The sequence below is a fragment of the Acanthaster planci genome, linkage group LG02 (genome assembly GCF_054643075.1).
Source record: "Acanthaster planci isolate LZ-2023a linkage group LG02, COTS_SCS, whole genome shotgun sequence".
In the NCBI taxonomy this organism is placed as follows: domain Eukaryota; kingdom Metazoa; phylum Echinodermata; class Asteroidea; order Valvatida; family Acanthasteridae; genus Acanthaster; species Acanthaster planci.
The window spans coordinates 20,797,556-20,941,734 of NC_141778.1; the positions used below are offsets into that span (position 1 = coordinate 20,797,556).

Sequence of the window (144,179 nt, forward strand, 5' to 3'; positions counted from 1 at the left end):
CCTCTTTTGAAATGTACAATGTACCTTGGATTTTACCCTAAGAGAAATGTGTGTCCTCCACTCCATCACATCAGGTACATGTCCATGAATGAAAGGACCGCATTTAAATGAAGACCACACATCTGCTCTTTTTAGGTTTGAAACTGTTGTGTTGAAAGGTTACAGGTAAAAAGTTATAAAGTTCAACGATGAGCATAACGGGACCATTCAATACAATTTCATGTTTTTTTTCAGCAATGCATGCAAAACAAACATTTGGTTGGCACAGACCCAACTGTGTTTCTTTGAAATCAAATTTTTTCAAACAGAAACTACCTCTATCTCTGTTCCTCAGCATCAATCAGAACTTGTGCTTCAAAGTATACCAAGGGGGAAGCCCAAATAAGCCATATTTAAGATTCCAGGGCCCACTGGGGGCTTGATATGCCCCTTGAAAGAACATCAGAACAGTCAGGTTCCTCTATACAGTCAGGAATTTGGAAGCTTAATGGCCAATTACATGTAGTAAAAATGGCAAATTATCAACATCCACCAGGATGGCACTGAATGTGGACCTGTGTTTGTACAGCACATGATGGAGTGGAGCACACTGGATCCTAAGCTCTCTACCTCACCTTGTAATGTCAGTCCTGTCAGTGTGATGAGGAAATCTTGCTATTGGTCCGAGAGTACTTCTTGCAACACAACAACATCCATTCAAAGGATTTTTGGTGGCTTTCCACAAGAACTGTTTATCCTGACAAAGGGAAAATAAGAAAATGTGAAAGTTACTTACTAATCAGAAGAGGATGTCATAATGTTTTTATGAAATAGACATTTATTTTGCCCACATACACAAATTTTGCTCATCAATGATCACTTTTTAATTACAGATTTTTGGACTTACACCAGTGTACATGTATATCCATGACACTGTATACTCAGTGCTTGTCCGAGAGCTACATGTAGTAAAAAAATACTTATGTGGGCCTCAAACGCATGACCTCCTGCTTACTAGTGCAGATGTCTTAACCACTCAACCACAAATGCAGCAGCGGGTATGCAAACTTTATCAAGATGTACTTTGCATAGGGGAGGTAATAATTACAGGAATTTGCCCTTAACACCAACGTACATGTATATTTATGACATTGTATACATGTAGACCTTTTTCACCCACGTGACAGGATTGCGATAAATGTAAACAATATCACCACATGTGGACCGCCTTGACCACGGTGATCACATATACTCCTACGGGCAGCTTCATCCACATACAAGCGCACATGCAAACACTGCATGCTTGACTAGTTCATCTTGAGTTAGTAGATTACCATCACAACACTATGCACTCATTACCATCACAACACATGATCGTCACATCACAGGAAAAAGGTCTGTACTCGGCACTTGTCCGAGAGCTTGTGAAAAATTTGCAAACATACTTGGGTGGGACTCGAACCCACAACCTCCTGCTTTCTAGTACAGATGTCTAAACCACCTACCAACGAGTTTGCCGGGGAGGGATAGCATTTTGCTAAGTAAAGAATGTCGCATCCTAATGAACCTTTTTTCCTCATACTGTGGTGCATATCAGCTCTACAACCAATATGGCTGGGTAGCACGATCAGACAAACACTGCAGTCTTGGAGAATTAATCAATTGTCATATAAACATTAAGTCTAACAAATCACATCATTTTCTGCTTGGTGAAACTTCATTTATTCAACTGATGGCTTCAAAGTCTACTGAAAAACCACCTTCAACAAAAGAGTTTCACATGTACATGATATACAGGTCATTCATGCATAAATGGGAATGAAGTTGAAAAAGATCACTGGAGCATGTGCGTTGTCCATTCAAGTCAAAAGATTGATTTTTTTTGCTTATTTTGTGAATTTCGATTTCCAATGGTTTACCTTGACCATTCACCATTTTGAAAAACATCTCAATTTAAAACATTGAAAATTCAAATGGCTCCCTGTTTTCTAATTTTTGTTTCTGAAATAACATTGTTCAGAGTCAACAGGGTTGAAATCCAACAAATAAAACAATGTTGGCCAAGCAAAAGTACATGCCAAGTGACCAGCACTTCCGACATGTCTGGAGAAATGCACAGCGAGGCAGGGAGGAATGTAGTAATATATTTGCCATTAGAGCAAATCAAATGAATTCCTTGATTATCATCACCACCACACCAGATTATCCCTACCGCCCCAACTTTTTAATATTTGGTATTTTCAACTTTTTAACAGATTTCCGGTCCTTTTCAACATGACAACATCAAATTTAATGCTTGCACAGTTGCTTGTATTAACCTGTGTGCCCTAAATCTATATGTGGAGTTATTTGGGGAAAAAAAGCAGCCCAGTTGTTTACATGATTTTGTGCTTTGTTTGAATCATTTTTATTATGGAATTTGTACAATTTATGAGATTTCATGATCACTACTTGTGATAAAATACATGTAGCACATTTTGTTACTTACAAACTTAGTTTTCCAGTAAAAATCAATATTTTGTTGGCCAGTCTTAGCCAAATTTGAACCAAGTCTTTGAACACTAATGTATTGTAGGGTAGAGAATAACATTACACCCTTTGCATGGATAATGGTAGAGTGCATCCAAATTTTAAAAAATTATTTATGATGGCAAAAGTAGGTCTCATGTCAGGTATTTTCTCCATTTCCTGGTCACAGCAATTATTCATATTATTTTTTTACAAGCAACAAACTACAATTGCTAGGATATTTCTGGCTTTGCTTGTCCAGCTAAGATGCAGGCAGTAATCAGGCACTTTTGGAATGTTTTCTTTTATTTGTCTGACTCGGCGCCTATCACTGAATACTTTCAAGTTCCAGAGTTGCAACTACATGTACATGTACTTCTGTGTCCTTCCTCTATGAAAAAAAATACTCACAGTCGTCCCGCTGTCCTTGTTTTTATTTCATGGTGTTGTTTTGGGTTCTGGTGATAACATTTAATAAATATACAGATTACTTTCTTTCCTACTCTTTTCTGAAGTTGTTTTTTTTTCTTGGTTTTGTTGTTGTTGTTTTAAATACGCCACCGGCTGAAAGAGAAAACGTGACTCATGCCAATAAACCTTTTTTTCCGACACTCTACAGATTGATGTCAACAATAAATGGTACAAGTACATTATGTGCATTTTGGCCTGTTGGTTTCAAATTCATTAAAATAATACCCACCAAGTAGCAGTAACTAACCAATCCTCGTATCGTCTGGTAGAAGAATAGAAGAAATAGCTCATACTCTCCCAATAATTCTGCTTCAAAATACAAGTCACAAATTCTGTGGCACCTTCAAAACGTCCGCCATCGCAATTCAGACTGCGTGCGCATTTAGAGCACGTGTTGTGGCCTCAGACACAAAAAGGAAGACTGGTTCCCGCCAAGAGTTGTGAACTGCTAGGTTGGAAAGATACCTGATGGAAACCAGTCAGTTTGTTTTTGTTTTGCCGATTTAATAGAGCCTGAAAGTTGATCCCTGATGACAGCTTCCGAAACCCTCGGATAGCTTTTAGAATTTGTAATTTTTTTTCGTTCAGTTTCTTCTTAAAAAATCCAACTCGAAAAAAGGGCTTTGAAATATATTTGCTAACAATATCAATTCATAGAAACTGAAAAATTACCTGATCTAAAAGGGAAATATCCTGCCAAAAATTGACCCGCAACTTTCGAAAATCTAAAATACATGAAGAACAGTGCAATGCCGCAGTCTCGTACGCACATGAACATTTACGATTTGAAATTTTGTGGTAGTCTGTCGGTAAAAGCTGAAATAAAACAGATCAAAATATTCACATACTTTCAATATTTACAAGGTAATAAACATGAAGCAATATTCTACTTTTACGAAAGATTCTAATATTTTATTTAGCCTTTGCTGACAACAAACGCGTGATGTCAACTCAACGGAATCTGGAACCCATCGACTGCAGGTAGGTCAATCTTTGCAAGGTTGTACAATCTCGTTTTCAAGAAAACACGGCGAGTGAAAACAAACGTGCATGACCAAGGAGACCTAGGTACGACATCACCACGCGTGAAAGGTTGTTAATAAAATTCGTATACCCATCTCCAGCTTACTTCTCCCAATATTACTTGAAGAAGACAAAGGTAAAATTCCAACAAGAGTGTTTCAGGGGGTGGTTTCAGAAAGGCATTATTCTTCCAAAAATTATCGAACGTGATCAATGTAAAATCCCCATAGGCAGACCGCACAAGGGTTACGGAAGCTGGCTACGTGACCTTTTACCCCTCCTTGCTTATGTGGGGTTTTTTATTTCCATTAACTTTTTATATGGGGATTGTGGTGACTCCGGTCTTATAATCCCGTTATTGTTGATTTTTGAGCATGTATTTTCTTCTTAATGGTTTTGATTTCCTACATGGATGTCCTCTGCCAAGGCCAGGGCAAGCCAGGCACGAATTGACGTAAACAAAATAATAAACAAATACCGAATGGCACTTGGCCAGGGACCGGCTGGATTTTTTTCTTGCCCAGGGGAGGTCCCGTAGTAGTTAAAGCTGACAAAACCAGGTTGTTCAGCATGAACAGAGGTAGGATTTCATGGGAGGTGATTGCAGTTGGCCGTTTTTTGTTTTGTATTTTTGATTTTTTTTTTCAACTAATTAGCAAAAACGGCGTACACAGGAGACGTCAGTGTAAGGGTTTTCAAAGTCTATTGGAGATCAATGGTCTATGCCCCACAGAGAAAACGTTCATTACAAGCGTACATGTGCACTTTACGTTCAAGCAGACAACGGTTTTTCATGCGAGCAGGCGACGTTATAGCGCGGACTTTTTCAACCACTGATAAACCTCGTAAAATACCACCAAGTGTACCAGTAAAAAGAAATTTCGGGAGGATCTAAACACAACACTACGAAACACACATTTTTCCTCCATTCAGAAGATTTTTAAGCAACAGTAAATATCAGAACAGTATTTTAAAAAGTGGATCTTACGGACCCTATCTAACAACGAAACAAATCGAAATTGCAAAATTAGCACTAATTTTATCAAATAATTTTAAATAGAGAATAACTTTCTCAGACAAAAATCTACCACGAAAGATTCACCGTTAATACATTGATTTCATGAATTCATAATGAATCCACCGGAAAAAAAATAATAAGAAATTTGGTCAATTTGAATCAAAATCGCATCGATCCAACGGTGCACAATCTGAATTAGCTTTTCCGGTGGTAGATTCCAGTAGGATAGTTTTGTTAACTGAAAAAAAAGGGATTCGGGATGTCACGAAATACGCCAACGCCCTCAAGCAGCAGGTTGAGAGAAAAAAAAATTTTTTCGATCAGTGCGTTTGGGAAAGTTTCTAGAAAAAGTGATTTATACGATGGCCATTACGCGTGTTTGATGATATCAGACCAAGCTACGATGTCTACCACTACCAAAAATAATCGTAAGACATATGTAATCTTGACTTGCTCATTGACATAGAAAATTGTATATCGTCAGGACCCCTAAATCTACGCAGTCCTATTTCTACGCCCTCACGTTTCAGTGAACGTTTTGCGGACGCGCGCACTATTGAACAGCCAACAGTCACTTGAATGTATTTTTTTGTCCGTGTTCAAAATTTAGCAAAGGACCCCAGAATGTTGGAAATTAATCCTGTAATCTTACTTTATGTGTAAAAAGAAATAAATAATTGTTTTGTTACAATGCTGTTACAATCCCAAACATCAGGACTCGCCTTTCAATAAATCTTGTGTAGCACGTCTTGGCCACCGTAGATTTCAAAGGTGACCAGCTGCGTAGGCAGGAATTTTTAATCACGCGTGTGGTCGAACTGGGCCCACTAAAAGCTGCCTACTCTTGGGCACCAAAAGATGTAACTTTTTCGTGTAAGTTGCTTCGATGACAGACTGTGAGTTGTGAAAATAAATTCACCTCTAAAAGAAATTTCAACGGCATTGTAGTTTTCTGGAAACCCTGTTTCAAAGCCTTACGTGCGCAGAAATAAGAGGACCGAGGATATGTTTCCAATCTTCTTACAGTCACCTCATCATAGCGTTATAATAACTATTACTCGACAGGTTATATGGATCTAGACGAAAAGACGTCTGGGGACAAAGTTGTACTGTAGCTGATGTGGTTTATTTGGCTGGTTCGGTGTGGATGTGCGACTCTCTGCCCGATTGTCAGTCTCATAGGGTTTGTATATATTTACTGCACACTCGCCTTTTCATCCATCATACAAGTTACCTTGCCTTTTTAGTATCGGAAAATAGTCCTTGAAAATGAATACAGCGTGAATAAATTAATCTGTTTGGTTCATTTAGATTTGAGGGCCGTCCCTGTTAAATGTTTCCGTTTGAACGGTTTGGACATTCGCTTTGAAGTCTTTTTTTTTAAGAAAAAAGTTGGATATGTATATGAAAGTGATAACCACATGGATTAGTTCCAGACATGTGTAGAATAACACTTATTCCTTGTGGAATGAATTAAAGATTGCAGTTTGATACTGAAGTCACGCAGTCTTTAGTTAATCTTCAGAACTCTTCAGAACTGGCCAACTTGAAGCTAAATTTAGCCAAAGGTTGCACAACAAGCCTGACAATCGCATTTAAAATTCTCTATGAATAGTGTCCATCTCCTTTGAAATGTTACTAACAGTCCAATGCAAAAGGTCCACTCCATCAAAGCATGCTGGCCAGGTATACCTAGTCTAATATATTACAAAGTGGGACAAACAAATATAGGGCCTACCCTTCCGTTCCTTTAGGGATGGTTTTAAACAGCCCACACATATGAGACTTATTAGAACGTACCTGAATGATTTCCAGAAAAGTGACATTCATTCATAGTATCTGTCCATGGCAATAAAAGTATACAACACGGGACTTCGTTGTGCAACAATTTCTGACTTATCTCAAACACTAACCTGATTAGACATCATGCATCAGATGCAAATTCCTGAGCTTGACGCGCGTGTGTTTAGCAGATCACGACTTCCTATTGGTCAAAAGAGGCATGTAATGGCGCGCATAACACCCGTCTACACGGTACGAACGTTGTATCACCGCAGTAATGGCTGGATCAGCCGCTTTTTTAATACTGGACTTTGGCTCCGTCGCAGGCATCAGCTGTCGGTGATTTTTCTGAGACGGAGACGAAGTTGAGAATTGGAAATCTACAGCCTGCGCTCTATACTTATGCATTGTGACGTTTGACCCTGACTCAGCAGACATGACTCGACTGTTTTGTGCACTTTGCTATACTGCCATTGATTGATTGATTTTTCTGACGTGTAGGGCCAACTTCAGACAAAACCATTTTAGACCGTATTCGCGGCGTCCCCAATTTCAGTCGTATTCCCCAACGTAACGTAGGGCCTATTTATTTTAAAACGTTAAATTAAAAGAACCCAACTATATTCTACGATTTCATTCCAACCCCAAAAATCACGTGGTTCCATCACATTAAAGATTTCAAAATTACACTGTTCACTCAGGAATACGACTGAAATTGGCGACGCCGTGAATACGGTCTGTTGCACGCAGCCAAAGCCTGAGTACACGAAAAGCACGTGCCACTTGCATTGTTTACCCCTAGAGCTTCGTAGGCGGCCTATGGGCCAACTTCCCGCATGGTTCCCTGCACAATATGGGATAATAAATAGTATGGAGCTTCTTGGGCAACCAGCGAGCCTGCGCGTTGGTGCCGCCGGCCCTTCGCAGCACTAGGCCCAAACTTTGTTAGAAATGCGCTCATGGGCCTGTACAGAATTATGGAAAATTTCTATCACGGAGGACTTCGGTCGATATTAAGTTAAACTCCGAGAGCCCTTCAAAATACCGAAGAACGTTATTCCCTGTCGAGAGAAGTCAGCAAAAACATCTTTTGCAAAGAAGAAGCTTGGCTTGCAGTCCTTCGTGCTGAACACTGAAACAGGTACGCCGAGCAGATGCACTGTGAACGGGAGAGCGACATTTTAAAAAGATGTTAGTGTTGATTGAAAATGCCACACTCACCAACACTGAAAACGACGGTAACTTTAGAAAAAAAGAACATAAAGTTTTTTTCCGGCCCTGTAGGATTTTGTGTCTGTACAAAGAAAACTTGACATGGTAAAACAAATTCAGCATGTTCAGAACTTTATATCACTGGTCTTTTTAACCCAAACTAATTAGAAAGATCTTGGTGGGGTGAAACGGTCTCATAGTTCTGTACAAGTTGCTATATTGAAAGAAAACCTGTAAAACTGCTGGCATAGAAAAAATGTTAATTACAAAATCCCTGAGTGTTTTCTGTAATTGTATTTTAGAAACAAGTTTTGGTCGTAAATTGTTTCTTCGTATTTATAGGTTTGCCCCACACAGGTCATTCAGCATTGGGATACAAGCTCATAACATTTGAAAATGCCAAAATAAAACCAAAAGCCACAGGTAAGTTTACAATTTCTTGTGCACACTCTTTGCCATAAGTGCTTAAGTTTAGCAGCGATTGCTTGGCACACCATGATGTTTTACATTTTATCTAAAGAGGTTCTTAGATACAAAAATTACAAAATACTGGATGCATGTCCCCTTCAATTTTATCCCTCTGAGTCAAGATAATCCATACAACATATAGCATCCTCTTCCCCTAACATTTTCCAAAGACCTGTTATTAAACAAGACCTTTTGAAGATCTCTTGTTATCCTTAGATGGTAACAGTAAAACAATTCAGCAGAGATGTTATTGAAATTCCCAGTTAGGCTAGAGGTCAGTCCTATAGCAGTATAATCACACAAATTTATCCATTGCTTCGTGTATTTGAAAACCCTTCTGAGTGTAAATCAACACTACAAGTCTCAAAGAATGTATTAATTTTACTTGTGGCAAGGACACAAAAGATGACAAATAAACGGTACCAACCTAAATAATTTGTTCTGAGACTTCCCTACAGTAAACAGACACTCCTTGGCAGAATAAATCAAGAGTTACAAGTGATGAAATTTGACTGGTTGACTTATAATTGTAGAAGAACTGAATGGATACCATCTTGCCAGAGTGAAACCTTCAACAATTCTCATCATTGTTGTGATTCCATGACAGTACATACACACACACCTTGCCCTTCAGGTCATTGCCATCTTGCAAGTTGAGAAATCATGCCACTGCAGTAAACTAACATACTTCAGCTGGACAAGGCAGTGGAACTCATTCTATCACAGGTAAGCCAGCAAACCATGATATTCAAGTATAAATGTAACCAAACTGCTTCCAACTTGAACCAGTCAATAAGAAAACCACTATTTCCTGGCCTATGTAAAAATGCATCACTAAATAGAAAAGCTTTGGAGCTGAAAGTAGTTTGGGATAATAACCATTGCCATTACTCTATGCAGTACAGATTTCAGTGAAATCTTTTCACTTTCTGATTGGGTTTCACATGAAACATTGCAATGGTGAACCATGAAAAATTAAATGACAAAGGATACGAGTAACTCTCCTTTTTTCCGTTGAGGTGGTGTACCGTTGCGGTTGTTATCACGTGCGCGAGTGCTGCATTTTTAAAGAGCGGGATGTACGCGCTCCCTATCCCAGTCGTAAGTGACTTCGTCACAAAGGCGGACGCGCAACGACTTGCAGGCTCCCATTAGACGATCGCAGAAGTTGTGCGTTAACTTCGGGTTCCATGGCTCCATGCAAATGGCGATCAATGCATGTAACCCCTTGATCTCCATTATATCCGCTCCGAGCATGAATAAAAGAGGGCGGGTTTTGAAATGAAATCGACAGTCCTTTAGTACTCACGCACCGCATAGGTTCGCAAGTTTATGCGCGTTGACGCGGAGCACGCTGAGTACGCGCAACGATTTTTAATTTCACGTGCACGCCGAACGCGTGTTAGAACCCAGTTGGAAAACTTATTGCCACCTGTCTTTCTTTCGCCGGTGAGGGTGCACTTCGGCTCAGGGCGGATCACGTTTCAATCACTCAGTATTTACACAGCAACATTCTGTGCAGTAAGTTGAATGACTTTGTTATCTCCTTATTTAATACGAACAGCGCACAGCAGTATCTCTGAGATGGCCAAGTGGTTACGCTCGTGGTTATCAGATCGTTAGACGGTGGGTTCGAATCCCAGAATTGACTTTTTATTTTCCCGACGCTTGCCGTCAGTAGCTATAAGAGACTCCAATTTACCCCCGTCAAATACCAGCAGTACCTTAGCCTAGCGGGTAAGCTCTGCGGCTGGCACTGTCCGCGAAGTCCAGGTGAGCGCCTCAGTACAGGTTCGAGACTTATGGCCGACTCGGCGGCCAGGGCTTAGGGGCTTGTCTCGTTTCCTCCCTTGCATGGTCGCTCGAACCCTTTTTGGGGTTAAATGGATGGGCAGGGAGGAAGTGCGTTGGGCCGGGAACCCCGAGATCCCAGAAGAGTCCTATATGGAAGCCGGTAACTGCGATTCGTAGCGAATTTCAGGAGTCCGTGCGCCTGAATGCTTGGTCAACACCGCATAACTTTTGGATTTTTCCCTAACCACTTTTTTTCATGTCCCTGTCCCTTGCCACAAGGCAATTTTCTAGGTTTGACTGCAGTGAGCTGCAGGATTGATGCTGATTTATTTTCATTCATTTCCAAAATGTTCGACAGTGAAACCGATCCCAACCGTCGTGGGTCCATTTCTTGTCAGTGATCTCAGTATAGAAGCTGTCAGGCGTATAATGTTTATTATCGGAGATTCAATAGTAAGAGATCCAGGGGTGGCACAGTTGGGTGGCACTTGCCTTCCTATTTTATTGATGGAAATACATTTCCATTTGTTATAACAACAAATTTCGTTGGGTTTTAACTGCAGAGTAATTTGATATTTTCAAAGAAAAATTCTCACAAAAGATACGTCCCATATCTCCGTGGGTTACCCCAAAAGTTGCCACAAATGCGTTGCATCTGCAGCTCCTTTTCTTGAATGTGAATGTTATTTTGATCGATCACTTACTCTAGTCAGACAGTTCTGCCCAAAAAATACAAGCAGGAAAATAATGAAATGAAAACGAAAGAAAGAAACAATCCCTAGTTGCTGGAATTTCAACAACAGAAAACGACATCGAGAATGCAATGGATGTCAAATCAATATTAGCTTTGGGTTTTACCCCATTGTAGCCTGAAAAGGCGCATAGGCCATCCTGTCCCCCCCCCACACACACACGTAACCCACGTTAGACTTAATTTTGATCAGGCTGACTGAAACTTAATGTTGTCATTTTAATTAATCCGTGCCTTATTGGCCATAAGTTTAATAACGAAATTTGGAGTTACAGAAATGGCATAGTCAAGTAGCTCCCTTACCTAATACTTCCAAAATGTATCTGTTTTTTTTTTCAAACAGGTATGTATGGGTAGTTCAGTAATGCCTCCTGGGGGGTGAGGGCATAAAACCAGACCCCTCCCCCCAAAAAAAGTGAATTCGGCAAACACGAATGACATACAGGAAAATGTCAAAGTGATCATAATCTCACAAAACATGCATTTTTTTACTATTAGTTCCTGAATGTCACACACACAAGACTGGACACCTATGTAATATGTACCACAAAACCTGAGGGCGCTATTTCAAATTAATGTGGGAGAAGGACAGTCGTAATAGGACGCATTTCACCAAATGGTTGGAATTCTGCGCGCAAGCTCATAAGTAATTTGGGATCACTCGGGTTTTTACAATAAGACATGCCACAATCAGGAGGGATCATAGAAATATATCTATAAATCCCGAACTTTGGACAGGTAGTTTCCAGGTCCGGATACTTCTTGTGCAAAAAGCCCCAAAAGTGCGGGCCCATTGCGGAAATGGGGGAGATGGGGATCTTTGCAACGCGCTTCCCACAAGGTGTTCCAAATATTTTGTCCAGGATTGTAGGTTAAGCTATACGTCAAATTTTATGCAGCGAATTTTTTAAAACTTTGACTATGGTTTTACTAGATTTAAGCGAGCTCAGCAAAGTGAGTAGCAATGAAGGGAAAAAAATAATCGAGTGAATTTTTGAAATTGTGAAATCCCACCTTGCTCCTCCTTACTTTTCTCTTCCTCTTTTTATCTGGACAACAATTCTCTAAGTATGAACTTGGAAATTGATATGAACATGAGCCACGATCCCGTTGTGTGCCCATGAGGTTGACGTCATGAGGACGTCATTGGGTGACAAATAACAGGCAATCAAGAATTAGTATCTCAGTCCTTGTAAAACAATACTAATATCGATCATCATCAAGTGGAAACTGCAACTGCTGTATTATTTGAAAGTGGTAAAATATATCATGAGGCGACTTTCTCTTTAAAAATCTGGTCCCTTCTGCAACCAATACGTGGACGTATCTCATTTCATCCGTGGACTTAGATATGCGCGCATTACAGTAGGGCGTGTGTGCATCGGACCCGGAGCTAGTGCACAATACCACGAGTACACTGGTCCGACATGGAGGCGAAATATTTGTTTTGCAAATTGCTGGGGAATCTCGACTTGAAAATATTTGATAATATCGGCTCTAAAGGATCATTTTATAGGGGAATCTTCCATGAGGTTTGAAGTAGGAAACTAGGGGAAAAAATACGTATATACATGGCCAGCTGCGATGTCACCCAACTGTGTCCCAGCTTACATGTCATTGAGGTAGATGTGTAGCATTAAGGGGCACATGTACTATTATCAATAGTAAGTATTAACCCTAACAGTCCCAAATCCTCCGATTTCAATATGATTTTACATACACCTAGGGGGTAAGGGTTAAAGAATGAAGTATTCCCTCTGTCGCATTGAACCTACAGATTCGCTTTAACAGGCTGCAGACTGAAAATTGGGCACTCGATGTTGCACTTTGGTGTTCACACAAAAGATTTTGTTTGTGGACTTTACCAGATGTCAAGAGGCGACTAAACAGCAAATGTATTCAGCTCAAATGTTGATAAAGTAATAACGTTATTACTTGATACCGCTATACGTAAATAATCTATCTAAAATGTTGTTTATCTGTTTTTATCTGTCCCACAAATTGAGGAACGAGATTCATTCAAGTTTGAAAACCCACAACGGAAGGCCTATGTTTGTAAAAGACACAAACTGTTGTCGCCACGACTGTGCAGTTGCAGACTTCCTGGAATAACCCCTACCAAGGTCAGTTTGTTGAAGAAGTGTTGGAAATTTGAATTGACTCACTTCCAATGAGGGGCAGAATTCTGACAGCGAAGTTTAGTGCATACTGTGATCCGCCCTCCCAACGGGGGGGGCAGAATGACAACGAAGTTCAGTGCATACTTTGGTCGGCCCCGAATGAGGGGTGCAAAGTTCTGACAGCGATGTTTAGTGAATATTTCGATCGGTCCTATCAACCAACATTTTCCCCCATGTAGGTCACACAAAAAAATTACCAATGTATTAAAATACATCAGCGAAATGAGCCCTCGTCCATGAGTTGTATCAAATCAAACAGTAAGAAAAACAAGAGATAGCCCTGTCTCATGACGAATGTATGTAAATTTCATATATATATTTCATAAACAAACATTGAGCCAAACTCCTAACACACATCTGTGAAGCAAACTATGGGACAGGGAGACCCCCCCCGCCTTTGTGTTGGTCATTGTTGCAAGGGGGATGTTAAGTGACAATAGGCTGGAGAGTGTACAGGGATTGGACTTTTGGGGGAGTACCCCTCTGTCCCATTTCGTGCTTGGTATACCGCGATGCCTTTATTGATGCCCACGATGTACATGGTCAGTGCCATTTTACGTCCGCGAGAAAATGCAATTCGCTTTTCACGATGTGATCAAGGACCTTTGTCCACTAGATTCATTGAGCATTTAATAATGGTCAACGTCAGAACGTGTACACGGACAATCGTCACTTTCTTTCTTACATTTGAATTTCATTGTATTATGCATGGGGGAATGTGTTTTATTCCACCGTGTATGATCCATACACTTGCAAGGCAGCAGTCAGCCCACCCAAACGACCCCGTAGCTCTTGGGCATTTTGTGCACAAATTTCAGTGATCAAAACAGGAAAATGTGGTTTCGTAACTACAAAATAAAACGTCACATTAGTTTATAAACTTAATGAAATATTCGACGTGTGTTGAGGAAACAACAGGCAAATCCCACACGCCGCTCAGTCAAGCGATAGTAATTGCCCTGGCTGAGGTTTCACACTCAACGGGCTACAAAATCCCCTTAGGGAAACAACTGTAGCTGATAAGAGATTCTTGAAATCCTACCTCGACCTGCCAGAAAACCCAAGTTCGAGCTGCTGACCTGGGTTTTCTAGCAGAAAATGAGAACTCATGGCATGAGAACTCATAGCTTTTCCGGTGGTAGATTCCAGTAGGATAGTTTTGTTCCCCCCCCCAAAAAAAACAACAAAAAACAAAACAAAACAAAAACAAAAAAAAAGATTGGGGATGTCATGAAATACGTTAACGCCCTCTAGCAGCATGTTGAAAAATACCAAATACATGTTCAATCAATGTGTTTTGCAAAGTTTCTTAAAAAGTGATATACATGATGACCTTTATACAGCCAATGCATGTCTGAGGATGTTATTAGACCAGAGGTTACGATGTCTTAAAACTGAAAAAGTAATCGTAAGAGATAAGTAATCTCGACTTGCTCATCGACCTATATTTTATACATTTCCAATCTTCTTACACTTAAGGCGATTTATTCATGACGTTTTAATAACACCAATAACAAGAAATTAAGCAATGATCCTTTAATCCTCAAAGCTATCTAAAATTGACCATTATAAAGTTAATGTACGTCTTCATTAATGTCGAGGGGTAAATCATCCGATCTTTGACATATTTAAAACCGGAAGTGCACTGTTATTTGAGATTCTTAAAAGATATCAACTTTCCTGTTAGTCTCCATAAAGGAAAATATTCTGAAATGGACTAGTGATTTTGTACGATTTGGCTCGCAAATTTGGTCCAAATTCAAACTTTTTTTACAAAAATATTTACCCGGTGGATTCGCATTTTCAAGTTCAATTGATTAGACAGTCTGCTAATTTATATGAATCTAGTTTAGATATTGCTCAAAATTGGCAACACATTTTTCATTACCTTTTTGAGGCAGGGCACAAAATCAAAGCTACTGAAATATAAAACGATTAATGTAAATTGGATTTGTCATGGAAAACGTCCAGGGTATAAAAGTCCTCGTACCACACTGTAAGCCCCCCTATGCGAAATTGTTTTCAAGATGTTTTTTCTCACATTTTTGCCTGGCAAAGACAGTTCAAATGTTGTTCACAAGTGCCTTGTATCCTGAATTCCGTAAATGTTGTGATGAAATCACCAAATACGCCCGCGGACAACGCATTTTGCAGATAATTCTGCGAAACTCCACGCGACGCGTGAAAGACCTACGTTCGTGCGGTGAGCTTTCGGTAACTGAGTACTTTCTTCAGGGCAAGCAGATTAAGTTCTGCTGAATCTGAACTGAACTGATTTTATATTATATTCTTGTCAATATTCTGATCACGGAGCTACGCAGCCATTCCATATTTCTTTGGAAGCCTGTTCGGACACGGCCTTATCTGCAATTTCTTCACACCCATGGCTCTTCTGCGCACGCGTAAGGGCACTTCGTTACTTTGCATTTCGCACATGTAATAGTACGAGTGCTAGCAAAGATTATATAGCGCCGCGTAGCGGCGCAAGATGGGTAATTTGGCCATAAAGGTGTTATCACCATGGGCGCCATTCGAGTGTGAACGTTGATGTGTGTGCTTGCCTGTCGGGGCGCCTGCGCCTGCGCATTAACATGCATTGCGCAGACGTAGTCCAACCAGAATGGCGACCATGTGATTACAACGTTTTACGCGTATTCACGGTGAAGTTCCCCATCTTGCACCGCTACGCGGCGCTATACGGTCTTTGGTGTAGGGCGAACATGTATGTACATGTACTCTGCCGTGCAAAAGCCTGATCGCACATGTAGATCCGAACGAATCGCCACGGAAAGCGTGGGGTTTTGTAAAATTTCCTGCAAAACACGTTGTCCGCGGGCGTATTTAGTATTAAAACATAGCATTTATGGAATTCGGGATACAAAGCACTTGGGAAAGACATTTTGAGCTGTCTTCTGCAGGTAAAAATGTGAGAAAAAAACTGCATTGAAAAAGATGTCGCATTGTAGGAGGACTTTATACCCCGGACGTTAGTAGCAATGCAATGTAGACGTCGTCCAACCTGGGTTTACCTAGTCTAATATATTACAAAGTGGGACAAAGAAATAAACTCTTCAGCTCTTTTGAGGATTGTCACAGCAAATATATGACACTTATGATTTCTAGGAAAGTAGCACCACTTCATATTACACAACACAGGACTTCGTTGTGCAACAATTTCAAAATTATCACAAACACTAACCTGATTAGACGTCATGCATCGATGCAAATTCCTGAGCTTGACGCGCGTGTGTCTAGCAGATCACGACTTCCTTTTGGTCAAAAGAGGCATGTAATGGCGCGCATAACACCCGTCTGCACGGTACGAACGTTGTATCACCGCAGTAATGGCTGGACCGGCAGTTTCCAAATATCCACTCGACTTCCGCCGCAAGCTTCATCTGTGTTTTTTAAACGTCCTTTTTTTGAAGTTGTAGGTGCAATAGTAAGTCTGATAGTGCCACAAAACATCACGTAAAATGCAAAAGAGCCAAACATAGCATAGTACTTCAATTTAATGTACACACTCCAGGCTCACAATCAGGAATTGGTTTCGGAGACTTATCTGAGACTGAGACGTTTTGGAAATCTATAGCCTGTGTTCTTGTACTTACTTTGTGACCTTTGACCCTGATGAAGCAGACTTGACTGTTTTGTGCACTTTGCTATGTGGCCATTGATTGGTTGATTTTTCTAACGTGTACTGCAGACGCACCAACCAAAGCGAGTGAGCACCCGAAAAACGCGCGCCACATGCATTTACCCAGAGTTTCGTCGGCGGTCTATGGGCCGCATGGTTCCCTGCACAATACGGAATAATAAATAGTATGGAGCTTCTTGGGCAACCAGCGAGCCTGCGCGTTGATGCCGCCGGCCCTTCGCAGCACTGGACCTATATGATCTTTGGTAGAAATGCACTCATAGGCCTGTAAAGAATCATGGAAAACTTCTACCACGGAGGTCTTCAGTCGATATTGCAAGTTAAACTCCGAGAGCCCTTCAAAATACCAAAGAATGTTATTCTCCGTCAAGAGAAGTCAGCAAAAATATCTCAAAAATTGCAAAGAAGAAGCTTGGCTTGCAGTCCTTGGTGCTGAACACCAAAACAGGTACGCCGAACATAGGCCCTGTCAGCGGGGGTGCAAAGTTTTAAAAAGTGTTAGTGTTCAAAACGCCACACTCATGGTCAACATCAGTATTAAAAATTAAAAAACCAACATAAACCACCGTTAGAGTATAAACAAAACTGTGTAGTAGAGAATGGAGTTAAACGACGGTATTCCCAACTTTACGAAAAGAACATAAAGTTATTTGCGGTCATGTGGTCTGTATTTTTGTCTGTACCACGAACGTTGACGAAAATTGTTATGGTAAAAGCAATTTCAGAACAAACGTCCCCCAAAAACCAAGGCAACACTCTCTTCATTGCACTGACCCTATTTTTTGGTGGAAATTTCAAATTGTAAATTGTCAGAAAAACTTTCTTACTGATAAACTAACTATGCAAATTTAAATCCACCATGTGTCATGTGTTAAAACACTCACAGTTTCCCCTCAAAATTCCACTCGAAACTCAAAACCCTACCCTTACTTGACAACATTAACCCTACAGTTATTGAGCATAATGTCAGTCATCTCCCAAAGTGAATTCAAATGTTAAAACGTAGTTCTCCCTTTTATTATAGGCACAGGGTCCCCCAACCTACAGTCCCCCAAAAATGAGCAATCCCAACAATTTCCATTATAAAATCCCAAGTGTTTTCTTTGAATTTTTGAGAAATAAGTTTTGGTTGTTAATTATTTTGACGTTTTCGTTGGTTTCCCCAACACAGGTCATTCAGGATTGGGATTCAAGCTCTGAAAAATTAAAAATGCTGAAATAAAAGCCACAGTTAGGTATACTTTATTTTGAACACTATTTGATGAAGTGGAACAGTGATTGCTTGGCACACCATGATGTTTTACATTTTATCCAAATAGGTTCTAAGATATAAAAGTTACAAAATACTGGATGCATGTCCCCACCAATTTTATCCCCCTGAATCAAGATAATCCATACAACATATAGCATCCTCTTCCCCTAACATTTTCCAAAGACCTGTTATTAAACAAGACCTCTTGAAGATCTCTTGTTATCCTTAGATGGTAACAGTCAAAACAGTTCAGCAGAGATGTTATTGAAATTCCCAATGAGGCTAGATTTAAAAATTATGATACTGACATCATCTGCTTGTTGTAAATATATATAACGGGTTTGCCCTTACCCAACGTATATTTATAAGCACTGTATGCTCAGTGCTTGTCCGAGAGCTTGCGAAAAAACCTCACAAGCTTACTCGGGTGGGACTCGAACCCACGACCTCCTGCTTACTAGTGCAGATGTCTTAACCACTCGACCACCGAGCTTGCCGGGGTCGGCTGGCCGGTCCGAGTCAAATGAAGCAGCGGGTACCGCGAACTATTATCAAGATGTATTTTTGCGTTGGGGAGATGTTAATTATATATAACGGGTTTGCCCTTACCCAACGTATATTTATAAGCACTGTATGCTCAGTGCTTGTCCGAGAGCTTGCGAAAAAACCTCACAAGCTTACTCGGGTGGGACTCGAACCCACGACCTCCTGCTTACTAGTGCAGATGTCTTAACCACTCGACCACCGAGCTTGCCGGGGTCGGCTGGCCGGTCCGAGTCAAATGAAGCAGCGGGTACCGCGAACTATTATCAAGATGTATTTTTGCGTTGGGGAGATGTTAATTATATATAACGGGTTTGCCCTTGTTGTAAATAACACCACAATATCACCATTGAATGGCAATGTGTCATTTTCAAGATACCAACAGGGTACCATTTTACCCAACTGAGATGCAGTTTAACTCACTTTCCCTAATATTAATGCCACACATAGGTCCTTAAACAGTCCTAGGTGTGGTGGCAACATTAATTGAAATTTTGCTGTTGTTTTCTTGTCAAGTTGTCACCCAATCCTATAGCAGTATAATCACACAAATTTATCCATTGCTTTGTGTATTTGAAAACCCTTCTGAGTGTAAATCAACACTACAAGTCTCAAAGAATGTAGTATTTTTACTTGTGGCAAGGACACAAAAGATGACAAATAAACGGTACCAACCTAAATACTTTGTTCTGAGACTTCCCTACAGTAAACAGACACTCCTTGGCAGAATAAATCAAGAGTTACAAGTTATGAAATTTGACTGGTTGACTTATAATTGTAGAAGAACTGAATGGATACCATCTTGCCAGAGTGAAACCTTCAATAATTCTCATCATTGTTGTGATTCCATGACAGTACATACACACACACCTTGCCCTTCAGGTCATTGCCATCTTGCAAGTTGAGAAATCATGCCACTGCAGTAAACTAACATACTTCAGCTGGACAAGGCAGTGGAACTCATTCTATCACAGGTAAGCCAGCAAACCATGATATTCAAGTATAAATGTAACCAAACTGCTTCCAACTTGAACCAGTCAATAAGAAAACCACTATTTCCTGGCCTATGTAAAAATGCATCACTAAATAGAAAAGCTTTGGAGCTGAAAGTTGTTTGGGATAATAGCCATTGCCATTACTCTATGCAGTACAGATTTCAGTGAAATCCGTGCCGGTCACCTTTCCCCCCAAAATCACAAACTTTCATGACCCCGGACCTGGCAGAATTGACTTTCTTGGCAATACTAAGAAATAAGCCTTACTTTTCAAGGAGGAAGTCTGTGAAGTTAAACCTTTAAGGATTTCATAGATACCTGCAGTACTCTTTGCAGTAAAAATTTCAGCCAAATCCGTGTCGGTCACCTTTGCCCCCCAAAATCACAAAATTTCATGACCGCGGACCTGTCGGAATTGACTTTCTAGACCATAGTAAGAAATGGGTTTAACTTTTCAAGGAGGAAGTCTCTGAAGTTGAAACTTTCATGATTTTTTAGATACCTCCAATACTCTTTGCAGTAAAAATTTCAGCCAAATCCATGTCGGTCACCTGTGCCCCTTAAAATCACAAAATTTCATGACCGCGGACCTGTCGGAATTGACTTTCTTGGCAATACTAAGAAATAAGTCTAACTTTTCAAGGAGGAAGTCTCTGAAGTTGAAACTTTCATGATTTCATAGATACCTCCAGTACTCTTTGCAGTAAAAATTTCAGCCAAATCCGTGTCGGTCGCCTTTTCCCGAAAAAATAAAAAAATTTCATGACCCCGGACCTGTCAGAATTGACTTTCTAGATCATAGTAAGAAATGGGCCTAACTTTTCAAGGAGGAAGTCTCTGAAGTTAAAACTTTCAGGATATCATAGATACCTCCAGTACTCTTTGCAGTAAAAATTTCAGCCAAATCCGTGTCGGTCTTCTTTGCCCCCCAAAATAAAAATATTTCATGACCCGGGACCTGTCGGAATTGACTTTCTAGACCATAGAAAGAAATGGGCCTAACTTTTCAAGGAGAAAGTGTCTGAAGTTAAAACTCTCAGGATTTCATAGATACCTCCAGTACTCTTTGCAGTAAAAATTTCAGCCAAGTCCGTGTCGATCACCTTTCCCCCCCAAAATAAAAAAATTTCATGACCCCGGACCTGTCGGAATTGACTTTCTTGGCAATACTAAGAAATGGGCCTAACTTTTCAAGGAGAAAGTGTCTGAAGTTAAAACTTTAAGGATTTCATAGATACCTCCAGTACTCTTTGCAGTAAAAATTTCAGCCAAATCCGTGTCGGTCACCTTTGCCCCCAAAAATCAAAATATTCCATGACCCCAGACCTGTCGGAATTGACTTTCTAGACCATAGTAACAAATAAGTCTAACTTTTCAAGGAGGAAGTCTCTGAAGTTGAAACTTTCATGGTTTCATAGATACCTCCAGTACTCTTTGCAGGAAAAATTTCAGCCAAATCCGTGTAGGTCACCTTTGCCCCCAAAAATCAAAATATTTCATGACCCCGGACCTGTCGAAATTGACTTTCTAGACCATAGTAAGAAATGGGCCTAACTTTTCAAGGAGGAAGTCTCAGAAGTTGAAACTTTCAGAATTTTTTAGATACCTCCAATACTCTTTCCAGTAAAAATTTCAGCCAAATCCATGTCGGTCACCTGTGCCCCTTAAAATCACAAAATTTCATGACCGCGGACCTGTCGGAATTGACTTTCTTGGCAATACTAAGAAATAACTCTGACTTTTCGAGGAGGAATTCTTTGAAGTTGAAACTCTCAGGATTTCATAGATACCTCCAGTACTCTTTGCAGTAGAGATTTCAGCCAAATCCGTGTCGGTCGCCTTTTCCCCCAAAAATAAAAAAATTCCATGACCCCGGACCTGTCGGAATTGACTTTCTAGACCATAGTAAGAAATGGGCCTAACTTTTCAAGGAGGAAGTCTCTGAAGTTAAAACTTTCAGGATTTCATAGATACCTCCAGTACTCTTTGCAGTAAAAATTTCAGCCAAATCCGTGTCGGTCACCTTTGCCCCCCAAAATAAAAAAATTTCATGACCCCGGACCTGTCGGAATTGACTTTCTAGATGAAAGTAAGAAATGGGCCTAACTTTTCAAGGAGGAAGTCTCTGAAGTTAAAACTTTCAGGATATCATAGATACCTCCAGTACTCTTTGCAGTGAAAATTTCAGCCAAATCCGTGTCGGTCACCTTTGCCCCCCAAAAGCACAAAATTTCATGACCGCGGACCTGTCGGAATTGACTTTCTAGACCATAGCAAGAAATGGGCCTAACTTTTCAAGGAGGAAGTCTCTGAAGTTGAAACTCTCAGGATTTTATAGATACGTCCAGTACTCTTTGCAGTAGAGATTTCAGCCAAATGCGTGTCGGTCGCCTTTTCCCCCAAAAATAAAAAAATTTCATGACCCCGGACCTGTCGGAATTGACTTTCTAGACCATAGTAAGAAATGGGCCTAACTTTTCAAGGAGGAAGTCTCTGAAGTTAAAACTTTCATGATTTCATAGATACCTCAAGTACTCTTTGCAGTAAAAATTTCAGCCAAATCCGTGTCGGTCACCTTTGCCCCCAAAAATCAAAAAATTTCATGACCCCGGACCTGTCGGAATTGACTTTCTAGACCATAGTAAGAAATGGGCCTAACTTTTCAAGGAGGAAGTCTCTGAAGTTGAAACTTTCAGGATTTCATAGATACCTCCAATACTCTTTGCAGTAAAAATTTCAGCCAAATCCATGTCGGTCACCTGTGCCCCTTAAAATCACAAAATTTCATGACCGCGGACCTGTCGGAATTGACTTTCTTTGCAATACTAAGAAATAAGTCTAACTTTTCGAGGAGGAATTCTCTGAAGTTGAAACTCTCAGGATTTCATAGATACCTCCAGTACTCTTTGCAGTAGAGATTTCAGCCAAATCCGTGTCGATCACCTTTTCCCCCCAAAATAAAAAAATTCCATGACCCCGGACATGTCGGAATTGACTTTCTAGATCATAGTAAGAAATGGGCCTAACTTTTCAAGGAGGAAGTCTCTGAAGTTAAAACTTTCAGGATTTCATAGATACCTCCAGTACTCTTTGCAGTAAAAATTTCAGCCAAATCCGTGTCGGTCACCTTTGCCCCCAAAAATAAAAAAATTTCAGTACCTCGGACCTGTCGGAATTGACTTTCTAGACCATAGTAAGAAATGGGCCTAACTTTTCAAGGAGGAAGTCTCTGAAGTTGAAACTTTCATGATTTCATAGATACCTCCAGTACTCTTTGCAGTAAAAATTTCAGCCAAATCCGTGTCGGTCACCTTTGCCCCCCAAAAATAAAAAAATTTGAAGACCCCGGACCTGTCGGAATTTACTTTCTAGATGAAAGTAAGAAATGGGCCTAACTTTTCAAGGAGGAAGTCTCTGAAGTTAAAACTTTCAGGATTTCATAGATACCTCCAGTACTCTTTGCAGTAAAAATTTCAGCCAAATCCGTGTCGGTCACCTTTGCCCCACAAAATAAAAAAATTCCATGACCCCGGACCTGTCAGAATTTACTTTCTAGATGAAAGTAAGAAATGGGCCTAACTTTTCAAGGAGGAAGTCTTTGAAGTTAAAACTTTCAGGATATCATAGATACCTCCAGTACTCTTTGCAGTAAAAATTTCAGCCAAATCCGTGTCGGTCACCTTTGCCCCCAAAAATAAAAAAATTTCAGTACCTCGGACCTGTCGGAATTGACTTTCTAGACCATAGTAAGAAATGGGCCTAACTTTTCAAGGAGGAAGTCTCTGAAGTTGAAACTCTCAGGATTTCATAGATACCTCCAGTACTCTTTGCAGTAAAAATTTCAGCCAAATCCGTGTTGGTCACCTTTGCCCCCAAAAATAAAAAAATTTGAAGACCCCGGACCTGTCGGAATTTACTTTCTAGATGAAAGTAAGAAATGGGCCTAACTTTTCAAGGAGGAAGTCTCTGAAGTTGAAACTTTCATGATTTCATAGATACCTCCAGTACTCTTTGCAGTAAAAATTTCAGCCAAATCCGTGTCGGTCACCTTTGCCCCCCAAAATAAAATATTTCATGACCCCGGACCTGTCGGAATTTACTTTCTAGATGAAAGTAAGAAATGGGCCTAACTTTTCAAGGAGAAAGTGTCTGAAGTTAAAACTTTCAGGATTTCATAGATACCTTCAATACTCTTTGCAGTAAAAATTTCAGCCAAATCCGTGTCGGTCACCTTTGCCCCTAAAAATAAAAAAATTTCATGACCCCCGACCTGTCGGAATTGACTTTCTAGACCATAGTAAGAAATGGGCCTAACTTTTCAAGGAGGAATTCTCTGAAGTTGAAACTCTCAGGATTTCATAGATACCTCCAGTACTCTTTGCAGTAGAGATTTCAGCCAAATCCGTGTCGGTCGCCTTTTCCCCCAAAAATAAAAAAATTCCATGACCCCGGACATGTCGGAATTGACTTTCTAGATCATAGTAAGAAATGGGCCTAACTTTTCAAGGAGGAAGTCTCTGAAGTTAAAACTTTCAGGATTTCATAGATACCTCCAGTACTCTTTGCAGTAAAAATTTCAGCCAAATCCGTGTCGGTCACCTTTGCCCCCAAAAATAAAAAAATTTCAGTACCTCGGACCTGTCGGAATTGACTTTCTAGACCATAGTAAGAAATGGGCCTAACTTTTCAAGGAGGAAGTCTCTGAAGTTGAAACTTTCATGATTTCATAGATACCTCCAGTACTCTTTGCAGTAAAAATTTCAGCCAAATCCGTGTTGGTCACCTTTGCCCCCAAAAATAAAAAAATTTGAAGACCCCGGACCTGTCGGAATTTACTTTCTAGATGAAAGTAAGAAATGGGCCTAACTTTTCAAGGAGGAAGTCTCTGAAGTTAAAACTTTCAGGATTTCATAGATACCTCCAGTACTCTTTGCAGTAAGAATTTCAGCCAAATCCGTGTCGGTCACCTTTGCCCCACAAAATAAAAAAATTCCATGACCCCGGACCTGTCAGAATTTACTTTCTAGATGAAAGTAAGAAATGGGCCTAACTTTTCAAGGAGGAAGTCTCTGAAGTTAAAACTTTCAGGATATCATAGATACCTCCAGTACTCTTTGCAGTAAAAATTTCAGCCAAATCCGTGTCGGTCACCTTTGCCCCCCAAAAGCACAAAATTTCAGTACCTCGGACCTGTCGGAATTGACTTTCTAGACCATAGTAAGAAATGGGCCTAACTTTTCAAGGAGGAAGTCTCTGAAGTTGAAACTCTCAGGATTTCATAGATACCTCCAGTACTCTTTGCAGTAAAAATTTCAGCCAAATCCGTGTTGGTCACCTTTGCCCCCAAAAATAAAAAAATTTGAAGACCCCGGACCTGTCGGAATTTACTTTCTAGATGAAAGTAAGAAATGGGCCTAACTTTTCAAGGAGGAAGTCTCTGAAGTTGAAACTTTCATGATATCATAGATACCTCCAGTACTCATTGCAGTAAAAATTTCAGCCAAATCCGTGTCGGTCACCTTTGCCCCCCAAAAGCACAAAATTTCAGTACCTCGGACCTGTCGGAATTGACTTTCTAGACCATAGTAAGAAATGGGCCTAACTTTTCAAGGAGGAATTCTCTGAAGTTGAAACTCTCAGGATTTCATAGATACCTCCAGTACTCTTTGCAGTAAAAATTTCAGCCAAATCCGTGTCGGTCACCTTTGCCCCCAAAAATAAAAAATTTCATGACCCCGGACCTGTCGGAATTGACTTTCTAGACCATAGTAAGAAATGGGCCTAACTTTTCATGTAGAAAGTGTCTGAAGTTAAAACTTTCAGGATTTCATAGATACCTCCAGTACTCTTTGCAGTAAAAATTTCAGTCAAATCCGTGTCGGTCACCTTTGCCCCCCAAAATAAAAAAATTTCATGACCCCGGACCTGTCGGAATTGACTTTCTAGACCATAGTAAGAAATGGGCCTAACTTTTCAAGGAGGAAGTCTCTGAAGTTGAAACTTTCAGGATTTCATAGATACCTCCAGTACTCTTTGCAGTAAAAATTCCAGCCAAATCCGTGTCGGTCACCTTTGCCCCCAAAAATCAAAAGATTTCATGACCCCGGACCTGTCGGAATTGACTTTCTAGACCATAGTAAGAAACGGGCCTAACTTTTCAAGGAGGAAGTCTCTGAAGTTGAAACTTTCAGGATTTCATAGATACCTCCAGTACTCTTTGCAGTAAAAATTTCAGCCAAATCCGTGTCGGTCACCTTTGCCCCAAAATATACAAAAATTCCATGACCCCGGACCTGTCGGAATTTACTTTCTAGATGAAAGAAAGAAATGGGCCTAACTTTTCAAGGAGGAAGTCTCTGAAGTTAAAACTTTCAGGATATCATAGATACCTCCAGTACTCTTTGCAGTAAAAATTTCAGCCAAATCCGTGTCGGTCACCTTTGCCCCCCAAAAGCACAAAATTTCATGACCGCGGACCTGTCGGAATTGACTTTCTAGATGAAAGTAAGAAATGGGCCTAACTTTTCAAGGAGGAAGTCTCTGAAGTTAAAACTTTCAGGATATCATAGATACCTCCAGTACTCTTTGCAGTAAAAATTTCAGCCAAATCCGTGTCGGTCACCTTTGCCCCCCAAAAGCACAAAATTTCATGACCGCGGACCTGTCGGAATTGACTTTCTAGACCATAGTAAGAAATGGGCCTAACTTTTCAAGGAGGAAGTCTCTGAAGTTGAAACTTTCAGGATTTTTTAGATACCTCCAATACTCTTTGCAGTAAAAATTTCAGCCAAATCCATGTCGGTCACCTTTGCCCCTTAAAATCACAAAATTTCATGACCGTGGACCTGTCAGAATTGACTTTCTTGGCAATACTAAGAAATAAGTCTAACTTTTCGAGGAGGAATTCTCTGAAGTTGAAACTCTCAGGATTTCATAGATACCTCCAGTACTCCTTGCAGTAAAAATTTCCGCCAAATCCGTGTCGGTCGCCTTTTCCCCCAAAAATAAAAAAATTCCATGACCCCGGACCTGTCGGAATTGACTTTCTAGATCATAGTAAGAAATGGGCCTAACTTTTCAAGGAGGAAGTCTCTGAAGTTAAAACTTTCAGGATTTCATAGATACCTCCAATACTCTTTGCAGTAAAAATTTCAGCCAAATCCGTGTCGGTCACCTTTGCCCCTAAAAATCAAAAAATTTCATGACCCCCGACCTGTCGGAATTGACTTTCTAGACCATAGTAAGAAATGGGCCTAACTTTTCAAGGAGGAAGTCTCTGAAGTTGAAACTTTCATGATTTCATAGATACCTCCAGTACTCTTTGCAGTAAAAATTTCAGTCAAATCCGTGTCGGTCGCCTTTTCCCCAAAAAATAAAAAAATTCCATGACCCCGGACCTGTCAGAATTGACTTTCTAGATCATAGTAAGAAATGGGCCTAACTTTTCAAGGAGGAATTCTCTGAAGTTGAAACTTTCAGGATTTCGTAGATACCTTCAGTACTCTTTGCAGTAGAGATTTCAGCCAAATCCATGTCGGTCGCCTTTTCCCCCAAAAATAAAAAAATTCCATGACCCCGGACCTGTCGGAATAGACTTTCTAGATCATAGTAAGAAATGGGCCTAACTTTTCAAGGAGGAAGTCTCTGAAGTTGAAACTTTCAGGATTTCATAGATACCTCCAGTACTCTTTGCAGTAAAAATTTCTGCCAAATCCGTGTCGGTCACCTTTGCCCCCAAAATAAAAAAATTTCATGACCCCGGACCTGTCGGAATTTACTTTCTAGATGAAAGTAAGAAATGGGCCTAACTTTTCAAGGAGAAAGTGTCTGAAGTTAAAACTTTCAGGATTTCATAGATACCTCCAATACTCTTTGCAGTAAAAATTTCAGCCAAATCCGTGTCGGTCACCTTTGCCCCTAAAAATCAAAAAATTTCATGACCCCCGACCTGTCGGAATTGACTTTCTAGACCATAGTAAGAAATGGGCCTAACTTTTCAAGGAGGAAGTCTCTGAAGTTGAAACTTTCATGATTTCATAGATACCTCCAGTACTCTTTGCAGTAAAAATTTCAGTCAAATCCGTGTCGGTCGCCTTTTCCCCAAAAAATAAAAAAATTCCATGACCCCGGACCTGTCAGAATTGACTTTCTAGATCATAGTAAGAAATGGGCCTAACTTTTCAAGGAGGAATTCTCTGAAGTTAAAACTTTCAGGATATCATAGATACCTCCAGTACTCTTTGCAGTAAAAATTTCAGCCAAATCCGTGTCGGTCACCTTTGCCCCCAAAAATCAAAAAATTTCATGACCCCGGACCTGTCGGAATTGACTTTCTAGACCATAGTAAGAAATGGGCCTAACTTTTCATGTAGAAAGTGTCTGAAGTTAAAACTTTCAGGATTTCATAGATACCTCCAGTACTCTTTGCAGTAAAAATTTCAGTCAAATCCGTGTCGGTCACCTTTGCCCCAAAAAATAAAAAAATTTAATGACCGCGGACCTGTCGGAATTGACTTTCTAGACCATAGTAAGAAATGGGCCTAATTTTTCAAGGAGGAAGTCTCTGAAGTTGAAACTTATAGGATTTCATAGATACCTCCAGTACTCTTTGCAGTAAAAATTCCAGCCAAATCCGTGTCGGTCACCTTTGCCCCCAAAAATCAAAAGATTTCATGACCCCGGACCTGTCGGAATTGACTTTCTAGACCATAGTAAGAAACGGGCCTAACTTTTCAAGGAGGAAGTCTTTGAAGTTGAAACTTTCAGGATTTCATAGATACCTCCAGTACTCTTTGCAGTAACAATTTCAGCCAAATCCGTGTCGGTCACCTTTGCCCCAAAATATACAAAAATTCCATGACCCCGGACCTGTCGGAATTTACTTTCTAGATGAAAGAAAGAAATGGGCCTAACTTTTCAAGGAGGAAGTCTCTGAAGTTAAAACTTTCAGGATATCATAGATACCTCCAGTACTCTTTGAAGTAAAAATTTCAGCCAAATCCGTGTCGGTCGCCTTTTCCCCCCAAAAATAAAAAAAATCCATGACCCCGGACCTGTCGGAATGGACTTTCTAGATCATAGTAAGAAATGGGCCTAACTTTTCAAGGAGGAAGTCTCTGAAGTTGAAACTTTCAGGATTTCATAGATACCTTCAGTACTCTTTGCAGTAAAAATTTCAGCCAAATCCGTGTCGGTCACCTTTGCCCCCCAAAATTAAAAAAATTCCATGACCCCGGACCTGTCGGAATTTACTTTCTAGATGAAAGTAAGAAATGGGCCTAACTTTTCAAGGAGGAAGTCTCTGAAGTTAAAACTTTCAGGATATCATAGATACCTCCAGTACTGTTTGCAGTAAAAATTTCAGCCAAATCCGTGTCGGTCACCTTTGCCCCCCAAAAGCACAAAATTTCATGACCGCGGACCTGTCGGAATTGACTTTCTAGACCGTAGTAAGAAATGGGCCTAACTTTTCAAGGAGGAATTCTCTGAAGTTGAAACTCTCAGGATTTCATAGATACCTCCAGTACTCTTTGCAGTAAAAATTTCAGCCAAATCCGTGTCGGTCGCCTTTTCCCCCAAAAATAAAAAAATTCCATGACCCCGGACCTGTCAGAATTGACTTTCTAGATCATAGTAAGAAATGGGCCTAACTTTTCAAGGAGGAAGTCTCTGAAGTTGAAACTTTCAGGATTTCATAGATACCTCCAGTACTCTTTGCAGTAAAAATTTCAGCCAAATCCGTGTCGGTCACCTTTGCCCCCCAAAATAAAAAAATTTCATGACCCCGGACCTGTCGGAATTTACTTTATCCCCGCATGCACAGGACCAGAGAACTGAACTCAGGGACAGGTGGACACTCGCATTCCAACTTTTGTGTCGATTGGCCTGAGCAGCCGTTTATTGAACTTGACACAGTTCAGGTTGTTCCCGCCCGAAGCTGGTGACGCGGAACTGCAAGCATATCTTACATTGCGTTTCAAGCAAAGTGTAGCTATTCAGCAAAAATTACAGAGATTGTTCCCGCCCGAGCCTGGTGACGCGGAACAGCAGCACATATCAGCAAAAGTACCGGTACTATGACAATCAGCAAATGTCAGCAATTGTTCCCGCCCGAGCCTGGTGACGCGGAACAGCAACTCATATCAGCAAATACATAGAGCCATCAGCAAAAATGTATGAAAGCAATTATCATATCAGCATTTGTTTCCGCCCAAAGCACATGGAGCGGTAAATTAATACTGGGATGTACCTGCTCGGTACAAAGCCTTCGATATGCAAATTCAAACAGCAATTACAACTGGCAGAATGCAAAAATACCCAACTTTCATGAACAAATTAGCAAGGATTTACTCCAGCATACAATAACTTTGGGCCAGCCATCAAACGCTGGGATCGGACACCAATTTCCATGAGGTGCGGCCCGACTTGGGCTTACACTGGGTTGCTGGAATAATGGGCAACTAATGAGCATTTTCAACAACCACTTACAGCTATTTATGTCAAACAGCAGAAATTAGTGAGTACGAAATGGCTTTTCTTAATTTGGCCCTTAATAATCTAGTGACTCCCCCGACAAAGGAAGGGATCAGGCCTTTCCTTTCGGCACATTCCCATAAGTGTCGTAAATAAGAATACAGTGCCTTTAAACCGAGGTCGATTTGCGGTCCCTGAATGAAATTCACGCCAAACAAACCACCTACGTCGGTGACTTTGCCATTCTAAGAAGGGCGAAAACCCCCCTAAAACCATTAAGGAGAAAAAAAGGGGGGAAATTCCCTTCTGGCTCCGCAAAACTGGCAACCGAGTACAGGATTTACCGGATCACTGTCAATTACTCTAGAATCGGCAAAGTGGACTACCGACGGAATGCCATCAACATTTGTTTTGCAAGGCAACAAAATAGGTATAAAAGTAAGCTACAGCTGACAGGTGGTGGCATTGAACGGGGTGGAGGAGGGTTGCTTTTGCAAAACAGACAGATTTTCTCTTTTCCAACCAAGCGCCACGGCTGCTCAAGCAAAAGTGACCGGGAGTAACTCTCTCCAGTGCTACTACCATTTTAAGGTCACGCCAGTAACTAGTTCGAGGCATTAAATCACCTTGCCAGCAACCGCAAGTAAACACTACTGACCCACTTAGTGACAAGAGCCTCCAATGTTCCGCGGTGATAAATTATTTGAAGCTGCAATTTATTTTGCCTCAAATTGATTATCCCCGCATGCACAGGACCAGAGAACTGAACTCAGGGACAGGTGGACACTCGCATTCCAACTTTTGTGTCGATTGGCCTGAGCAGCCGTTTATTGAACTTGACACAGTTCAGGTTGTTCCCGCCCGAAGCTGGTGACGCGGAACTGCAAGCATATCTTACATTGCGTTTCAAGCAAAGTGTAGCTATTCAGCAAAAATTACAGAGATTGTTCCCGCCCGAGCCTGGTGACGCGGAACTGCAAGTATATCTTACAATGCGTTTCAAGCAAAGTGTAGCTATTCAGCAAAAATTACAGAGATTGTTCCCGCCCGAGCCTGGTGACGCGGAACAGCAGCACATATCAGCAAAAGTACCGGTACTATGACAATCAGCAAATGTCAGCAATTGTTCCCGCCCGAGCCTGGTGACGCGGAACAGCAACTCATATCAGCAAATACATAGAGCCATCAGCAAAAATGTATGAAAGCAATTATCATATCAGCATTTGTTTCCGCCCAAAGCACATGGAGCGGTAAATTAATACTGGGATGTACCTGCTCGGTACAAAGCCTTCGATATGCAAATTCAAACAGCAATTACAACTGGCAGAATGCAAAAATACCCAACTTTCATGAACAAATTAGCAAGGATTTACTCCAGCATACAATAACTTTGGGCCAGCCATCAAACGCTGGGATCGGACACCAATTTCCACGAGGTGCGGCCCGACTTGGGCTTACACTGGGTTGCTGGAATAATGGGCAACTAATGAGCATTTTCAACAACCACTTACAGCTATTTATGTCAAACAGCAGAAATTAGTGAGTACGAAATGGCTTTTCTTAATTTGGCCCTTAATAATCTAGTGACTCCCCCGACAAAGGAAGGGATCAGGGCCTTTCCTTTCGGCACATTCCCATAAGTGTCGTAAATAAGAATACAGTGCCTTTAAACCGAGGTCGATTTGCGGTCCCTGAATGAAATTCACGCCAAACGGGCTTGTTGCTGAATGAAGTCGGCAACATGACCGCCGCCAAATAGACCTCAGGTGGTGGTATTAAGGGGAGATGCAACAGGCAAACAATATGGCGCCAGGGCTTGGTAGAAGTTGTGGAGAATGAGCGAACAACTATCATCAGTCAAATGAAATTCGTCCGCATGAAATAACGCCGCGGACGACCACTGGATCTGGGGGTGCCAAATAACACCCCCATGAGAGTTTCGAAATAATGAATGAACGTACGCGTTGAGCGAACGTCGCGTACGCTCGAGGGAACTCTGCTTTAGGGCGTGAGGGTAAGTTTGGCGGGGCAGTAACTCGGAATAAAAAATGACAGTATGCGGCAGTGCTTCTCTGGTCAAATTGATGCACTGCCGTGCTAGAATACTCAGTAAATGTTTGTGTACAAGCCCCAGGTCGTTGGCGCCAAACTGCAGGATGATGACGTCAGGTAAGATCGGAACTGCCGACCACGCTTCCAACAGGAAATCAGAGAACTGGAACATCTGGAGTCTTCGCCGTCCCATCCAGTGGATATAGGCCAGCCGATTAAGACGCTCTCCCCAGGGCGATGACCCCGCCACCCGAGCACACCAGCACACAGAGCTGTCCCCAATGACCCACACAGTTGGCTTGGCAGGGGCCAATTCTCGCAAGAAAAATGAAAAGAAAATCGGAACAAAAAACGAGCAAAGTACGTAAGCTAATACAACGTGTAGCGTTCAATGGAAAATAGCTGGGGGAATCCGAATGTAACGTCGGTAAGCCCCAGACTTCCAACGCCCTAAAATTTTAACATCATCCTCAGACACACCTGCCATAGCTGCAGACGTAGCTGCCCCTATGCGAAAAGAATGAGAGGTAAATCTGGCGTCATAAAGCCCTATATACTCAAGGGCACGACGGAGTACCGCGACAAACTGGTAACGCGTGACAGGACGCCCATCGAAATGTGACAAAAACGGGCCACAGGGGGATGTGGAGCAGTCAAGATAGGACAAAGTCGCCCGGACGGGGCACATAATGTTTTGCCGGCTATGCGCTGCTGGGATGGAAACTACATAACCATGGCCATATTGATCTGTTTTCGAGTGACGTAGGATAAGTTCGACCCTTAAAGGGGAGTCTTTGACGGTAACATCAGACCGACACAACGGGCTAGAAGATTGGTGGGATTGGGCAGTAAATTCCCCAATGCGAAGGAACCCAAAAAACGCAAGTAAGAAAGCCACTCGGAAAAGCCGAGCCTCGAAATTACTCGAGCAAACAGCCTGCAAGGCTGGGACCATACGACATAAAATATCATAAGTGATAGGGCGCCGTCGGTCGCGACGACTACTACGCCTACGACAGCCCTCCAGTAAACGTTTGACCAGAAAATGCTTAGTTAAATCAGGATAACTCATTAACTGCAAATTGGAGGAAACCCCCGAGACGTAAGAGGTAATCGTTGTGGGGGCATACCCAGATACCGACAAAAATGCAATAAATCGAACTATCTGAAGCAGGGAGGGGGAGTGCTCGGCATCGAAACCATGGGTTTGACGAAACCATTGGAAAAGATGCCAAGCCCTCTGATAAGACAAGTTCGTGCGGGGGGCCACCGCGTCATGCAAAAGACTCTGGACCTCTAACTGAAGACACTCCACAGGTTGTCGGGCAAGGGGGTCATATCGCAGTCTGCAGCGGGTGCGAGATGACGAAATCTGGTCATCTGAAAACGTGAAAGAGCATCAGCAATGCCATTATCCAGGCCTGGAACGTGCTGCGATCGAAACTGGATATTGTATGTGAGACATGTCACAACGAGGCGGCGCACCAAACGCATCATTAAGTGACATTTAGACGTTTGTCTGTTGATGACACTAACTACAGCCTGATTGTCACACCAAAATATCACACGTTTATTATGCAATGGGACAGCCCACTGCTGGACCGCTAGCACAATAGGGAATAACTCCAAGCAGGCAATAGAAAGGGACTGACTTTTTACATGTTCGGGCCACTTCCCTTGACACCAGTGCGCAGCAAAGTAAGCCCCAAAACCAATTTCAGCAGAAGCATCAGTGTACATGTGCAATTGGTCACTATTGTACCATACCGAATCCGGAAACATTATCGTTCCGCTGAAATGTGACAAAAACTGTTGCCACGCCAGCAAGTCTGCTCGTGCACCTGAAGTGATGCGAATTTTGTGATGAGGTTTGGAGATACCCCTAGCTAGATCATGCAAACGACGGAGAAAGGCCCTGCCAGGTCTTACCGCCTTACAAACAAAATTGAGACGACCTAGCAGGGACTGAAGATTGCGCAGCGTGATTTTCTTCTGATCGAGCACACTCACAATCGTATTTTGTAAAGCAACTTGCTTATCAGTCGGGATTTGGATCTGTCGTGCAACCGTATCGATCGCTAAACCCAGGAAAGTGAGGTTCGTGGCTGGACCTTCGGTTTTTTCTTCCGCGATGGGAACCCCAAATCGCCGACAAACTACTCTGAAAGATTGGAGGGAACGTGCGCACTCGGCATAACTAGCCCCAACGAACAGGAAATCATCCAGATAATGCACAATGTGAGGAGATTCGGCCACCTTACGAGTACAGTACTCAAGGAAAGTACTGAACCGCTCGAACGTAACACAGGATATAGCACAGCCCATAGGCATGCATTTATCAAAATAAAATTGGCCGTTATGGGAAAAACCAAGCAAATCAAAATCACTTGGATGGACGGGAAGTAAATGAAAGGCCGATTTAATGTCTGACTTAGCCATCAGGGCACTGCGTGGTAAACCTGCGATCATAGTTATAGCCTCATCAAAACTCGTGTATGAAACGGTGGTGTCTGCGGGATCAATGAAATCATTCACCGATTTGCCGATAGGGGACGACAAATTATGGATTAACCGAAATTCACCAGGAGTCTGTTTGGGCACCAGGCCCATAGGTGAACAACGGAAATGAGGAAGAGGCCGGGACAAAAACGGGCCAGCAACGCGACCCAAAGCAACTTCACGATCAATTTTTGACTGCAGAATGTTGGGATGTTTGCGAGCAAATGCAGAATTACGAGCAGAGGTACTAACCCTGGGGCCCGAATAGCCTACCCGGAAACCGCGCAAAAAACCTTCTTGCAAAAAGTGGGAGTCCTGAGTATTAGGGTAAGCCCGTAAAAAAGGGAGCATACTACTTAGTTTTACTGGGGTTGATGCCAGCTGCCGGCACCCGTGCTGAGACGCGAGACTGTGAGTTTCCCCGACAACGGGTTGCGGGGTGGCCAAATGCCCTGCAGGTGGAGCAGCGATGCGCGAAGCGACACAACGGGCGATTGCACTGACCGCGGTTGAAGTCGTTACATGTAGGTTGACCAGACCCGGCGACTGGACGCCGACCAGGCCCGAAATCGGACCAGGGGTTGGTGGCAGTGGAGGGGGCACGCTCGCGTTGCTGGTACGGACGAAAATTATGCTGGTGCGAAACGGGCGCACCAAGCAGCACCAGCCAAAGTTCGGCATCAATAGTTGCCCAAGAGCGCGACGGCACACGCGCCTGGCGCAATCGGAACTGGATGTCGTACTCGCGCCAACCATACCCCACATGTCGAAATGCTGCCGAGCGAATAGTGTCTGCGTACTTCAGTAACGAACGCGCGTGGGTAGGATGGCGCAACAAATACACGGATGCAAAAACTAGAAACGCTGACGTCCACTGCTCGATAGACGTTATACGCGGAGCCTGCTTATGGGGACGAATCTGCCAAAGTGGGGACTCATTGGACCCGATTGTAAAAAGTGTCTCGTCAAAGGAATTATCCAAGCTGGTGCCGCGCGACGACTTCAACAAGGTTCCAAATTCTACGTACTCCCCCCTCCAAATTTTGTCTTTTAGATGTTGAGGAATCGCGGCCCCGAGATCGTCACAGACGCTAGTTAATGGCATATTCGAATCGGAAAAGGAGGTAATTGACAATGTGCTTGGAGCCGAAGTTCCCGACACCACGGGCGTGAAAATGGAAGGTTGCGGGGCTAATTCAAAAGGAGTAGCAACAGGGGACTTACCCGGCTCCAAAGTTTGCGCCGAGCTCCCTCCAGGCCGACTGATGGTAGCGGGCGCTGGCGTTGCATGGGTAGCCTCAACACTCACACTGTCTGGAATCATTCCGACCGTAGCCAACGGTGTAATAGTGGTATCCGGACCGGACGATGCAAGCTGCGGTGCACTAGACCCTGCAAGGACCGCAACCACCGACGCATCTTGACGGGAAGACTTGCGAGGCCGCCCCCGAGCACGCTTCGCTCCACTCGTCGGCCCAGAAGGAGCCCGCCGCTTGGAATTGGCGCGGGGCATAACTAACAAAATTGCTTTTGCAAAACAGACAGATTTTCTCTTTTCCAACCAAGCGCCACGGCTGCTCAAGCAAAAGTGACCGGGAGTAACTCTCTCCAGTGCTACTACCATTTTAAGGTCACGCCAGTAACTAGTTCGAGGCATTAAATCACCTTGCCAGCAACCGCAAGTACACACTACTGACCCACTTAGTGACAAGAGCCTCCAATGTTCCGCGGTGATAAATTATTTGAAGCTGCAATTTATTTTGCCTCAAATTGATTAGTACTCTTTGCAGTAAAAATTTCAGCCAAATCCGTGTCGGTCACCTTTGCCCCCAAAAATCAAAAAATTTCATGACCGCGGACCTGTCGGAATTGACTTTCTTGGCAATACTAAGAAATAAGTCTAACTTTTCAAGGAGGAAGTCTTTGAAGTTGAAACTTTCAGGATTTCATAGATACCTTTAGTACTCTTTGCAGTAAAAATTTTAGCCAAATCCGTGTCGGTCACCTTTGCCCCCAAAAATCAAAAAATTTCATGACCGCGGACCTGTCGGAATTGACTTTCTTGGCATTACTAAGAAATGGGCCTAACTTTTCAAGGAGGAAGTCTCTGAAGTTGAAAGTCTCAGGATTTCATAGATACCTTTAGTACTCTTTGCAGTAAAAATTTCAGCCAAAACCGTGTCGGTCACCTTTGCCCCCAAAAATCAAAAAATTTCATGACCGCGGACCTGTCGGAATTGACTTTCTTGGCAATACTAAGAAATGGGCCTAACTTTTCAAGGAGGAAGTCTCTGAAGTTGAAAGTCTCAGGATTTCATAGATACCTTTAGTACTCTTTGCAGTAAAAATTTCAGCCAAATCCGTGTCGGTCACCTTTGCCCCCAAAAATCAAAAATTTCATGACCGCGGACCTGTCGGAATTGACTTTCTTGGCAATACTAAGAAATAAGTCTAACTTTTCAAGGAGGAAGTCTCTGAAGTTGAAACTTTCAGGATTTCATAGATACGTCCAGTACTCTTTGCAGTAAAAATTTCAGCCAAATCCGTGTCGGTCACCTTTGCCCCCAAAAATCAAAAAATTTCATGACCGCGGACCTGTCGGAATTGGCTTTCTTGGCAATACTAAGAAATGGGCCTAATTTTTCAAGGAGGAAGTCTCTGAAGTTGAAAGTCTCAGGATTTCATAGATACCTTTAGTACTCTTTGCAGTAAAAATTTCAGCCAAATCCGTGTCGGTCACCTTTGCCCCCAAAAATCTAAAAATTTCATGACCGCGGACCTGTCGGAATTGACTTTCTTGGCAATACTAAGAAATGGGTCTAACTTTTCAAGGAGGAAGTCTCTGAAGTTGAAAGTCTCAGGATTTCATAGATACCTTTAGTACTCTTTGCAGTAAAAATTTCAGCCAAAACCGTGTCGGTCACCTTTGCCCCCAAAAATCAAAAAATTTCATGACCGCGGACCTGTCGGAATTGACTTTCTTGGCAATACTAAGAAATGGGCCTAACTTTTCAAGGTGGAAGTCTCTGAAGTTGAAAGTCTCAGGATTTCATAGATACCTTTAGTACTCTTTGCAGTAAAAATTTCAGCCAAATCCGTGTCGGTCACCTTTGCCCCCAAAAATCAAAAAAATTCATGACCGCGGACCTGTCGGAATTGACTTTCTTGGCAATACTAAGAAATGGGCCTAACTTTTCAAGGTGGAAGTCTCTGAAGTTGAAACTCTCAGGATTTCATAGATACGTCCAGTACTCTTTGCAGTAAAAATTTCAGCCAAATCCGTGTCGGTCACCTTTGCCCCCAAAAATCAAAAAATTTCATGACCGCGGACCTGTCGGAATTGACTTTCTTGGCAATACTAAGAAATAAGTCTAACTTTTCAAGGAGGAAGTCTTTGAAGTTGAAACTTTCAGGATTTCATAGATACCTTTAGTACTCTTTGCAGTAAAAATTTAGCCAAATCCGTGTCGGTCACCTTTGCCCCCAAAAATAAAAAAATTTCATGACCGCGGACCTGTCGGAATTGACTTTCTTGGCAATACTAAGAAATGGGCCTAACTTTTCAAGGAGGAAGTCTCTGAAGTTGAAAGTCTCAGGATTTCATAGATACCTTTAGTACTCTTTGCAGTAAAAATTTCAGCCAAAACCGTGTCGGTCACCTTTGCCCCCAAAAATCAAAAAATTTCATGACCGCGGACCTGTCGGAATTGACTTTCTTGGCAATACTAAGAAATGGGCCTAACTTTTCAAGGAGGAAGTCTCTGAAGTTGAAAGTCTCAGGATTTCATAGATACCTTTAGTACTCTTTGCAGTAAAAATTTCAGCCAAATCCGTGTCGGTCACTTTTGCCCCCAAAAATCAAAATATTTCATGACCGCGGACCTGTCGGAATTGACTTTCTTGGCAATACTAAGAAATAAGTCTAACTTTTCAAGGAGGAAGTCTCTGAAGTTGAAACTTTCAGGATTTCATAGATACGTCCAGTACTCTTTGCAGTAAAAATTTCAGCCAAATCCATGGCGGTCACCTTTGCCCCCAAAAATCAAAAAATTTCATGACCGCGGACCTGTCGGAATTGGCTTTCTTGGCAATACTAAGAAATGGGCCTAATTTTTCAAGGAGGAAGTCTCTGAAGTTGAAAGTCTCAGGATTTCATAGATACCTTTAGTACTCTTTGCAGTAAAAATTTCAGCCAAATCCGTGTCGGTCACCTTTGCCCCCAAAAATCTAAAAATTTCATGACCGCGGACCTGTCGGAATTGACTTTCTTGGCAATACTAAGAAATGGGTCTAACTTTTCAAGGAGGAAGTCTCTGAAGTTGAAAGTCTCAGGATTTCATAGATACCTTTAGTACTCTTTGCAGTAAAAATTTCAGCCAAATCCGTGTCGGTCACCTTTGCCCCCAAAAATCAAAAAATTTCATGACCGCGGACCTGTCGGAATTGACTTTCTTGGCAATACTAAGAAATGGGCCTAACTTTTCAAGGTGGAAGTCTCTGAAGTTGAAAGTCTCAGGATTTCATAGATACCTTTAGTACTCTTTGCAGTAAAAATTTCAGCCAAATCCGTGTCGGTCACCTTTGCCCCCAAAAATCAAAAAATTTCATGACCGCGGACCTGTAGGAATTGGCTTTCTTGGCACTACTAAGAAATGGGCCTAATTTTTCAAGGAGGAAGTCTTTGAAGTTGAAACTTTCAGGATTTCATAGATACCTTTAGTACTCTTTGCAGTAAAAATTTTAGCCAAATCCGTGTCGGTCACCTTTGCCCCCAAAAATCTAAAAATTTCATGACCGCGGACCTGTCGGAATTGACTTTCTTGGCAATACTAAGAAATGGGCCTAACTTTTCAAGGTGGAAGTCTCTGAAGTTGAAAGTCTCAGGATTTCATAGATACCTTTAGTACTCTTTGCAGTAAAAATTTCAGCCAAAACCGTGTCGGTCACCTTTGCCCCCAAAAATCAAAAAATTTCATGACCGCGGACCTGTCGGAATTGACTTTCTTGGCAATACTAAGAAATGGGCCTAACTTTTCAAGGTGGAAGTCTCTGAAGTTGAAAGTCTCAGGATTTCATAGATACCTTTAGTACTCTTTGCAGTAAAAATTTCAGCCAAATCCGTGTCGGTCACCTTTGCCCCCAAAAATCAAAAAATTCCATGACCGCGGACCTGTCGGAATTGACTTTCTTGGCAATACTAAGAAATGGGCCTAACTTTTCAAGGTGGAAGTCTCTGAAGTTGAAAGTCTCAGGATTTCATAGATACGTCCAGTACTCTTTGCAGTAAAAATTTCAGCCAAATCCGTGTCGGTCACCTTTGCCCCCAAAAATCTAAAAATTTCATGACCGCGGACCTGTCGGAATTGACTTTCTTGGCAATACTAAGAAATGGGTCTAACTTTTCAAGGAGGAAGTCTCTGAAGTTGAAACTCTCAGGATTTCATAGGTACCTTTAGTACTCTTTGCAGTAAAAATTTCAGCCAAATCCGTGTCGGTCACCTTTGCCCCCAAAAATCAAAAAAATTTCATGACCGCGGACCTGTCGGAATTGACTTTCTTGGCAATACTAAGAAATGGGCCTAACTTTTCAAGGAGGAAGTCTCTGAAGTTGAAACTCTCAGGATTTCATAGATACGTCCAGTACTCTTTGCAGTAAAAATTTCAGCCAAATCCGTGTCGGTCACCTTTGCCCCCAAAAATCAAAAAATTTCATGACCGCGGACCTGTCGGAATTGACTTTCTTGGCAATACTAAGAAATGGGCCTAACTTTTCAAGGTGGAAGTCTCTGAAGTTGAAAGTCCCAGGATTTCATAGATACGTCCAGTACTGTTTGCAGTAAAAATTTCAGCCAAATCCGTGTCGGTCACCTTTGCCCCCAAAAATCTTAAAATTCCATGACCGCGGACCTGTCGGAATTGACTTTCTTGGCAATACTAAGAAATAAGTCTAACTTTTCAAGGAGGAAGTCTCTGAAGTTGAAAGTCTCAGGATTTCATAGATACCTTTAGTACTCTTTGCAGTAAAAATTTCAGCCAAATCCGTGTCGGTCACCTTTGCCCCCAAAAATCAAAAAAATTTCATGACCGCGGACCTGTCGGAATTGACTTTCTTGGCAATACTAAGAAATGGGCCTAACTTTTCAAGGAGGAAGTCTCTGAAGTTGAAACTCTCAGGATTTCATAGATACGTCCAGTACTCTTTGCAGTAAAAATTTCAGCCAAATCCGTGTCGGTCACCTTTGCCCCCAAAAATCAAAAAATTTCATGACCGCGGACCTGTCGGAATTGACTTTCTTGGCAATACTAAGAAATAAGTCTAACTTTTCAAGGAGGAAGTCTCTGAAGTTGAAACTTTCAGGATTTCATAGATACCTTTAGTACTCTTTGCAGTAAAAATTTCAGCCAAATCCGTGTCGGTCACCTTTGCCCCCAAAAATCAAAAAATTTCATGACCGCGGACCTGTCGGAATTGACTTTCTTGGCAATACTAAGAAATGGGCCTAACTTTTCAAGGTGGAAGTCTCTGAAGTTGAAAGTCTCAGGATTTCATAGATACCTTTAGTACTCTTTGCAGTAAAAATTTCAGCCAAATCCGTGTCGGTCACCTTTGCCCCCCAAAATCAAAAAATTTCATGACCGCGGACCTGTCGGAATTGACTTTCTTGGCAATACTAAGAAATTGGTCTAACTTTTCAAGGAGAAAGTCTCTGAAGTTGAAACTTTCAGGATTTCATAGATACGTCCAGTACTCTTTGCAGTAAAAATTTCAGCCAAATCCGTGTCGGTCACCTTTGCCCCCAAAAATCAAAAAAATTTCATGACCGCGGACCTGTCGGAATTGACTTTCTTGGCAGTACTAAGAAATGGGCCTAACTTTTCAAGGTGGAAGTCTCTGAAGTTGAAAGTCTCAGGATTTCATAGATACCTTTAGTACTCTTTGCAGTAAAAATTTCAGCCAAATCCGTGTCGGTCACCTTTGCCCCCAAAAATCAAAAAATTTCATGACCGCGGACCTGTCGGAATTGGCTTTCTTGGCACTACTAAGAAATGGGCCTAATTTTTCAAGGAGGAAGTCTCTGAAGTTGAAACTCTCAGGATTTCATAGATACGTCCAGTACTCTTTGCAGTAAAAATTTCAGCCAAATCCGTGTCGGTCACCTTTGCCCCCAAAAATCAAAAAATTTCATGACCGCGGACCTGTCGGAATTGACTTTCTTGGCAATACTAAGAAATAAGTCTAACTTTTCAAGGAGGAAGTCTTTGAAGTTGAAACTTTCAGGATTTCATAGATACCTTTAGTACTCTTTGCAGTAAAAATTTCAGCCAAATCCGTGTCGGTCACCTTTGCCCCCAAAAATCAAAAAATTTCATGACCGCGGACCTGTCGGAATTGACTTTCTTGGCAATACTAAGAAATAAGTCTAACTTTTCAAGGAGGAAGTCTCTGAAGTTGAAAGTCTCAGGATTTCATAGATACGTCCAGTACTCTTTGCAGTAAAAATTTCAGCCAAATCCGTGTCGGTCACCTTTGCCCCCAAAAATCAAAAAATTCCATGACCGCGGACCTGTCGGAATTGACTTTCTCGACCATAGTAAGACATGGGCCTAACTTTTCAAGGAGAAAGTCTCTGAAGTTGAAACTTTCAGGATTTCATAGATACCTCCTGTACTCTTTGCAAGAAAAAAATATGTTAAAGGAGCACTCTAAGGTTAGTCAGAAGTGCCCCCTTAATTAAAAGGTTGTTTGATACAAAAATTACAGACAGCTTTTCTTTAAATTATTTTGGTGCTGATATCTTCAGATCCCAAACTGAATAAAATAACAGTAGAAAACAGCTGAAAGGGTCACAACTTAGGATGATAACTCATCCTGTCAGGACACCAGAGCAAGCATTTTTGTTACTTCAACTCCCTTTCTTTGTGAGTATGATAATGACATTGTTGATGTTCCCTGTCAAGTTTCCCATTACAAATACGCTTAAGTCATTATGGGACATCTGCATGGCAAATTACTAGCAAATGTACATATGAAAAGAGAGTTTCTTTTCTCACTGTGATGTTGGTTTGTGAAAATATCGTCTGAACCCACATGGGACATTTGAAGATGATACTGGATAAGATAAACAATCTCAACCAAGTAAATTGTATACTGAGAAGCTCTTTAAATGATGTCCTCTTCTGATAGTCATCTTGCAGTTCGTCTTCAGCGTAACCTCCTCCTATATTGACTGACATGTCACATGATCACTGAAGATGATGATCTCCATATATAGGAATCTGGAAAGATACTGTGACTTTAAAAAAAGGGTCATAGACAAAACTGCAGACTTTTCAATGTGCCATTTTGATGTTTCTTTTCATATGAGCCAGTGCCAAGTCTGTCGAATAAAAACCTGAGTGGAGCCAATAGAAACAGGAAGATTGGTGCATCAACAAAGAGGGGAACATAATGTTCCGTAGTGGGTTCAGTATACTAGAATAATATCAATAGCAAAGCTCTTCTGACTTAGCACTTAAGAGCTGTTTTGGTTTAGGAATACATGAAGTACAGGACAGACTTTTTGAAGCATCACAATAGTAGTTTGGTGTCCGAAAAGTTTTGTGACGGACAACAGCTTTGCATCTAGTCTGAGCACAACAAAAACGATAATTCCTTTTATGGCACAACAATAACCGAAACACCAGAAAGGAAAACTGCCAAGAGGTTTTTCTTCGACAGACTGCAGGCAAAAGTCCGCTGATTTGCAGTGTGACTATGTGCGTGCCAGCAATGCACCGCTAGATGGAGAAAAACTGCATGTTGTTACGGTAACAACTTTCGGCCAATCGCGTGCCTTTCAACGTGTGACAGAATTGTTGTAGCCAGTGAAAGCTTTCTGCCTCCAGGTGTCTCACGCATGTTAAGGGACTATCTTGTGTATTGTTTACTTTTACAAATTGACCACAGTGAAGGGACGGCCCGGAAAAACGTCGGCAATTGCACGCCATCAACTAGATTAAACGTGCACATCGTTTAATCTTCATTTCCTTTGGAAAGTACTGATGACTAACCAGATATAAATGATCAGATCCAAAGCTAGATATTTCACAGTGCTTGAATACACTTCAGTTTGTCTATCTAATGTCAATGACTTATTCATCAAATGTATGGCATGGCTGTACTGTGTAACCTTTTAATAAAGAGTGGATTCCACCCTCCCCCCCTCTCAAAATTTGTCCTGATATCACTTCAGTGCAGTTTTTGTCCAGGAGTTGAGCCTTTAGGAGTTTTTAGAGTAACTTTTTGTAGTTACTTTGACACCAATGTTGTGAAAATCAGACATACCATTCTTGCACAGCACACACACACTTTTCTGACACAGGTCAGCAAACACAACAGTGCTTAATGCACACAGGCTGGCGCACATGTAGCCTTGAAGTTCAAATGACGTTATCAACAAAACTGTCGGTCTAATTTAGTTGAACCTTAACCTTTGTAATGATGAGGGGTGTCTTTACATTCATGCCTAGTTTTAAAAAAATATATATCAAGCAAGCCACAGGCGAGTTATGGGGGTGGAATTCGCCCCTCCCAGCTGTGAGATGACCCTCATCTTTTAGGGTTAGGTTTGGAAATCCACTCCATACTCAAAACAAATTTCATTAGAATGTACACAAGCAGCAAGCATAGGCCATTACACACCACAAAATAGACCTTGTGTTCCGTGGTATATATGCCCCTCCCCTTTTGATTTTTTAGAGGAAGATTCCTTTCTTTTCCCCTGTTTATATTTGGCTGCCAACTAGGTTCTTAAGTTCAAGACAAAGATAATAACTATTAGACATGCTTATATTTTTGAGGTTCAACTCCATTGAGGACACCCCTCCACTTTCAGAAAGCCAGCTACCCCTCCCCCTTGTTTATGTTCGATCTGCAACTGCCGATGTACAGCTATTGCACAAACCTCCTCTTCAAGTTTTGCAAAAATTCTTCAAATTCCATCTCTGAGGACCACATGCACATCTCTGTCAGAGAATTTTTCAGTGTTTTTTTTGCATGAACTGCCCAGTGGGCTGTAAGCTGCATTGTGGAAATAGCTATCAAAACTCACTCTTGAAAGGGACTGAACTGGAATAAACAAGAGTAGAAAGTGAAATGAAATTCAGGGGATAGGTGCACTGGCTTATACATGTAGACCAGTGTTACTGGCAAATAAAGTATTCTCATCAACAGTGCTCATCATGGCCTGGAGAAGATCTTGAGGAAGGAGAAACAGGTGAAATGGGGGAAAATCTTGCATTGATCTTCTAAGGAAATTGAGAGAATCTAGCATTACCATTCCTTACTTTGATCCAGCCAAATCAGCCAGGATGTGATTGAAAATCAAAACACACAGGTTTTCTAGTAGTAGCATCTAGATAACTGTGTTCTAGCATCTGCCATGAGATGATAAACATGTAATTACTTCAGATAGATTATACAAAAATACAAGTTTCCAAGAAACTGTCAGATTACTTGATAGTGGCCATAAACAGCTGTAAGTAGTGTTGAGCTGTTTACTTCTTTGGGTGATTCTTATTGATCTTGAGTATTCATATTCATAACTTGCCATCTCTTGCCACTATCCAACAGTGTCACAACATTGAGAGGATTTCAAAAAGTGGCATTTATACGAATTCAAATTCCTTGAAAGTACATCTTGGCAGCACATTTCACTGTGCCGCCGGCATATTTTCGGCCAGCTTTGCCGCCCCACAAAAGTAAAATTGAATGAAAACTAACAGGAAGTTATGCAGTCTTTACTCAGTGTATTTTGTCCCTTTTATATTTCACCATCAGATTTTTTCCGCCGGCGATTCCTTAAGTTATTGATCAGTTTAGCACGTTCCGAGCAGGCAGTTCCATTACAGTATAACGTAGTTTTGTCACGGTGTTTCCCTCAAGTCAAATTGGCCCTACTGCAACAAGCTTTTGTCTCAAAGCTCAGTACTGGAAATTGATCGCCTATCCTATCAAGATTGAAAACTACTGGAGATGCTGTAAACCATGATAAGCGTAAGCCGAAGGTTAATCTCAGGTCTCAGTACACATGCCCATCTCAAGGTTCGAAAACGTTTCCGGTTTGGTGTGATATCCTCACAGAGGTCGCTGGGGATGTCCGCTTCCATTCGACAATTTTGCCGGCAAAATGCATCTCAAGTTGCTGCGGGAAAACTTGAGAAGCCCAGTAAGAGGGCCAAGTAAGTGCCAGATCAGGAAATCAGACAATACACTGTTAAAAAGTGCTCCATATTGAAATATTTAGAATGACATGCTGGTAGAAACGTGTTTGGTCACAAAGCTGAGTTCGTACTAGAGCTGTTTTGATAATTATTTTTGGTTTAGTATTGTTTATATTTGTTTTTGTTTGTTCGTTTGTTGTTTACCGTCTTACAGCTAATGGAGGGCGGAATCCGCCTCCCTCCATCCGAAGAACTCGGCCTTTCTTTCCGATATTGTGTTGAAACTCAACAGAGGCACAAAACACACAGTATATCAATGAGAAGTTTCCGTTAAATCCAACTGAGATCTGGAGGCGAAAAAAAAAATAACTCTTCCGATTCTGTGATCCAACAAATTGTTTTGGTTCAACGGTCATTTGAAGTCCGCGTACGAGTGTATCGAGCAAGTCACTGGAGAGAAGACGTTTTAGGTATAGGGTGACCTATCTCGGAAGAGTGGGCTCTCCTCGATCCGCGGCCGCAATTCGTAAAGATGTTCGTAGGGCTCAGCGCGAGAATGGTATTTGTGTCAAACGAAATTTTGAAAATTCCCGAAAATTGGGTTCTCATGGTGAAAGTTTCGAAAACAAACACGGTGTCCCTCATGTTTTGACTAAACTCGTGACAGAAAAGATGCTTATTTTATCATTTCATTTTTTAATTTTTTTTTATTCGTACGGAAGCGTATAATCGGATCTTTTGCCTTATACGGGATAAAATGAAACACTACACCCCTGACTCGACCTGCCCCGTTTTCTTTTTATTACACAGCTGTATAGGGATATTTCCTGTCCTTTTTTCCCTATAGATATTCTATTGCCAGTCTTGAAAGGAAACTATTCTCCACACCTCTGGAAAAGCTCCGCCTATTGAAATGTTGGACTTCCCTTTGAAAAAAAAATAATCCAGTCGAGTTCGGGCGACCTGTTCTTGACATGGGATTCGCGTTCTCGCGCTCGCACGGCTGGAACATAACTAAAAACACTGTTTTCGGAACAAGTTCACACACCACCTCCTCGTCAGGGTTTTACACGAACACACAGGAAAACTCGCGAGATTTGATTTTTGAAAAGCTGCAAAAGCTATCGAGATGGCTTACAGAAATGGAGTCGATGGAAAGTTTTGCAAAATTAACATGAATAATTTTCCATGACAGACATGATTTTTTTAATAAGTTAGCCCAAACATTAACTCTCGAAGAATGTACAAGGACGCCGCCATGTTGCATGTTGCTTGTGTACTATAAATACATGTAACTAGTAACGACAACCGGTTGTAACGTTCCCGGCGTTCGATCGAGCGGCCGACCCACGAACAACAAATCTGTTCCTGAACATACGAGAACAAGCTGCCCGAAGAGTCGGGTTTTCCCTGCGCGTTGTGTACAAAAAATTAAGTTTTGACTAACCCATAGAGGGCGCTAACTGCTTGAAAACCCCGCGCATGATTCTAATCGTCGTACTACCACGTTAACCTAGCCGGGCACCAGTGGCACCAGAATGCATGCATTATTGTACCTGGGCCCTACGTATTGCAATTTAGTTGCGTTTTAATACGAAGTCATATCTTCTGAATTTCTGAGGATTTTGCCGTCAAAGTCTGAACTTGTGAACATGGCATAGTTTGTGTCGCAGCTTCAATTTCTCAAAGGTACAGTGGAATAGAGAAAGGAGTGAGAACATTGCTTAAAAATGATGTAGGCCTAATTATTGTTTGCATTGTCATGTTTGTGTTTGTTAAGGCAAGTACATGTGAGGTTGGACGGTGAACTAACGTAAGGCCGAGGCCTCCGGTCATGGCACTTGTTTTCCAAGTTCCGGATCGCTCGAAATAAAAACCTAGCTCTTTTGTGTTGTCCTTGAGTTCTACATTCCAAGACAAGTTCTGCTGGAAGGGTGAAATGTAGGGTAGGCTTCTTCTTGAAGAAATTTCATTCTCAGAAAACTTCTACAGATTTTGGCCAGATTTCCATTTTGTATAATTTGGTCAATTTCTTAGCTCACTTAATTTTGGTCAAGCCGTTCAAAAAAGTCAAAGTTCGAGATGGAAATCTAGCTGGCCAGAAATTTGTTTTCTAAACACAAACATTTTTACAAGAAGCTTACATTTCACCTTTCTGACTGAACTTATTTGAGAATGTAGAACACAAAAGAAGTAGTCTTAGAAGTAGAAGAAATGAAGTTTTACTTCAAGCGATTGGAGTATAAGCAAAATCCGGAACTACATGTAGGAAAACGTACTATACTGCATCTGGCTTTGATCACAAATGCTGCAAAGTGCTTCACTGTCGTGCTGAATAATGATAGCAAACTCATCATTTTCTTACATGTACTTTGTTCAGAATTGTGTGTTGTCTGGGTCAGTAGTTCATTTAGAATACCGTTACCCCCAATTCTTTATTGTAAAACTGCTTCTGTTTAAACTTATACTTTCTGACAAAACTCCATATCATGCACTTCCATTCAAACAGACACACATACATGTACCAGTATAACACACAATAATGCATTGAAGAATCTGACTATTGCTAAATATTCTGCTCCAGTGTTGACTTCATTTTGCTTTGGTTTTCAGAGTACATTACAATGACTTTATGGAGAGATCACTTTTCTAAGGGAGGCAATTAACCACACTTTGTCACAAAAAATGAAAAAAGAAGCAAGAAATTTGTCAATTTGAATTTGCTTACCAAGTTGTGTAGTGCCAACATTTTGTAAACAAACTAAATTGAAAATAACTACTTACTGGAAGATAAAATTTGGTTTAGGCACCACTCCTTTTTTGACAAAACAAATGTTGATATATCTGGTCATGTAGAACACAGATTCATTGAATTTAAATGAATCTTTTGTTATTTATAATCAAATTGAAGATTAGACCAGTTGCCATGGCAATGGTATCGATGAACAAATGTGCCAACTTCAACGTCATCGTTACAACTTTGCAGGATGTCTTCCCTTGGATACCAATCAAAGAAAGAAGAGAGAAAGAGCAGTACAAAGCTTAAGACTTATTAGCACCTAAAAATGTTTACATGTTTGTGTACGTGAAGAAACGAGCCTCTCTGGTACCACAGTTAACCAAATCTCTCATTAAAAACTTGAACCAAAAACAGTCTTTTTCACAAAATACAAATGTGCGTATCTCCACAACCCCTTGACCAACTTTGTTCATTATGGTGCCAAATGACTCAGAATTACATGACTGGAAAGACTGACTTACAATCAAATGAAAATATCCACTTTGAAAATTCTCATTTCTGTCCCTACCATTTGTTAGCCCAAAAGCGATCACTTAGTGATGTAATTGGTTTGTCAATTCTATGGCTTGGGGGATAGCCTAGTATTGTTGATAATTCACTGCACAGCTGAAAAAGTCAAGTCCAAATTTACGCAGGTTCTACTTTTTTATTCATTGGAATTGTTATTACTGAAATTATTTTCTCTAAATTAGGAAATTCATCATCAGAAAATCAGCTTGTTAAAATGGCTGTGGCTGCAAAATTGATTTCTTGCGTGGTTACTTTTTATTTGTGAAGTACTGGTTTATGCCATCCATAACCAGGAAAAGTGTCCTCATAACTTTTGTCACTCTTGTAAATCCAAATTAATTGTTAAGATTTTGAAAATTTGGTAGTATTTCCAACATACAAGGCTCACAACTGACCACATTTCACTGGAATTTCAGGATTTTTTTCGGTGGCTTGTAACTGAATAACTTTTCCGATCCAGAACTAGGTAAATGATGGTACCTACATGTACATGTAGTTGTGGGCCTAGTCCTGATATTGTTGGTGTACAGTACCCTAATGTGGTGCATTTTGATTTTTTGCCCATCTGCCCGGGTGGCGCAATATTTTTTCCTCAAATTTCATCATACATGTAAGTGAAAATTCATTCTAAATTGTGCTCACCTGCTTTGAAATTCCATCTGGCTGGAATTTTATTTTCAGCCTCAATTTTCCTAATGGTTTTTTTTGAAGTGCAAAATGAAATCTTAAAAATGCATCCCAAAATACAAGTACAAGAACAGTGTTACTATGGTTATGAGGAACATGTACATGTACCAGTATGTAAATGGGAATAATTAGAATTTATGAGAATTGATCAACTTAAAAGAATTTCTTAAATGAAGTGTGCCACGTCAGAGAACACTCAGCTAAATTCTTGCCCAATTTCCGGATGCTGCTTTTTCTGAATTTTGGACAAATTTTCATGACACTGAAAGTGTTAAAGGTTTAACAACATATGTATTATGAAATTTATTGTACCAGTATTTAACCAAATGAATTTGAAGTTTGGGAAGAATTCCATATGCAGACAGCACCAATATTCCCTTTATTTTACAATGTTGTAACAGCTATTGGATGTGATAACATGTTCTAAAAAGTGAAATTTAGCTGGGAAAATTCACAAACATTCGCATACATAACTAGAAAAGGCTTCTTTCAAGCAAGTTTTATAGCTTGGTGCAGAGAGGCATCAATCGTTAATGGTACAGTATATGGAACTCTTTCCTGAAGGGTTTCAACATTGTATTAGACAAGTCAAGTGAAAGTTGAAGTGAGTGTGTCATGTTAGGGGACTCTACTGGCATGTTCTTCATAAAATGGACCAAAATGCAACTGCGGGTGTCATTTTTCAAAACTTCTAAAAGAGTGACTTTAATCATGTACATGTAAAATACAAAGTAGCACCTTCAGATTTATAAAAATGATTATTTGGGGATAATTAGGCATAATATGTACTCATGGTGGACACTTGGTTGGCTACCAGTGCAAATCAAATGGAGTTCAATTCATTTAAAATTTCACGTCAAAGTGTTCATGACGTTCGAGAATTCCGAAAATGCTATCACATGTAGTGCTCGAAAATTCCATGCGCAATTTTCCTTTAGCCGGTTATTTTGGAGATAACTCTGCCGAAAATAAAATTAAAATGAACAACTCTGAGCATTAGATTATCATCATGAATCGTATTTTATGTCTCAAACGTCTTTCTTGCGAACCTCATTCAGAATGACGGATTTTCTTTTGAGAAAAATTGTTCCGAAGAGAAAAATCGTGGAGCGTCTCCATTCCATGGAGGGGCTCATGAATATCGAATAAAAAAGAGGGTGCGCTATCTGGGTTGATTTCAAAGGTCAAACAGGCCATGATGCAGCGAAATGTTTCTCTAACATCACCGCGAGAGATTGATGGAAGCCGCAAAATCGCCACGATCGGTATTTTGGATTGCAGTTTTCAGGAACGTAGGCCTACTTGAAGAAAATGAGATCGGTCCAGTCGTAAAAGGATGATGGTTTGGCAGTGCTTTTTTGCACTCTTTGTTAAAGCTCTTGTTGTACTTTTTAATTTCGGGATTCTGGTTTTAATCTGTGTAAATATTGTTGCGCACCCGCAAATCTTGGAATTCTAGTGCCCCCTAGTTTTACTCGTTCTTGGTACTTGCATTTCTCAGGGTCTCTTATTTAGCTCAGCTATGCATTATGGATATGTAGCAGAGACACAAATTTTGTATTAAGTTATTCATGCTGTACTCTGGCGTGATCGCGTGTTCCTTCACTCCTTTATCTTTGTGTTTTCTCTGCTCAGTTTTGGCATGTCAAAATTCCCCTCCATGTGGCTGCGTGGTTGGGCGTGGTAAGGTTCCCTGAAATGCTAATGTTCAGAAACCTCAAACTTTGTAACTGTCAATCATTCGCCACAGATGACCGGGTAAGCACTTTCACGCACCCAGCTCTACACTTTGTACACTTGACTTCTTATTCTGTATTTTACATTGTTACACACGACACTGAGATTCTTGCACACGACTCTAGCAGGAAGTCATGTGACCCTTTGAGATGGAAGATTTTCATTGGTTGAGCTGTTCAGCGACACTCATATTTGATTAATTCCTAAGCCTCTAGAATCCTATAAATAGAGCAGATTTTCCTTAGCTTGTTGGTCAGGTGCGGCGGACCAAACCCTTATTGCGAGAGCGGAACCCAACGTAGTGCGGCGGTTGGACCCTTACCGAGAGAAGTGCGATAGTAACCATTCTTATGGCGAAGAAATGTAACATATGAATGGCCAGCTAGCTTAGCTTGGACGGATCCGAGAGCGGTATGAATTAGCCCAGGGTGCTAGCGAGAGTCGTAGCGGCCCATCACCGCTACGTCTGAACCGATTGCCGGACGAGACACCCCCGTGTCCCTCGCCACCCATGTCCTGCTAACTAGCCCAGTCCTCCCCGTCTCTACGCTGAGCCAATGGTACCCAGTGCGGTGATCTTATCATTGCGCTCAACTCATTGCGGTCTGAGTGGCAGTGCGGTCGGTACATACCGGCGCTGGCCCCGTCTAGCCCTTGCTAGTCACCGCGGTTGTCCGGAACAGCTCCCACCATGGCCCGGCCTGATGAATGTAGCCTAGCTGTGCGATGCTACACACACGTATCGTACCCACTCCGTCTGACTTGCATTTCCAATGGTCCTGCCAAATTGAGTTTAGTTACACTCATATACAACTTCGCCTCTCTATAACTTTGCCTTTTGTGTGTTGTATTATGTTAAGCTACACCTTCTTCAAATCCACATTGAACTTTGATGAAGAGAAGTGAGAGCAATAAACCAACCATACAGTTTGACTGTCACCCAAACCCCTTGTTTCACGTCTACCCTTTAATAAATGGTTGACCCCAAATATCACATCCTGTAGACACTAATGAAGTCCATGCTACCATCGACTTGATATAGGGAACGCAACAATATGATCACCTTTCACCACATATAAATCTGTGTAAAATAACCTTGGGGATTATCACTCCTCAGTAAATTCTATTGGCTTGGATTTTAACAGGGAGTTCATGTCTGTCAAAAATGCTGACGTTCAAGACTTTAATTAACTCCAATTAAGTTGAACGGTTGACACGGTCATCATTGTTCAAGATATCAGCCATGACTTCCCGCATTACATCAAACATTGGAAATTAATCCACTGCTGTCCACTTCAGGAAAAACGAACCTTCAAAGTTGAACATTACATGTACACTATCTAATGGTCCATACATGTATTTTGAGGAACCTGCCTAGTACATGTACATGTATGTACATGTACATTGTATTGTTACATACTGTCCTCTTGCATGGCACACTTAAATTTTTTTTTGGGGGGGGGGAAGAATTCCCTAGGAGTTACCATACTGCATACACTCTGTACTTTGACCCAAATTTGTTTTCAAATGGGCCTAAACAAAATTGTCTGGCTTCACTGTCACTGGTTGAAAATTGGATTGCATTGTCCTTTGCAAATGATGGGGGTGGCAATTTTTTGTGCTGATTGAAAGCTACCAACAATTGCCACAAAAAGTGCTAAAAACTCTGCCTTAATTAATGTCAAAAATGAACAGTTTGCAAATCTTAAGAATTATGGATAATGCAAATCTAAGAATGATGGACACCACTCAGGTAATCATAAATGGAAGCTAACAAACAGTGTCTGTATATCGTGTGGTAAGCATGCATGATGCATCAAAGATTCAAATGAAAAGCGTCAGAAATCTTACAATGCTTTTAAAATTATTCATTAAGCAATGTAAAAGGAATAGAAATTTTCAATAGGGCAAGAAGTCTTGTTCGTCTCTTTAATCTAGCTAAATCGTGGCTGGAGATACTCCTAGACGCCTGAAACCATACATACTCTGAAATGACGGTAATTTTTGACTATACATGTACATATACTGTACATGTAGGCCTTGGCTTATACTCCTGGCAACTGATACTGCCGGATGGTCATGTATGCAAGCAATGCAAGTCATGGGGTACCTTCAAACAAGGTGCTAAATAGTGGTTGTTCCTAAACCATTGAGTCATCCCTCTGTTTGATCCACCTGAGGAAAAGTAAGTTATACCACTAATAAGTTGGCATAACTTGGACTCCCCAAAATCGGTGAATAAATGTAAGTTGCACCAAAGATTAACAATCTCCCCCTCTGTTTTCAAGTTGTGTAAATTAATTTGCAAGGGGTTTGGGTTAAGGCAAGTGCTCACGGTGGTAACTTTTTCAGACTTGCTCAAAGACTAATTTACAATGACTTGACTTGCAGACTGAACTATTAGCTTTACGCCAAAAGTTGTTACTGAACTTTCTCTGTGTTTTATGTCTCCATGCTGTAACAATGTACTGTATGCTGGCTTTGACACTGAAGTCCCCCAAAAGAGGTCATTTGGAGGACTTATGAAAGTAGCACTACATGTATCGTTCATGTGCTGCCGACACTTTCAAATTACATGTACCTACATGTAGTAATCTACAGGGGTATGATTTTTTCAGATTTGCGGAATTTCTTTGAGACTTTCCGGATTTCCGTATTGTCAATGCTTTCAATGTGTAACGCAAAGACTGAGATATTTGGTGCGAAACTAAGCAAAAGATTTGCACAAGTTTAGGTGTGTAGCATGCGCTTTTGCATTGTTACTCCCCCTGGAAACGCGCCAGATACTTAGGTAATTGAACGGAGGGGGTATCATTGTTAAAACATACATGTAGGGACCCAGGCCAGTGGTATGATCATTTTTTTTGTATGTACATGTACTGTACAGTGTACGCACTGTACGTTTGCTGTGTGTGTCTGCACGGGACACGTGTTGTCGTTGCATGCACTGTATACAACTTGCATCCATCTACCATTGCATTTCGTTCTCGTGGTGGTCTGATGTTGTTGACATCCATAAAAAATGTCATACAGGGTAGTCGGTAAGGAAGGAGATCTGAATGTAGACAGAGGATTAAAGAATTCTTGGAAACTTTTCCTGGCTGGAAACCGAGGTGGACAGAGAATTAACCAAAGGGAAATCGATATATTATCGTAACTTTCTCCTGAAAATCAACAAACCCGGGTACTGCAAGTGCACGTGGTGTCACAAGTAATGCAGTACACATCTGTATGAGACAGTTTTCAGTTTTAATAAATTGTGATAAAATTTTGTGGATCACTGATAACTGCATTTGTGTGTGTATGACACTTCTACAATGTAGGTTTTTGATTGTCATCAATTACAGCTAATTGCAATTGAAGTGAATGAGGACAAGAGTTTTGTTGCAGTAAATGTTATAATTGTATCCTTCAAAGTAAGAACAGCTCTTGTGGTGGCTTACGTGTACATGTACATGTAGTACCAGAATCTCCTCCTATAATCAAATAGAAATGCTGCGATTTGTAGGGAAGCTGTGGCCGACATGACTTGCAAAACCCTCCGAAGTATGTTTCGTGGATTTTTCAATTTTACCAAATCACACCCCTGAATCTAACACGACATTGACCATATAATTGTTCACAATGAATATTTGCGTGTACGTGTACATTATTTTGGCCTACAGTAGGATTATACATGTATTATTTAAACTATCTTTAACAAGGGTAATCCATCCAGTGAAAGTTGATCATTTGGGTCCACAAACTGCAAAACCACATCAAAGTACAACATAAGTAGGGAAAACAGCCATACGAAGAATTACAAAAAGGCTTCCGTTTTGAGTATGAAGAAATGTAATGCCTCTTAAATCTCTCACGGCCATTTTCGGTTGATGAATCCATTGTATTTTTATTTCTGTAAAATCCTGGATCCACCCATGCTCATGCATGACATTTCCTGTTTTGTATTAAATGAGTTTCATTCATTTTTTCCTCAAAGTGGTTGTTTTCCATGAACGGTATTGAGGACATGTCAGAGACAAGATGTCTGTTGTGAAAATGAAACTTTTGCAGAGTTCTATAAAGGCTTCATGGAATGTCAATACATGTATTTTAGAATATTGCTCTCTGTTTTATGCATATATCATAAGTCAAGTCCATTCCATGAAATAAAGGTCTTTCCTTGCTACATCTAGTACACTTAACTTCTAACTTAAAAGTTGACTAAAGTAACATTCATACTTGTTTCTCTTTTCTTTTTTACTTCAGAACTTGGTCTTGAGATGAAATGCATTGAGCATGGTTCTGGCAGCTGATGAGGGGTCCCTTTTCCAGCCACCATATGCTTCCTGTACACTGTTCATGAATGTATGTGTAGATCACTGGCCAGGAGCTTAGGTTGTAGAGAGGATGGGCTGGCTGTACTATCAAACTGGTAGTGCAAACTTCATGACAAATCTGTAAGTACATGCACATACTTTGGGGACACTGTGTACCATTCATGATTGTTTATACAGGTACAGTGGAGAACTTGTGACCTTCTCCCAGGCATTTTGGATGTATTGAATGGCAAATGGCTCATCTCGGATGAAAATGTGTATTTGATACGTCAGCTGAACAAAACAATACACACCCAGGACAACTGTAACAAAATGACATTGGTAACCAGATTTCTCAGGATATGCAAAACTACATATTGAATTGAACACCAACACCATGATGTCAAGCACGATTCAAATGAATTTATGCATACTGCCCAAAAATACTTGCTGTAAATACATGCTGTATAATTATACTCAGACAAATGTGCTCTTCTCATTGACCTAAGAATGTTGGAGACCAATTATTAAAATCTTTTTAAAAGTGCTATCCTTTCTTCCAAACGTTGAGACTTTTAAAATAAGAAGAAGAGTGTACTGCATGTTGGAGGGGGGGGGACAAACATGCTTCTCATGAATACAAATACATTGGAGTTCAAGTCCTACCCTTACTATTGTCCATTATTTGGAGGGAAATATTCTGAAAACCCTGCTGTACATATTCATTGAAGCACCTACACTTTTGCCACCTTGGACATTCATAGACATGTGCATACCTACTGTGAATAATGACACAATCAGTCTCCATAACATATGGCATGCTGTAGAGCTTTTATATGTCATTCAGTTCAAAATTCATAATATGCCAGTCATTTTTTAAACTCAGAACTTTAAACTTCTTTCCTTCTGGTGGTACAGCACAAGTGTTCCTGTTATCTTACATTGTACAACCCATCTTAAATGTACATCAAGGTTTCATAGATACATCTGAACCCCCAAAACAACCATTTTTATTGTCTCTAAAGCTTTTTTTCTCAGTATGACATCAGCTTACTTGACTTTTCTGTTGACATTGTTCGTCCCCTCCAAAACAAATTCACATCTGTTTTTGTCTGCAGATCTAGTCGTGTACATGTATTCGTCTGGCTTGAACTAGCCACATTTTTGGCTTAGTTAAACAAAATGATTGTTCTACATGTATGGAACTGATTTAAATTATCTGGTTAATTGATGATGCACACTGATATACTTGTACATTTTACAAAAGTGCTTCAATATGCTGGTCATATTTCAAGAGACATGCAGTGTTCTCCACAGCCGAAAATTTTGGCAGGGCGGTAGACAAAATTGTGAGCGTGAAGCCCTTGTGGCGTGGGGTCCGGGGCCCACTTAAGGGCCCCAGAAAATTTTGGATTCTAGATGCTCTGTGGTGCATTCTGGGGCAATTTCCAGTTCACTTTCATCTGTAGTTTGGCCCCAAATCCGATTGCATTTACAACATGAAATATTGGCTATGATATTCTTCAGGAGGAATTTCTTCATCAAAAGACTTGATGACAAAATTATTTTAATTTGTGGATCATTTTTAGCAGAACCTTAGTCATGTTAGTGACTTGAGACATGCTTAAGATGAGCAGAGCATGCGGTTTTCTCAATGATCAGTTGACTGTGAAAAGGCAGAGTAAAAACAAGCCTCAAAATGCGCCCTTGAAAAGAAAAGGACAAAAGAAATATGTTCAGGCAAAGATAAGTTTACAATTTCCAGCTCACGTCATAAAAATGATGTAACCCTCCATCAAAGCAGAGCGTGGGGGCCGCTCAGGCATGGCATGGTCCTTCCACTGGCCCCTGCACACACTCCACAAAACAATGTTGCATCGCGAGTACCAGTCACATGCACTCATGTACATGTACATGCTTGCGCAATACAATGTATGTGTACATGTACAAAACATACGCAGTGGTTTTTTGGGACAGGAGGTTGACTATGCATAATGGTACATTGTAGGTAGCCAACAATCACCTGAGATCTGAGATTCGAATCATTCATTGGGCTGTGGCTTTAAATTACACGTTGACGAATTGGGAACTGGCTGCGGCCTCTCTACATAAACTTGTGTATAACATCAGGCCATAGCCAAGTTATTTGGCCCCAGCCTAGTTTTCAAAAAATACGCCCTCTTGCGTTAAGGAATTTCTGCTTGAATAAACTGGTTCTCAACGCTACTACATTTTAACAATGCATTATACGTTAAGAGTGGGTCCAGTCCACACCATTACACATGCTTTACATAACGCAATGTCACATATAGACTCATGCTGCACTCAACTCTTGGTGTTCCTTGTCATTGTCAGTGCATCATAAGCATCGTTGGTAAACTCAAACTCCATCCACAAACTGCAGTAAACCTCTTTTTTATTAAAATCTTGAGAAAGTAGACATTCGGGGAAAAATACATTACTCAAAAAATAGCAGGGTGGCACAAATTTTGGCAGGGCGGCAAAATTTTAGCAGCACGACCCAAAATTTTGGCAGGGGAGACAGCCCATGGAGAACACTGACATGTACGTGTATGTTCTTATTTTGTTTTGACTTGTATATAAATGACAGATCATTGGATAACCCTAAGACTGAATGTTCTTTGTTTATTGCAGGACAAGGAGAGATGACTTGATCTCTTCATCTGAGATCCACCTTCATCCTAATGAGAGACAACACCAAGTATTTGATTGACAGCCTTTGTTGTTGCCATAGTGTCTGGTGTGTACTCCCTACAGTACATGTTCCTGTGGTTCTGACTCAGTGCTGCTCTTACTCAAAGCAGCCAGGTGAGTAACTCTGCTACTTGACTCATCAGGGCTGTTTTGTGGGTTTTTTCCTCAAATAGGGCTCAAATGTGTCAAATATAGTTGACTTGAAACACAGGTATGATTGCCAGTCATCAAATAAATGTGTAATAATCATTTCTACATTAGTGTACTGTGCAGGTTTGCTAATGCACATTGTAATTCATGTCATGAATGTCCTACTTGCATACAATCAGCCCTCCCCTGTCATGGTTTTTTTTTATTGATTTTGATTTGCACTTTTGTTTTCCGCACATTGTCATAAAAATTAGCCAGCATTAAAGGTGCGGGACCCTCCGATTTATGTGGACTTGAAATGTATTTGGCTGCAATGTCTGAGATTTGGTTCAGAATTGTAGGCATTTCTTGGAAGACATTTGAATCTAATAATAATTTGTTCATAGAGTTGTTTCTTGTCAATCACATCCAAACCATAACATAATGCACAACTCATTTAGTCCAAATCTTCTCTTTATTATTCATCAGGTATGGATCTTGGACAGGCATTCCTCAAGGTGTTAAGGATGACGTTTCAAGAAGTGCCATCTTCACTAAGAATGGAGAAGTTCATTATCCACCTGCACCATGGGGAAATTCTGCTGGTTGTATAGAGAGAGGTTATCGTAGCAATGAGATTGTACTGTAGGAGTGACCATCAGAGACTCATCGTGAACATCACAGTGAACATCGCAGTGCATGGATAGTGTGTTCCTAAAGATGTGTTGTAGCACACACTTGTTGAGCCGTCTTTCATGGATGCAAGTTGGAGCTCACATGCTGCAGTTTGAATCTAGTTATGTGGAGAATACATGGAGACTTGCACTGAGTTATCCTCTGCAGTGGACTTTAATCTTAAGACCGTCCTTTCACTGCACACTTTGATGAACTTCTAACCTGTAGCCTTTCAGTGCTGCTAATGTAAAGAAAACCTGCCATGGACAGTATTATCTGAAAGGACATTGGTTTTAAAGAAAAATGGAGTGTGGATGACCAGTGGTGTAGAGTTAGAACTGATTTCTAAGTGTTCCAATCGCAGCTCAATCATATAGCTTAAAATGGCTGTATTGTGTGAACAAATTTTGATGCCGTACTTGAGAAGTAATGCCCATATCATCTTTGGGAAGTACATGTACATGTAGACAAATTTATCAGCATAAGAAGTAGGCTCTAGCACAGTCAAAATCAATCATCAGATTTTCTCAAGTCACTTTCTTTACTTGGAGTTTCCTTGGGTTGTTTTGTGTGAAGAATGGACAAATTTTCAAGGCAAAACAAAGAAAGCCATTAGGATATACACCACTGGGACAGAACTATGTTTGTGAAAACCAGACTCTGTAAAAAGTCAGTAATTTAATCGAACATTCCTTAGTTGTTTTTTTTTCTGGATTACATTCATGGCCAGCCCCTCACAACAGTCACTCATTAAAAATTTGCAAAATGTTTGAAACTAAATTCTGAAACCGTAAAAGAATGTGAAGGACTTGTCGTCCAAACCATTTGAGAAACATGTTCAGGTTATCAAATTTGGACAGTATTTTTCATATTTCTATTCTTGTCATAAGGAACAGTACATGTATCTTATGCAAACAAATTTTGAACCAAATATTGCATGTGTACATTATGTGAGGGCTGGTTCCCATAAAGAAATTTCTGTTAAAACTATTGTCAAATGCCTGAATGGTAAAACCTTCCAAAGCTGCCTGTAGGATGGGTCAATATTACTACAACCACCAATCCACTATTTCCTAAAATGCCTGTAAAGTTCATCTTGATAGCTTCTTTTATCAGTTGTCTCCATTCAGATGAAGTGTTCATCACAGTATGCGGACTTCTGAATTATGGAAAAAATATTGATCTGTTAAGATTGCTTGTGAAGACAAGTAGAACCCAAATCACTGTTCTTATCCAAACCTTGCATCTTTGCAAAACAATTTTTTCCTACACGAAATGCTGTAACCACAAACTCCAGCTTACATGTAATGTTTAATTCTAAATGAGCAAAATAATTGTAGCAATTCTAACTATTTGCAGTTGTTTTCCTGTATTTGCCCAATCAAGAAGCACATATTGCACCTTAATTCTTAATTGATTCAGAGGTTAACATGTATGACCCATCTTACACATAGCACCTTGAGTATAATCAGCACAGATTGAAGCCTCCTAAATTCAAACAATGAAGATGCTATAGGAGTTGTTGGAAGAGACTGCGATAACTCATGTATTCAAACTTCAGTTTCTGTCAAAGTGAAAACCCAAGGTATAAAGTTTGACAAAATTAAGTCAAAAAGTGGGCCTGCAGTGCCTACGGGTTCTTTGGAAGGGAACCTTATAAACTTTGTTTTTTGTTGTATGTCGTTTCAAGTTCAAATGCATCAGCCGTTGCTTCTAAAGAGGCAACATGAAGATTAATGTAGTTTTTTTCCAAAAAGTAGCGCAGCAGGTCTCCTCTGTAATTGAAGTGCTGATTCTACTCTATTTAATCTCTTGTTTGGAACATTCACACTAATATGTACATTGTTGTGTTTTACCTCCAGGCAAACCAAATCAAAACCTCTTAGCCCAGTCACATGCAGGCCTTCCTGGTGCGTGCAAGTGTGTTCCCTGCCCACAGACACTGACAGGTTGGTGGTTGCCTGCTATCTGCATTGGCTTGTGAATCAGCTGTTGGTGATGTATACAACCTCCTGAAATCTTGCAAGTCTGGGTGATAGTGGATATCTCGGTTGACTGTAACATGGTAAGGATCCTCTTAACTTTGGCAATTGGTCATTTTGTCTGTCAAGCAGATGTACTTAACCACTGCTCCAGGGATGGCAACCCAAGAGAACACTTCTGCATCTACTCTGCCATTGCTCACTTGACATTTCAAGAGTTCATTACATCTTTGTTTTTGATCTGAGAAGATGGGAGATGTACAAAATGGTCCCTTTTTGTGGGTTTCCTCAGATATTCAACAGTGTCTCAGGATGTTAGGCCAGTTGTTTTAACCCACATTCATGCTGGATAGCTTCCATCATTTAACTCTAGTATCTTGACTGTTATTGTATTCACATGTTCCAATGTCACTTGTCAAGCAGTGTGCAGTCATGAAGTTCTGTTTAAACATACCTGTTGAGTTCCGGGAAAACATCTTAAAATGGATGAAATAGATTGCAAAATATCAGTCAATCAAGCAACGAATGCATGCATAATGTGGAAAGAAGTTGAGCTTAAAATTCCATGGTAAATGATGCTTTTTTTTTAAGCAAACATTCTGTAATTACAAGCAACTTGTAGTTCTGTGTACCAAATATTTTAATGTGAAGATCAAGAATGCAAGCTTTTTGGAAGCACACTGAATATCTCAAATAAACAGATTGTGCCGATTGTAGTCCTTTGTGCAAAATGCTGCAAGTGGTGCATTTTCTCCAGTTCCAAAACTCCAAAACTAGAATCCTTATTGGAAAGCATTTTATAAAAGCTGTTTTCTCAAAGCATTCATTCAAACTGAAAAATGTCAAATTTCTTGTGGTAGTGCCATCAAATATTTTCCAATTCATGTGTAAATTGCAGAAGCAAAAGATAAAATGTCACAAATAAAAAAATCAGAGAAAAAAAAGAGAAGCAGAACTCTTGAAACTGCTGTGGAGATTACTGGTGTGCATTCATATAGAAGAACCACCCTGGTAGAAGGCTTGGTGGACGATGTATCCAGGACCATTCACTCCAATTCCACAGGAAACACACATATTCCTGAATCTGGTCATATGTTGACTGGAGATTTCATCAGAGAGGACCATTCAAATGCAATGCCACTCTATACAGCAAATTCTGCTGTCCCTTTATGTCACATCACTGACCCTCAAACATCCAGCAGCTGGCATTAGTTGGATACAATTTGAGCTCTGGCAAGTTTTCCTTTGACAGTTTTCCTATAGTGACAATATTACATGGAACTGGAAAACGTCCACACCCTAGAAGGCTCTCTGTGGTGTCTCCTGAAGAAAACTCAACCTCTGCTGTTAGTTCCAACTCCAAAGGGAGAATAGTAAAATACCAAAGGAGGTTAAGGTTGGGGAGCAAATTGGGAATGGAGTGTGTGTTCCCCTTTCATCAGGAGTGAATGGCCTGGGAGATTGGGTACCAATTTGCCTCTCAGTATCCTAAAACAGAAACTGTGGCATCGACACGGGGAGCCAGTCCCAGCCACAAGGTCCATGGTAAGTTTAATTGAAGTTTGTAGAACTAATTCATGCACTGGTGTAAACAAAAATGGTTGTACATCCTGGTGTCTTACTTGCTAAACCGAACTGTGTATCTCATGGCTAGGAGTAGGGCTATAGTCTGTATGAACAAGGTGGTAATGCACAGATGGTCTTCAGTCTAAGGTAATATGCAGTGGCGTAGCAACCGGGGAGGGATGCAGTATAACTGAAGTCATAGTTGCTGAGTGACCAGTTTATCAAGAGTAGGCTTGCAACCTGGACAAATATTGAGCCAATAGGCCAACTCTAGTATACTTAATGATTGGATGGCCATATTCACGTAAAATAACTACAAATATGATTGTCTCCTACTCACTCATTTTCCTATTTGAAAAAAAAAGCAGTAAAAGAGGTTGAGGCTATTCATACATAGCTTTGTGATACATCCAATCTGTTAAGATTGAGCCTCCTTCTTACTAATCCTGGTGTGACAGTATTGAGCAAAGCTTGGTTAACCCTGACAGCCATTAATTGCAGAGTTGCTGTCTGTAATCTGTGAGCTTTCCCATTTGTCATCTGTCACAGGGAAAAAGACAAATCTAGTCAGATAAAGCAGAATTCTGCGGGAATTTTTCAGATGTTTATGCATTTAAATGCCCAGCATTGGCTCCAAATTGTCCACCAGTGGTTTGGGAATCACTTCTGGAGTAGCATCTCAGGAGGAGTTTGTGGCAAGCACCCTTCCCGTACAAGAGGCACATGGGCAACCTGTATGCCCAGGAATTAAGAAAGTACATGTATCTTGCATGTCATCTGGAGACATTTCATTTCTCCTCTGTAGAGAGATCAGAAGCCAATGGTCAGATCTCTGGAATCATGAAACTTATGAAGAATATTGCCGTCTGCTACATTGGTAGACTTGACCGTCCAACATCCCTCCTCCAAGCTACGCCACTAGCAATGCCAAAAGTAAAATCTGACTCCAAAATACCCTCTTGATGTTGTAATTGAACAATCTTGATCAAGGTTATGACAAGTGTTTTTTCTCTTTGCAAGAACTGTATTATTCTTTGATACATTGAATATTGGAATATTCTTTGAATCAAGAACCTCATATTTTGGCTACAGATAAGCTTACGGTAAACCTAGAAGCTTGGAAGATCAATGGTTGAATAGTTGACCATCCACTGTTCCTAATGCAATGTTGAGCGCAGAGTGTCTAAACTCACTGCATCACAATTTGCTTAATATTCCAAACCTTTTCCATCAGATAAATTGGCGGATAAAAGTAAAACACTTGACATCAACTGAAGAGATAATGGCTTATGAACTGCTGTCATTCTATGAACATTCTAGTCCAAGCTGTGTTCCTCTAATGGATACCACTGCACCCAGTGTACCATTCTCAGACTGGTAGAAGACTTGAACCCCAAGCTACATGTATGCCTACATGTATATCAGATATGTATGGGTGTCATTGTTGAAGTAGTTTAACCAGAGTCCATATAGAGTCTATCTTCTAGTATCCCTGTGTGATAAAGTCAAGTTGTTATCAGTGCCTTGATCAAGACCATTTCATTCAAAGAGAAATGCATCGATCAAATCATGAAATAAAAAATACCAATCATCAGATTTTCTTTTGATCTGCAAGTCATTTCCAAATCTGGATACAATAATTGCAGTGTCATGTATTGCAAAACTTTGAAGCCCCATAAACAGTTTGGATATTTATTGCCTTAGACTGAAGACCATCACGCTCCATGTAGTTTGTTGTAAATGTGACCCGCTCTGCAAAACAGGGTAATAAGTCGCACAATGCCAAAACATGTTACGAGCCGTTCTATTTGGAGAGGGCAAAATTTCTTTTAAAACATGATTTTGTTGTTTCCTTTCATAGCTTTTATAACATATTTTCAGAATTTGTGATTACAAACATGGATACTAATGAACAAAGATGAAAAATTGATCATGGAATAGGAAATCCTACATAGCATTGTAGCATTGTGTTTCCAAGTGCTACACTTTCTGAACTTTCCCAAAAAGTGCTTTTATTGAATCAAAAAATGTGGATATCTTCAAAGCGCAATACGCTAGAGCGGTCATTTATATATCAAAATGTAGCTTTTGATATACACAATCCAACCATATCAAAAACTCCTAACCTGAATCTGGCGACTTATTACCCATTTTTCTAGAGCCGGTCACAAATATATAGGATGAATATGTGTGTCTGTGGACGTAGTTTGAACCTGGAGTCTGGGTGGAAGTTTTTGTGGCATCCACATCTGAGTCTCATTTCTCTAGGTACAATATGTACTCAGTTGTGAGTCAAGAAGGTCAGGTCTGGTTAAGGGTTAATTTCTTGAGGGTGAGAAAAGTGTTTGCATTTACTGAACCAACCACTATTATTCCATCAGCACTGAATCGGTTACAGACTATTCGTTTCCAGTTTAGTCAGAGAAATGTGTCCTTATGACTATAAACAATTTGATTCAATGAAATTCATTGCCCTTAAATGGAGCCATCTGGAGTGAATAATGAACAGTAGTTAACTCATTTGGTTGAAAAGCAGCAAAATGATTAACAAAGATCATTTTCTTCTCAAAATTTGGTTCAGTTATGCACTGACCTTGAGTTCATAGTTTTAAAATAAACCAGTAAAAGGAAATTCTCCAACAACTTGATCTAAAAGAGGAAAAAACAAATCTGCTATTAAGATATCCTTCCCTAATCTGCATGAATCAGTTCACGACAGAGAACGAGTAAACATAATCACACATCCAATATTCATGGAGTTTGCTGTTAGTTGAAACTGCTGACTATGCACTGTGTCTCCATAAACAATGATTCACACCTAAACCTGTGTAAACACAACATCCAAGAAGTTCATGTGTTGAGTTTGAACTTGGCTGCTGTTCATAGCCCATGTTGTAGTACATGTACATATTGCTCCATGGCACAAAAATAGCAGGGCCTGTGTTACAAATTATGCAGTTGTGGTAAAAAATATCTCATAAATGTTGTACAAATGGCTTTCAAAACTCAGTACTTGTTGCATTTGGCTTGAAAAGTTGGCCAGTATCTTACACACCTTTCAGACGTGCAACTTTTCCTCAGATCAGCGGATTTCCTTGTTTTTTACTTTACGCTCATGCCATTGAGAAGTGAACAAAGTTTTGTAAAGATTGGAATTTCTTCGTTTTTTGGGTCAAAGTTCAAGTTCCATGCGAAATTGACGGCCAGATTTTCAGCAAGAGATTGAACTTTTTTCCCTCTGTTATAATGAACTTAAGTCACAGAGGCCTTCAGATCTTAGAGCTTCCTCAAAGTTTGAACTCACAACACAACCTGCTTATGGTTTGCATTTGTGATCTTTTCGCAAACGTTTATCTTCCCCTTTTTTTTTAACGTAAATGCAAATAAGTGTCCCACACTTATTTTATGTGGTAGGCATACGCATTCTTAAAAACAGTTCAACTTTCCTCAAAACAAAGTGTGTTTCAAGTGACTTTAAAAGTGAGGGCAATCTTATGCAGGTGCCTCAATTGCAAAGACAATCTTTTCAGATGTCTTGAATATGCATCAGGGTCTACGAACGTTCTGCATCTTCTGGTCCTTAGTCGCAAAGTAAATGGTTTTAGGTCAAAGGTATTTACTGAAGGCAGGTTCTGGGAAAATCAAGTTTGGACCACTCTTGAAGTGAGACAGTTGAAATGGCATTTTTAGCCAACTGGTACCATACAATCGTGTATTCCTTTCTACTTTATTGAAGCTGCAAATGTACATGGCTCACCAGGTTCCTGTTACATGTGTATTTACACATGATCGTTGCAGTTTGGAAATCTGCTTATTTGCCAATCTCTAAAATACTGACAAGTTTAATGTTTTCTTCGTAAAATACGTCTGCTTTGTCACATTTGTTCAGTGAAGGAAAAATGGTTTGTTTTCCAATATCTCTCTCCAGATTTCAAAACTGAAACAATGAAAGCTTATGAACTGTCATAGACAGCTTTGCGAGTAAGAAAAGCACATTTTAAACGTTGTTATCACAAGTTCCTGGATCAATGTGCTGAATGCTGTTTGTGGATTTCAGTATGCACATTTAAACAACAGCTCATTTGCTTGAGATTTAATATTGGATTGAGTGAAATGGGTCTGCAAAGTTATCAAGGATCTTTAGTCTTTGTAGATGCTTTTGTAATTGACATCAATCCTGGGAATTCTACAAAATTGACCAGATTAGTGAGGGTTTTTGTTATTCTAAAGTGTCCATTATACCTGTTGATTTTCCCAGGACCTGCCTCGGTCTGCATGTGAGCATGGGCATTGCCTGCCTTATGCAGACAAGCCTACTCCAATATAACGCCATGAGAATGTCTGGGTTTAGGGAGTAATAAGGAGGATGTGCAACCATAAATTGTACAGTGCATGAATTCATGAAAACTTCAATTAAATTTAGCATGGAGTATGGGACAGGCTAACCCCGTGTCATTGGATGCTACAGTTTCTATGGATACCGACTGGCAGATTGCCTACCACATCGTCCACCGAGTCACTGAGTAGTGTGGTACTTTAGAAGTATGGAACTTTGGAAAGGCACACCAGGCCAAAATGTGTTCAACTTTCAAGGTGAAAGCGATTCTTTTCTGAACATTTCCCAAAGCAGTTATTAGAAGGGTGCTTGGAAGTCTAATTAAAAAAGAAAACCTGAAATGTTTGAGTTCATAAGGATTTGGCTTTTAGAACGAGAAGTTGAAGGTTTGCAAAAAAAGCAGTTTTTGTTCACAGTGCAGCATCAATTTCTGCAGTGTTAAAAAAAAATGTGTTGATGCTTGGGTATTTACAAGTCATGTATTACTTTGAACACACTGCATTTAATGGAAATAGAGTTGTGATGGCATTCCCCACATTTGTTTAAAAAAATTTGGCAATATGTCTGAATGATTTGCGAACATTTCTGTATCGTTGGGAAGTTTTGAAAAATATCTTTCTTAACAAATATCTGTTGGCTCTGTGAATTTCCGATTCATGACTTCAAAGAAATAAAAAAGGAATATAACTTCTTATTTGGAGTTCAATATCAAGGAAATAATCTAGGAAATGTGTGTGCTTCCACGTCAAGCTTGTGCTTCTTCCACATGTAAAGCTTAATATCGAAAACCTTTTTCATGAAACATGCAAACAGCAAGTTTATCTACTTCCATTTTTTTTTTAATTTGTGCAACGGCTATTTATGCCAGCATGGTTTTTGTTTGTAGATCTTTGTGCTTGCTACTCCAACACACTGCTGAATACAAGATTCATTTGTGGAACATGTTGGATACATAAAACAGCAACGATTGAAGAGTTTTATGTGAAAGCACAGTATGAATGAGGGCCAAATTAATTGAGCCGACATAATGTGACACTGTTGCTATGTCCGAGGAAACTTGCAAAAAAAAAAGAACTATTTGTATCTTCCATTTCATTAGATTAAAAGACAAGATGCAACTGATCATCTGAAATGTTCTCGGGGCAATCAAGGGAGGATGCAGAGTGTCTCTTAAAAAGTCATTCCTAGAGTGGGTGGTGGGTTTCCATGGAGACGTGCGGCGTATCACATAACCCAAAGAAACATCTGCTTTGTAGAAAATGAACCAATTGTCAGAGTTACTAGGATCCTTATTTATGTTGCAAGTCGACTGTGGTCGTCTACCATTGCTCAGATACTTGTGAGATATTAAGGGGTGTTTGTGTACATTCATCAATAAGCTGATCACTGGCTGATGTTGATAGTCGGGCGACTGCCACCAGTTGGTGTCTGTGGGTGGGGACATGCTTGTGCGCATCAGGAAGGCCTGCATGTGGCTGGGCTTTTTTTTTGGCCAGTTGAAAGGTCAAAGTTCAAAGGTCAGGTCATAGTTCAAGGGTCATGTCATAGTTCAAGGGTCGTGTCAAAGTTCAAAGGTCAGGTCATAGTTCAAAGTTGAAATGCAGACTGAATAAAGTGAAACGAAGAACTGACTCATTTTATCTTTAGTGTTATTTCTTTGTGTCTCTAGAAACAACAGAGCCCTTTACTTACATTTTTCTATTTCCCCGCCCTTCTGTGAAGACACTGCACCAAAGTTTAATTTGGTTTTCAAAAAGCTTTTTCAGCAAGCACGTTTTAATTAACTGACAATCTATTGAATTTGGTGGTGCAGTGAGTTCTAAAAGTAACCTTCCCAAAGATGAGTGCATCTGCTGTCTATTTCAAAGTTTCAGTCCAATTGTTGAAATACTTGAAATTATTAAGCGCTGGTTCATTTTGAAATAACATAAAATTGCATGCAGTGCCATGTTAGTTACTACTTGCAAAATCTTTTTGATTGTAGACCAAAACTCATGAACTGCAATATCTTGAAATAGACAGCAGATATACTGAATGACAACACATCACTCAACATGAAAATTCAATCTTATTTTTGCAAAGTATCAACTTGGAAACGCATCTACACCAGCACATCAAATAAATGGCATAATTTTGTGTATTTTGGATGCTGATTTGTGAATCTCAAAAGAAAACGTTAAACGGTAAATTCAAGACCTTTCTGAGTGGAGTCCACAAAATCAATGAGCATCAAACTCATTTTTTTGGTCTTAAATTGGGATCGAAATTCAAAGTGTAGCTCTTTCCAAATTACTTGGTAATAGCAAGAAATAACTGTCATGGCTAAACATCCAATGCACATCAAGGCAGTGGAATCAAGCTGTATTACGGTAACATTTCAACTAAAAACTTAAAGGATCCAGGAAACGATTTTTTCTTAGAATCACTTTTTGTCTATCTCTGTACTCTTCTTCCATGTATGAACACTGCTTGACATCTTTTTTGAGTTTTTGTGAACTGAACAGCGCACTTTTTGAAAAAAGCATTTCTGGACAAGTGAGGGCGCTTTTGCTTTGATGTAAATCCAGGAAGACATGGTTCAGGTTGCATGTTTTTCGTGTTCAAATTGTGAACCCCAAATTTTTTATCTGGGAACATTTCTGTGAAAAGGAATTTTTGCTGGATTATTGCCATATACTTACACAGCAATAAATCGTCAAAAAAAAAGAAATCTGCCACAGCAGTGATTAACAAAATCTAGAAATGTTATGTGCACAAATCAGTGCAACGTTTAGATTCAGTGCCTTGGATGATATCATAGTTCTTCTCATGAATATGCAAAAAGTCATCAAAATATTGGGTTAAAATTGCAGAACAAAAATATAAAATGAGGTTGATTGAAACCCAAAGGTACAAAAAAAATATATTTCCTGGTTCCTTTAAGGCCTGATGTTCATATGATGTGCTAGTGTAGATTGCATGTATCTTTCAAATAGGAAAAAGTCTAAAACTCTAACTTCGTACATCATTTAACAAGTATCAAATCCTTATGTCAAAAACTATGAATATTAAGGCTGATGACATTAAACATTTACATCAAATTAACAAAGTGAAACCAGGCACATGTCCCCAAACAAATGGTAGTTTGCTGTGATCAAATTGGATATTAAATTAACAAATCAGAAATCACTATACTTTATATAAAGGCCTTCATCTCTGAACTGTCTTATAAAACAGAACTGTCCGTTGTTGAACTAGTTTAAAATTTAAAACGAAACAGCTGAGATACTGTCCTTTCTCTGAAATTTCTGCAGCACGAGCTGTCAGAGTCTTCAATGCAACATGTCAAATATATTAACTTCTTTCACTAACGGTTGACGAGAGCACACATCTGTTGACTTTAATGCGAGTTAGTAATGACAATATCAGGGAAACACTTTCAACTACATGCACATGTTTACATTGTACGAGCACAATTTATACAAAAATGTCTCTAGACTGGATCTGTGTGTTTCCCAGTAACTGTGACTAAAAAGGCTTTTGAGTGTAAACTGGATTCTTAATGACTGAACATTAAAAACTATATCAATGAGTCTTGATTTTGGTTTTGTCACTGATATGTGTATGTGCCTGGTTTCGACTCATATCTTAATAGGGCAAACCCATTGGCAGTTCTCATAAATAACTCAGCAGGGAAGCAAGCAGGTTTAAGTCAATTGTTTTGCAAACAAATGCTTTATAATGTTCCTTGAAAAACTATAATAAAACTTGAGCACAGTGTGTGTTTGGCTTCAGAATACCATTGGCATACGCCGATCATCTGTACAGTGGAAAACATTTTATCAAATCATTTCTTTGATCCTCCCTATGCCATGGATTTGCCCTTTTCCCAAGATAAATGTAAGTCCATCCAGTCACGAAGAAAATGCCCACACATTGACATCAGGTAGAGACATCAGGGATGGAAGGTTCATCTGTAGTTTTGGGTGCCAGCCAGGGGTTTGTAGAAGTTCAGTTGATCAATGGCATGCTTGCTGAAAAAAAAGAGAAAAAAACTGAGTTAGCTTGACAGATTATTCCTAATGAAATGGCAGGGTACAGGATATTCTACCTTCACTTTGCAAGCAAACATGGCTGACCACAGGTTCATTTTTTGTAATTTTCACTTTAATCTCACAGCTTTGCTCACAGGAGATCACATGTTGGAGTAAATCCTCTAGTACAAATTCAATTTGTTACCAAATGAAATGTCAATATCAGAGCATACATGTACATGCACAACTATGAATTCAGTTCACTCAAACTTAAACGTATTGACGGTTCCAATGACATAGTGATACTTTCTGTTTTATGAAACCTTCCTGTACCCTGCCTTGTGAAAACAAACACCCGATACTTGGAACTTCCATTCTAAAATTAATCACAAAGTTGGACTATGAATTGATGGAAAAAGGTCTGTCTAGTTCCACTACACAATTAGCCATCAAACCATCTATCAACAACTGCAGTTACCCATTGTTTTGTTAGGTTCAAACAGGACAGCTGATACTCAACATAACAATAAAATCATCTTCAAAAATTGCTGGTTGTGAGAGTAAAACCCAGTCAAACCTCAGGGGGGTTGTAAGTTGAATTTACTGTGGCTTTCCAGGGCTTTGAATAACTCATAAGGCAGGAGTTTTCCAAATGGCATTATGATGGGAATCTTACACTTTGTGTGTTATATTTTTATTTTTAAAAGTAGCCAAACCTCAAGGAATAAAACTCAGGGACAAAAGTTGCATCACAATGTTCATCTCAGGAAACCCCACTTGAATCACTCTCTTGTGACCCTTTACAATTAAGCCCACGGGAACGGGGAGTCCTATGGGTGCTACAGCACCCCCAAGGCTTTTGGACCGGAATGATGGTGTACAAAATAGCATCCCCAGCGTTGACCACGTTAAGCCACAAACATAATAAAACCCACCAATGTCAGAGATTAATCCACCAAAAAACCCTAGATGTTTTTGATTACAATTAGAAATGTAACTTTTTCTTTAAACAATACATTTCTCAAGAGCACCGGATGTCAGTCAAAGTCTGTGTATTCATGTTGAAGTCCATTGCGGCTGTGTCCGAAACAGGCTTCCAAAGCTACGACTAGGTTTAATGTCTTGGTGTCTCAATGCATTGCCTATGGAATGAAGTCATAGACCTAGCTCTGGAGAACAGATTCGGACGAAGCCGTTTAATCTGTTTGGCTAGGTAGTCTGTTACCTGCCCAAAGATGCCACTGATAAAACATCTTCAAAGAGAATAGTCAAAATCATCGGGTCTGGTATCCAGACTACTTTGCTAGGGTGCCCAGTGCAAGCACCACGCACCGTACACGACCGGGGCGTGCATGACATATAATGTTCACTCTTTGGTATCAAAGCACAGCTTGAGATAAAAACTACAGCCCTGTTGTATCACGTGATTTGGTTATGTCACAGTAGCACAGGGGGGCCTGGGGGCACGTGTCCCCCCCCCACAAACTCCCAGTGGCCCCCACCCACTGAAAAAAACAGATGGAATGGATGAAAAGACCAGGCAAACACTAGGATTCATCTTGCAAGTGCTAGTAGCAGGGGGCACTTTATCCCAATCACTCTTTTCATTATAACAGTCACTAGTCGTCCCTGTTTTGGAGTACAGACTACCAGTATGGTGTCCTTATACCACCTCATTGGTCACTAAACTGGAGCAAATTCAAAGAAGAGCAACTTCAATGATACTCAAGCAGCTGATAGAGGAGATGAGCTACGAGGAGAGGCTGAAAACACTTAATTGGATGAGCCTGAGCCCAAGAAGAAATATACACCTGGTTAACTTCACCATGAAATGATTATTTAGGCCCATTGACAGCAAATTGGCTACATCTACTACATCTGTAAACACTTGGCACCAGGACACTTTATGGTTTCGTCATCATCACATCCAGACTTTAAGTCTTAAAGTCTTAAGAATTCACCTGTTCCCATTTTCCCTCTATCTGGAGTAAATTACCTGCACCTGTTAGAGATTCTTTATTGGTGGACTCTGTATGCAATTTACCCAGATTCTATGAAATGGTTATTTGGATATGTGTGTTTATAATGAGCTTCTACAGTGGTTCTTAGCCGGTATATTGGGATGGGTTGAACATCAAGGAGAGGGGATAGTGTAGAGGATAGACATGGAGATGTTTTTCATGGGGGGTGTGTTAGGGTAGTGGGGGGGGTAGGAAATTGGGTGGAATGACTAGGAATGGTGGAAAAGGGCGGGGATTATACAGGGCAGGTGAAGGACGGGAAGGTTATGGGAATAGAGGTGGAATTTGGCTGGATATACTTACTGTGTACTCCAATTGCATATCAATATTTTTACATAATTTATGTTGCATGTTGTAAATGTTTGCACTCAAGAGTTTGGATTATATAGACCTTAGGGTTACAGTGACTCATCTTACTTTTGTTTATTCTGGCCAACCCTGACGGCTCTATTCTTGTTCTCTAATTGTAAATGGCCCTAATATTTACATTTTCTATCATGTTTATCGTAGCAGGTTTGTGCATGTCATTGTGATTTGTTATTGCATATTTTATATTGAAGTAATGAGTTATTTTTGGTTGGAATGTTTGTGTCTTTGATGTTCAAGAATGGCCAAATCAGTAATACTAGTAATAATAACTTGAGAAGTGAGAAGATAAAAACAAAAGAAAACTCAAAGAGACTGAGTTTCTTCATTAAGAAGCAAACAGCAACACTAGAAGTTAAGCCTTTTTTATCTTAGCTTGTTGAAGGAGAGAGCTTGGAGAGGGAAGCTGCATGTATAGACATGTAATGTTATCCAGGAAGAGTCTGGATGCTAGGCTGAATCCTGTACATAACTGTACATTGCATAAATTGAAAGGAGACTTTGATGCCCTCTGATGAGGTTAGTCTGAGCTTCAGAGGTTAGAAGAGAATGCTAAAAAGAGACAATTTATGAAACATATTGGAGACCTCTTACAGAAGAGGCAGGAAAGAGAGGGACATTTGGTCTTTCACAATTTTCCTTCTTAAAGCAGACCTGTCATTTGCGTATTAATTAAAGAACTTTCATGTCCAATGGTTGCAACTCAAAGAAATGGCCTGACCTAGCATGTTCACATGCATGATAGTGAGACACCAAAACTACGTACAATCCCTGTACTTGTCAGAAAAGGATCAAGATACCTAAAGTGCACTTCCATTTTTGTGATCAGCTTTTACACCAAACTTTTAAGAGTTAGAACAAAATCAAAATGAGAATTCCAAACATCACTGCTTCATCAAACAAGCTCGTTACTTGATCCCAGCAAACATCTGCACTAAATGGTATTTTTTTCAAACAACTCTCAGAAAATCAGCTTCAAAATAATTTTTAAAAACTGAGAAATCAGCAAGATCATAAAGGGATTTTAAACTCTGCCAAAAAGAGACAGAACAGTGTGAGGGGCTATTTCAATTGTCAATGCTTTTGACTTTCCTTTTTTCTTGAAAATATGCAAGTGCAAGAAGATGAAATACCTGACAACTAAAGTAAATTACAAATATTGTGTTTGGGCTTGATCAATTTGGCAATGAGTAAGTAACTGGGGGAAAAAATGAATTAATTTAATAAAAGCATAGACAGTCAGCAACCTGATTTTACTTCTAAACTGCTTTTGGCAAGTTGCTAATGGTAACATGTATTTTTAATATTGAGCAATTCAATTAAACAGCAAGTTGGCAATTTCCAATTGTATATTTTTATCAAACTTAACATTTTCAGAGACTCAACTATTTCCATTGGGATGGGAAACTCTAACTCCGCCAGCTAAGCTGACACCCTGAAGTGAGGCTATTCCAAGGAGAAAGAGCATTCCCACTAACTACATGTAATGAAAACATGCATTACAATGCACAAACAATGCACGTACATTTGGGTACATGATCAAGCGAACAAAAACAAGTCAACTTTTACTTTTACATTGATTTGAAATTTTTGCCTGCCAAGAGTAGGGAACACTTTGGAACAGAACAAAGTAGAACAGTTACTAAGTGTTAAAATCTTTAAAACATTTTTTTAGGTGTTAAATTACCACTGGTACTACTAAATACTCAAGGAAAATATAACCTGATGTAAAGATATACATGTAATTAGGAAATTGTACAATTTGAGATCAAATCTGAATCCCAACAAAGGTAATACAGTACATTACATTGCAATTGAAAGTTAACTTGTGAATAGGAAAATCTTTTTCTCTTCCCATGCAGGAATTCACTTTCATTTCACAAAACGTGAAAATTTTTTACTTAAGTTGGAAAAGATTTTCAAAGGCTTTCACACAAGTAGGAATAAGTGGAATGTGTTTTCTTAGATTTTCCAACAAATGGGAAAAAGTGGGAATAGATTTTCACAGATTTTCTCACAAGTGGGAAATCAATTCCATGCCTTGTATAATGTGAGTGTGTGTATAAAAGTGAATTCTTTCAACAAAATTTCCTATCCCAATTCAGTGTTAACTTTCAATTGCAATGTACTGTAAATGTATCTCTGCAAATCTTGGCCGCAATAAGGCAATGTCAGAGCAGCCCATTGGTGTTTTGCGGAAAAAAGTGTCTTTTCAAAGGAGTGAACTTTACAAATTCAAACTGGATGAACATTCAAGTGGGAAATCTTGACTTCATCAGTCTAAATGCCCACACTGTGTCGTGAGACTGTTCCAAGGACGGATGATTACTTCTAATTTATCAAAAAAAAAATCAATAAAAACAATATCTCTGTGATGTTTGAACAAAAATGAGCATGTCAATTAAACCATCTGAAGCATCTGCATAATACTGAATTATCTCACAAAATTTAGTCATGTTTATGTGTGCACTACTCAAAACAAGTTAAGAACCACTTTTTATTTTGTAACGTGCCTTTTCCCTGAAACTGTACATTTGATGTTTTGAAACAGTTTTTGAATTTCTTATTCCAGTGAGAACACCATCTACAATGTAGACAATCAAAAAATGAAAGAACTAGACCTCACTCATTTCAAGCAGAAAAAAATTAGTGATGTACATTAATGAATAAGTGGGATACTGTGATATTCATTACTTTAAGGAACCAGATAATTTCACCACCATTAAATAAATAAAAAGCAAGAAACCATCTTGTATGGGTCTTTTTCCTCATGAATTCAAAATGGCTGAAAAGAACCAACTAAACTTTTCCTCAATACATGTACATGTACCTTTGAGAGAATTTACCAGAATGAACAAATGGTCATCAGAAAACAATGTTATGGGTTTCCAATTGATACAGTCTGCCATTTGCTGGAGAAAACTCCTACAAAGTCTTGCAGTTCACACTCATAACAATATCGATGTTATCAAATGCTAGTAGGTTTCTATTTTTTACCAAGTGATGAGTTACCTTTATCATGAAAATCCTCCGATTTCCACGGGTGCATACACATGTATAACTGAGTGGAGACATGTCTCATTATGATTTGTAACAATATGCCATTTGGTGGAGAAACGTCAACACTGATTAACTGTAATACATGTAGGTCTTCACTTGCTACTGGATAGAGAGCCATCAATGTCATGATCTGTCATAGTCTGTTCTTGGGTGGACCGATGTCAAATCTGATAATGTCACAGATTTCCACTTATTACTGGGTGGAGATCCGTTAATGTCATGATCTGTAGCAATCTGCTCTTGGGTGGAGAAATGTCAATTGTACATGTAGATGGAGAGGCATCATTGTGATAACTGTTGCATGTCTTCATTTGTAGCTGCACTGAGAGACATCACTGTGATGAGCTATCATACAGGAAAAGTCAGCTAGTCCCTCAAGCAGGACCCGTTCAGCAGTGGATCCTCAGTGGACGTCCTCTGCGAGCTTCATCATCCACTTGGCCTTGTGCAGGTCTCCACTTGCAACTTGGTGGAGAGACGTCACAGTGATTAGGCATTGCTGGTTTTCACTGGCCACGCTGATGTGGTGAGCTGTCACAGGCCTGTATTTGCTGCTTAGTGAGGGGACACCACTGTGATGAACGATCTCACAGGCCTTCATTTGCAACATTAGTGAGGAGACATCACCATGATGAACTGTCAAAGGCCTCTATTTACTTCTTGGTGGAAAGATGTCATTGTGATGAACTGTCACGTAGGCCTGAATTTGCTCCTTGGTGGAGAGATATCACTGTGGTGAACTGTCATGTAGGCCCTTGCTCCTTGGTGGAGAGATGTCATTGTGATGAACTGTCATGTAGGCCTGAATTTGCTCCTTGGTGGAGAGATATCACTGTGATGAACTGTCACGTAAACCCTTGCTCCTTGGTGGAGAGATGTCATTGTGATGAACCATCATGTAGGCCCCTATTTGCTCCGTAGTGGAGAGATGTCACTGTGATGAACTGTCAAATTTAGGCCTCTACATGTATTTGCTCCTTGGTGGAGAGATATCTTTGTGATGAACTATCACGTAGGCCTCTATTTGCCTCCTTGGTGGAGAGATATCATTGTGATGAACTGTCACGAAGGCCCCTATTTGCTTCTTGGTGAAAAGATATCATTGTGATGAACTGTCACGTAGGCCTCGATTTGCTTCTTGGTGGAGAGATATCATTGTGATGAACTGTCACATAGGCCTCTATTGGCTCCTGGGTGGAGAGATGTCATTGTGGCGAGCTGTCACAGGCCTCTATGTACTACTAGATGGAGAGATGATATTGTGTTTAACTGCAATAGAAGTCCATTTGCTGACCTGTTTTGCAGATCCTGGAATCATTCAGGAAGATGGCTCAGTCCTGTAGACACACTGCATCGAGAACAATTTTCATTTCAAGCTAGCAATTCTACAAATGAGCATGTCTCATATTTCTTGGAAAATTTATGGTTCTGACTTGCTACTTCATGTACCGTACCGTATCAGCAAAATTTGTCATGAGGAATAAGACACCATAAAAGACAGTTTCTTGGTTCTTAACACAAAAATACCCTTAACTAATTACATGTACATGTACATATCTCGCTGCTACCTTAATTCAAGGTACGAGACTATCAGAAATTCTAACCAAACATCAGTTGGATTCCCAGCTTCCTCCTTTAACCCTCAAAGAGCCGTTTTATTTTTGCCCATGTAGCCCCACCCCCCAAGATTTTGGCAATGCCACAACGGATTTGTTTAAAATTTAGCGTTCATGTAAAGACATTCCTTATCAATATAAAGTTGAAATTTGAACTCAATCAAACATATATGTTTGTTGTTTTTCAGTAATTTGAGGTTCAAGGCTACATGCGTGTCAGCCTTTGCACTTTGAACACAAAGGTACATGTCCATGTACAAAACATACATTTGGCTGACCTGTCTCAGAAAAATGCCTGCTGTGCTAGAACGATATGTTCCATTCTCACAAAATTGATGTCAAAATGACCATAAAACTCACTCTTAAAATTCTGAAAGGCTGAGCTTCTGCAGTGATAACAGAAAAAATATTCAGAGTGGAATTTGCCCCAACCCCTGGCTATTTTAGGATTAACTTGAAGACAGAACCTTGTCTTGAAACTCGTCACATAAAAATGCATGTTTTCTTACAACTTTTGGAGAAATTTTGTAATTTACGGAGTTACCACATCCGTAATTGAATGAATAGCTAAATATTCAACCAGTCAGTTGGCTTCATCAGTGCAATCCACTCTAAAACAATACTTGATTGAATGAATAGCTAAATATTCAACCAGTCAGTTGGCTTCATCAGTGCAATCCACTCTAAAACAATACTGGATTGAATGAATAGCTAAATATTCAACCAGTCAGTTGGCTTCATCAGTGCAATCCACTCTAAAACAATACTTGATTGAATGAATAGCTAAATATTCAACCAGTCAGTTGGCTTCATCAGTGCAATCCACTCTAAAACAATACTTGATTGAATGAATAGCTAAATATTCAACCAGTCAGTTGGCTTCATCAGTGCAATCCACTCTAAAACAATACTTGATTGAATGAATAGCTAAATATTCAACCAGTCAGTTGGCTTCATCAGTGCAATCCACTCTAAAACAATACTTGATTGAATGAATAGCTAAATATTCAACCAGTCAGTTGGTTTCATCAGTGCAATCCACTCTAAAACAATACTTGATTGAATGAATAGCTAAATATTCAACCAGTCAGTTGGCTTCATCTGTGCAATCCACTCTAAAACAATACTGGATTGAATGAATAGCTAAATATTCAACCAGTCAGTTGGCTTCATCAGTGCAATCCACTCTAAAACAATACTGGATTGAATGAATAGCTAAATATTCAACCAGTCAGTTGGCTTCATCAGTGCAATCCACTCTAAAACAATACTTGATTGAAGGAATAGCTAAATATTCAACCAGTCAGTTGGCTTCATCTGTGCAATCCACTCTAAAACATGATCATCTCCCTCAAACAATGTTTGAGTTGTTTGAAATCAAATGTCAGGGACACAGGGAGTTATTTTGATACTTATTCCCAGTCTAGAGGTGACTTTTTTATTCCAATGTGAGAAGTTGCCCAAGCATACTCCTATCACAGCATCCTTAACTGACCATTAGCCCAAAGTGACAAGGTACCATGATCCTCTAAAGACAATCCAGTCTTACACTGATGTTATTCACTGTCGCCCACTCCCCTTTCCCAGCTATGCTATCTTGGTATAAGACATGTTCTCTGTACAAAAGACCTACTTCAAAATGATAAAAAGGGCAAGACAGGTGAATATTCAACAAGAAACACCAAGGGTATGAAGAAAACTGACCATCAATGGGAAAGACCAAAGACACATACAAGTTGCACATGTATAGGCCTACCTAGCAGTCAGGTTGAAAGGCTGAGGGTAGAGGAGAAAATAATCAAGAGTTTTTCTAGCAGTTTGGAAAAAAACATGAGAGATATAGGTCGGCGGCAAAAGACTTATTTCAACGTGACAAGAGAGGTGAATATTGATCATTTTGGTAGGAAAGAAGGCTTGATCATAAGGGTAACTAAAATGTAATCAGAAGTCTGGACTACGTAGCGAGGTTGATAGGAAAGAAAATAATTTTAGACAAATCTAAAACAAGGATTAAGCTCCAACAAGGCCGAGTATCAACATGAAAGTGGTTCATTCTATGACTTGGCCAAACGAGAGATTAACATTCATGTGTGCATGTACCAGACAAAATGGAAACCCATAGGTAGGAGGGTTGAGGGTTAGGGAGATATTGTGTAGGAAAGGCTTGGTTTTTGTTTTCAAGTATAACGTTTTCAAGTAAGAAAAATAAAGACTGGAAATGTACCGTTGACCATTCAAACATTTTGCACAATGTAATCGCCATCTTGTCTGCAAAGTACATGGGACCAAAGTTTGTAATGTAAACCTAAATGTACTGGTGTAGATTTCCCTTGTACTCACAGATGGCACAGTGCTACTGTAATGAATATCACTGAGCCCAGGGGAACCTATCAACTGCCACTTGTTAAATCCTTGGGATTTGTACCTGTACAAGTGACTTTTTATTGACAATTTTACTTGCCAACAATAATCTTAGAATGGCTGATTTGGAGGCATCATTTTAGTGGCTGCATGCATGAGGGTGCTCTCCAGTGGTGGTTTTATCTTTTTACCATTTTTATGTGACGGACCGACTTGAATCAAGTCTAATCTTGGAATATGTTAATAGTTTGGTAGCCATCCGAATAGTCATAATAGTTCCCACCCCGTCATGCTTGTAACCAGTATTTAAAGAGCTCGATGGGATATGAAATGGTCAGTTGTTTGTAACTAGTCATATTGCTTGATTTATATATGTATGAGGCTGGATTAGCTCAATGGTTATATTTCTACAAAACTTTGACGCATTTTTCTTGCACAACGTACTTTGCCGTGGCGTACGTACGATTCTCCCTCTCTCCGATCGAGTTGTGTTGGCACATAACATGAGTTGTCGTTCTTCATCAAGCTTTCAAATTTTATTCACTTTAATTTTACGTTTGGGTCGTGTCGACATTTCAGCCTTGTTATCATCAACCTTGTGACTACGCTAGCTGTCCGTCGTTGGTTGATGAGATCCAAAATAGGACATTTGGCTTCCTTTCAGTTTTGCACATTGTAGAGAAAATTTTGTGCATGTGTCGTGTGACCAACGACTGTTGCACATCAGCAGCCTGACGACTGTTGTGTGTATTTTGTGCAATAGATTTACTCAGAGGAGAGAGGCAGGTCCGTACAATGCCCTTGGGAATTTATTAAAAGTTAACGTATAGTGCCCTTGGGAATTTATTAAAAGTTAACGTATAATGCCCTTGGGAATTGAGTAAATTCTAATTTACAATCACCTAGGAACCTAACTTTATATTCTCAACTCTTGAGGAGTCTCATCGTCATAAACAAATACACTTCTGGTTATTGTCATACTCATACTTTAGATCTTCCTACATGTTTATATTATAGTGTAGCCTATGCTGTCTCATAATTGTTGAATTGAATAATTAAATCTAATCTGAAATGCAATCACGGAACATCATATTGTACTGAATACATATATTATTCTTTGATTAATCTGTGATCACTTAGCAGTTTCCTGTCCTCAATTTAAAAGTTGAACAGACCCACTACGTCAAGGTGGCAACACCCCCCACGTAACCATTACATTTATATACATATATTTTTATTGTCAACAGTTTTTTTTTACAAAACGGAAGAATGGTAAGTGGGCTATGACTGAGTTGCTGAGGTATACCAGGCAAAATGTCTTGGTTTAATCCTTGGCTAAGACTAGAGCATGCAGTCAGTAAGAGTAAGTCATAGTTAGTCCCAGTAGAAGAGGGAGGAGGGGACAGGGGATATCCAATACTGTTTGATGCTTGTTTATAGTGTGACCATATTCTCACTGTCTGACATGGATGCTGTGTTTGTTTGTCCAATGTTGGAAATTTCTGCCAGTCTATTTTGTGTACACAATGCTTCATTTTTCAGGGGGGGTTCCCTTCCAGTGAAGTTAGATGAAGTGTCAATGTACAATGTAAATAGCACTTTAGAGTAGCTCTAGCAGACCACTGCTCCACCCAGGTTATATTGATCCAATCAGAGACAGACAGTGGTGAGGAGAGATAAATAACTAATAGCAGTAGGCCTAAAGAAGAAACTTTGAGAGTAGGTCCAAAGGCAGGAAACTGACAGTGGAAGGGGAGACCAAGAACAAATGGCCATCAAGAAGAAAGTCTGAATGTAGGAAATAGACAGTAAGAAAAAGAAACAAAGTGTTGATGACAGTCGGGGAGAAACTTGGAGCATAGGGGAGAAAACAGACAGCAAGCCATTAGGAGAAATCTACAGTGTTAAATAACATGTGGGGAAGTGACCACTGCCTAATCACCATTGAAATAAACCACCATGTACGTGTAGGCCTCTATGAAAATACTAAAACTGTACACCTACATGTAAGTGGTCTCTTAAAGAAGCTGACTGGGGAAAATTTGTACAAGAATGGAAGCCATTTAACACTGCAAACATTGATGATACATAAAATGATTCATCTATCAACTCAATCATGTAATGACTGGTTTCATACCCAAGATCAACCCTACTCATACAAATAAACCTCCCTCTTCCTGGGGGAATGACAGTCAGCGAGTACAGGAAGCAAAAGGAAGGTTCTGGAAAAAACAACGAAAAACAAGACTACCATCTGACTTGTAAAAGAGCCTGTACCATTGCTAAGGAACTATTCAAGTTGCACAAGAAAAGACTGGCAAAAATTTGGCAATGTTATCTGGAATAAGATTATATGAATTGACCCTACTCACAAAAAGAGTAATATTCCAGTTATACACTATAGTGGCATCAATATTACCAGTGATAAAGGTAAAGCTGAGGCACTTGTTAACAACTTTGCTAAAACAAGTAGAACTGAAATTACGATCCCTCTTTTATCGATACTAAACAAGAGGCTACAAACAATCTCAATTTACACGACAACAATGATAGTGTTATTAATGAACCATTCAATATAACAATATAGTGATGAAACATTTTCTCACAAAACCCAGGGAATACTCATTATCTTCAATATGATTTGGCACACTTTCCAATGTCCCAAGACAGCATCTTTATTCTTATCCTCAAACTGAGAAAAGATCCTGCCATTCTGCCAACCTTTCATCTATGGCTCTCACTCCCAGTCTGTGCAAACTAATGGAATGTATGGCTACAGTAATTCCTGTCTCCTCTGGTGTATGTTTAGAAACATATAACCTTTCCATTCATCAACAAAGTCGGTTTCAAAAAGGGCGAACTAGTTCAAAAGACCCCATCCTTAATCTTGAACCATCCATCAACAAAGCTCAAACTAACGAGGCGAAGTACTCTTGCAGTTTTAAATGACAAAGGATTATGAAAGGATTATTACAAATGAAAAGGATTATGACATGCTATAGTGCAAAGGAGTTATGAACTCCAAACCATGGGCCTTCATAGGCGAATTTCTTGTTGGATAGATACATTTTTTAGTAACAGGAAAATCCAAGTAAAACCAATGGCACCTTTTCCACAGAAAGAATTCAAGAAAATGCAGCCCACCTACTCTTCAATATTGCTGTCAACGATCTCTCTCACAACCTCAAAGTATCTCAAAATGCAGATGATATAGCAATTTGTGAAAGTCCAACAAAACATCTTTCCTCGAGAAGAAACTTCCAGAATAGTCTTTGTATTCTCTCTAGGTGCAAAAAAGGGGGCTTCATCAAGCTGTCCCATCCAATGCTATTCACTGACAAAAAGACCAACATCTCTCTCTCTTTATCCAGCTTCGAGCGATCAAACCACATGGATTTTACCTTACCTTATTTATGGCTTGGCAGTTTTTTGATACGGAATAAGAATGGAACACCATTTGTTTGTTAAAAAATGATAAGCTACCAGGTTTATACATCAATTAAACCTTGAGCTTTGTAAGTTAAATTGTCTAAAGCACCGTGATGTGCCACACAGCATGACAATGGGGAATTGAACATCATAGTTCAATTTATTAATACCAGTTCACATATGTATCTTATTAATAGCCCGTGACGTTCCACACGGGCTACACCCGGCCGCATGTTCCAGCGTTGGGAAATTTAAATTGTATGATACGGTAAGTTACTGACTTATTACAGATCTTAAAACAAGTACTGGGTTACGTAGAAGTTTCTTCCTTCACTATGCATGAAAAACTAGCGTTAGTAAATATTATACTCTTGCGTTCTTCAGGTTGATAGTACCTAATTATCATATCATGGCTGGCATTAAATAAATCAAGAGCCGTTTTGGACGTTCTTGACTCAGTGATTGTGGGTATCGTTGACATTCTTGACTAATGCCCTTAAGTTTTGTACAGGGTTCAGCTCAATGTGCATGGTTTTATGCGAGGTGGCCGCAGGTGCTGCCTCGTGTACCAGTTGCCCAATATACGTAAGTTGGTATTCTGGTGGAGTTTGTGAATAAATCCACATCGAAGCTGTGGCATACACACACACACTCAAAATGGTTCTTTTTGAGTTTGAGTATAATAAAACTGTACACCTCCATGTAGCTGGTCTCTTAAAGAAGCTGACTGGGGGAAATTTGTACAAGAATGGAAGCCATTTAACACTGCAAACATTGATGATACATAAAATGATTCATCTATCAACTCAATCATGTAATGACTGATTCCATACCCAAGATGAAGTCTTCACAATCCCCAACTTAAAATACTCCAAAAGTTTTAGATTAAATAATCGTATTTCCATTTTTCACAGCCAGATTTCATGCAATCCTCCTAGCCGTAGAATGGATAGAAAATATCAAACCACCATATTGCTGTGTCTTTCAAGTTTCATGACTGTCTATCAGTAAGTACCATACCAGCTATTTCTAACCCCTTACCTTGGAATGAAATCATCTGTGACATCCAACATACCCTTAATAATATTCAATATCAAGGCAATTACTGTTGTCTTCGAATGTGGGTCCCCCGCCACTGTGGTATTCTCAGTAACATGAATCTGACGTACTAGCTACATATGATGTTTAAATTAGCCAACAAAAATCAAATATTGACCCTCATTTCAAATTTTATCACTTAATGATAAAATTAAGCAGGGAAGGTCAGGTTGAAGTGCGCAAGCCTTTACAGTTTGGTAAGTGCACACTTACATGTAGGTGATACAAGATTTGCAAATACAGGCACTCCGAACTAACAGCATTATGTTATGTACAGTGGCACACCAAATGAGTGATACTGCATGCTCACCAACAGCTTTCCTGTCTTTACAAAGATATGTAGTGTTTTCTTAGAGGAAGTTATTCTGTAAAGGTTTGTCATGGAAAATTGGAGGACAATTCCATGACAATTCTCTGCAGGAGAATATTTACATGTAACTTTGCTCGGTATAGTGCTGATGAGTCTGCGGACATTCACACTGGAAGCGTTAATTTGAAACTTGTTCATCAGATATCCTTGCAATGGATGCTGGAAACTCTTCTGGATTCTAATAACTGAAGAATTTCAACTTTGGTCATTTGTAACTTGGATCTAGTACTTGGAAATCTTTTGTCTGGGTGCAACCTTGGCTTTCACTCATTGCCCTTGACTGTCCACCTTTCTGGAGTGTCAAACAAAATTGAGTAACTTGGACTTTCCTATCTGGAGCTTAATTACCATAAACTTAGAATCTTTGGGCTTTCACATCCAGAACAATGCCTCGGCCAAAGCGGAAGGCACCGCCTCCTGCAAAAGTCCATGATCCAGACACATCTGAACAGTCTGGAGCTCTGCACCCCCTCGGAAATGGCGACTGGGCTGGCAAAACATCCCATTTCCAGCAGCTCAGGAACCCCGAGAACCAGCACCAGCAGGAGGAACTGAAGCAAATAGCAGTGGTGTATGGTCTAGGGGTCCTGAAAGGGTGCAAATCTGAATGGCTCATTTTTGAATGGTGGTAAGTGAAGTTTAGCGTTGCTTTAGTGTACCCAAACAATATTACAATAGCTTAAGGTAGAATAAGTGTAAGAGAAACCAAAGCAGATGGTTGAAGAAAAGAGCAAAGTTTGGAAAGAATGCCCATATTACAAGAAATAATGTTTGAGATTGAAGAAATGTGATGATTCCAGCAGAGTTTGTTGTTAAAAATCGAGTTGACAACAGAGAGACAGATGTTATCAGTGTAATATCACAGATGCAGCACAGAGGGAAGAAAACTGCATTTACTGAAGAAGATACATTTAGTTTTTTGGAATTCAGGGACAGTTAATTGGATTTGAACCAAGATGAAACTTTGATGAGCTCACTGTTAAGAGTTGAGATAAGGGATTTGAGGGTGGAATTGGAGTGAATGATTGTCGTGTCATCAGCAATTAGGAGAAAAGATAATGACGGGGAAGAATTGTGCGGATCATTGAAAGAGAAGAGGACCAAGAATGGAGCCCTGGGGATTCCATGGCTAATAGGACTTGTCATGGAATTGTGTCCACAAATTGATGTATGTTGGTGCCGGTGGTTGAGGCAGTCCAGGAACCACTAAAGAGCGCACCCCCTTACACGACAGAATTCAAATTCAGAAAGGAGAACAGAGTGATCAATTGTATCAAAAGCCTTTGATAAATCACCAAATGCTCCAGCTGAATACAATTTATCACAAAAGGAAGAACTGATAAGATCTGTCAGATGAACAAGAGGCATATCAGTGGAGTGATTACAATGAAAGCCAAATTGATTATCAACAATGATATTAAAGGTGGACAGAAATTTGTGAAGGCAGATTGTAAATGAGCCTCTTGAGGAGTTTTGAAAAGCAAGGAAGTACAGAGAGAGGTCAATAGTTGTGGATATCCTCAGGATCGCCAGATTTGATGACAGAGGTTACCCTGGCAATCTACAGTTTTAGAGGGACAGTACCAGTGAAAAAAGAGAGATAAATATGTGAGCAAGCGGGTGAGCGATGGTAAAAATGACAGACTGGATAACAGAAGATTTGATATCATCAAAGCTGCAACTTGTATCATTGCTGAGCTTGTTGGCGATATCGATGATTTCTGCAGGGCTTGTTGGCATAAGGAAAAAGGATGAAGTGGTAAGGATGTGCAAGTAGTCCATGTAGTGACAATATTTATCAGGGATTTTGTTAGCTAGTGGTACACCAATGTTAGTAAAGAACAAATTAAAAGTGTTGGCAATATCTGAAGGATTAGAGAAAATATGTCCAACATCGTGGCATTTATTTGGAAGATCTGCCTTTCTGCTTTTACCAAAGACATTGTTGATTTCATGCCAAGTGGCTTACATAATTTTTTTACATTTGTTAAAATTACTAGCATAACAGTTTTTCTTGGCAAGGCAAATAATAGAAGGCAGTTCCGATAGCTTTTGTAAATACACATTTACTTGTTTTCTTAAGAAGGGTTGTGCAGAAAAGGATGATACAATCTGTTCTTTTGATTATGTGAGTTAATGATGGCCTGAGAGATCCATGGTTGGTTCTTACGTCTGCCAACAGTTCTGGTGACGAAGGGGAGGTACATGTACATGTACCTATTGTAAGCATCAGAAAGAGAGCGAAAGAAAGTATTGTAAAGCAGATTCAGGGTCCCGGCATTCATACACAGCACTCCAGTCGGAAGATTTGATATCAGTTGAAAAAAGGCTGCAGAGTGCTCCTATTAATGTTCTTGGGAAAAAATATGCACACCGAGGGTGGAGTTGAGAAAACAGGAAGGGGTGATCTGAGAAAGAGGGAAATGGTCAGAAATACATGTATCAGTGTTAAGGATACCTGCAGTGTCTGTGTCATTATTGGTTAGAAAGTTATCAATTAGAGTGGAGCTGTGAGTAGTAATTCAAGTGTGTTGATCAATTAATGGATGAAAGCCATACATATAAAAAGTAATAATGAAGTCATCAGCAGGCTGGTTTTCAGGATAACCTAGAAAATACATGTTGAAATCTCCCATTAGATAGCATAGCTTCTTCTCTCTGGTAATGGCATTAGGACATGAATCAAATACGTGATGAAAAATATTAGGATGAGAGCCAGGAGCCCTGTAAACATTGCCTACAATGAGGTTATAGTAAGATTCTTGCTAATCTCAATAAATACAGTTGTAATGTTGGTAATAGTGCACTAAACAGTGCCACTAGGCCTACTAATAGTAGCACAATCAAGACTATGTCAGACAGCGAGACAACTATGGAGGCTCTGGCCCCACCTTTGCTGGTCGGTTTGTCCGGACACTAGGGTATCAAGTACATGTACATGTACCACTTTCTAGTAAGGAGAAGATACAGTGTATGGCAGGTTCCTCAAAATATGGACCATTAGATAATGTTCAACTTTGGGGGTTCATTTTTCCTGGAGTGAACAGCAGTGAATTAATTTCCAATGTTTGATGAAATGAGGGAAGTCATGGCTGATATCTGGAACGACGATGACCGTGTCAACCTTTCAACTTAATTGGAGTTAACTAAAGTCTCCAACGTCAGCATTTTTGACGGACATGAACTCCCTGCTACAATCCGAGCCAACAGAGTTTACTGAGGAGTGATAATCCCAGAGGATATTTTACACAGATTTATGTGTGGTGAAAGGTGATAATATTTACACAAATTAAAACCATAATAACGAAATTTTAAAGTGCCTCTCACAATTAATCGGGTCCCCAAGTTGGCAGTCGCGAACGTCATTCCATTCTGCCATTAGTGTCAAATAAATTCACTGCAAAACAAGTGAGTAAAATCCATATATTGATGTACAACATAAGCTTTAAAAAAGAGTGCCAAAAAAAACGCCAAACCAAAATCCTTTTACGACTGGACAGATCACATTTTTTTCAAGTACGTTCTCGAAAACCGCAGTCCAAAATACATGTACCGATCATGGCAATTTTCCAGCTTCCATCAATCTCTCCCGATGATGTTAGAGAAAATTTTGCTACATCGTGGCCTGTTTGACCTTTGATATCAACCCAGATAGTGTGCCCTCTTTTTATTCGATATTCATGAGCCCCTCCACTGAATGGCGATGCTCTGCGATTTTTTTCTTCGAACAACATTTCTCAAAAGAAAATGACGTTCAAGACATAAAATACGATACGTGATGAAAATCTAATGCTCAGAGTTGTTAATTTTAATTTTATTTTCAGCGGAGTTATCTCCAAAATAACCGACAAAATGAAAAATGTGCATAGAGTTTTCGAGAACTACATGTAACGGCATTTGGCATTCTCAAACGTCATGAAGTTTCTGTCAAAATTCTTGAACGTTATCAAAATCCTGTCAAATATGACGTTCGCAACGAACATATTGTACTCATTATAAATTTTTGATGCAGCCAAACTTAAAGATAATTTTTGGTGGTCCAAAGATATAAGACCTAGCAAATATGTTGGTATAGTGAGTGTGATTATAAACGGTAAGAGAATGAAGAGAGCCAAACTTTTCTCACCATTTTCCATCAATTTTGTGCTCTTTTTTTCCTGGCTTATATTTTTTTAAGTTATTTCTTAGCTGCTTTAAAATACATCAGTCGAAATATATACTGAATTCTCGTTCTTGTTGAGAGAAGTTTTGAAATCAAGTCCTCTGGTGTAAACACTTTGACGTAAAACTTTTAATGAATTCAACTCTATTTGATTTGCACTGGTAGCCAACCACATGTCCAGCATAAGTACATATTATGCCTAATTATCCCCATATAATCATTTTTGTAAACCTGAAGGTGCTAGTTTGTATTTCACATGATCAAAGTCAGTCTTTTAGAAGTTTTGAAAAATATACATGTATATTTCACACAGATGTAATCGGTGTTTCTGCACGGGCCACTGGGCACTGCTCTGAATTTGGGGTGGCCAACCAAAATGGCCCGCCAACCAAAAAAATCTACAGCAAGTGATATGATTCAGAACATGCATAAACAAGGTACATGTATATGTACCTCATCAAGGCAAGGGTCAAAAGTTCCTTTCATGGGTTCGAATTCCTCTCATGCTCCTAACACCAATTAAAACTTATGATGCCTCTTGATTTTGTAGATATAGCATATGTGCAGGAGAGGAAGCATTGATCTTTGGCTGGACATACATGTAGTGTTGCCTATGAGCCTCAAGCTGGACCAAGAGAGGGCACAGAATTCTTGGAGGCTCATCCTTTGGTTGGAAATAAACCTCACTGGTTCATAAACAACTATGAAATACATTTGATACAATTGCATCACTACCAACAAAATAAATACTCCCAACCGAAATTGGCTCTTTTCAACAGATGAGGGGGTGCTTCTGCTCAATTGAGGTGGATTCATCACCTGAAGGTGTTGTATACCTGCAAAGAACCCGGCAGGGTTGCACAGTACACGGTCTGACCTTGCAGGTCACCAGTGAATGGCACTGCATGTCCAGTGGATCATCGGAGCTTCCCCCTCCAACTCCTGCCTCCATGTCTTGTCTTGTCAAGCCCAAGACATCCAGCAGGAACTCAGAGCTAAATTACACAGGCCACAGCAAAATCAGGTAGTACAGTGTATGGGTTTTCAGGTATATCTGGAACTGGGTACCCATTTTTTGTCAATACTGGTACCTGGGTACCCTTAAATATATAGAACACTTAACAACTGGCATTGTGCACAATGCCGGTGAATCATGTGCCCAAAACAGGAATCTCTTGGCTCTCTCTAAAATACTGAGAAACAAACCAGAACTTTAATGTGGCTACACTCTAAACACTCAAAGATCACCCTCAATGATTGGAACATACTCCATCCTAAGCCAAACTTTTCTGCGAGTAATCATTGATTCTTTTGAATCAACCCAATTCAACTGAAGAGCATGGCATGAAAGGATACTGCATGTATTGTTACCTAGAGGATTTATAGACAAAAACCATAAACTAGAAGGGTCGCTCAGTCTTTGGTGTCCACACATTCTGACCTTCTACCAGATGTAATCAGCACAGATAAATTCATATTTACAATCAAATGCTAACCCTACAATGAAGTCATCAGAGAAGGAGTGTCAGCCTAAAAGGTTGCAACATATGTGATACGTATGTACATTCATCTGTGTGTGCCAGAGTGCTATTCCAAAAGGTTAAAAAACACGCTTGTGTGTAATTTGTAATGGGGCATTTGAAATGGAAACCTTCCTTTGAAAGTATTAAGAACTACATGTACATGTACTACCCAGGCACTGATACATGTGTACATACATACATGTATATGTATCTACAATTTCTCATTTCCATGAACTGTTCCGAAGCCAGTCTACGTGGAAATACTGAAACAAAGTTAAAAAAAAAAAGCCTCAAGCCCTTCCCACAATCACTTTCAAGTACAAGCACATCTGCATGTACATACAAATGTAGCAATGATATGTACAAAATGGATTGCAAAGGATTTAAACTTGAACAGATCCAGGGGATAGTTACATCTACTGTAGTTCAGTGGTTTTCTAATAACCTACAGGTTCAACCTCTACAGGGTCTGAATCCAATCCAGGCTATTACATATACGTGTACATGTATGTGTATGGATTGGATTTTCATTCATTGCCTAATTTCATCGGCTTTCCCAGGGTATTTCAACTGGGGATCTTTCCTCCAACCTCCATTTGTTGTTTCTCTGCAAGTTTCTGCAGCCCTGCAGTCAAGGTAGTGGCAGTATTTTTACTAGTATCCATGTACACTGGTACCATCACTTGGTCAAAATTGTTAAGTACATGTACATAAACTGAGTGACTTTATCTTCTGTGTTACATACATGCACGTACAGGTTCACTCATACATACAGGGAATGAAGTGCAAGGAACAAGACAGATATGTACAGCAGTGATCTCAAGTAAGTACCCATCGAGGTTCGAGGACTCGCGAGTCCCTCGAGAAAATGAGCTTCTCTTGAAGAATTTTCATCGAGCGAGATCGGGCATGTGTCGAGTTTTATCGTGTGCTGCATCCGGAAGGCGATCACCACAGGGTTACTGGAACGTTAAACGGTAACCTCCGCAGAAGTTGTGTGTGCGCCCGATTAAGGAAGCAAGGCGTCATTGCCCAATTATAAATGCTGCTATAGGACAACGGGAGACTAATTCGTATCAGTGCTGCAGAGCTATCTAGTACCGGTAGCACCTTTAACATTTCTTTTTACTTACTTTGTGAGAATTACTACATATACATGTATGGAAATTAAAGTGAGGAAAGTTTTTAAAATCCAAGTAGCATAATTAACACCATATTTTGGGTGAGAAAGAAAATCTGAAGTGTCGCAGTGTCTCAAGTGAACGAGCTGTTTCACTGTGCAAAACATGCATCACTCAAGCGAGGGCGCATAAGAATTGGCTACTCAAAGTCCGTTAATTAATTATTGCTGTTTCTTTTTGCGTGTTTTTATTGTAAACTCTTTGCTTTTTGTTTTTGCCCTTCAGGTTTGTAAGTGGGGGTTATTTTCGGAAAGAATTTGGAAGTCGCAAGTCAGACATATCTCTTTTTTTGAATTATTTTTGGAATTATTTTGTGTTTTGAGGCAGTTGTTCTGATTCGCCAATGTTAATATGTCCGAAGACAACATTATTTTATGTAATTTCTTTGGATTCATCAATACTGGGTTTCCAGAACTGAATCACATGTACATTCACATAGGAAAAAAATCTTGCCGCGTCACACAAACCGAATTGAAGTGGGCTACAGATTTGTACATGTATGTCCCGTGATTGTCAACTTACAAATACAAGCACTGTGTTTGATCGGAATCTCAGGAATTCTTTACAGACATCTAGAGGGGATGTGTTAGGTAACAATCGTCTAGAGTGTGTGCAGGGAAAGGACCGGTAGGGGGTACCCCTCCGTCCCATATATTGCCTGGTATAACAAATGGGCAGTTTCAAAGGGCGTGGCTTACGATGAAATGATGTCACGTTCAATAATGTCATGTTGGTAAACAAGCTAAAGTTGAGTCACAACGTTGCTCTCTGTCATTGTGCTCGGTAGTATCCCTCATCATGGTCAAGAGATTGTCTCTCTACGCTAAAATGCGAATCACAATATTGCATAGTTCTAGGGCAAGCCAGAAAAACCATCTTGGACGAGCTCCGGAAAGAGGGCATCATTGTCACCTGGCGAACCGTTCGTTTGTTCCTGAAGAAATACGAACAAATGGGTTCACTCGCGGACAGGCCAAGATCTGGACGTCCATGCAAGTTTCCTGAAGGTTTAAACAAGCTGGTCAGCGATCTTTATGAGAATGACGATGAGCTTTCAGCTCATGACGTATCTGTCATTCTCCACGAAATTTTCAAGATCAGTGTTTCAGCTGCTCATATTCGACACATTCGAAGAAGGGTTGGATTGGTATGGAGCAGGCCTTCATATTGTCAGATTGTTTGAGAAAAAAAAACGGGTCGATCGACTCAACTTCTGTTTTGAGGCGCAGCAACGGGGGGATACATTCGACGACGTCATTTTCACAGACGAAAGTTCAATAGAGATGGAGCGCCACGGCAAACTTTGTTTTTGGCAAAAGAACGCCCCAAGAAAGCTTAAGCCGAAGGCTAAACACCCTGTAAAACTTCATGTCTGGGCTGGGATTTTGAAGCGGGGAAAAACACCTACATGTATTTTGGTGTTTCAAGACACGATGGATGGTGACTTCTACCGCAAAGAGATACTTCGGGAGACTCTGCTTCCATTCTTGAACAGGCGATTTCCGGACGGCCACAGGTTTGAGCAGGATTCCAAACACTGCACCAAAGCCACAAAGGAATTCATGGAACAGGCAGGGATCAACTGGATAAAGTTTCCAGCAGAGTCCCCCAATCTGAACTGCATTGACAACGTATGGCACGAGATGAAACACTTCTTAAGAAGAACTGTGAAGCCTACCAAGAAGGAAGACCTTGTTCATGGCATTCATCTCTTTTGGCCTACGAGAGTAACCATCGAATCATGCACCAGGTACATCAACCACATCCAAAAGGTTATTCCAGAAGTCATCAGGAATGAAGGGCGAGCATCAGGCTACTAACTTCACCAAAACCCAAACGGCCCTTTTCAGGGCAAACACATTAAAAAAGAGAGATTCTGAAGGCTGTCTGTTATAATTAAATGGCCAAATGAATAAGATGTCGACCCCCCCAAAAAAAACACTTAAAATCTTTAAGGACATCTGATAACAGCTGATCGGTGAGGAATCAGACAATACACAAATCAACTACATGTACAAATTCAGATTCCAGTAAAAGTTAAAAAGAACAAAATACACAAAATCATAAGATGGTTACAAGAGTTATGAAGTACATGTAATAGAGAAGACAGAAACAGTAAATTAAATTAATACTTAATAACAGAAATTGGGAATGTAAACTGTAAAAAAGGTTTGCGTTAATTATAGCCGCCAACAATAAGCCTATCTGCTGAATCCAAACGAATTTGGGTGAAACGAATCCGTCAATCACAAGAAATCAGTAGGCTTATTCGCTGAATCAAGAAAGCAACTGCATCGCAAATTCTTGCATTAAAGGTACATCAGCTTGAAACTCTAGCTAACTTCATGGGCCACGATCTGCAGGTACATCGCGAATACTACCAGTTGCCAGATACTGTACAGCAGGTCACCAAACTGTCCAGACTTTTCCCGAGTTTAGAGAGGGGCAACCTGCCTTCCCAGCAGGGCAAATCCTTGGACGATTTGCATGTAACTGGAGGTAAGGGCACCTTGTACTCAAACCATGTTTCCCATGTTCCGTCTACCCAACGCTTGGCTTCGAACCAAGTCAACCCAACCCAGACTCACATTTTGTAGGGCATCGTACTCAGCCGGAAAGAATACCTCTCTTCCTATTCCCCCCCCCCGGAAGAACAGACCAGTACAAAGAAAGACGGGGACCAAAAATCACCCCCATAAATGTATCTTGCGTCAAGAACTCCCAAAATAATGTGCCATTTTGGCCGGCCATTTCGCCCCCCCCCATATCTCAACGCCAAGCAGAGACTGCCAGACACCCATGCATGCATGTGTGCTTTAACTGATTGATCTCAATTTGGGGTTTACTCTCAGAAGGCTTCACCAGTGAAGAGGACAGCAGTGACAGTGGGGACAGCAGTGAAGACTCCTGCGATGAATCCGTCGAAAACAGTAAGATTGGTCTGTCCGTCCGTCCGTCCATCTGTCTGTCTGTCACTCTGTCGGGCTGTCTGCTGAGGTGTCACCTACATTTCTAATGTCCCTTTCTTGCCTCTACATTAATAGGACAGATTCCTGGTGTTGCTGCTGCATCTCGAACAAGGGAACCCTCTCCGCCATCGAGACGAGTGAAGCAGCGTCCCTGGACTACAGCGGAGAAGACAGACGTCCAAGAAGGCCTGCACAAATTCTTCCAGTTGAGGAAAGTTCCTGGCAAGCTGGACATCGAAGCAGCTTGCACTGTGGCACTGCAGACCCGTACTTGGAGAAACATCAAAGACTTTTGTCGTAACACTATGAAGTTGTAGACAAGTTAAGCTAGGATACGCCACACCAGCCATTCTCTCGAGACATTATACCACATTGATGCTGAACCCTATAGTAGTAGGCCAATAACGCACTCTATTTTTAGCGGCCAAAACAACCAAAAACTTGTGAGTGTTGTCCTCGGGGTTATAGGCTGCACTCACATGGACGAAAAGTCCTCCGTCTCATAGTTTGGAAAGTATGCCCTCCGTCTGCAGTGTCTACATGTATACGTGCGTGCGTGTGTGTGTGTGGGGGGGAGAACATGGGGCACTTGAACCCCTTGATTCTAGCGTAAGGCTTTCTATAGCCCCCTCCCCACCGATTAAATGCTGAATAACCCGCTGATGGACTTCCTATATGTACAATGTATTGGAGAAACCGCTTACTTGAGAATGCATATTTGGTTTTTGCCGGAGACCCCTGTAGTTTCTATATCTTCTGCATCTTTGGCAATGACATAAATCTGTACTAGGTAGGCCTTTCCCATGCACAAATCCTATTTCTGGTGGAAGTCTTGCTTTGTTGTCTTCGTGTAATTGCAGATATCTTTTTGTCAAACTGCATCCTTATTGCCTCTCCCCCCCAAACAAAAATAATGTTTGTGGACGAGACTCCTCAGCTTTGTATATACAGTACACCTGGGCAACAGATCCTCAGTCCGTGCATGATTTGTATACATCATACATGTTTAAACAGTCATATCCCCACACTGTCCGCATCCGCATTGTAATGAAATAAAACTTTGAGTGATGATAAACAAGGACTTCAGTTTCATCAGCCTTACAAAATTCTTTTCGCAAAGAACGAATTCAAGGAATTGTGCTTTTCCCGAAGGGATTCGATCAGAGGGTGTATCTAAAATGTATTCTCAATAACAACGTAAAAGTGCTCTGGCATGGCATTTTTAGCAAAACCTTTTCAGGACCATGCACACGTTTCAAGATCTGCAAAACAGTCCTCTACTTGTACCACCAGTCAACTGACAAATGAACCAAAATGAATGATTGGTCTCATTCTTAGGTCTGCTCATAATCCAACTCTCCGACATAAAAGGCCAGATTTCATATACTCCAACCAGGAGTTATTGCAAGTCACTAGAGACAAAGTGTCACTGAATGGGAAAGTACCATCTTCTTTTCACACACTATAAATACACTACGTTGGAGAATATGACTAAAATTGGGGACGCCGCCAATACGGTCTGTTGGCAACAAAGGAATACACGTTCAGGACTGCCTTGTCCCCCGATCCTGGAACGCTGCGCCGCTTGCACGCGTGGCTGGCCGCACCAAGGTTGGCAGCGGCCTGAGCTTGGCTGGGGCGAGGCGCGGCACAATGTTAAGTGATTGATTCCATTCTTCAAATGTTGCAGTTCATAAGTCGCTTGGCTTGAAAGCGGCAGGGAATTTTTTTGGCGTGAGGATCCACGTAGAAGCCGTGGCTTATGTTATGAAAATTGCGATATATCAAAACTATTTTTGTAAAAGAAAAAAATACATATAGCACAAAGGAGCGGGAATCAGAAGCAGGGGTGTTAATTCATACCCCCAGCCTACAGGCATATGAGTGGTATAAGGGATAACTATGTGTATGGGTGTTTTTTAGGGGGGGGATTGGTTAAAAGTAAAATCTTAAAAGTATCTTAATTCTCTTTGACTTGAAAAAAAAAATTTTTTTTTTAGATCATAGAAATTATTGTCGTTTTATTCCTTCGTCCTCCAAAATTTGTCTTTCAAAATCTGACGAGTACCAGCTTAAAAAGAAATCGCTACATGAATATTGAAATAGCGCATTTTTATGTAACCAGGGTAATTGTCCGGTCCAACCCAAAACTAGTAATAGCAGAATAAATTACGATGGCGTTGAGTATATTTTTATTTTCTTTTCAGTCCAATTTCAATTAATGGATAGTTATTTCATGTCGCCATCCGCTCAACTGCTGCATCACTGCTCTGCCCAGAAGTTTCATTATCCTTACGCATGATTTGAGGCACAAGGGGTGTATTTTTATATTCAAAATAGTGCAGTGTGACGACGAAATTAATTGTCTAATATTGTGTACATCAATGGAAAATTAAATAAACATCTAAAATCTGAAGTGTACTGTGAATTTGAAGTCAATGCATCATTGACTGCACTAACGGTGGCCTACCACACCGCTCACGCTTCTCAAGAAAGGTAGACTGGACTCGGCCAATAGTACCTTTTAGCCTTTGCAAGTATGATTGCATATTGCTTTCCATTAGGTCCTTCTAGTGGTCAAGAATAGAGTAATGATGGCTTACTTTCACATAATTAGGAAAAGGATTGATATTGTTAAGAAATCTGGCAGCCTCTTTTGAAATGTACAATGTACCTTGGATTTTACCATAAGAGAAATGTGTGTCTTCCACTCCATCACATCAGGTACATGTCCTTGAATGAAAGGACCGCATTTAAATGAAGACCACACATCTGCTCTTTTTAGGTTGGAAACTGTTGTGTTGAAAGGTTACAGGTGAAAACTTACAAAGTTCAACGATGAGCGTAACGGGAGCATTCAATACAATTTCATGTTTTTTTCAGCAATGCATGCAAAACAAACATTTGGTTGGCACAGACCCAACTGTGTTTCTTTGAAATCAATTCTTTTTTCAAACAGAAACTGCCTCTCTGTTCCTCAGCATCAATCAGAACTTGTGCTTCAAAGTATACCAAGGGGGAAGCCCAAATAAGCCATATTTAAGATTCCAGGGCCCACTGGGCGCTTGATATGCCCCTTGAAAGAACATCAGAACAGTCAGGTTCCTCTATACAGTCAGGAATTTGGAAGCTTAATGGCCAATTACATGTAGTAAAAATGGCAAATTATCAACATCCACCAGGATGGCACTGAATGTGGACCTGTGTTTGTACAGCACATGATGGAGTGGAGCACACTGGATCCTAAGCTCTCTACCTCACCTTGTAATGTCAGTCCTGTCAGTGTGATGAGGAAATCTTGCTATTGGTCCGAGAGTACTTCTTGCAACACAACAACATCCATTCAAAGGATTTTTGGTGGCATTCCACAAGAACTTTATCCTGACAAAGGGAAAATAAGAAAATGTGAAAGTTACTCACTAATCACAAGAGGATGTCATAATGTTTTTATGAAATAAAGACATTTATTTTGCCCACATACACAAATTTTGCTCATCAATGATCACTTTTTAATTACAGATTTTTGGACTTACACCTGTGTACACGTATATTAATGACACTGTATACTCAGTGCTTGTCCGAGAGCTAGTAAAAAAAATACTTCGGTGGGCCTCAAACGCATGACCTCCTGCTTACTGGTGCAGACGTCTTAACCACTCAACCACAAACGCAGCAGCGGGTATGCAAACTTTATCAAGATGTTCTTTGCGTCGGGGAGGTAATAATTACAGGAATTTGCCCTTAACACCAACGTACATGTATATTTATGACATTGTATACATGTAGACCTTTTTCACCCACGTGACAGAATTGCGATAAATGTAAACAATATCACCACATGTGGACCGCCTTGACCACGGTGATCACATATACTCCTACAGGCAGCTTCATCCACATACAAGCGCACATGCAAACACTGCATGCTTGACTAGTTCATCTTGAGTTAGTAGATTACCATCACAACACTATGCACTCATTACCATCACAACACATGGCTGTCCAGCATGATCGTCACATCACAGGAAAAAGGTCTGTACTCGGCACTTGTCCGAGAGCTTGTGAAAAATTTGCAAACATACTTGGGTGGGACTCGAACCCACAACCTCCTGCTTTCTAGTACAGATGTCTAAACCACCTACCAACGAGTTTGCCGGGGAGGGATAGCATTTTGCTAAATAAAGAATGTCGCATCCTAATGAACCTTTTTTCCTCATACTGTGGTGCATATCAGCTCTACAACCAATATGGCTAATTTCCTGGGTAGCACGATCAGACAAACACTGCAGTCTTGGAGAATTAATCAATTGTCATATAAACATGAAGTCTAACAAATCACATCATTTTCTGCTTGGTGAAACTTCATTTATTCAACTGATGGCTTCAAAGTCTACTGAAAAACCACCTTCAACAAAAGAGTTTCACATGTACATGATATACAGGTCATTCATGCATAAATGGGAATGAAGTTGAAAAAGATCACTGGAGCATGTGCGTTGTCCATTCAAGTCAAAAGATTGATTTTTTTTGCTTATTTTGTGAATTTCGATTTCCAATGGTTTACCTTGACCATTCACCATTTTGAAAAACATCTCAATTTAAAACATTGAAAATTCAAATGGCTCCCTGTTTTCTAATTTTTGTTTCTGAAATAACATTGTTCAGAGTCAACAGGGTTGAAATCCAACAAATAAAACAATGTTAGCCAAGCAAAAGTACATGCCAAGTGACCAGCACTTCCGACATGTCTGGAGAAATGCACAGCGAGGCAGGGAGGAATGTAGTAATATATTTGCCATTAGGGCAAATCAAATGAATTCCTTGATTATCATCACCACCACACCAGATTATCCCTACCGCCCCAACTTTTTAATATTTGATATTTTCAACTTTTTAACAGATTTCCGGTCCTTTTCAACATGACAACATCAAATTTAATGCTTGCACAGTTGCTTGTATTAACCTGTGTGCCCTAAATCTATATGTGCAGTCATTGCCCTTCATGAGCACTTTCTTCTGGAGTTATTTGGGGAAAAAAAGCAGCCCGGTTGTTTACATGATTTTGTGTTTTGTTTGAATCATTTTTATTATGGAATTTGTACAATTTATGAGATTTCATGATCACTACTTGTGATGAAATAGCACATTTTGTTACTTACGAACTTAGCTTTCCAGTAAAAGTCAACAATTTGTTGGCCAGTCTTAGCCAAATTTGAACCGAGTCTTTGAACACTAATGTATTGAAGGGTAGAGAACATTACACCCTTTGCATGGATAATGGTAGAGTGCATCCAAATTTTAAAAAATTATTTACGATGGCAAAAGTAGGTCTCATGTCAGGTATTTTCTCCATTTCCTGGTCACAGCAATTATTCATATTATTTTTTTACAAGCAACAAACTACAATTGCTAGGATATTTCTGGCTTTGCTTGTCCAGCTAGGATGCAGGCAGTAATCAGCACTTTTGGAATGTTTTCTTTTATTTGTCTGACTCGGCTCCTATCACTGAACACTTTCAAGTTCCAGAGTTGCAACTACATGTACATGTACTTCTGTGTCCTTCCTCTATGAAAAAAACCTACTCACAGTCATCCCACTGTCCTTGTTTTTATTTCATGGTGTTGTTTGGGTTTTGGTGATAACATTTGATAAATATACAGATTACTTTCTTTCCTACTCTCTTCTGAACTTGTTGGGTTTTTTCTTGGTTTTGTTGTTGTTTTTTAAATACACCACCGGCTGAAAGAGAAAACGTGACTCATGCCAATAAACCTTTTTTTCCGACACTGTACAGATTGATGTCAACAATAAATGGTACATGTACATTATGTGCATTTTGGCCTGTTGGTTTCAAATTCATTAAAATAATACCCACCGAATAGCAGTAACCTTCCTCCATGAAGTAACTAACCAACCCTCGTATCGTCTGGTAGAAGAATAGAAGAAATAGCTCATACTCTCCCAATAATTCTGCTTCAAAATACAAGTCACAAATTCTGTGGCACCTTCAAAGCGTCCGCCATCGCAATTCAGACTGCGTGCGCATTTAGAGCACGTGTTGTGGCCTCAGACACAAAAAGGAAGACTGGTTCCCGCCAAGAGTTGTGAACTGCTAGGTTGGAAAGATACCTGATGGAAACCAGTCAGTTTGTTTTTGTTTTGCCGATTTAATAGAGCCTGAAAGTTGATCCCTGATGACAGCTTCCGAAACCCTCGGATAGCTTTTAGAATTTGTAATTTTTTTTTTCGTTCAGTTTCTTCTTAAAAAATCCAACTCGAAAAAAAGGGCTTTGAAATATACTTGCTAACAATATCAATTCATAGAAACTGAAAAATTACCTGATCTAAAAGGGAAATATCCTGCCAAAAATTGACCCGCAACTTTCGAAAATCTAAAATACATGAAGAACAGTGCAATGCCGCACTCTGGTACGCACATGAACATTTACGATCTGAAATTTTATGGTGGTCTGTCGGTAAAAGCCGAAATAAAACAGATCAAAATATTTACATACTTTCATTATTTCCAAGGTAATAAATATGAAGCAATATTGTACTTTTACGAAAGATTCTAATATTTTATTTAGCCTTTGCTGACAACAAATGCGTGAACCCATCGACTGCAGGTAGGTCAATCTTTGCAAGGTTGTACAATCTCGTTTTCAAGACAGCACGGCGAGTGAAAACAAACGTGCATGACCAAGGAGACCTAGGTACGACATCGCCACGCGTGAAAGGTTGTTAATAAAATTCGTATACCCATCTCCAGCTGACTTTTCCTAATATTACTTGAAGAAGACAAAGGTAAAATTCCAACATGAGTGTTTCATGGGGTGGTTTCAGAAAGGCATTATTCTTCCAAAAATTATCGAACGTGATCAATGTAAAATCCCCATAGGCAGACCGCACAAGGGTTACGGAAGCTGGCTACGTGACCTTTTACCCCTCCTTGCTTATGTGGGGTTTTTTATTTCCATTAACTTTTTATATGGGGATTGTGGTGACTCCGGTCTTATAATCCCGTTATTGTTGATTTTTGAGCATGTATTTTCTTCTTAATGGTTTTGATTTCCTACATGGATGTCCTCTGCCAAGGCCTGGGCAAGCCAGGCACGAATTGATGTAAACAAAATAATAAATATATAAACAAATACCGAATGGCACTTGGCTAGGGACCGGCTGGAGTTTCCTGCCCAGGGGAGGTCCCGTAGTAGTTAAAGCTGACAAAACCAGGTTGTTCAGCATGAACAGAGGTAGGATTGCATGGGAGGTGATTGCAGTTGGCCGTTTTTTGTTTTGTATTTTTGTTTGTTTTTTTTCCAACTAATTAGCAAAAACGGCGTACACAGGAGACGTCAGTGTAAGGGTTTTCAAAGTCTATTGGAGATCAATGGTCTATGCCCCACAGAGAAAACGTTCATTACAAGCGTACATGTGCACTTTACTTTCAAGCAGACAACGGTTTTTCATGCGAGCAGGCGACGTTATAGCGCGGACTTTTTCAACCATTGATGAACTTCGTAAAATACCACCAAGTGTACCAGTAAAAAGAAATTTCGGGAAGATCTAAACACAACACTACGAAACATACATTTTTCCTCCATTCAGAAGATTTTTAAGCAACAGTAAATATCAGAACAGTATTTTAAAAAGTGGATCTTACGGACCCTATCTAACAACGAAACAAATCGAAATTGCAATATTAGCACTAATTTTATCAAATAATTTTAAATAGAGAATAACTTTCTCAGACAAAAATCTACCACCAAAGATTCACCCTTAATGCATTGATTTCATGAATTCATTTTGAATCCATCGAAAAAAAAATAATAAGAAATTTGGTCAATTTGAATCAAAATCGCATCGATCCAACGGTGCACAATCTGAATTAGCTTTTCCGGTGGTAGATTCCAGTAGGATAGTTTTGTTAACTGAAAAAAAGGGATTGGGGATGTCACGAAATACGCCAACGCCCTCAAGCAGCAGGTTGAGAGAAAAAAAAACCTTTTCGATCAGTGTGTTTGGGAAAGTTTCTAGAAAAAGTGATTTATACGATGGCCATTACGCGTGTTTGATGATATCAGACCAAGCTACGATGTTTACCACTACCAAAAATAATCGTAAGACATATGTAATCTTGACTTGCTCATTGACATAGAAAATTGTATATCGTCAGGACCCCTAAATCTACGCAGTCCTATTTCTACGCCCTCACGTTTCAGTGAACGTTTTGCGGACGCGCGCACTATTGAACAGCCAACAGTCACTTGATTGTATTTTTTGTCCGTGTTCAAAATTTAGCAAAGGACCCCAGAATGTTGGAGATTAATCCTGTTATCTTACTTTGTGTGTAAAAAGAAATAAACAACCCCTTTTTCTGCGAACTTTCCTAGACACAAATACTAAAGTTTATGTTGTCAGTCCTCCGAAAATGCAGAACTCTTCGTATCATCTAACAGTTCGCCCTCTATTGTCTATTATGTACTTTAAACGTGTCATGTGATGTCGTGTCAATTTACAGACTCAGTGAAGTGCTTCAAGGGTGCAAATGAGCCCCTTTGCTTGTAATTTATTTGAAGTTTCAGAATGTTAATGTTTTGTTTATGTTGTCAAGTGAGGAAAATGAATAAAATTACTGGTGGGTCAATTTTTAGTGTTTGTTTCTCAATTTTCTTCCCAGAAGAGAGCAGGATTACTTGGGTTGCCCGTGTTCACGAATAAATGTAATCGCTGGTAGGATAAAACATAAACCAAAGGGTGTGGGAGGGATGTGGATGGGGATTGGGGTGTTCACTAACTTGTGCACTATCAGTTGAGCTTCTTGAAAGATGATCAACATTCCTATTAGTCTCCATTAAGAAAATAGTGTGAAAATGGACTGCTACGTTATTGTGTACAATTTGGCGCCCAAAATTTCCTTCAAATTCAAACTTATTTGACAAAAATTTGTATCTGGTGGATTCCCATTTTTCAATCGTAATCGATTTATATGAATCTAGATTAGACATTGATCAAATTTGGCAACACTCAATTTTTCAGGTGAAAAATAAACTAATTTTTGGCTTATTTAAAACCACACTTTTCATTACTTTTTTGTGGCAGGGCACAAAATCCATGCTACTGAAAAAAATATTAATGTAATTTGGATTTGTCACGAAAAATTCATTATTTATGCTCCGTTTCCTGGAAATCCATTTACAAACACAGCGCCTCATTTGCAACCAGAGCGCCCATATCAGACATAGCTCGTCGTGATGCTACTGAGTGCAAGTCTTGCGCAAGCGCACATTGGTAATGAGCGCCTTTAACATAAGTGCTCAAAAGAATACAGGTCCTAACTCATTATCATTTTTTTCTTTGCATTACCGTGAAGAATTAATGATCAGGGACAAATTCCACAAAGTATCATAAGCTCGCAGTTGTTTCCATATTGGTCATAACAAACGCCAACGGCGCAAGATATGAAGACACAGATAGCTGCGGAGGGGACGCTGTGTGATGTCATACTACCAAAAATGAATGAACTCGGAAAACCTTTGTATAAAATGACCCTTTTAGGTGGTAATGGCGCCTCCTGAAGCCAAACTAATACACCAGTTTGATGCATTTTTTTACGGTCATCTATTCAGTTTGTTGACGATTTGGGCATCGTGATTATGTAAGTAACGAGTAGATGAAGCGAGAGATACACCATGCACCGGTCATGCGAGCACGCGTGTTCTTATAAAATAATAGGCCTGTTTTGATGACTCAACGCAGACTGTCGGAATCAACTTCAACTTCGCCGAATGTCGCCGTCCCTGTTAAATGTTTCCCTTTGAACGGTTTGGACATTCGCTTTGAAGTCCATTTTTAGAAAAAAGTTGGATATGTATATGAAAGTGATAACCACATGGATCAGTTCCAGACGTGTGTAGAATAACACTTATTCCCTGTGGAATGAATCAAAGATTGCAGTTTGATACTGAAGTCACGCAGTCTTTAGTTAATCTTCAAAACTCTTCAGGACTGGCCAATGAAACTTTGTAAGAACTTGAAGCTAAATTTAGCCAAAGGTTGCACGACAAGCCTGACAATCGCATTTAAAATTCTCTACGAATGGTGTCCATCTCCCTTGAAATGTTACTAACAGTCCAATGCAAAAGGTCCACTCCATCAAAGCATGCTGGCCAGGTATACCTAGTCTAATATATTACAAAGTGGGACAAACAAATATAGGGCCTACCCTTCCGTTCCTTTAGGGATGGTTTTAAACAGCCCACACATATGAGACTTATTAGAACGTACCTGAATGATTTCCAGAAAAGTGACATTCATTCATAGTATCTGTCCATGGCAATAAAAGTATACAACACGGGACTTCGTTGTGCTACAATTTCTGACTTATCACAAACACTAACCTGATTAGACATCATGCATCAGATGCAAATTCCTGAGCTTCACGCGCGTGTGTTTAGCAGCTCTCGACTTCCTATTGGTCAAAAGAGGCATGTAATGGCGCGCATAACACCCGTCTGCATGGTACGAACGTTGTATCACCGCAGTAATGGCTGGATCAGCCGCTTTTTTAATACTGGACTTTGGCTCCGTCGCAGGCTTCAGCTGTCGGTGATTTTTCTGAGACGGAGACGAAGTTGAGTATTGGAAATCTACAGCCTGTGCTCTATACTTATGCATTGTGACGTTTGACCCTGACTCAGCAGACATGACTCGACTGTTTTGTGCACTTTGCTATACTGCCATTGATCGGTTGATTTTTCTGACGTGTAGGGCCAACTTCAGACAAAACCATTTTAGACCGTATTCGCGGCGTCCCCAATTTCAGTCGTATTCCCCAACGTAGCGTAGGGCCTATTTATTTTAAAACGTTAAATTAAAAGAACCCAACTATATTCTACGATTTCATTCCAACCCCCAAAATCACGTGGTTCCATCACATTAAAGATTTCAAAATTACACTGTTCACTCAGGAATACGACTGAAATTGGCGACGCCGTGAATACGGTCTGTTGCACGCAGCCAAAGCCTGAGTACACGAAAAGCACGTGCCACTTGCATTGTTTACCCCTAGAGCTTCGTAGGCGGCCTATGGGCCAACTTCCCGCATGGTTCCCTACACAATATGGGATAATAAATAGTATGGAGCTTCTTGGGCAACCAGCGAGCCTGCGCGTTGGTGCCGCCGGCCCTTCGCAGCACTGGGCCCAAACTTTGTTAGAAATGCGCTCATAGGCCTGTACAGAATTATGGAAAATTTCTATCACGGAGGACTTCGGTCGATATTAAGTTAAACACCGAGAGCCCTTCAAAATACCGAAGAACGTTATTCCCTGTCGAGAGAAGTCAGCAAAAACATCTTTTGCAAAGAAGAAGCTTGGCTTGCAGTCCTTCGTGCTGAACACTGAAACAGGTACGCCGAGCAGATGCACTGTGAACGGGGGAGCGACATTTTAAAAAGATGTTAGTGTTGATTGAAAATGCCACACTCACCAACACTGAAAACGACGGTAACTTTAGAAAAAAAGAACATAAAGTTATTTCCGGCCCTGTAGGATTTTGTGTCTGTACAAAGAAAACTTGACATGGTAAAAACAAATTCAGCATGTTCAGAACTTTATATCACTGGTCTTTTTAACCCAAACTAATTAGAAAGATCTTGGTGGGGTGAAACGGTCTCATAGTTCTGTACAAGTTGCTATATTGAAAGAAAACCTGTAAAACTGCTGGAATAGAAAAAATGTTAATTACAAAATCCCTGAGTGTTTTCTGTAATTGTATTTTAGAAACAAGTTTTGGTCGTAAATTGTTTCTTCGTATTTATAGGTTTGCCCCACACAGGTCATTCAGCATTGGGATACAAGCTCTCAACATTTGAAAATGCCAAAATAAAACCAAAAGCCACAGGTAAGTTTACAATTTCTTGTGCACACTCTTTGCCATAAGTGCTTAAGTTTAGCAGCGATTGCTTGGCACACCATGATGTTTTACTTTTTATCTAAAGAGGTTCTTGGATACAAAAATTACAAAATACTGGATGCATGTCCCCTTCAATTTTATCCCTCTGAGTCAAGATAATCCATACAACATATAGCATCCTCTTCCCCTAACATTTTCCAAAGACCTGTTATTAAACAAGACCTTTTGAAGATCTCTTGTTATCCTTAGATGGTAACAGTAAAACAATTCAGCAGAGATGTTATTGAAATTCCCAGTTAGGCTAGAAGTCAGTCCTATAGCAGTATAATCACACAAATTTATCCATTGCTTCGTGTGTTTGAAAACCCTTCTGAGTGTAAATCAACACTACAAGTCTCAAAGAATGTATTAATTTTACTTGTGGCAAGGACACAAAAGATGACAAATAAACGCTACCAACCTAAATAATTTGTTCTGAGACTTCCCTACAGTAAACAGACACTCCTTGGCAGAATACATCAAGAGTTACTAGTTATGAAATTTGACCAGTTGACTTATAATTGTAGAAGAACTGAATGGATACCATCTTGCCAGAGTGAAACCTTCAATAATTCTCATCATTGTTGTGATTCCATGACAGTACATACACACACACCTTGCCCTTCAGGTCATTGCCATCTTGCAAGTTGAGAAATCATGCCACTGCAGTATAACTAACATACTTCAGCTGGACAAAGCAGTGGAACTCATTCTATCACAAGTAAGCCAGCAAACCATGATATTTAAGTATAAATGTAACCAAACTGCTTCCAACTTGAACCAGTCAATAAGAAAACCACTATTTCCTGGCCTATGTAAAAATGCATCACTAAATAGAAAAGCTTTGGAGCTAAAAGTTGTTTGGGATAATAGCCATTGCCATTACTCTATGCAGTACAGATTTCACTGAAATCTTTTCACTTTCTGATTGGGTTTCACATGAAACATTGCAACGGTGAACCATGAAAAATTAAATGACAAAGGATACGAGTAACTCTCCTTTTTTCCGTTGAGGTGGTGTACCGTTGCGGTTGTTATCACGTGCGCGAGTGCTGCATTTTTAAAGAGCGGGATGTACGCGCTCCCTATCCCAGTCGTAAGTGACTTCGTCACAAAGGCGGACGCGCCACGACTTGCAGGCTCCCATTGGACGATCGCAGAAGTTGTGCGTTAACTTCGGGTTCCATGGCTCCATGCAAATGGCGATCAATGCATGTAACCCCTTGATTTCCATTATATCCGTTTTGGGCATGAATAAAAGAGGGCGGGTTTTGAAATGAAATCGACAGTCCTTTAGTACTCACGCACCGCATAGGTTCGCAAGTTTATGCGCGTTGATGCGGAGCACGCTGAGTACGCGCAACGATTTTTAATTTCACGTGCACGCCGAACGCGTGTTAGAACCCAGTTGGAAAACTTATAGCCACCTTTGCTTTCTTTCGCCGGTGAGGGTGCACTTCGGCTCAGGGCGGATCACGTTTCAATCACTCAGTATTTACACAGCAACATTCTGTGCAGTAAGTTGAATGACTTTGTTATCTCTTTATTTAATACGAACAGCGCACAGCAGTATCTCTGAGATGGCCGAGTGGTTAAGGTCGTGGTTATCAGATCGTTAGACGGTGGGTTCGAATCCCAGAATTGACTTTTTATTTTCCCGACGCTTGCTGTCAGTAGCTATAATAGACTCCAATTTACCCCCGTCAAATACCAGCAGTACCTTAGCCTAGCGGGTAAGCTCTGCGGCTGGCACTGTCCGCGAAGTCCAGGTGAGCGCCTCAGTAACAGGTTCGAGACTTATGGCCGACTCGGCGGCCAGGGCTTAGGGGCTTGTCTCGTTTCCTCCCTTGCATGGTCGCTCGAACCCTTTTTGGGGTTAAATGGATGGGCAGGGAGGAAGTGCGTTGGGCCGGGAACCCCGAGATCCCAGAAGAGTCCTATATGGAAGCCGATAACTGCGATTCGTAGCGAATTTCAGGAGTCCGTGCGCCTGAATGCTTGGTCAACACCGCATAACTTTTGTATTTTTCCCTAACCACATTTTTTTTTCATGTCCCTGTCCCTTGCCACAAGGCAATTTTCTAGGTTTGACAGCAGTGAGCTGCAGGATGATTTATTTTCATTCATTTCCGAAATTTTCGACAGTGAAACCGATCCCAACCGTCTTGGGTCCATTTCTTGTCAGTGATCTCAGTATAGAAGCTGTCAGGCGTATAATGTTTATTATCGGAGATTCAATAGTAAGAGATCCAGGGGTGGCACAGTTGGGTGGCACTTGCCTTCCTATTTTATTGATGGAAATACATTTCCATTTGTTATAACAACAAATTTCATTGGGTTTTAACTGCAGAGTAATTTGATATTTTCAAAGAAAAATTCTCACAAAAGATACGTCCCATATCTCCGTGGGTTACCCCAAAAGTTGCCACAAATGCGTTGCATCTGCCGCTCCTTTTCTTGAATGTGAATGTTAGTTTGATCGATCACTTACTCTAGTCAGACAGTTCTGCCCGAAAAATACAAGCAGGAAAATAATGAAATGAAAACGAAAGAAAGGAACAATCCCTAGTTGCTGGAATTTCAACAACAGAAAACGACATCGAGAATGCAATGGATGTCAAATCAATATTAGCTTTGGGTTTTACCCCATTGTCGCCTGAAAAGGCGGATAGGCCATCCTGTTCCTCCCCCCCCCACACACACGGTAACCCACGTTAGACTTAATTTTGATCAGGCTGACTGAAACTTAATGTTGTCATTTTAATTAATCCGTGCCTTATTGGCCATAAGTTTAATATCGGAATTCGGAGTTACAAAAATGGCATAGTCAAGTAGCTCCCTTACCTAATACTTCCAAAATGTAGCTGTTTTTTTTTTCAAACAGGTATGTTTTGGTAGTTCAGTAATGCTTCCTGGCGGGTGAGGGCATAAAACCAGACCCCTCCCCCCAAAAAGGTGAATTCGGCAAACACGAATGACATACAGGAAAATGTCAAAGTGATCACAATCTCACAAAACATGCATTTTTTACTATTAGTTCCTGAATGTCACACACACAAGACTGGACACCTATGTAATATGTACCACAAAACTTGAGGGCGCTATTTCAAATTAATGTGGGAGAAGCACAGTCGTAATAGGACGCATTTCACCAAATGGTTGGAATTCTGCGCGCAAGCTCATAAGTAATTTGGGATCACTCGGGTTTTTACAATAAGACATGCCACAATCAGGAGGGATCATAGAAATATATCTATAAATCCCGAACTTTGGACTGGTAGTTTCCAGGTCCGGATACTTCTTGTGCAAAAAGCCCCAAAAGTGCGGGCCCATTGCGGGAATGAGGGAGAGGGGGATCTTTGCAACGCGCTTCCCACAAGGTGTTCCAAATATTTTGTCCAGGATTGTAGGTTAAGCTATACGTCAAATTTTATGCGGCGAATTTTTGAAAACTTTGACTATGGTTTTACTAGATTTAAGCGAGCTCAGCAAAGTGAGTAGCAATGAAGGGAAAAAAATAATCGAGTGAATTTTTGAAATTGTGAGATCCCAGCTTGCTCCTCCTTACTTTTCTCTTCCTCTTTTTATCTGGACAATTCTCTAAGTATGAACTTGGAAATTGATATGAACATGAGCCACGATCCCGTTGTGTGCCCATGAGGTTGACGTCATGAGGACGTCATTGGGTGACAAATAACAGGCAATCAAGAATTAGTATCTCAGTCCTTGTAAAACAATACTAATATCGATCATCATCAAGTGGAAACTGCAACTGCTGTATTATTTGAAAGTGGTAAAATATATCATGAGGCGACTTTCTCTTTAAAAATCTGGTCCCTTCTGCAACCAATACGTGGACGTATCTCATTTCATCCGTGGACTTAGATATGCGCGCATTACAGTAGGGCGTGTGTGCATCGGACCCGGAGCTAGTGCACAATACCACGAGTACACTGGTCCGACATGGAGGCGAAATATTTGTTTTGCAAATTGCTGGGGAATCTCGACTTGAAAATATTTGATAATATCGGCTCTAAAGGATCATTTTATAGGGGAATCTTCCATGCGGTTTGAAGTAGGAAACTAGGGGAAAAAATACGTATATACATGGCCAGCTGCGATGTCACCCAACTGTGTCCCAGCTTACATGTCATTGAGGTAGATGTGTAGCATTAAGGGGCACATGTACTATTATCAATAGTAAGTATTAACCCTAACAGTCCCAAATCCTCCGATTTCAATATGATTTTACATACACCCAGGGGGTTAGGGTTAAAGAATGAAGTATTCCCTCTGTCGCATTGAACCTACAGATTCGCTTTAACAGGCTGCAGACTGAAAATTGGGCACTCGATGTTGCACTTTGGTGTTCACACAAAAGATTATGTTTGTGGACTTTCCCAGATGTCAAGAGGCGACTAAACAGCAAATGTATTCAGCTCAAATGTTGATAAAGTAATAACGTTATTACTTGATACCGCTATACGTAAATAATCTATCTAAAATGTTGTTTATCTGTTTTTATCTGTCCCACAAATTGAGGAACGAGATTCATTCAAGTTTGAAAACCCACAACGGAAGGCCTATGTTTGTAAAAGACACAAACTGTTGTCGCCACGACTGTGCAGTTGCAGACTTCCTGGAATAACCCCTACCAAGGTCAGTTTGTTGAAGAAGTGTTGGAAATTTGAATTGACTCACTTCCAATGAGGGGCAGAATTCTGACAGCGAAGTTTAGTGCATACTGTGATCCGCCCTCCCAAGGGGGGGGGCAGAATGACAACGAAGTTCAGTGCATACTTTGGTCGGCCCCGAATGAGGGGTGCAAAGTCCTATCAACCAACATTTTCCCCCATGTAGGTCACACAAAAAAATTACCAATGTATTAAAATACATCAGCGAAATGAGCCCTCGTCCATGAGTTGTATCAAATCAAACAGTAAGAAAAACAAGAGATAGCCCTGTCTCATGACGAATGTATGTAAATTTCATATATATATTTCATAAACAAACATTGAGCCAAACTCCTAACACACATCTGTGAAGCAAACTATGGGACAGGGAGACCCCCCCCCGCCTTTGTGTTGGTCATTGTTACAAGGGGGATGTTAAGTGACAATAGGCTGGAGAGTGTACAGGGATTGGACTTTTGGGGGAGTACCCCTCTGTCCCATTTCGTGCTTGGTATACCGCGATGCCTTTTTTGATGCTCACGATGTACATGGTCAGCGCCATTTTACGTCCGCGAGAAAATACAATTCGCTTTTCACGATGTGATCAAGGACCTTTGTCCACTAGATTCATTGAGCATTTAATAATGGTCAACGTCAGAACGTGTACACGGACAATCGTCACTTTCTTTCTTACACTTGAATTTCATTGTATTATGCATGGGGGAATGTGTTTTATTCCACCGTGTATGATCCATACACTTGCAAGGCGGCAGTCAGCCCACCCAAACGACCCCGTAGCTCTTGGGCATTTTGTGCACAAATTTCAGTGATCAAAACAGGAAAATGTGGTTTCGTAACTACAAAATAAAACGTCACATTAGTTTATAAACTTAATGAAATATTCGACGTGTGTTGAGGAAACAACAGGCAAATCCCACACGTCGCTCAGTCAAGCGATAGTAATTGCCCTGGCTGAGGTTTCACACTCAACGGGCTACAAAATCCCCTTAGGGAAACAACTGTAGCTGATAAGAGATTCTTGAAATCCTACCTCGACCTGCCAGAAAACCCAAGTTCGAGCTGCTGACCTGGGTTTTCTAGCAGAAAATGAGAACTCATGCCATGAGAACTCATAGCTTTTCCGGTGGTAGATTCCAGTGGGATAGTTTTGTTCCCCCCCAAAAAAAACAACAAAAAACAAAACAAAACAAAAACAAAAAAAGATTGGGGATGTCATGAAATACGTTAACGCCCTCTAGCAGCATGTTGAAAAATACCAAATACATGTTCAATCAATGTGTTTTGCAAAGTTTCTTAAAAAGTGATATACATGATGACCTTTATACAGCCAATGCATGTCTGAGGATGTTATTAGACCAGAGGTTACGATGTCTTAAAACTGAAAAAGTAATCGTAAGAGATAAGTAATCTCGACTTGCTCATCGACCTATATTTTATACATTTCCAATCTTCTTACACTTAAGGAGATTTATTCATGACGTTTTAATAACACCAATAACAAGAAATTAAGCAATGATCCTTTAATCCTCAAAGCTATCTAAAATTGACCATTATAAAGTTAATGTACGTCTTCATTAATGTCGAGGGGTAAATCATCCGATCTTTGACATATTTAAAACCGGAAGTGCACTGTTATTTGAGATTCTTAAAAGATATCAACTTTCCTGTTAGTCTCCATAAAGGAAAATATTCTGAAATGGACTAGTGATTTTGTACGATTTGGCTTGCAAATTTGGTCCAAATTCAAACTTTTTTTACAAAAATATTTACCCGGTGGATTCGCATTTTCAAGTTCAATTGATTAGACAGTCTGCTAATTTATATGAATCTAGTTTAGATATTGCTCAAAATTGGCAACACATTTTTCATTACCTTTTTGAGGCAGGGCACAAAATCAAAGCTACTGAAATATAAAACGATTAATGTAAATTGGATTTGTCATGGAAAACGTCCAGGGTATAAAAGTTCTCGTACCACACTGTAAGCCCCCCTATGCGAAATTGTTTTCAAGATGTTTTTTCTCACATTTTTGCCTGGCAAAGACAGTTCAAATGTTGTTCACAAGTGCCTTGTATCCTGAATTCCGTAAATGTTGTGATGAAATCACCAAATACGCCCGCGGACAACGCATTTTGCAGATAATTCTGCGAAACTCCACGCGACGCGTGAAAGACCTACGTTCGTGCGGTGAGCTTTCGGTAACTGAGTACTTTCTTCAGGGCAAGCAGATTAAGTTCTGCTGAATCTGAACTGAACTGATTTTATATTATATTCTTGTCAATATTCTGATCACGGAGCTACGCAGCCATTCCATATTTCTTTGGAAGCCTGTTCGGACACGGCCTTATCTGCAATTTCTTCACGCCCATGGCTCTTCTGCGCACGCGTAAGGGCACTTCGTTACTTTGCATTTCGCACATGTAATAGTACGAGTGCTAGCAAAGATTATATAGCGCCGCGTAGCGGCGCAAGATGGGTAATTTGGCCATAAAGGTGTTATCACCATGGGCGCCATTCGAGTGTGAACGTTGATGTGTGTGCTTGCCTGTCGGGGCGCCTGCGCCTGCGCATTAACATGCATTGCGCAGACGTAGTCCAACCAGAATGGCGACCATGTGATTACAACGTTTTACGCGTATTCACGGTGAACTTCCCCATCTTGCACCGCTACGCGGCGCTATACGGTCTTTGGTGTAGGGCGAACATGTATGTACATGTACTCTGCCGTGCAAAAGCCTGATCGCACATGTAGATCCGAACGAATCGCCACGGAAAGCGTGGGGTTTTGGAAAATTTCCTGCAAAACACGTTGTCCGCGGGCGTATTTAGTATTAAAACATAGCATTTATGGAATTCGGGATACAAAGCACTTGGGAAAGACATTTTGAGCTGTCTTCTGCAGGTAAAAATGTGAGAAAAAAACTGCATTGAAAAAGATGTCGCATTGTAGGAGGACTTTATACCCCGGACGTAAGTAGCAATGCAATGTAGACGTCGTCCAACCTGGGTTTACCTAGTCTAATATATTACAAAGTGGGACAAAGAAATAAACTCTTCAGCTCTTTTGAGGATTGTCACAGCAAATATATGACACTTATGATTTCTAGGAAAGTAGCACCACTTCATATTACACAACACAGGACTTCGTTGTGCAACAATTTCAGAATTATCACAAACACTAACCTGATTAGACGTCATGCATCGATGCAAATTCCTGAGCTTGACGCGCGTGTGTCTAGCAGATCACGACTTCCTTTTGGTCAAAAGAGGCATGTAATGGCGCGCATAACACCCGTCTGCACGGTACGAACGTTGTATCACCGCAGTAATGGCTGGACCGGCAGTTTCCAAATATCCACTCGACTTCCGCCGCAAGCTTCATCTGTGTTTTTTAAACGTCCTTTTTTTGAAGTTGTAGGTGCAATAGTAAGTCTGATAGTGCCACAAAACATCACGTAAAATGCAAAAGAGCCAAACATAGCATAGTACTTCAATTTAATGTACACACTCCAGGCTCACAATCAGGAATTGGTTTCGGAGACTTATCTGAGACTGAGACGTTTTGGAAATCTATAGCCTGTGTTCTTGTACTTACTTTGTGACCTTTGACCCTGATGAAGCAGACTTGACTGTTTTGTGCACTTTGCTATGTGGCCATTGATTGGTTGATTTTTCTAACGTGTACTGCAGACGCACCAACCAAAGCGAGTGAGCACCCGAAAAACGCGCGCCACATGCATTTACCCAGAGTTTCGTCGGCGGTCTATGGGCCAACTTCCCGCATGGTTCCCTGCACAATACGGAATAATAAATAGTATGGAGCTTCTTGGGCAACCAGCGAGCCTGCGCGTTGATGCCGCCGGCCCTTCGCAGCACTGGACCTATATGATCTTTGGTAGAAATGCACTCATAGGCCTGTAAAGAATCATGGAAAACTTCTACCACGGAGGTCTTCAGTCGATATTGCAAGTTAAACTCCGAGAGCCCTTCAAAATACCAAAGAATGTTATTCTCCGTCAAGAGAAGTCAGCAAAAATATCTCAAAAATTGCAAAGAAGAAGCTTGGCTTGCAGTCCTTGGTGCTGAACACCAAAACAGGTACGCCGAACATAGGCCCTGTCAGCGGGGGTGCAAAGTTTTAAAAAGTGTTAGTGTTCAAAACGCCACACTCATGGTCAACATCAGTATTAAAAATTAAAAAACCAACATAAACCACCGTTAGAGTATAAACAAAACTGTGTAGTAGAGAATGGAGTTAAACGACGGTATTCCCAACTTTACGAAAAGAACATAAAGTTATTTGCGGTCATGTGGTCTGTATTTTTGTCTGTACCACGAACGTTGACGAAAATTGTTATGGTAAAAGCAATTTCAGAACAAACGTCCCCCAAAAACCAAGGCAACACTCTCTTCATTGCACTGACCCTATTTTTTGGTGGAAATTTCAAATTGTAAATTGTCAGAAAAACTTTCTTACTGATAAACTAACTATGCAAATTTAAATCCACCATGTGTCATGTGTTAAAACACTCACAGTTTCCCCTCAAAATTCCACTCGAAACTCAAAACCCTACCCTTACTTGACAACATTAACCCTACAGTTATTGAGCATAATGTCAGTCATCTCCCAAAGTGAATTCAAATGTTAAAACGTAGTTCTCCCTTTTATTATAGGCACAGGGTCCCCCAACCTACAGTCCCCCAAAAATGAGTAATCCCAACAATTTCCATTATAAAATCCCAAGTGTTTTCTTTGAATTTTTGAGAAATAAGTTTTGGTTGTTAATTATTTTGACGTTTTCGTTGGTTTCCCCAACACAGGTCATTCAGGATTGGGATTCAAGCTCTGAAAAATTAAAAATGCTGAAATAAAAGCCACAGTTAGGTATACTTTATTTTGAACACTATTTGATGAAGTGGAACAGTGATTGCTTGGCACACCATGATGTTTTACATTTTATCCAAATAGGTTCTAAGATATAAAAGTTACAAAATACTGGATGCATGTCCCCACCAATTTTATCCCCCTGAATCAAGATAATCCATACAACATATAGCATCCTCTTCCCCTAACATTTTCCAAAGACCTGTTATTAAACAAGACCTCTTGAAGATCTCGTTATCCTTAGATGGTAACAGTCAAAACAGTTCAGCAGAGATGTTATTGAAATTCCCAATGAGGCTAGATTTAAAAATTATGATACTGACATCATCTGCTTGTTGTAAATAACACCACAATATCACCATTGAATGGCAATGTGTCATTTTCAAGATACCAACAGGGTACCATTTTACCCAACTGAGATGCAGTTTAACTCACTTTCCCTAATATTAATGCCACACATAGGTCCTTAAACAGTCCTAGGTGTGGTGGCAACATTAATTGAAATTTTGCTGTTGTTTTCTTGTCAAGTTGCCACCCAGTCCTATAGCAGTATAATCACACAAATGTATCCATTGCTTTGTGTATTTGAAAACCCTTCTGAGTGTAAATCAACACTACAGGTCTCAAAGAATGTAGTATTTTTACTTGTGGCAAGGACACAAAAGATGACAAATAAACGGTACCAACCTAAATACTTTGTTCTGAGACTTCCCTACAGTAAACAGACACTCCTTGGCAGAATAAATCAAGAGTTACAAGTGATGAAATTTGACTGGTTGACTTATAATTGTAGAAGAACTGAATGGATACCATCTTGCCAGAGTGAAACCTTCAATAATTCTCATCATTGTTGTGATTCCATGACAGTACATACACACACACCTTGCCCTTCAGGTCATTGCCATCTTGCAAGTTGAGAAATCATGCCACTGCAGTAAACTAACATACTTCAGCTGGACAAGGCAGTGGAACTCATTCTATCACAGGTAAGCCAGCAAACCATGATATTCAAGTATAAATGTAACCAAACTGCTTCCAACTTGAACCAGTCAATAAGAAAACCAGTATTTCCTGGCCTATGTAAAAATGCATCACTAAATAGAAAAGCTTTGGAGCTGAAAGTTGTTTGGGATAATAGCCATTGCCATTACTCTATGCAGTACAGATTTCAGTGAAATCCGTGCCGGTCACCTTTCCCCCCAAAATCACAAACTTTCATGACCCCGGACCTGGCAGAATTGACTTTCTTGGAAATACTAAGAAATAAGCCTAACTTTTCAAGGAGGAAGTCTGTGAAGTTAAACCTTTAAGGATTTCATAGATACCTGCAGTACTCTTTGCAGTAAAAATTTCAGCCAAATCCGTGTCGGTCACCTTTGCCCCCCAAAATCACAAAATTTCATGACCGCGGACCTGTCGGAATTGACTTTCTAGACCATAGTAAGAAATGGGTTTAACTTTTCAAGGAGGAAGTCTCTGAAGTTGAAACTTTCATGATTTTTTAGATACCTCCAATACTCTTTGCAGTAAAAATTTCAGCCAAATCCATGTCGGTCACCTGTGCCCCTTAAAATCACAAAATTTCATGACCGCGGACCTGTCGGAATTGACTTTCTTGGCAATACTAAGAAATAACTCTAACTTTTCGAGGAGGAATTCTCTGAAGTTGAAACTCTCAGGATTTCATAGATACCTCCAGTACTCTTTGCAGTAGAGATTTCAGCCAAATCCGTGTCAGTCGCCTTTTCCCCACAAAATAAAAAAATTCCATGACCCCGGACCTGTCGGAATTGACTTTCTAGATCATACTAAGAAATGGGCCTAACTTTCCAAGGAGGAAGTCTCTGAAGTTAAAACTTTCAGGATTTCATAGATACCTCCAGTACTCTTTGCAGTAAAAATTTCAGCGAAATCCGTGTCGGTCACCTTTGCCCCCAAAAATAAAAATATTTCATGACCCGGGACCTGTCGGAATTGACTTTCTAGACCATAGTAAGAAATGGGCCTAACTTTTCAAGGAGAAAGTGTCTGAAGTTAAAACTCTCAGGATTTCATAGATACCTCCAGTACTCTTTGCAGTAAAAATTTCAGCCAAATCCGTGTCGATCACCTTTTCCCCCCAAAATAAAAAATTTCATGACCCCGGACCTGTCGGAATTGACTTTCTTGGCAATACTAAGAAATGGGCCTAACTTTTCAAGGAGAAAGTGTCTGAAGTTAAAACTTTAAGGATTTCATAGATACCTCCAGTACTCTTTGCAGTAAAAATTTCAGCCAAATCCGTGTCGGTCACCTTTGCCCCCAAAAATCAAAATATTCCATGACCCCAGACCTGTCGGAATTGACTTTCTAGACCATAGTAACAAATAAGTCTAACTTTTCAAGGAGGAAGTCTCTGAAGTTGAAACTTTCATGGTTTCATAGATACCTCCAGTACTCTTTGCAGGAAAAATTTCAGCCAAATCCGTGTCGGTCACCTTTGCCCCCAAAAATCAAAATATTTCATGACCCCGGACCTGTCGAAATTGACTTTCTAGACCATAGTAAGAAATGGGCCTAACTTTTCAAGGAGGAAGTCTCAGAAGTTGAAACTTTCAGAATTTTTTAGATACCTCCAATACTCTTTCCAGTAAAAATTTCAGCCAAATCCATGTCGGTCACCTGTGCCCCTTAAAATCACAAAATTTCATGACCGCGGACCTGTCGGAATTGACTTTCTTGGCAATACTAAGAAATAACTCTGACTTTTCGAGGAGGAATTCTTTGAAGTTGAAACTCTCAGGATTTCATAGATACCTCCAGTACTCTTTGCAGTAGAGATTTCAGCCAAATCCGTGTCGGTCGCCTTTTCCCCCCAAAATCAAAAAATTCCATGACCCCGGACCTGTCGGAATTGACTTTCTAGATCATACTAAGAAATGGGCCTAACTTTTCAAGGAGGAAGTCTCTGAAGTTAAAACTTTCAGGATATCATAGATACCTCCAGTACTCTTTGCAGTAAAAATTTCAGCCAAATCCGTGTCGGTCACCTTTGCCCCCAAAAATCACAAAATTTCATGACCCCGGACCTGTCGGAATTGACTTTCTAGACCATAGTAAGAAATGGGCCTAACTTTTCAAGGAGGAAGTCTCTGAAGTTGAAACTTTCATGATTTCATAGATACCTCCAGTACTCTTTGCAGTAAAAATTTCAGCCAAATCCGTGTCGGTCACCTTTGCCCCCAAAAATCAAAAAATTTCATGACCCCGGACCTGTCGGAATTGACTTTCTAGACCATAGTAAGAAATGGGCCTAACTTTTCAAGGAGGAAGTCTCTGAAGTTGAAACTTTCAGGATTTTTTAGATACCTCCAATACTCTTTGCAGTAAAAATTTCAGCCAAATCCATGTCGGTCACCTGTGCCCCTTAAAATCACAAAATTTCATGACCGCGGACCTGTCGGAATTGACTTTCTTGGCAATACTAAGAAATAAGTCTAACTTTTCGAGGAGGAATTCTCTGAAGTTGAAACTCTCAGGATTTCATAGATACCTCCAGTACTCTTTGCAGTAGAGATTTCAGCCAAATCCGTGTCGGTCGCCTTTTCCCCCAAAAATAAAAAAATTCCATGACCCCGGACCTGTCGGAATTGACTTTCTAGACCATAGTAAGAAATGGGCCTAACTTTTCAAGGAGGAAGTCTCAGAAGTTGAAACTTGCAGAATTTTTTAGATACCTCCAATACTCTTTCCAGTAAAAATTTCAGCCAAATCCATGTCGGTCACCTGTGCCCCTTAAAATCACAAAATTTCATGACCGCGGACCTGTCGGAATTGACTTTCTTGGCAATACTAAGAAATAACTCTGACTTTTCGAGGAGGAATTCTTTGAAGTTGAAACTCTCAGGATTTCATAGATACCTCCAGTACTCTTTGCAGTAGAGATTTCAGCCAAATCCGTGTCGGTCGCCTTTTCCCCCCAAAATCAAAAAATTCCATGACCCCGGACCTGTCGGAATTGACTTTCTAGATCATACTAAGAAATGGGCCTAACTTTTCAAGGAGGAAGTCTCTGAAGTTAAAACTTTCAGGATATCATAGATACCTCCAGTACTCTTTGCAGTAAAAATTTCAGCCAAATCCGTGTCGGTCACCTTTGCCCCCAAAAATCACAAAATTTCATGACCCCGGACCTGTCGGAATTGACTTTCTAGACCATAGTAAGAAATGGGCCTAACTTTTCAAGGAGGAAGTCTCTGAAGTTGAAACTTTCATGATTTCATAGATACCTCCAGTACTCTTTGCAGTAAAAATTTCAGCCAAATCCGTGTCGGTCACCTTTGCCCCCAAAAATCAAAAAATTTCATGACCCCGGACCTGTCGGAATTGACTTTCTAGACCATAGTAAGAAATGGGCCTAACTTTTCAAGGAGGAAGTCTCTGAAGTTGAAACTTTCAGGATTTTTTAGATACCTCCAATACTCTTTGCAGTAAAAATTTCAGCCAAATCCATGTCGGTCACCTGTGCCCCTTAAAATCACAAAATTTCATGACCGCGGACCTGTCGGAATTGACTTTCTTGGCAATACTAAGAAATAAGTCTAACTTTTCGAGGAGGAATTCTCTGAAGTTGAAACTCTCAGGATTTCATAGATACCTCCAGTACTCTTTGCAGTAGAGATTTCAGCCAAATCCGTGTCGGTCGCCTTTTCCCCCAAAAATAAAAAAATTCCATGACCCCGGACCTGTCGGAATTGACTTTCTAGATCATAGTAAGAAATGGGCCTAACTTTTCAAGGAGGAAGTCTCTGAAGTTAAAACTTTCAGGATTTCATAGATACCTCCAGTACTCTTTGCAGTAAAAATTTCAGCCAAATCCGTGTCGGTCACCTTTGCCCCCAAAAATAAAAAAATTTCAGTACCTCGGACCTGTCGGAATTGACTTTCTAGACCATAGTAAGAAATGGGCCTAACTTTTCAAGGAGGAAGTCTCTGAAGTTGAAACTTTCATGATTTCATAGATACCTCCAGTACTCTTTGCAGTAAAAATTTCAGCCAAATCCGTGTTGGTCACCTTTGCCCCCAAAAATAAAAAAATTTGAAGACCCCGGACCTGTCGGAATTTACTTTCTAGATGAAAGTAAGAAATGGGCCTAACTTTTCAAGGAGGAAGTCTCTGAAGTTAAAACTTTCAGGATTTCATAGATACCTCCAGTACTCTTTGCAGTAAGAATTTCAGCCAAATCCGTGTCGGTCACCTTTGCCCCAAAAATAAAAAAATTCCATGACCCCGGACCTGTCAGAATTTACTTTCTAGATGAAAGTAAGAAATGGGCCTAACTTTTCAAGGAGGAAGTCTCTGAAGTTGAAACTTTCAGGATTTTTTAGATACCTCCAATACTCCTTGCAGTAAAAATTCCAGCCAAATCCATGTTGGTCACCTGTGCCCCTTAAAATCACAAAATTTCATGACCGCGGACCTGTCGGAATTGACTTTCTTGGCGATACTAAGAAATAAGTGTAACTTTTCGAGGAGGAATTCTCTGAAGTTGAAACTCTCAGGATTTCATAGATACCTCCAGTACTCTTTGCAGTAAAAATTTCAGCCAAATCCGTGTCGGTCACCTTTGCCCCCAAAAATTAAAAAAATTCCATGACCCCGGACCTGTCGGAATTTACTTTCTAGATGAAAGTAAGAAATGGGCCTAACTTTTCAAGGAGGAAGTCTCTGAAGTTGAAACTTTCAGGATATCATAGACACCTCCAGTACTCTTTGCAGTAAAAATTTCAGCCAAATCCGTGTAGGTCACCTTTGCCCCCCAAAAAGCACAAAATTTCATGACCGCGGATCTGTCGGAATTGACTTTCTAGACCATAGTAAGAAATGGGCCTAACTTTTCAAGGATGAATTCTCTGAAGTTGAAACTTTCAGGATTTCATAGATACCTCCAGTACTCTTTGCAGTAAAAATTTCAGCCAAATCCGTGTCGGTCACCTTTGCCCCCAAAAATCAAAAAATTCCATGACCCCGGACCTGTCGGAATTTACTTTCTAGATGAAAGTAAGAAATGGGCCTAACTTTTCAAGGAGGAAGTCTCTGAAGTTAAAACTTTCAGGATATCATAGACACCTCCAGTACTCTTTGCAGTAAAAATTTCAGCCAAATCCGTGTAGGTCACCTTTGCCCCTAAAAATAAAAAATTTCATGACCGCGGACCTGTCGGAATTGACTTTCTAGACCATAGTAAGAAATGGGCCTAACTTTTCAAGGAGGAAGTTTCTGAAGTTGAAACTTTCAGGATTTCATAGATACCTTCAGTGCTCTTTGCAGTAAAAATTTCAGCCAAATCCGTGTCGGTCACCTTTGCCCCCAAAAATCAAAAAATTTCATGACCCCGGACCTGTCGGAATTGACTTTCTAGACCATAGTAAGAAACGGGCCTAACTTTTCAAGGAGGAAGTCTCTGAAGTTGAAACTTTCAGGATTTCATAGATACCTGCAGTACTCTTTGCAGTAAAAATTTCAGCCAAATCCGTGTCGGTCACCTTTGCCCCAAAAAATCAAAAAATTCCATGACCCCGGACCTGTCGGAATTTACTTTCTAGATGAAAGTAAGAAATGGGCCTAACTTTTCAAGGAGGAAGTCTCTGAAGTTGAAACTTTCAGGATATCATAGATACCTCCAGTACTCTTTGCAGTAAAAATTTCAGCCAAATCCGTGTCGGTCACCTTTGCCCCCCCAAAAGCACAAAATTTCATGACCGCGGACCTGTCGGAATTGACTTTCTAGACCATAGTAAGAAATGGGCCTAACTTTTCAAGGAGGAAGTCTCTGAAGTTGAAACTTTCAGGATTTCATAGATACCTGCAGTGCTCTTTGCAGTAAAAATTTCAGCCAAATCCGTGTCGGTCACCTTTGCCCCCAAAAATCAAAAAATTTCATGACCCCGGACCTGTCGGAATTGACTTTCTAGACCATAGTAAGAAACGGGCCTAACTTTTCAAGGAGGAAGTCTCTGAAGTTGAAACTTTCAGGATTTCATAGATACCTGCAGTACTCTTTGCAGTAAAAATTTCAGCCAAATCCGTGTCGGTCACCTTTGCCCCAAAAAATCAAAAAATTCCATGACCCCGGACCTGTCGGAATTTACTTTCTAGATGAAAGTAAGAAATGGGCCTAACTTTTCAAGGAGGAAGTCTCTGAAGTTGAAACTTTCAGGATATCATAGATACCTCCAGTACTCTTTGCAGTAAAAATTTCAGCCAAATCCGTGTCGGTCACCTTTGCCCCCCCAAAAGCACAAAATTTCATGACCGCGGACCTGTCGGAATTGACTTTCTAGACCATAGTAAGAAATGGGCCTAACTTTTCAAGGAGGAAGTCTCTGAAGTTGAAACTTTCAGGATTTCATAGATACCTCCAGTACTCTTTGCAGTAAAAATTTCAGCCAAATCCGTGTCGGTCGCCTTTGCCCCCAACAATAAAAAAATTCATGACCCCGGACCTGTCGGAATTGCCTTTCTAGACCATAGTAAGGAATCTGCCTAACTTTTCAAGGAGGAAGTCTCTGAAGTTGAAACTTTCAGGATTTCATAGATACCTCCAGTACTCTTTGCAGTAAAAATTTCAGCCAAATCCGTGTCGGTCACCTTTGCCCCTAAAAATAAAAAAATTTCATGACCCCCAACCTGTCGGAATTGACTTTCTAGACCATAGTAAGAAATGGGCCTAACTTTTCAAGGAGGAAGTCTCTGAAGTTGAAACTTTCATGATTTCATAGATACCTCCAGTACTCTTTGCAGTAGAAATTTCAGCCAAATCCGTGTCGGTCACCTTTGCCCCCAAAAATCAAAAAATTTCATGACCCCGGACCTGTCAGAATTGACTTTCTAGACCATAGTAAGAAACGGGCCTAACTTTTCAAGGAGGAAGTCTCTGAAGTTGAAACTTTCAGGATTTCATAGATACCTGCAGTACTCTTTGCAGTAAAAATTTCAGCCAAATCCGTGTCGGTCACCTTTGCCCCAAAAAATCAAAAAATTCCATGACCCCGGACCTGTCGGAATTTACTTTCTAGATGAAAGTAAGAAATGGGCCTAACTTTTCAAGGAGGAAGTCTCTGAAGTTAAAACTTTCAGGATATCATAGATACCTCCAGTACTCTTTGCAGTAAAAATTTCAGCCAAATCCGTGTCGGTCACCTTTGCCTCCCAAAAATAAAAAAATTCATGACCCCGGACCTGTCGGAATTGCCTTTCTAGACCATAGTAAGGAATCTGCCTAACTTTTCAAGGAGGAAGTCTCTGAAGTTGAAACTTTCAGGATTTCATAGATACCTCCAGTACTCTTTGCAGTAAAAATTTCAGCCAAATCCGTGTCGGTCACCTTTGCCCCCAAAAATAAAAAAATTTCATGACCCCGGACCTGTCGGAATTGACTTTCTAGACCATAGTAAGAAATGGGCCTAACTTTTCAAGGAGGAAGTCTCTGAAGTTGAAACTTTCAGGATTTCATAAATACCTCCAGTACTCTTTGCAGTAAAAATTTCAGCCAAATCCGTGTCGGTCACCTTTGCCCCCAAAAATCAAAAAATTTCATGACCCCGGACCTGTCGGAATTGACTTTCTAGACCATAGTAAGAAAAGGGCCTAACTTTTCAAGGAGGAAGTCTCTGAAGTTAAAACTTTCAGGATTTCATAGATACCTCCAGTACTCTTTGCAGTAAAAATATCAGCCAAATCCGTGTCGGTCACCTTTGCCCCCCAAAATAAAAAAATTCATGACCCCGGACCTGTCGGAATTGCCTTTCTAGACCATAGTAAGAAATGGGCCTAACTTTTCAAGGAGGAAGTCTCTGAAGTTGAAACTTTCAGGATTTCATAGATACCTCCAATACTCTTTGCAGTAAAAATTTCAGCCAAATCCGTGTCGGTCACCTTTGCCCCCAAAAATAAAAAAAAAATTCCATGACTCCGGACCTGTCAGAATTGACTTTCTAGATGAAAGTATGAAAAGGGCCTAACTTTTCAAGGAGGAAGTCTCTGAAGTTGAAACTTTCAGGATTTCATAGATACCTGCAGTACTCTTTGCAGTAAAAATTTCAGCCAAATCCGTGTCGGTCACCTTTGCCCCCAAAAATAAAAAAATTTCATGACCCCGGACCTGTCGGAATTGACTTTCTAGACCATAGTAAGAAATGGGCCTAACTTTTCAAGGAGGAAGTCTCTGAAGTTGAAACTTTCAGGATTTCATAAATACCTCCAGTACTTTTTGCAGTAAAAATTTCAGCCAAATCCGTGTCGGTCACCTTTGCCCCCAAAAATCAAAAAATTTCATGACCCCGGACCTGTCGGAATTGACTTTCTAGACCATAGTAAGAAAAGGGCCTAACTTTTCAAGGAGGAAGTCTCTGAAGTTGAAAATTTCAGGATTTCATAGATACCTGCAGTACTCTTTGCAGTAAAAATATCAGCCAAATCCGTGTCGGTCGCCTTTGCCCCAAAAAATCAAAAAATTCCATGACCCCGGACCTGTCGGAATTTACTTTCTAGATGAAAGTAAGAAATGGGCCTAACTTTTCAAGGAGGAAGTCTCTGAAGTTAAAACTTTCAGGATATCATAGATACCTCCAGTACTCTTTGCAGTAAAAATTTCAGCCAAATCCGTGTCGGTCACCTTTGCCCCCCAAAAGCACAAAATTTCATGACCGCGGACCTGTCGGAATTGACTTTCTAGACCATAGTAAGAAATGGGCCTAACTTTTCAAGGAGGAAGTCTCTGAAGTTGAAACTTTCAGGATTTCATAGATACCTCCAGTACTCTTTGCAGTAAAAATTTCAGCCAAATCTGTGTCGGTCGCCTTTGCCCCCAAAAATAAAAAAATTCATGACCCCGGACCTGTCGGAATTGACTTTCTAGACCATAGTAAGAAATTGGCCTAACTTTTCAAGGAGAAAGTCTCTGAAGTTGAAACTTTCAGGATTTCATAGATACCTCCAATAATCTTTGCAGTAAAAATTTCAGCCAAATCCGTGTCGGTCACCTTTGCCCCCAAAAATCAAAAAATTTCATGACCCCGGACCTGTCGGAATTGACTTTCTAGACCATAGTAAGAAACGGGCCTAACTTTTCAAGGAGGAAGTCTCTGAAGTTGAAACTTTCAGGATTTCATAGATACCTTCAGTACTCTTTGCAGTAAAAATTTCAGCCAAATCCGTGTCGGTCACCTTTGCCCCAAAAAATCAAAAAATTCCATGACCCCGGACCTGTCGGAATTTACTTTCTAGATGAAAGTAAGAAATGGGCCTAACTTTTCAAGGAGGAAGTCTCTGAAGTTAAAACTTTCAGGATATCATAGATACCTCCAGTACTCTTTGCAGTAAAAATTTCAGCCAAATCCGTGTCGGTCACCTTTGCCCCCAAAAATCAAAAAATTTCATGACCCCGGACCTGTCGGAATTGACTTTCTAGACCATAGTAAGAAATGGGCCTAACTTTTCAAGGAGGAAGTCTCTGAAGTTGAAAATTTCAGGATTTCATAGATACCTGCAGTACTCTTTGCAGTAAAAATATCAGCCAAATCCGTGTCGGTCGCCTTTGCCCCAAAAAATCAAAAAATTCCATGACCCCGGACCTGTCGGAATTTACTTTCTAGATGAAAGTAAGAAATGGGCCTAACTTTTCAAGGAGGAAGTCTCTGAAGTTAAAACTTTCAGGATATCATAGATACCTCCAGTACTCTTTGCAGTAAAAATTTCAGCCAAATCCGTGTCGGTCACCTTTGCCCCCCAAAAGCACAAAATTTCATGACCGCGGACCTGTCGGAATTGACTTTCTAGACCATAGTAAGAAATGGGCCTAACTTTTCAAGGAGGAAGTCTCTGAAGTTGAAACTGTCAGGATTTCATAGATACCTCCAGTACTCTTTGCAGTAAAAATTTCAGCCAAATCTGTGTCGGTCGCCTTTGCCCCCAAAAATAAAAAAATTCATGACCCCGGACCTGTCGGAATTGCCTTTCTAGACCATAGTAAGAAATGGGCCTAACTTTTCAAGGAGAAAGTCTCTGAAGTTGAAACTTTCAGGATTTCATAGATACCTCCAATAATCTTTGCAGTAAAAATTTCAGCCAAATCCGTGTCGGTCACCTTTGCCCCCAAAAATCAAAAAATTTCATGACCCCGGACCTGTCAGAATTGACTTTCTAGACCATAGTAAGAAACGGGCCTAACTTTTCAAGGAGGAAGTCTCTGAAGTTGAAACTTTCAGGATTTCATAGATACCTTCAGTACTCTTTGCAGTAAAAATTTCAGCCAAATCCGTGTCGGTCACCTTTGCCCCAAAAAATCAAAAAATTCCATGACCCCGGACCTGTCGGAATTTACTTTCTAGATGAAAGTAAGAAATGGGCCTAACTTTTCAAGGAGGAAGTCTCTGAAGTTAAAACTTTCAGGATATCATAGATACCTCCAGTACTCTTTGCAGTAAAAATTTCAGCCAAATCCGTGTCGGTCACCTTTGCCCCCCAAAAGCACAAAATTTCATGACCGCGGACCTGTCGGAATTGACTTTCTAGACCATAGTAAGAAATGGGCCTAACTTTTCAAGGAGGAAGTCTCTGAAGTTGAAACTTTCAGGATTTCATAGATACCTCCAGTACTCTTTGCAGTAAAAATTTCAGCCAAATCCGTGTCGGTCGCCTTTGCCCCCAAAAATAAAAAAATTCATGACCCCGGACCTGTCGGAATTGCCTTTCTAGACCATAGTAAGGAATCTGCCTAACTTTTCAAGGAGGAAGTCTCTGAAGTTGAAACTTTCAGGATTTCATAGATACCTCCAGTACTCTTTGCAGTAAAAATTTCAGCCAAATCCGTGTCGGTCACCTTTGCCCCCAAAAATAAAAAAATTTCATGACCCCGGACCTGTCGGAATTGACTTTCTAGACCATAGTAAGAAATGGGCCTAACTTTTCAAGGAGGAAGTCTCTGAAGTTGAAACTTTCAGGATTTCATAAATACCTCCAGTACTCTTTGCAGTAAAAATTTCAGCCAAATCCGTGTCGGTCACCTTTGCCCCCAAAAATCAAAAAATTTCATGACCCCGGACCTGTCGGAATTGACTTTCTAGACCATAGTAAGAAAAGGGCCTAACTTTTCAAGGAGGAAGTCTCTGAAGTTGAAACTTTCAGGATTTCATAGATACCTCCAGTACTCTTTGCAGTAAAAATATCAGCCAAATCCGTGTCGGTCACCTTTGCCCCCCAAAATAAAAAAATTCATGACCCCGGACCTGTCGGAATTGCCTTTCTAGACCATAGTAAGAAATGGGCCTAACTTTTCAAGGAGGAAGTCTCTGAAGTTGAAACTTTCAGGATTTCATAGATACCTCCAGTACTCTTTGCAGTAAAAATTTCAGCCAAATCCGTGTCGGTCACCTTTGCCCCCAAAAATAAAAAAATTCCATGACTCCGGACCTGTCAGAATTGACTTTCTAGATGAAAGTAAGAAAAGGGCCTAACTTTTCAAGGAGGAAGTCTCTGAAGTTGAAACTTTCAGGATTTCATAGATACCTGCAGTACTCTTTGCAGTAAAAATTTCAGCCAAATCCGTGTCGGTCACCTTTGCCCCCAAAAATAAAAAAATTTCATGACCCCGGACCTGTCGGAATTGACTTTCTAGACCATAGTAAGAAATGGGCCTAACTTTTCAAGGAGGAAGTCTCTGAAGTTGAAACTTTCAGGATTTCATAAATACCTCCAGTACTCTTTGCAGTAAAAATTTCAGCCAAATCCGTGTCGGTCACCTTTGCCCCCAAAAATCAAAAAATTTCATGACCCCGGACCTGTCGGAATTGACTTTCTAGACCATAGTAAGAAAAGGGCCTAACTTTTCAAGGAGGAAGTCTCTGAAGTTGAAAATTTCAGGATTTCATAGATACCTGCAGTACTCTTTGCAGTAAAAATATCAGCCAAATCCGTGTCGGTCACCTTTGCCCCAAAAAATAAAAAAATTCCATGACCCCGGACCTGTCGGAATTTACTTTCTAGATGAAAGTAAGAAATGGGCCTAACTTTTCAAGGAGGAAGTCTCTGAAGTTAAAACTTTCAGGATATCATAGATACCTCCGGTACTCTTTGCAGTAAAAATTTCAGCCAAATCCGTGTCGGTCACCTTTGCCCCCCAAAAGCACAAAATTTCATGACCGCGGACCTGTCGGAATTGACTTTCTAGACCATAGTAAGAAATGGGCCTAACTTTTCAAGGAGGAAGTCTCTGAAGTTGAAACTTTCAGGATTTCATAGATACCTCCAGTACTCTTTGCAGTAAAAATTTCAGCCAAATCTGTGTCGGTCGCCTTTGCCCCCAAAAATAAAAAAATTCATGACCCCGGACCTGTCGGAATTGCCTTTCTAGACCATAGTAAGAAATGGGCCTAACTTTTCAAGGAGAAAGTCTCTGAAGTTGAAACTTTCAGGATTTCATAGATACCTCCAATACTCTTTGCAGTAAAAATTTCAGCCAAATCCGTGTCGGTCACCTTTGCCCCTAAAAATAAAAAAATTTCATGACCCCCGACCTGTCGGAATTGACTTTCTAGACCATAGTAAGAAATGGGCCTAACTTTTCAAGGAGGAAGTTTCTGAAGTTGAAACTTTCATGATTTCATAGATACCTCCAGTACTCTTTGCAGTAGAAATTTCAGCCAAATCCGTGTCGGTCACCTTTGCCCCCAAAAATCAAAAAATTTCATGACCCCGGACCTGTCAGAATTGACTTTCTAGACCATAGTAAGAAACGGGCCTAACTTTTCAAGGAGGAAGTCTCTGAAGTTGAAACTTTCAGGATTTCATAGATACCTTCAGTACTCTTTGCAGTAAAAATTTCAGCCAAATCCGTGTCGGTCACCTTTGCCCCAAAAAATCAAAAATTTCCATGACCCCGGACCTGTCAGAATTGACTTTCTAGATGAAAGTAGGAAATGGGCCTAACTTTTCAAGGAGGAAGTCTCTGAAGTTAAAACTTTCAGGATATCATAGATACCTCCAGTACTCTTTGCAGTAAAAATTTCAGCCAAATCCGTGTCGGTCACCTTTGCCCCCCAAAAGCACAAAATTTCATGACCGCGGACCTGTCGGAATTGACTTTCTAGACCATAGTAAGAAATGGGCCTAACTTTTCAAGGAGGAAGTCTCTGAAGTTGAAACTTTCAGGATTTCATAAATACCTCCAGTACTCTTTGCAGTAAAAATTTCAGCCAAATCCGTGTCGGTCGCCTTTGCCCCCAAAAATAAAAAAATTCATGACCCCGGACCTGTCGGAATTGCCTTTCTAGACCATAGTAAGGAATCTGCCTAACTTTTCAAGGAGGAAGTCTCTGAAGTTGAAACTTTCAGGATTTCATAGATACCTCCAGTACTCTTTGCAGTAAAAATTTCAGCCAAATCCGTGTCGGTCACCTTTGCCCCTAAAAATAAAAAAATTTCATGACCCCCGACCTGTCGGAATTGACTTTCTAGACCATAGTAAGAAATGGGCCTAACTTTTCAAGGAGGAAGTCTCTGAAGTTGAAACTTTCATGATTTCATAGATACCTGCAGTACTCTTTGCAGTAAAAATTTCAGTCAAATCCGTGTCTGTTGCCTTTTTCCCCCAAAAATAAAAAAATTCCATGACCCCGGACCTGTCAGAATTGACTTTCTAGATCATAGTAAGAAATGGGCCTAACTTTTCAAGGAGAAAGTGTCTGAAGTTAAAACTTTCAGGATATCATAGATACCTCCAGTACTTTTTGCAGTAAAAATTTCAGCCAAATCCGTTTCGGTCGCCTTTGCCCCCAAAAATAAAAAAATTTCATGACCGCGGACCTGTCGGAATTGACTTTCTAGACCATAGTAAGAAATGGGCCTAACTTTTCAAGGAGAAAGTGTCTGAAGTTAAAACTTTCAGGATTTCATAGATACCTCCAGTACTCTTTGCAGTAAAAATTTCAGCCAAATCCGTGTCGGTCACCTTTGCCCCCAAAAATCAAAAAATTTCATGACCCCGGACCTGTCGGAATTGACTTTCTAGACCATAGTAAGAAACGGGCCTAACTTTTCAAGGAGGAAGTCTCTGAAGTTGAAACTTTCAGGATTTCATAGATACCTGCAGTACTCTTTGCAGTAAAAATTTCAGCCAAATCCGTGTCGGTCACCTTTGCCCCAAAAAATAAAAAAATTCCATGACCCCGGACCTGTCAGAATTGACTTTCTAGATGAAAGTAAGAACTGGGCCTAACTTTTCAAGGAGGAAGTCTCTGAAGTTAAAACTCTCAGGATATCATAGATACCTCCAGTACTCTTTGCAGTAAAAATTTCAGCCAAATCCGTGTCGGTCACCTTTGCCCCCCAAAAGCACAAAATTTCATGACCGCGGACGTGTCGGAATTGACTTTCTAGACCATAGTAAGAAATGGGCCTAAGTTTTCAAGGAGGAAGTCTCTGAAGTTGAAACTTTCAGGATTTCATAAATACCTCCAGTACTCTTTGCAGTAAAAATTTCAGCCAAATCCGTGTCGGTCGCCTTTGCCCCCAAAAATAAAAAAATTCATGACCCCGGACCTGTCGGAATTGCCTTTCTAGACCATAGTAAGGAATCTGCCTAACTTTTCAAGGAGGAAGTCTCTGAAGTTGAAACTTTCAGGATTTCATAGATACCTCCAGTACTCTTTGCAGTAAAAATTTCAGCCAAATCCGTGTCGGTCACCTTTGCCCCTAAAAATAAAAAAATTTCATGACCCCCAACCTGTCGGAATTGACTTTCTAGACCATAGTAAGAAATGGGCCTAACTTTTCAAGGAGGAAGTCTCTGAAGTTGAAACTTTCATGATTTCATAGATACCTGCAGTACTCTTTGCAGTAAAAATTTCAGTCAAATCCGTGTCTGTTGCCTTTTTCCCCCAAAATAAAAAAATTCCATGACCCCGGACCTGTCAGAATTGACTTTCTAGATCATAGTAAGAAATGGGCCTAACTTTTCAAGGAGAAAGTGTCTGAAGTTAAAACTTTCAGGATATCATAGATACCTCCAGTACTTTTTGCAGTAAAAATTTCAGCCAAATCCGTTTCGGTCGCCTTTGCCCCCAAAAATAAAAAAATTTCATGACCGCGGACCTGTCGGAATTGACTTTCTAGACCATAGTAAGAAATGGGCTTAACTTTTCAAGGAGAAAGTGTCTGAAGTTAAAACTTTCAGGATTTCATAGATACCTCCAGTACTCTTTGCAGTAAAAATTTCAGCCAAATCCGTGTCGGTCACCTTTGCCCCCAAAAATCAAAAAATTTCATGACCCCGGACCTGTCGGAATTGACTTTCTAGACCATAGTAAGAAACGGGCCTAACTTTTCAAGGAGGAAGTCTCTGAAGTTGAAACTTTCAGGATTTCATAGATACCTGCAGTACTCTTTGCAGTAAAAATTTCAGCCAAATCCGTGTCGGTCACCTTTGCCCCCAAAAATAAAAAAATTCCATGACCCCGGACCTGTCAGAATTGACTTTCTAGATGAAAGTAAGAACTGGGCCTAACTTTTCAAGGAGGAAGTCTCTGAAGTTAAAACTCTCAGGATATCATAGATACCTCCAGTACTCTTTGCAGTAAAAATTTCAGCCAAATCCGTTTCGGTCACCTTTGCCCCCCAAAAGCACAAAATTTCATGACCGCGGACCTGTCGGAATTGACTTTCTAGACCATAGTAAGAAATGGGCCTAACTTTTCAAGGAGGAAGTCTCTGAAGTTGAAACTTTCAGGATTTCATAAATACCTCCAGTACTCTTTGCAGTAAAAATTTCAGCCAAATCCGTGTCGGTCACCTTTGCCCCCAAAAATCAAAAAATTTCATGACCCCGGACCTGTCGGAATTTACTTTCTAGACCGTAGTAAGAAAAGGGCCTAACTTTTCAAGGAGGGAGTCTCTGAAGTTGAAACTTTCAGGATTTCATAGGTACCTGCAGTACTCTTTGCAGTAAAAATTTCAGCCAAATCCGTGTCGGTCACCTTTGCCCCAAAAAATCAAAAAATTCCATGACCCTGGACCTGTCGGAATTTACTTTTTAGATGAAAGTAAGAAATGGGCCTAACTTTTCAAGGAGGAAGTCTCTGAAGTTAAAACTTTCAGGATATCATAGATACCTCCAGTACTCTTTGCAGTAAAAATTTCAGCCAAATCCGTGTCGGTCACCTTTGCCCCCCAAAAGCACAAAATTTCATGACCGCGGACCTGTCGGAATTGACTTTCTAGACCATAGTAAGAAATGGGCCTAACTTTTCAAGGAGGAAGTCTCTGAAGTTGAAACTTTCAGGATTTCATAGATACCTCCAGTACTCTTTGCAGTAAAAATTTCAGCCAAATCCGTGTCGGTCGCCTTTGCCCCCAAAAATAAAAAAATTCATGACCCCGGACCTGTCGGAATTGCCTTTCTAGACCATAGTAAGAAATGGGCCTAACTTTTCAAGGAGGAAGTCTCTGAAGTTGAAACTTTCAGGATTTCATAGATACCTCCAATACTCTTTGCAGTAAAAATTTCAGCCAAATCCGTGTCGGTCACCTTTGCCCCTAAAAATAAAAAAATTTCATGACCCCCGACCTGTCGGAATTGACTTTCTAGACCATAGTAAGAAATGGGCCTAACTTTTCAAGGAGGAAGTCTCTGAAGTTGAAACTTTCATGATTTCATAGATACCTCCAGTACTCTTTGCAGTAGAAATTTCAGCCAAATCCGTGTCGGTCACCTTTGCCCCCAAAAATCAAAAAATTTCATGACCCCGGACCTGTCAGAATTGACTTTCTAGACCATAGTAAGAAACGGGCCTAACTTTTCAAGGAGGAAGTCTCTGAAGTTGAAACTTTCAGGATTTCATAGATACCTTCAGTACTCTTTGCAGTAAAAATTTCAGCCAAATCCGTGTCGGTCACCTTTGCCCCAAAAAATAAAAAATTCCATGACCCCGGACCTGTCGGAATTTACTTTCTAGATGAAAGTAAGAAATGGGCCTAACTTTTCAAGGAGAAAGTATCTGAAGTTAAAACTTTCAGGATATCATAGATACCTCCAGTACTCTTTGCAGTAAAAATTTCAGCCAAATCCGTGTCGGTCACCTTTGCCCCCCAAAAGCACAAAATTTCATGACCGCGGACCTGTCGGAATTGACTTTCTAGACCATAGTAAGAAATGGGCCTAACTTTTCAAGGAGGAAGTCTCTGAAGTTGAAACTGTCAGGATTTCATAGATACCTCCAGTACTCTTTGCAGTAAAAATTTCAGCCAAATCCGTGCGGTCGCCTTTGCCCCCAAAAATAAAAAAATTCATGACCCCGGACCTGTCGGAATTGCCATTCTAGACCATAGTAAGAAATGGGCCTAACTTTTCAAGGAGGAAGTCTCTGAAGTTGAAACTTTCAGGATTTCATAGATACCTCCAGTACTCTTTGCAGTAAAAATTTCAGCCAAATCCGTGTCGGTCACCTTTGCCCCTAAAAATAAAAAAATTTCATGACCCCCGACCTGTCGGAATTGACTTTCTAGACCATAGTAAGAAATGGGCCTAACTTTTCAAGGAGGAAGTCTCTGAAGTTGAAACTTTCAGGATTTCATAGATACCTCCAGTACTCTTTGCAGTAAAAATTTCAGCCAAATCCGTGTCGGTCGCCTTTGCCCCCAAAAATCAAAAAATTCATGACCCCGGACCTGTCAGAATTGACTTTCTAGATGAAAGTAAGAACTGGGCCTAACTTTTCAAGGAGGAAGTCTCTGAAGTTAAAACTCTCAGGATATCATAGATACCTCCAGTACTCTTTGCAGTAAAAATTTCAGCCAAATCCGTGTCGGTCACCTTTGCCCCCCAAAAGCACAAAATTTCATGACCGCGGACCTGTCGGAATTGACTTTCTAGACCATAGTAAGAAATGGGCCTAAGTTTTCAAGGAGGAAGTCTCTGAAGTTGAAACTTTCAGGATTTCATAAATACCTCCAGTACTCTTTGCAGTAAAAATTTCAGCCAAATCCGTGTCGGTCGCCTTTGCCCCCAAAAATCAAAAAATTCATGACTCCGGACCTGTCGGAATTGCCTTTCTAGACCATAGTAAGGAATCTGCCTAACTTTTCAAGGAGGAAGTCTCTGAAGTTGAAACTTTCATGATTTCATAGATACCTCCAGTACTCTTTGCAGTAAAAATTTCAGTCAAATCCGTGTCGGTTGGCTTTTTCCCCCAAAATAAAAAAATTCCATGACCCCGGACCTGTCAGAATTGACTTTCTAGATCATAGTAAGAAATGGGCCTAACTTTTCAAGGAGAAAGTGTCTGAAGTTAAAACTTTCAGGATATCATAGATACCTCCAGTACTCTTTGCAGTAAAAATTTCAGCCAAATCCGTGTCGGTCGCCTTTGCCCCCAAAAATCAAAAAATTCCATGACCGCGGACCTGTCGGAATTTACTTTCTAGACCATAGTAAGAAATGGGCCTAACTTTTCAAGGAGAAAGTGTCTGAAGTTAAAACTTTCAGGATTTCATAGATACCTCCAGTACTCTTTGCAGTAAAAATTTCAGCCAAATCCGTGTCAGTCACCTTTGCCCCCAAAAATAAAAAAATTTCATGACCCCGGACCTGTCGGAATCGACTTTCTAGACCATAGTAAGAAATTGGCCTAACTTTTCAAGGAGAAAGTCTCTGAAGTTGAAACTTTCATGATTTCATAGATACCTCCAGTACTCTTTGCAGTAAAAATTTCAGCCAAATCCGTGTCGGTCACCTTTGCCCCAAAAAATCAAAAAATTCCATGACCCCGGACCTGTCGGAATTTTCTTTCTAGATGAAAGTAAGAAATGGGCCTAACTTTTCAAGGAGAAAGTGTCTGAAGTTAAAACTTTCAGGATTGCATAGATACCTCCAGTACTCTTTGCAGTAAAAATTTCAGCCAAATCCGTGTCGGTCACCTTTGCCCCCAAAAATAAAAAAATTTCATGACCGCGGACCTGTCGGAATTGACTTTCTAGACCATAGTAAGAAATGGGCCTAACTTTTCAAGGAGGAAGTCTCTGAAGTTGAAACTTTCAGGATTTCATAGATACCTCCAGTACTCTTTGCAGTAAAAATTTCAGCCAAATCCGTGTCGGTCACCTTTGCCCCCAAAAATCTAAAAAATTTCATGACCCCGGACCTGTCGGAATTGACTTTCTAGACCATAGTAAGAAACGGGCCTAACTTTTCAAGGAGGAAGTCTCTGAAGTTGAAACTTTCAGGATTTCATAGATACCTGCAGTACTCTTTGCAGTAAAAATTTCAGCCAAATCCGTGTCGGTCACCTTTGCCCCCAAAAATAAAAAAAATTCCATGACCCCGGACCTGTCCGAATTTACTTTCTAGATGAAAGTAAGAAATGGGCCTAACTTTTCAAGGATGAATTCTCTGAAGTTGAAACTCTCAGGATTTCATAGATACCTGCAGTACTCTTTGCAGTAAAAATTTCAGCCAAATCCGTGTCGGTCACCTTTGCCCCCCAAAAGCACAAAATTTCATGACCGTAGACCTGTCGGAATTGACTTTCTAGACCATAGTAAGAAATGGGCCTAAGTTTTCAAGGAGGAAGTCTCTGAAGTTGAAACTTTCAGGATTTCATAAATACCTCCAGTACTCTTTGCAGTAAAAATTTCAGCCAAATCCGTGTCGGTCGCCTTTGCCTTCAAAAATAAAAAAATTCATGACCCCGGACCTGTCGGAATTGCCTTTCTAGACCATAGTAAGGAATCTGCCTAACTTTTCAAGGAGGAAGTCTCTGAAGTTGAAACTTTCAGGATTTCATAGATACCTCCAGTACTCTTTGCAGTAAAAATTTCAGCCAAATCCGTGTCGGTCACCCTTGCCCCTAAAAATAAAAAAATTTCATGACCCCCAACCTGTCGGAATTGACTTTCTAGACCATAGTAAGAAATGGGCCTAACTTTTCAAGGAGGAAGTCTCTGAAGTTGAAACTTTCATGATTTCATAGATATCTGCAGTACTCTTTGCAGTAAAAATTTCAGTCAAATCCGTGTCTGTTGCCTTTTTCCCCCAAAATAAAAAAATTTCATGACCCCGGACCTGTCAGAATTGACTTTCTAGATCATAGTAAGAAATGGGCCTAACTTTTCAAGGAGAAAGTGTCTGAAGTTAAAACTTTCAGGATTTCATAGATACCTCCAATACTCTTTGCAGTAAAAATTTCAGCCAAATCCGTGTCGGTCGCCTTTGCCCCCAAAAATAAAAAAATTCATGACCCCGGACCTGTCGGAATTGCCTTTCTAGACCATAGTAAGAAATGGGCCTAACTTTTCAAGGAGGAAGTCTCTGAAGTTGAAACTTTCAGGATTTCATAGATACCTCCAATACTCTTTGCAGTAAAAATTTCAGCCAAATCCGTGTCGGTCACCTTTGCCCCTAAAAATAAAAAAATTTCATGACCCCCGACCTGTCGGAATTGACTTTCTAGACCATAGTAAGAAATGGGCCTAACTTTTCAAGGAGGAAGTCTCTGAAGTTGAAACTTTCATGATTTCATAGATACCTCCAGTACTCTTTGCAGTAGAAATTTCAGCCAAATCCGTGTCGGTCACCTTTGCCCCCAAAAATCAAAAAATTTCATGACCCCGGACCTGTCAGAATTGACTTTCTAGACCATAGTAAGAAACGGGCCTAACTTTTCAAGGAGGAAGTCTCTGAAGTTGAAACTTTCAGGATTTCATAGATACCTTCAGTACTCTTTGCAGTAAAAATTTCAGCCAAATCCGTGTCGGTCACCTTTGCCCCAAAAAATAAAAAATTCCATGACCCCGGACCTGTCGGAATTTACTTTCTAGATGAAAGTAAGAAATGGGCCTAACTTTTCAAGGAGAAAGTATCTGAAGTTAAAACTTTCAGGATATCATAGATACCTCCAGTACTCTTTGCAGTAAAAATTTCAGCCAAATCCGTGTCGGTCACCTTTGCCCCCCAAAAGCACAAAATTTCATGACCGCGGACCTGTCGGAATTGACTTTCTAGACCATAGTAAGAAATGGGCCTAACTTTTCAAGGAGGAAGTCTCTGAAGTTGAAACTGTCAGGATTTCATAGATACCTCCAGTACTCTTTGCAGTAAAAATTTCAGCCAAATCCGTGCGGTCGCCTTTGCCCCCCCCAAAAAAAAAATTCATGACCCCGGACCTGTCGGAATTGCCTTTCTAGACCATAGTAAGAAATGGGCCTAACTTTTCAAGGAGGAAGTCTCTGAAGTTGAAACTTTCAGGATTTCATAGATACCTCCAGTACTCTTTGCAGTAAAAATTTCAGCCAAATCCGTGTCGGTCACCTTTGCCCCTAAAAATAAAAAAATTTCATGACCCCCGACCTGTCGGAATTGACTTTCTAGACCATAGTAAGAAATGGGCCTAACTTTTCAAGGAGGAAGTCTCTGAAGTTGAAACTTTCAGGATTTCATAGATACCTCCAGTACTCTTTGCAGTAAAAATTTCAGCCAAATCCGTGTCGGTCGCCTTTGCCCCCAAAAATCAAAAAATTCATGACCCCGGACCTGTCAGAATTGACTTTCTAGATGAAAGTAAGAACTGGGCCTAACTTTTCAAGGAGGAAATCTCTGAAGTTAAAACTCTCAGGATATCATAGATACCTCCAGTACTCTTTGCAGTAAAAATTTCAGCCAAATCCGTGTCGGTCACCTTTGCCCCCCAAAAGCACAAAATTTCATGACCGCGGACCTGTCGGAATTGACTTTCTAGACCATAGTAAGAAATGGGCCTAAGTTTTCAAGGAGGAAGTCTCTGAAGTTGAAACTTTCAGGATTTCATAAATACCTCCAGTACTCTTTGCAGTAAAAATTTCAGCCAAATCCGTGTCGGTCGCCTTTGCCCCCAAAAATCAAAAAATTCATGACTCCGGACCTGTCGGAATTGCCTTTCTAGACCATAGTAAGGAATCTGCCTAACTTTTCAAGGAGGAAGTCTCTGAAGTTGAAACTTTCATGATTTCATAGATACCTCCAGTACTCTTTGCAGTAAAAATTTCAGTCAAATCCGTGTCGGTTGGCTTTTTCCCCCAAAATAAAAAAATTCCATGACCCCGGACCTGTCAGAATTGACTTTCTAGATCATAGTAAGAAATGGGCCTAACTTTTCAAGGAGAAAGTGTCTGAAGTTAAAACTTTCAGGATATCATAGATACCTCCAGTACTCTTTGCAGTAAAAATTTCAGCCAAATCCGTGTCGGTCGCCTTTGCCCCCAAAAATCAAAAAATTCCATGACCGCGGACCTGTCAGAATTTACTTTCTAGACCATAGTAAGAAATGGGCCTAACTTTTCAAGGAGAAAGTGTCTGAAGTTAAAACTTTCAGGATTTCATAGATACCTCCAGTACTCTTTGCAGTAAAAATTTCAGCCAAATCCGTGTCAGTCACCTTTGCCCCCAAAAATAAAAAAATTTCATGACCCCGGACCTGTCGGAATCGACTTTCTAGACCATAGTAAGAAATTGGCCTAACTTTTCAAGGAGAAAGTCTCTGAAGTTGAAACTTTCATGATTTCATAGATACCTCCAGTACTCTTTGCAGTAAAAATTTCAGCCAAATCCGTGTCGGTCACCTTTGCCCCAAAAAATCAAAAAATTCCATGACCCCGGACCTGTCGGAATTTTCTTTCTAGATGAAAGTAAGAAATGGGCCTAACTTTTCAAGGAGAAAGTGTCTGAAGTTAAAACTTTCAGGATTGCATAGATACCTCCAGTACTCTTTGCAGTAAAAATTTCAGCCAAATCCGTGTCGGTCACCTTTGCCCCCAAAAATAAAAAAATTTCATGACCGCGGACCTGTCGGAATTGACTTTCTAGACCATAGTAAGAAATGGGCCTAACTTTTCAAGGAGGAAGTCTCTGAAGTTGAAACTTTCAGGATTTCATAGATACCTCCAGTACTCTTTGCAGTAAAAATTTCAGCCAAATCCGTGTCGGTCACCTTTGCCCCCAAAAATCTAAAAAATTTCATGACCCCGGACCTGTCGGAATTGACTTTCTAGACCATAGTAAGAAACGGGCCTAACTTTTCAAGGAGGAAGTCTCTGAAGTTGAAACTTTCAGGATTTCATAGATACCTGCAGTACTCTTTGCAGTAAAAATTTCAGCCAAATCCGTGTCGGTCACCTTTGCCCCAAAAAATAAAAAAATTCCATGACCCCGGACCTGTCCGAATTTACTTTCTAGATGAAAGTAAGAAATGGGCCTAACTTTTCAAGGATGAATTCTCTGAAGTTGAAACTCTCAGGATTTCATAGATACCTGCAGTACTCTTTGCAGTAAAAATTTCAGCCAAATCCGTGTCGGTCACCTTTGCCCCCCAAAAGCACAAAATTTCATGACCGTAGACCTGTCGGAATTGACTTTCTAGACCATAGTAAGAAATGGGCCTAAGTTTTCAAGGAGGAAGTCTCTGAAGTTGAAACTTTCAGGATTTCATAAATACCTCCAGTACTCTTTGCAGTAAAAATTTCAGCCAAATCCGTGTCGGTCGCCTTTGCCCCCAAAAATAAAAAAATTCATGACCCCGGACCTGTCGGAATTGCCTTTCTAGACCATAGTAAGGAATCTGCCTAACTTTTCAAGGAGGAAGTCTCTGAAGTTGAAACTTTCAGGATTTCATAGATACCTCCAGTACTCTTTGCAGTAAAAATTTCAGCCAAATCCGTGTCGGTCACCTTTGCCCCTAAAAATAAAAAAATTTCATGACCCCCAACGTGTCGGAATTGACTTTCTAGACCATAGTAAGAAATGGGCCTAACTTTTCAAGGAGGAAGTCTCTGAAGTTGAAACTTTCATGATTTCATAGATATCTGCAGTACTCTTTGCAGTAAAAATTTCAGTCAAATCCGTGTCTGTTGCCTTTTTCCCCCAAAATAAAAAAATTTCATGACCCCGGACCTGTCAGAATTGACTTTCTAGATCATAGTAAGAAATGGGCCTAACTTTTCAAGGAGAAAGTGTCTGAAGTTAAAACTTTCAGGATATCATAGATACCTCCAGTACTTTTTGCAGTAAAAATTTCAGCCAAATCCGTTTTGGTCGCCTTTGCCCCCCAAATTAAAAAAATTTCATGACCGCGGACCTGCCGGAATTGACTTTCTAGACCATAGTAAGAAATGGGCCTAACTTTTCAAGGAGAAAGTGTCTGAAGTTAAAACTTTCAGGATTTCATAGATACCTCCAGTACTCTTTGCAGTAAAAATTTCAGCCAAATCCGTGTCGGTCACCTTTGCCCCCAAAAATCAAAAAATTTCATGACCCCGGACCTGTCGGAATTGACTTTCTAGACCATAGTAAGAAATGGGCCTAACTTTTCAAGGAGAAAGTCTCTGAAGTTGAAACTTTCAGGATTTCATAGATATCCCCAGTACTCTTTGCAGTAAAAATTTCAGCCGATTCCGTGTCGGTCACCTTTGCCCCCAAAAATAAAAAAATTCCATGACCCCGGACCTGTCAGAATTGACTTTCTAGATGATACTAAAAAATGGGCCTAACTTTTCAAGGAGAAAGTCTCTGAAGTTGAAACTTTCAGGATTTCATAGATACCTCCAGTACTCTTTGCAGTAAAAATTTCAGCCAAATCCGTGTCGGTCACCTTTGCCCCCCAAAAGCACAAAATTTCATGACCGCGGACCTGTCGGAATTGACTTTCTAGACCATAGTAAGAAATGGGCCTAAGTTTTCAAGGAGGAAGTCTCTGAAGTTGAAACTTTCAGGATTTCATAAATACCTCCAGTACTCTTTGCAGTAAAAATTTCAGCCAAATCCGTGTCGGTCACCTTTGCCCCCAAAAATCAAAAAATTTCATGACCCCGGACCTGTCGGAATTGACTTTCTAGACCATAGTAAGAAAAGGGCCTAACTTTTCAAGGAGGAAGTCTCTGAAGTTGAAACTTTCAGGATTTCATAGATACCTGCAGTACTCTTTGCAGTAAAAATTTCAGCCAAATCCGTGTCGGTCACCTTTGCCCCAAAAAATCAAAAAATTCCATGACCCCGGACCTGTCGGAATTTACTTTCTAGATGAAAGTAAGAAATGGGCCTAACTTTTCAAGGAGGAAGTCTCTGAAGTTAAAACTTTCAGGATATCATAGATACCTCCAGTACTCTTTGCAGTAAAAATTTCAGCCAAATCCGTGTCGGTCACCTTTGCCCCCCAAAAGCACAAAATTTCATGACCGCGGACCTGTCGGAATTGACTTTCTAGACCATAGTAAGAAATGGGCCTAACTTTTCAAGGAGGAAGTCTCTGAAGTTGAAACTTTCAGGATTTCATAGATACCTTCAGTACTCTTTGCAGTAAAAATTTCAGCCAAATCCGTGTCGGTCGCCTTTGCCCCCAAAAATAAAAAAATTTCATGACCCCGGACCTGTCGGAATTGACTTTCTAGACCATAGTAAGAAAAGGGCCTAACTTTTCAAGGAGGAAGTCTCTGAAGTTGAAACTTTCAGGATTTCATAGATACCTGCAGTACTCTTTGCAGTAAAAATTTCAGCCAAATCCGTGTCGGTCACCTTTGCCCCAAAAAATCAAAAAATTCCATGACCCCGGACCTGTCGGAATTGCCTTTCTAGACCATAGTAAGAAATGGGCCTAACTTTTCAAGGAGGAAGTCTCTGAAGTTGAAACTTTCAGGATTTCATAGATACCTCCAATACTCTTTGCAGTAAAAATTTCAGCCAAATCCGTGTCGGTCACCTTTGCCCCTAAAAATAAAAAAATTTCATGACCCCCGACCTGTCGGAATTGACTTTCTAGACCATAGTAAGAAATGGGCCTAACTTTTCAAGGAGGAAGTCTCTGAAGTTGAAACTTTCATGATTTCATAGATACCTCCAGTACTCTTTGCAGTAGAAATTTTAGCCAAATCCGTCTCGGTCACCTTTGCCCCCAAAAATCAAAAAATTTCATGACCCCGGACCTGTCGGAATTGACTTTCTAGACCATAGTAAGAAACGGGCCTAACTTTTCAAGGAGGAAGTCTCTGAAGTTGAAACTTTCAGGATTTCATAGATACCTTCAGTACTCTTTGCAGTAAAAATTTCAGCCAAATCCGTGTCGGTCACCTTTGCCCCCAAAAATAAAAAAATTCCATGACCCCGGACCTGTCGGAATTTACTTTCTAGATGA

General features: G+C 40.3%; 1 protein-coding gene and 2 long non-coding RNA genes across 3 annotated transcripts; 2 read left to right on the forward strand and 1 right to left on the reverse strand.

The window, feature by feature from the left end:
• The first annotated feature begins 47,338 nt into the window (after positions 1–47,338).
• Positions 47,339–62,701, forward strand: LOC147800000 (uncharacterized). The gene is made up of 4 exons (XR_015424510.1): positions 47,339–47,549; positions 55,843–56,033; positions 58,548–58,721; positions 59,226–62,701. It is a non-coding gene; the product is annotated as an uncharacterized LOC147800000 (long non-coding RNA).
• A 6,226-nt stretch (positions 62,702–68,927) lies between these two features.
• Positions 68,928–101,541, reverse strand: LOC147800001 (uncharacterized). Its single transcript, XR_015424501.1, has 3 exons — positions 101,338–101,541; positions 98,726–98,845; positions 68,928–71,308 (listed from the first exon to the last, which is right to left on the reverse strand). It is a non-coding gene; the product is annotated as an uncharacterized LOC147800001 (long non-coding RNA).
• On the forward strand, positions 94,807–96,538 carry LOC147800002 (uncharacterized). The gene is made up of 3 exons (XM_087148456.1): positions 94,807–94,994; positions 95,348–95,425; positions 95,540–96,538. Exons 1-3 carry the CDS (start codon positions 94,841–94,843, stop codon positions 95,779–95,781), a joined length of 474 nt encoding a protein of 157 aa, XP_087004582.1. The 5' UTR covers positions 94,807–94,840; the 3' UTR covers positions 95,782–96,538.
• Positions 101,542–144,179: the final 42,638 nt, after the last annotated feature.

Bases quoted from the DNA above. Each gene is read 5' to 3' on its own strand.
- LOC147800002 (XM_087148456.1), top strand. From the start codon at position 94,841: ATGGGCCACGATCTGCAGGTACATCGCGAATACTACCAGTTGCCAGAT. The intron at 94,995-95,347 runs GTAAGGGCACCT...GTTTACTCTCAG, and splicing joins CGATTTGCATGTAACTGGAG to AAGGCTTCACCAGTGAAGAG. The intron at 95,426-95,539 runs GTAAGATTGGTC...CTACATTAATAG, and splicing joins CGATGAATCCGTCGAAAACA to GACAGATTCCTGGTGTTGCT.